This window comes from Ammospiza caudacuta, chromosome 8, assembly GCF_027887145.1.
Source record: "Ammospiza caudacuta isolate bAmmCau1 chromosome 8, bAmmCau1.pri, whole genome shotgun sequence".
Taxonomy (NCBI): Eukaryota; Metazoa; Chordata; class Aves; order Passeriformes; family Passerellidae; genus Ammospiza; species Ammospiza caudacuta.
The window spans coordinates 43,222,328-43,364,698 of NC_080600.1; the positions used below are offsets into that span (position 1 = coordinate 43,222,328).

At 50.0% G+C, this 142,371-nt stretch overlaps 2 protein-coding genes across 3 annotated transcripts; both read left to right on the top strand.

Moving 5' to 3' along the window:
• The first annotated feature begins 589 nt into the window (after positions 1 to 589).
• On the top strand, positions 590 to 31,955 carry GALNT13 (polypeptide N-acetylgalactosaminyltransferase 13). Of its 2 annotated transcripts, none has more exons than XM_058809432.1 (11): positions 590 to 762; positions 2,079 to 2,247; positions 5,573 to 5,739; positions 7,001 to 7,208; positions 8,418 to 8,588; positions 13,493 to 13,610; positions 17,927 to 18,107; positions 19,385 to 19,524; positions 22,102 to 22,200; positions 23,977 to 24,111; positions 31,624 to 31,955. In XM_058809432.1, the coding sequence occupies exons 1-11, from the start codon at positions 621 to 623 to the stop codon at positions 31,762 to 31,764; spliced, it is 1,671 nt and encodes a 556-aa protein (XP_058665415.1). In that variant the 5' UTR covers positions 590 to 620; the 3' UTR covers positions 31,765 to 31,955. The 2 variants fall into 2 exon arrangements, with proteins under 2 accessions (XP_058665415.1, XP_058665414.1); XM_058809431.1 differs by lacking the exon at positions 31,624 to 31,955 and adding an exon at positions 28,336 to 28,521.
• Positions 31,956 to 37,521: 5,566 nt separating this feature from the next.
• KCNJ3 (potassium inwardly rectifying channel subfamily J member 3) lies at positions 37,522 to 66,905 on the top strand. The gene is made up of 3 exons (XM_058809568.1): positions 37,522 to 38,273; positions 42,965 to 43,181; positions 66,305 to 66,905. The coding sequence occupies exons 1-3, from the start codon at positions 37,596 to 37,598 to the stop codon at positions 66,889 to 66,891; spliced, it is 1,482 nt and encodes a 493-aa protein (XP_058665551.1). The 5' UTR covers positions 37,522 to 37,595; the 3' UTR covers positions 66,892 to 66,905.
• The last annotated feature ends 75,466 nt before the right edge of the window (positions 66,906 to 142,371 follow it).

The window sequence follows — 142,371 nt, forward strand, 5'->3', positions numbered from 1 at the left end:
CCAGGGGCAGCCCCAGCTGCTCTGGCAATCCCAGCCCAGCCAGAAATTCCCAGTTCCCAGTGTCCCATCCATGCCTGCCCTCTGGCACTGGGAGCCATTCCCTGGCTCCTGTCCCTCCATCCCTTGTCCCCAGTCCCTCTCAGCTTTCCTGGAGCCCCTTCAGGCCCTGCCAGGGGCTCTGAGCTCTGCCTGGAGCCTTCCCTTCTCCAGGGAACATTCCCAGCTCTCCCAGCCTGGCTGCACCCTTTGGAGAGCTGGGTGTGGAGGCCTCGTCTTTAGCTTTGTTTTCCAAACTCCCTAATTCAGGCGGGAGCCCAAACCCACCCTGGATCAGTGACTCTGGTGCCTTTTCCAAGAACTCTTTGGTGCTCACCAGGTGGAGCCTGAAATATTTTGGCAGGATACAAATTCAATGCTGAGAAATCTAAAATCATTATTTGAGGAAAATGAACCTTTCAGTGTCAAGCAATGTTGAATAAAAGCGTGAATATCCACGAACCCAAGAGAACGTGCTGTTTCTGTGTGCCTGCAGCGGGCCGCTGCTCCCTGCCTGCGTGGCAGCTCCGTGCCGTGGCACTGTGACCCCGCTGTGCTCCCGCCGTCGCAGGGTGCCAGCAGCCATGAGGAGGTTTGGCTACTGCCGGGTGGTGCTGGCCACCTCGCTGCTCTGGGTGCTGCTGGACGTGTTCCTGCTGCTCTACTTCAGCGAGTGCAACAAGTGCGACGACAGCAAGGAGCGCTCCCTGCTGCCCGCCCTGCGCGGTGAGTGCTGCCCCCTGCCTCTTCCAGCTGATCCTGGCAGGGCTTGGGGGTGTTTGGCTGTCAGACATCTTTTATGGAAAACCCTTTCCTTAGGATTGTTCCTCCCGACAAGCTGGGAGGCCTCAGGAACAAAATGCAAGCAATGGTTATCTGCTGCTGTGGGATGCAACAGGTGCATCTGGGATTGGGCTCATGGGGTTGTTTCTAATTAATGGCCAATCACAGTCAGCTGTCCACACTGTCTTGGTCAGTCACAAGCTTTTGTGATCATTCTTTTTCTATTCTTAGCCAGCCTTCTGATGAAATCCTTTCTTCTATTCTTTTAGTATAGTTTTAATATAATATATATAATAAAATAATCAATCAGCCTTCTGAAACATGGAGTCAGATCCTCATCTCTTCCCTCATCCAAGAACCCCTGTGAACACTGTCACATTTGGCCTCATATTTGTGTCTCAAAATTGCTCTTCCCAGCAGAGCAAATGTGTTTATAGAGCACGACACAGCCCAAAGTACCACGACTCCATCAGAAGGGTGCAAGAGACATTTATTATAGTGACATGTTGCTTTTATACTTTTCCAAGATATCCACATTTACTTAACAGACACATTCACTGCCCATTGGTTACAAGAAAGAAACAAAGTTCTCGGTAGGTGACCAAGAAGCCATGCCATTCTGTGAGCCAGCTGGAGTCCCTGTCTCTTAACTTTCTCTCCTTCATCACATCTCCATGGTGACAACCTTGGTGTCTTCCTCAGGAGAGATACAGGGCTTTCCTTATCTTCAGGAGGCCTTTGCTGGCTCACAAGAACAGCACAGAATGCCTTTCCTACAAGGAAATCCCAGCATCTGCAGGATTTAGTGCTGCTTTGGTGTTGTCTGAGTTTGTCTTTGTGTTTTATGGGATGATGGGGTTAAAATGGACCTTAAATCCCATTCCATGGGCAGGGACACCTCCCACTAGCCCAGGCTGCTCCAAGCCCTGTCCAGTCTGGCTTGGGACATTCCAGGGATCCAGGAACAGCCACAGCTTCTCTGAGAAACTGAGGCTGCCCCTGGATCCATGGAAGTGTCCAAGGCCAGCTTGGATGGGGCTTGGAGCAGCCTGGGATAGTGGAAGGGAATGAATCTGGGAGTTCAATCATCTTGGAATATAACTGGATGTTCTTGGATGCAGAGAGGGATAAAAGCTCCCAATGGAGCAGGAAGGATGAGGGTTGGATTTCCAGCATTCCTTGTGGAAAACCAGCAGCTCTCCTAAGGATAAATCCAATTCCCAGGAGCTCACAGCACCTTTTGCCGTTTGGTTTCCCAGCTGTTATTTCCAGGAACCAGGAGGGCCCGGGGGAGATGGGCAGGGCCGTGCTCATCCCCAAGGAGGAGCAGGAGAAGATGAAGGAGCTGTTCAAGATCAACCAGTTCAACCTGCTGGCCAGCGACCGCATCGCGCTGAACCGCAGCCTGCCCGACGTGCGGCTCGACGGGTGAGGGGCTGGAATGGGAATGGGGCTGGGAATGGGGGCTGAAATCCCATCTGGGAATGGGCTGGGGGCTGGGACCCCATCCTGAGCTGGGAACGGGGGCTGGGACCCCATCCTGAGCTGGGAACGGGGCTGGAGGCTAGAATCCCCTCCTGGGAATGGGGGGGGCTGAAATCCCATCCTGGGAATGAGGGGACTAGGGTTGGCTGGGGGCTGAAATCCCATCCCAGGAATGCCAGGGATTGAGATGGGCTGAGGGCTTGAATCCCATCCTGGCAATCATGGGGACTGGGGTGGTCTGGGAACTTGAATCCCATCCCAGGAATCCTGGGGACTGGGGTGAGATGGGGGCTGAAATCCCATCCATCCTGGCCGTGGTGTGGCAGGGACACTCCCACTGTCCCAGCTGCTCCAGCCTGGCCTTGGGCACTGCCAGGGATCCAGGGGCAGCCCCAGCTGCTCTGGGAATCCCAGCCCAGCCAGGAATTCCCAGTTCCCAGTGTCCCACCCATCCCTGCTCTCTGGCACTGGGAGCCATTCCCTGGCTCCTGTCCCTCCATCCCTTGTCCCCAGTCCCTCTCAGCTCTCCTGGAGCCCTTCAGGCCCTGCCAGGGGCTCTGAGCTCTGCCTGGAGCCTTCCCTTCTCCAGGGAACATTCCCAGCTCTCCCAGCCTGGCTTCAGGAATTCTGTGGGAATGGGATTTCTCCTCAGGACCCCAGAAATTCCCCAACCCGTTACTGTATCTAAGCAGGACTGGCTCCCACTGCATCCCTGCCCTGGGACTGATGGTTTAATTCCAGCTGATCTGTGGAATCTCACACACAGAATTTCATTTCATTCCCTTTCCATCCTGGGTTTTCTGTCAGGGAATGCCCCTGGATTTCCAGGGTCCTGTTGGAAATGGCCAAGCTGGAGATTTCAATCAGAGCCAGCTCTAATTAGGAGCTATTGATAGACCTTAAACCCAGCTTAACTCACCAGGGAAATGCCTCATTTCATTCCCAAGGATTTTCTCCAGCGAGGGAAGAAATCCATCCTCAATCTTTTCTGGATGAGTGAGGCTGCAAGTGCTATTCCATGGATTGCTGGAGCATCCTAATTGGATTTTCTCCTGGAGATTGCAGCTGGAATTGGCTCCTGGGTGTGTTCAGTGCTTGGGAACATCCAGGGCTGAGCAGAAACATTGGGATTTCTGGAACAGCTGCCAGGGTTAAACATGGAGCTGGAGTTTTGTGGGGATTCTCCAAAGGAAAAAACATTGGGATGTGATCTTGGGTGGGGGAAAGGGCTTGGGATGGAGCAGTGGCAATGGATGTGTGGGAAAACTCCCTTAAATTGGGAAAATCCTTCCCTCAGATCCATGTTTCAGGGCAGGAATTCTTGATTGGATTTTGAGGTGAGACCAAAATTTGTAATTCCTGAAATTCAGCCCTTAGGGGAGGGAAAACTGGTTTATTTTGGGATAGCCACCCCTGATGCATTTGCTCTCCACCAGGACCTGTTGGATTTGGGGTTTTTCCAGCTCTCAGTCATGGTGGATAAAAAATTCCTTCCTCAGAAGGTGGAGAGATGCTGGCACAGCTGTGGCTGCCCCTGGATCCCTGGCAGTGTCCAAGGCCAGGCTGGAGCAGCTGGGACAGTGGGAGATGTCCCTGCCCACTGCAGGACTGGGATTTCAGGTCCTTCCATCCCAGCCCATCCCTGATCCCATGGATGAGTGATGGCAATTCTGTCACTCCATGGAATATCCCTGGAATGTTTTCCATGGGCATGGATGCCCTGGGATTGTTGCAGTTCTCCTTTATTCTGAGAACATGTGAACATTTCCCTTGCAGAAGCACAGTCCTTGTTCTCCCCACCATGTTTTCCACGTGGGCTGCAGCTGCCTTTGGAGCAGCCGTTTGCATGGGAGATATAATTGGAAAAGAGGAGCTGTCAGCTCCTTAATTAGTGTGAAAATCATGGAAAACAGATTTTCCTCCCTGGCAGCCTCGGAGGGGCCCCCAAGACATCCCTGGAGGGAGGAGAAAACAGATTTTATTTAAGGAAAATTGTTCCAAAGGGGATTTTTTATTTCCCTTTATTCCTGGTTTCAAGGGGCTTGGAATTGCAGGAAATGCTGGAGCAGTTTGGATAAAATCCCAGATAAACTCAGGGTTATTTTGCAGGGATTTTTTTTTCCAAGGGTGAATTGTCAGGCTGCCTTGGAAGGGCCCTCACCTCCTTCCCATGGTCTCTTCTCCCAAAGGGAATGCAGGGAATTTAGGATCCCACATTTCCCTCAGACCTCTGGAAATGGGGTTTGGGAGGGGGATTTGAAGGCTTTGGTGTGCATGGATTAACTTTGAAAATGCATGGCTATTTTCCATTTTAAAGGATGTGCAGGCGCTCCACATTGCTGATTTTCCCAGAAATACCCTAAACAATGGAATGGTGCTTGGTTCAGCTGGCAGGGTTTGGTCCTTGAGTGGGAACTTTGGGAAGGCAGGCAGGATTTCAACATTCCTGGTGGATCAGTCCTGGGTCAGCTCTGCCTTTCCTTGGCAGCTCATCCCAGGCCATTCCAGTGTGCTCCAGACCTCCCTGGAGCCAGATCCACCTGGGAATGGCTGTACCTGGAATTCCTGATTAAACAGCTCAGGGCTGGAATCGGATCCCTGGGGTGGAGCCTGGTCCTTGCTGGGAATGTCAGGAATGGGAGAGTGGGATGAGCCCCTTCTCCAGCTTGTGTCATGCTCAGAACAGCTGGAATGCCAGTCTCTGGGTCTTCAGTTTGTTCCTTAATTCATCCCATCAGCTTGAAATGTGGCAGGTTCCCCTTGGAGCAGAGCCATGGCTGCTTCCAGACCCCTTTTCCATCCCATCTCAGAGCCACTGGAATTCCAGTTTCTGGAGCTCCACTTTGCCTGCTTAATTTATTCCTATAATTTTGAACCATCTGGATGTGGAAGCTGGCCCTGGAAGAGGTGCAATGGCTGCTTCCAAGCCCCTTTTCCATCCTGCCTCAGAGCAGTTGGAATTCCAGTTTGTGGCTCTTCACTTTACCTTCTTAATTTATTCCTATCATTTTGAACCACCTGGATGTGGAACCTGCCCCTTGGAGCAGAGTCATGGCTGCTTCCAGGGCCCTTTTCTGCCTCAGAGCCACTGGGATTCCAGTCTCTGGGATTTTGCCCCTGTAATTCCTTCCCCATCACTCCCCGGGAGTGGCAGCAGTGCCGTGGTGCCCCCCAAGCCCCTTTTCCATGCCGGGAAGGCACAGATCCCCTCCGGGCTGTCCCTGCTGTGGCCTGACCCCTTTCCCTGTTCGCTGGGTGTTTTGGGCAGGTGCAAGAGCAAGGTGTACCCGGAGGAGCTGCCCAACACCAGCGTGGTGATCGTGTTCCACAACGAGGCGTGGAGCACGCTGCTCAGGACCATCCACAGCGTGCTGGAGCGCTCCCCGCCGCGCCTGCTGGCCGAGATCCTGCTGGTGGATGATGCCAGCGAGAGAGGTGGGGCTGCCACTGCCCTCCCCATCCCACAGCCCATCCCACAGCCCATCCCCTCCTCCTGCCCCTCAGGGAGGGCTCAGAGTGTGGGTCTCACCCAGCTCATCCTGGCAGTGGTGAATTCTAGAGGGGGGTGGAAATAGTTAGTGGAATCCAGGATGGTTTGGCTTGGAGGAGACCTTTAAAGGGCACCTAATCCAGCCCCTCACCATGGCAGGGACACCTCACACCACCCTAGTTGTCCAGCCTGGCCTTGGGCACTGCCCCAGCTGCTCTGGCAATCCCAGCCCAGCCAGGAATTCCCAGTTCCCAGTGTCCCATCCATCCCTGCCCTCTGGCACTGGGAGCCATTCCCTGGCTCCTGTCCCTCCAGCCCTTGTCCCCAGTCCCTCTGCAGCTCTCCTGGAGCCCCTTCAGGCCCTGGATCAGATCCAGCTCAGTAAATTTGATATTCCTGGAAAGGTCAATCCTTTCCTTTCTGTCTCTCCGCCCTCCTCATTCCATGTTATTCCATTTCCTGAATATCCCCACTAAATAATGTCCATAGAATCCCAGAATGGTTTGGCTTGGAAGGGACCATCTCATTCAAACTCTGCCTTTATTGCTCCTCTTTGCGCTTAATTTCCTTCATTCTTCACTTTTTTTTTTGCCTTTTCATTTCTGTTTTGACCCCAGACTTTAAAAAGCAAACTCTGCCTGTGGAACTGGGACTCCCTGGAAAAGGAATCCCATCAAGTTCCTTAAATGGAACCAGTGGAATGAGAAAGGATCCTGGAGCAGCCCAATGGGTATTGATGGCAAACCCAACCCTGCAGCCACTCCATCCTTCAGTTCTGCCCCATGGAGCATTAATTGAACCCTAATTACTCACTGGATTTCCCTGCTCATTAAGTGCCTTAATGATTCCCTGTGCCAGAAGGTGGAGGAGGATTTGAGCCAAGTAATTCCCATTTTTCCTAAAAGCATGCAAAGAGCTCCAATGGGGAAATCCATAAAAAAAAAATCCTTTTTTTTTTTTGATTGAACCATCAGCAAATTGTCCAAAGTGTCTTTGTTTTGTGGTTGCTGGTTCATTCCAAGGAACTGATTGTGCTTCGTTTAAAATTCCTGAGATATTATCCTGGAATCAGGGAATGCTTTGGCTTGGAAGGGACCTTAAAGCCCACCCCCACGAGATGCTCCAAGCAGGGAGGTTCTGTGACCATCTTGGAATAAAACCTCCCTAAAAATCCCATGTTCCTTCTGTTTTCCCCAATTTTGGCAGAGTTTTTGAAGGCCTCCCTGGAGAACTACGTGAAGAAGCTGGAGGTGCCCGTGAGGATCCTGCGGATGGAGCAGAGGTCGGGGCTGATCCGGGCCCGGCTCCGAGGGGCAGCAGCTGCCAAGGGCCAGGTGATCACGTTCCTGGATGCCCACTGCGAGTGCACCCTGGGCTGGCTGGAGCCCCTGCTGGCCAGGATCAAGGAGGACAGGTGAGGAGTTCCCGGCTCCAGAGGCAGGGATCTGCTCCAGGCCCTTCCCTGGTGCTGAAAAATGGGAATTAAAAGGATTCACTGAGCTGGAATGAAGATAACGTTGAATATTTTTTGAATTTGCTGCTGATTGAATCAAAATCCCATTCCTGAATAAATGTGGGAGCAGCTTTCCCAAGGTCTGGATCTCTCCCATTCAAAGGAAGCTTTCTCCCTGTTTTTACCAGGAACAAATTCTCTCTGACCCCTTGAACTCGTGGAAATTTGCACCCTTTTTATTCCTTCTCTTTTCTTCTTTTCCCTTTTTTTCACCCTTTTTCCCCTCTTTTTTTTTCCTTCTCCTCTCTTTTCCTCCCCTTTTCCCTCCTTTTTTCCTTCTTCCCCTGCTTTCCCCCCTTTTTTCCGCTTCCTTCTTTCCCTTCATTTCCCTCTTGCCCTTGATTTTCTGCATTATTCTCCTTTTCCTTTTCCCCCTTTCCTCCCTTTTCCTTCTTTCCCTTCTTCCTCCCCTTTCCTCCCTTTCCCCTTCTTCCTTTTTCTTCCTTGTTCTCTTTCCCCCATTTTTCCCCCCTTCCCCTACCTTTATTCTGTTTTCCTCTCCTTCCCCCCTTTTCTTACCCTTTCCCTTTTTTTCCCTCCTATTTTCCCTCCTTCTCTTCCTTCTAACCCTTCCCCTCTCTTTTCCCCTTCTTCCTCAGTTTATTCCCTCCTTTTTCTCTCCCTTCCCCCTCTTTTTCTCCCATTCCTCCCCCTTTCCCACCTTTTCCCTTCTCTTTTTCCCCTCCTATTTTCCCCCTTTTTTCCTCTCTTTCCCCTTCTCCCTCATTTTATTGCCCCCTTTTTCTCCTCCCTTTTTTTACTCATTCTTTTCTCCCCTTTTCCCCCCTTCTTTTACTCCCATTCCTCCCCCTTCTCACCTTTTTCCTTCTCTTTTTCCCTTCCTATTTTTCCTCCTTCTTCCCCTCTTTTCCCCTTCTCCCTCATTTTATTCCCCCTTTTTCCCCTCCTCTTTTTCTTTTCCTCCCATTCCTCCCCCTTCCCCACCTTTTTCCTTCTCTTTATCCTCTCCCATTTCCCCCCTTCCTTCCCGCTCTTTCCTCCCTCTTTTCCCTTTCTCCCTCATTTTATTCCCCTCTCTTTCCCCCTTTTCCCCCTCCCCTCCCTCCCTGCCCAAACACCCCCATAACCCCAAATTCCCATTTTCCCCAGGAAAACCGTGGTGTGCCCCATCATCGACGTGATCAGCGACGACACCTTCGAGTACATGGCGGGCTCGGACATGACCTACGGGGGCTTCAACTGGAAGCTGAATTTCCGCTGGTACCCCGTGCCCCAGAGGGAGATGGACCGCAGGAAAGGGGACAGGACCCTGCCCGTCAGGTCAGTGCTGCTCTTCCCCCAAAAACCCCCACAGATCCCAAAATTCCACTGCAGGATCGCAGGCAGAATGGCAGGGAGAGCCTGGCGTGTCCTCGCTGCTGCAACCTTGGGCCAACCCCATCCCATCCTCTTCCCAGTGAATTCCAAAGGATTCCAAAGATTTAGAGAGTCCAAAAATTCCTGCCTGTTCAGCTCCCTCTGTTAATTTGCTGCAAACAGATTTTCAGTCCCATTTTTTTGGAATTTAAGGCAGATGTTCCAATGGATTTTTAGCATTGTACTCCAGTGATTTGCACTTAACCCCATCCCATCCTCTTCCAATGTTCAGGAATTCCCAAGATTTCTGCCTGTAGATCTTCCTTTGTTACTTTGCTGTTAATGGATTTTTATTCCTTTTTTTTTTTTGGGCTTTAAGGCAAATATTCCAAAGGATTTCTGAGCATTTTTGAGTTTTGAACCTCATTGATTTGCACTTAACCTGATCCCATCCCCTTCCACTTCCAAAGGTGCAGGAATTCCAAAGATTTCTGCCTGTTCAGCTTCCTCTGTTAATTTGCTGCAAATAGATATTTATTCCCATTTTTTCAGAATTTAAGGCAGATATTCCAAAGGATTTCTGAGCATTTTTAAGCTTTGAACCCCAGTGATTTGCAGTTAACCTGATCCCATCCTCTTCCAAATGTTCAGGAATTGCTCAGCTCCCTCTGTTAATTTGCTGTTAATGGATTTTTATTCCTGTTTTTTCAGAATTTGAGGCAGATATTCCAAAGGATTTCTGAGCATTTTTGAGTTTTGAACCTCATTAATTTGCACTTCACTGCATCCCATCCTCTTCCCAATGTTCAGGAATTCCAAAGATTTCTGCCTGTTCAGCTCCCTCTGTTAATTTGCTGCAAATGCATTTTATTCCTGGTTTTTGGGATTTAAATGCCCATTTTTTTTTTTAGAATTTAGGGCAGATATTCTAAAGGATTTTTGAGCACTTTTGAGCTTTGAACCCCAGTGATTTGCTCTTAAATTCCTGGTTTATTGCTTGGAAAATGGGATTGATAACAGAGCACCCTGGGGGAAAAATGATCCAAGAGCGTGTCCTGACCTCTTCCATTTAATTGCTGGAATCACAGAGTGGAACAAAACCTCTGTCCAAAATTGCAAATGGAGCTGAAAAGGGAACAAATGGAATAAATTCCTGGCCATGGGATGTTTGCTGAGCTCCAACAGCTGCTGGGGCTTCCTGCAACATTCCAAAAGAGACCAAAAAAGGGTTCCTGAGTGGATGGAATGGATTTAAATCTGGGAAAGGGGAAGAATTCCAAGCCTGCAGGTGGAGGGAGGGACAGCTCAGGGATCAGTCCAGGCAGGGGAGGATGCAGTGGCAGGAAAAACTTTCCAAAATTGCTTTCAGAATTCCCATTTCTGTCCCTGATTGTCCTGGCCAGGCTGGAATATTGGGGAAGGGCAGATTTGGGGTTTATTTCCAGGATTTGGGGTTTATTCCCAGGAAAAGCCAGCAGGCCCTGGCTGTCAGAGCCAAGGGAATTGTTTTCCTCCTGATCCAAAATTTCCTTTCCAGGCCAGCAGCTCTTGATTAAAGCTCAGGTGTGCATGGAAATTGGGAAAATGAATTATCCTAACGAGCTGCAGGGCCTTGCTGAGCTCCATCCATCCATCCTTATTTCCTTGCCTTGAAATGGAGCTGGGCTCAAAATTAATCCCAGCTCACACACTGAATTGACTCTTAAAATTGATAAGGCAAAAAAAAAATGGAGTTTTAAAAATTCCTTTCCTTTTTCCCATCAGTTTTTGTCTGGAGTTTTGGGGGATTCTCTGGTTGAAATGGCAGTTGGGAAGCAAAGGGGGACAGAGGGACAAATGTCACCTGTGCCACAGTTGTCACAAAGAGCTGAGGGTGAAGGGTTGGTGCTTTAGGCTGGATTAAGTCCAAAATCTCAGGTTTTAGTCCAGGAATTTCAGTCTTTGGTGTCAGAGAATCCCAAAATCATGGGCATTTCCAGGCTCAGCACAGCTCATTTTTGTGGATATTTCCATGCTTTTTCCTCAGTTTTTGAAGCTGAAGGCACTCCAGGCTGGGATTAGAAATACTAAAAATATGGATTGTGGTCCAGGGAATGTTTTGTATAAATTAGGGATCAAATCCTAGAAAAAATGCAAGATCAACAAATAGAAAAAAAGCCAAGATTAAATATCAGGAATTTTTCAGGATCATGGAATTTCCTGAGCTGGAAGGGAAAGGACCATCAATCCAACCCCTGCCCCTGCAAGACATCCCAAAAATCCCGCCTGTGCCTGAGAACATTTTCCAAATGCTCCTGGAACTCTGGATATTATAAATATATTACTTATTATCTTGATATTATATTAATATCTTGATTATGAATAATTAAACCTGGAGTTGATTGCAGTTAATTAACCCTGCCTGGGTGATGAACAGCAGGGAGTGATGTTGATCCTGGTGGATCAGATAGACCCACAGAAGTCTGGTTTAGGGGATTTTGAGCTGCTGGAGCCCTGCCTGGGATGGGATTCCTTGGGAAAAGCAGGATGAGGTGATACCATGAGGAGCTCCAGGGCTGGAATCCCTTTGCCATCCCTCTTCCTCTCCCATCATGAAATCCTGGGATGGGCTGGGGTGCAGCAAACCTGGGATTGCTCCCGTGTTTTCTGAGCAGGAATCCTGAGTCAATCACAGCAATTCCCAGGAGCTGTCAGGTGATTCCACAGGGAAAAGAGGCAGAACTGAGGAAAAAATTAATTATTACAGTTTAAAAAACACTTTAAGGCCTTTGACCTTCCCAATATTTTGATGGAGGGGATTTTCCAAGGAAAGCTCTGCAGGTCTGCTTGTGTCCCATTAAATTCACATCCCAGGGAGCAGTCCTGCCTGCTGCATTCCCTTATCCCTGGAGCTGGGCTGGGGGTCAGGGCAGGAGTCACTGAATTTTCCAGGGTGAAACTCAGCACTGCCAGGTTTGTCAGGGAGGGATTTGGGAAGTGTTTGGTTTCAGAAAGCAAAGGACATTTGGGGTCCTTTGGAAGAATCCAGGTCTGTGTGTCCAGTTCAGTTTCATCCTTCTAAACTTGCTTAAGGCTCAGTCTGGGAAAAAATGGGGAATTTTGTGTCAAGCAAAGAGTGCCTCCATCCAGGGGAAGGAAGAAGGAGGAATGAGAATGTTGGGATTGGGATGGACCTTAAATCCCATCCCATTTCACCCAGGGACACCTCCCACTGTCCCAGGCTGCTCCAGCCTGGCCTTGGGCACTGCCAGGGATCCAGGGGCAGCCCCAGCTGCTCTGGCAATCCCAGCCCAGGCAGGAATTCCCAGTTCCCAGTGTCCCACCCATCCCTGCCCTCTGGCAGTGGGAGCCATTCCCTGGCTCCTGTCCCTCCATCCCTTGTCCCCAGCCCCTCTGCAGCTCTCCTGGAGCCCTTCAGGCCCTGGAATGTGCTGGAAGCTCTGCCTGGAGCCTTCCCTTCTCCAGGGGAACATTCCCAGCTCTCCCAGCCTGGCTCCAGCCCTGCAGCAGCTCCAGAGCCTCCTCCCAAGGGTCACTGCCCCAAATCCCACAGGTTTGAGGCTGCTGGGACCTCAGCAGAGGGGCTGGGATGGGCTGAGCCCCCAAACCCCTTTGGCTGTGCTGGAACATCTCAGAGCAGAGCTGGGATTTGGGATTGAGGTGTTGGGATCTCAGAGCAGAGCTGGGGTTTGGGATTGAGGTGTTGGGATCTCAGAGCAGAGCTGGGGTTTGGGATTGAGGTGTTGGGATCTCAGAGCAGAGCTGGGGTTTGGGATTGAGGTGTTGGGATCTCAGAGCAGAGCTGGGATTTGGGATTGAGGTGTTCCTCCCAGCAGCTGGGCTGGGCATTCCATGGCATTTCCATTTCCAGGGACATTCAGCCATCCCCTGGGGTTGCTTAGGTGTAAGGATCTTTAATCCTCTTAGCTGAGATTTTCCTGCTCCTTTGATGCCGTTTTGGGCTCCCTCTGAGGCAAAACCCAGCCATGAAACTCCTCCCAAATCTATTCCCAATTGGATTTGAGCTGCTGCTCGCTCAGGAGGCCCAAATCCCACCCAATTTACCCTCACAGTTCCCCTGAAATAATCCATGGAAATGGGAGTGTGGCTGGGTCTGAGGTCCGTGGATTCTAGGGAAGAACAGGAAAATCCAGTCAGAATTTTCTTTATTTCTCCCTGGCGTGTGTCTGGGCCCAAGCTCCATGGATTTTGGGGAAAAGCAGGAAAAATCCATTCCAAATTTTCTTTATTGCTCCTTGGAGTGTAGCTGAGCCCAAGGCTTCATGGATTTTGGGGAAGAGCAGGGAAATCCAGTCAAAATTCTCTTTTCATAGCTCCTATTTGTTTTCCATAGAATTTCTGTGTGGTGAAATGTGCTGTAAATTCCACAGTGTCCTTCAAAAAGTCTTTTTTTTTTTTTGTTCCCATTCAACTCCTCCCAAGCATTCCTGATTGGATTTGAGCTGCTGCTCACTCAGGAGGCCCAAATCCCACCCAATTTACCCTCACAATTCTCCTAAAATAATCCATGGAAATGGGAGCAACCCTGGAGTGTGCCTGGGCTGAGCCCTGTGGATTTTGGGGAAGAGCAGGGAAATCCAGTTTAAATTGTATTTATTTTTCTTTGGGGTGTGGCTGGGCCTGAGATCCATGGATTTTGGGGAAGAGCAGGAAAAATCCAGTTAAAACTCTCCTTTTCTAGTTGTTTTCTGTAGAATTCCTGTGTAGTGAAATGTGCTGTAAATTCCAGAGTGTCCTTTAAAAGGTCTTTTTGCTTTTTTTCTTTTCTCTTTCCTTTCTCCCTTTTTTTTTTTTTTTCCTTTTCTTTTCTGTTTTCCTTTGTTTTTTCCTGTTTGTTTCCCACCCAGGACCCCAACTATGGCTGGTGGCCTGTTTTCTATTGACAGGAGCTACTTTGAAGAGATAGGAACTTACGATGCAGGAATGGATATCTGGGGTGGCGAGAATCTTGAAATGTCCTTTAGGGTAATTCCTGTTTTCCTTCCTTTTCTTTTCCCCCCCAGAAAATATCCCCCCATTTGTGCTGTCATTCCTTCAGGGAGCTCCTGCTTTAGCTGGCCTGCAAGTCATGATTTGTTATTATTTAATAAATAATTAAAAGATGGAATTTTTAAAATTTGGGGGAACTGCATTGGGGTATTTTGGGATTTTTTTGCTGCATGGAATATTGTAGTATTGAGGGTTTTATCCCTCCAAAATTCCATATATTTTGGTCATTCCTTCGTGGAAGAAACGAGGTGCCCAGTGGAAATTTGATACGAATTTGTGTCAAAAAATAAAATTAAAAATGTGTTTTAAGACGTTTTGGGAATGGTGACATCATGGACTTGCAAGTTCCAGCTGGAATTCTGGGTCTGGGCCAGGGAAATTCCTATCCTGCAGAAAATGCTGATGTTCCTGCTGGGGTAGGGGTGAGCCACACCTCAGGAAATGCATCCACTCACTGCCCTTGGGATGGAAAATGGGAAATTGAGGAATGGTTGGAAGGGATGGTGGGAATGGCTTTGGACTCCTGGGATGTGTCCCAGTTTCTGGATTTAGTGCTGGGAATGACCCCCAGGACCCCTCAGGTGCCCACAGCACACCCTGGCAATGCCTTTCCCCCCTTTTCCTGTCTGTTCCATTCAGCCAGGAATGTTTTCCCTGCCAGGGACCCCTTTGAAGTTTTTGGGGAACAGATTTTTCCAGGGAACACCAGCTGGGAATTTGAAAGCTTTCCCAGGCCATTCCTCTGAACGTTAATTGTTCCCTTTGCAGGAAAATCAAAGGGTTCAGTTCCTCCCCTGAGCCTCGATGCTTCCAATGAGGAGATTCCCACATTTTTTGCTGTTTTAAATCCTAAAATTCCTCTTGAGGTGTGCCAAGCCCCTTGTGCAGGAATGCTTCTCCTTGGTTTTCCGCGTTTTACAGGAGATCCCTGGAGCAGGGAGTGCCAGGCACTGTTAAAGCATTCCAAATGTGCCTTTCCACCCTAAACCAGTGAATAATGGGGTCAGGGGTAGGAATAAATTGGGATCTTGCTATGGGAAAGCCAGGGAATCACCTGGTGCTGTTTATTGGGATTTATTAGAGCCTCTGGAAGGAAAACCAACTGAAAATCCAGGAATATTTTGTGTGACTTTATCAGGGACATCAAAGGGTTCAAATCCCAGCTGAGGGAACAAGGCCTTGTGAAATGAGGGCCAGGAGAGCTGAAGGATCAGGGAGGTTCCTCCAGCTCCAGAGCTGCCTTTTCCAGTGGGATTTGGGAATATCTCTTGTCAGGAAAACTCTAGGGGCAATTCCTGCTGTGGGCCAGGGCTGGGATTTGGGAATTTCTCCTGTCAGGAAAGCTCTGGGGGCAATTCCTGCTGTGGGACAGGGCTGGGATTGGAGTGAGGCACAGGAGCGTTCCTGTTCTTACACCCAGGATTTTATCACCAAAGGCTGGGAGGAGATATGGGACTGGTTCAGAATAATAAAAATAAATCCCAAAAATCTAAATCCCAAAAAATAAACCCTCCTCCCCCATATTTTGTGAATTCCTGAATCCCCATAAATGTTATCCAGTGCCTTTGCTTTCCCTGGATGGTGTCTGTCTCATCTACATCTCCAACATTATCCCTAAGAATCATTAAAAGGATTTGCAGCTTTTTTGCTCTCAGAGGCATTTCCAGGAGGAGCATCCATGGGGTATAATTTGATTATTTTGGGAAAATCCATGTTTTTTTCTTTTAGCTGCTTCTCGTTGCTGATGGATCTTTAATGACTCCTTTTAGGAATGTCTTTTAATTAGGGGGAAAATAATGACAATTCCTGGCAGGTATCTCTTACAGCTCCAGGGGTTTGCTTTAGTCAAGGAAAACCTGATTTATTCCTAAACTTTATTTTTATTTATGGAATTACTGAAATGTTTAGTTTTCTGTTAAATTCTCCAAGAGGTTTTATCCCGCTTGGAGAATGCCCTGAAAACTTGATGCTCTGAAAGGATTTCCTATGGGAATTAAAAATGATCTGTCCATCAGGAAAAAAAAAATTCCTATGAGATTATTCCTTAGGATAATCCAGGCAGGTCTGGGAAGGAGAATGTGAGCTCTGGGTGGGGTAGGATGGGGTTTATTTGGGATTTCTGGCACTGCTGGAAGTACAGGGGGAAGGGGATTTCTCTGGATTTTCCTGCTGGAGCAGCCTGGGACAGTGGAAGTGTCCCTGGGTGGATGGGATAAATGGGATTTAATGCCCTTCCATCCCAAACCATTCCAGAATTCCCTGACTCCCTGGGGTCACCACAGCAAGGGATGAATGCATCCCATGTGCTGTGAGGGGAGCAGATCCCTTAAACCCCACAATTCTTAGCCAGGATGGGAACCTTTGGGAAGCAGTCATGTTCCCAGGGAGTGTCCCAGAAGGTTGGTTTGTTGGGATTTAAAAAAAAAAAATACTGAAAAATATTCCTTTTCCTAAGAAGAGGGTTCCGGTTCCCCCACGTCCCATCCCAGCTGGCACAGGGAGCAGATTGCTCCAGGAGAGCCAAAAATGGGCTGGAAAAGTGTCCAGGAGCAGAGATTTTAAAAAATGGTGCTGTGGGAGGAATTCCCTGCCAGCTGGAATGGGAAACCAGCAGGGGAATGCTCGGATTTGGGATGGAGGGTGCCTCAAATTGTGTGTCTAGTTGTTCCCAGATTGCTCCAAGAGCACATCCATGGTGAATATTTGGGATTTACTCCCAAATATTATATTTGTGTATATTTGGGGTTATTCCCAGATTTCTCCATGAACACATGCTTGGTGTATATTTGGGATTTATTCCCCACTCTCAGGTTGCTCTGGGAATACATCCCTGGAGTTCATTGGGGGTTATTCCTTGGAATTATTTGGGGTAATTGTATGGAATTTTTTGGGGCTATTCCATGAGCACATGCTAGGTGAATATTTGGGATTTATTCTCTGGGGTGTACTTGGAGTTATTCCATGGAATTATTTGGGGTTATTCCATGGAATTATTTGGGGTTATTCTATGGAATTATTTGGGGCTATTCCATGAGCACATTCCTGGAGTTTATTTGAGGCTATTCCATGGAATTATTTGAGGTTATTCTGTGCTCCCAGGTTGCTCCATGAGCACATGCTAGATGAATATTTGGGATTTATTCTCTGGGGTATATTTGGGGTTATTCCATGGAGTTATTTGGGGTTATTCCTGCTCCCAGGTTGCTCCATGAGCATACACTAGGTGAATATTTGGGATTTATTCCCTGGTATTATTTAGGGTTATTCCATGGAGTTATTTGGGGTTATTCCCTGGGATTATTTAGGGTTATTCCATGGAGTTACTTGGGGTTATTCCATGCTCCCAGGTTGCTCCATGAGCACATACTAGGTGAATATTTGGGATGTATTTCCTGAGGTATATTTGGGGTTATTCCATGAAGTAATGTGAGTTATTTAATGCTCTCAGGTTGCTCCCTAGGCACATCCCTAGTGTGTATTTGGGATTTTTCCATGTTCCCTCTGGAATTCCTTGGCACCCCTGATCCCAAAGTTCCCCCTGAGTCCCTGAGCAGTTAACACAGGGATGTTTCACTGCTGATCCCACAGATCCCATCCCTCCTCATTCCAGTGGAATTCTGGAAATGGAGGGAGCCCTAATTAGCTAAATCTGCCTTGGTTGCCATGGGAACTCAGGTCTGTGTCAAGGAGCTTTAATTCCAAGACTCCACCAGAGCTCCTGTTTAAAACTCCCCAAAAACTCAGAGATTGAACACCAGGAGGAGCCTGGAGGTAAAAGAATTGTAATAAAATAATTGAAGTGAAAAGCTGAAATAATTAAAGCATTTGAAATAAATAATCAAAATTTTAAAATGGAAATAAATATTTGAAATAAATAATTGAAATTTAAAAATGGAAAGAAATATTTGAAATAAATAATTGGAAAAAAACCAGAACTAAAATAATTGAAGTAGATAATTGAAACAATTAAGATGGAGGACAAGAAGAAGAAGGAGGACAGGACATGCCCAGATTCCTCCATCTTGCCTCTTGAACCCCCATTCTAAAAACCCCAAAATTCTACTTTTTGACCCTGTGACAAATTCACTATCACTCTACTCAAACCCTTGTGGCTTGTAACTCCTCACACAAAGCTGGTGATTGTTTCCATGGGCTAAAATCAAGGCACAGGTGTCTGTGGCTCCATGCCCAGGTCTCTGAGCCCCTGCCAGGCCTGGAGCCCTCCAGGGCAGCCAGAGGGATGTCCTGGGTCCCACGCAGTGTCCTGCAGGCTGGCCCCGTTGCCGTTGCAGATCTGGCAGTGTGGGGGCTCCCTGGAGATCGTCACCTGCTCCCACGTGGGACACGTGTTCCGCAAGGCCACCCCCTACACCTTCCCGGGGGGCACCGGCCACGTCATCAACAAGAACAACCGCAGGCTGGCCGAGGTCTGGATGGACGAGTTCAAGGATTTCTTCTACATCATCTCCCCGGGTACGGCTGGGTTTGGGGTGTTCTGGAGGTCTGGAGTGCTTCCTGAAAAAGGGGGATGGGAATGGGAGGTGTCCTGGAGTTGTTTGGGTTGGAAAAGTTCTCTGAGGTCTTTGAATCCAACCATTGCCGGCACTGCCCCCTGTCCCCAGTGCCACATCCACAGGGCTGTGGAATCCCTGCAGGGATGGGGACTCCACCTGAGCACCTTTTCCTGCAGGAATTGCCCCAAAATCCCCCCTGAGGTGCCCTGGGCCAGCCTGAGGCCGTTCCCTCTGCTCCTGTCCCTGTTCCCTGCGAGCAGAGCCCGACCCCCCGGCTGTGCCCTCCTGGCAGGGAATTCCAGAGAGGGAAAAGATCCCTGGGGATCCTCCTGTGCTCCAGGTGAGCCCTGCCCGGCTCCCTCAGGGATTCTGCAGCCCCTCAGGGTCCCTCAGGGATTCTGCAGCCCCTGCCCGGCTCTGTTCCCTTCCCTGGACACGCTCCAGCCCCTGATCTCTTCCCAAGTTATTAATATCTGCATTAATTAATAGATAAAATATAATGAGGTTGTTCCCCAGCATTGGGAAGCAAATGGACGAGAGAGGGAAATAAAATGAACATTTTCATGGAAGTTGTCCATAAAAAGAAGTAGGAAATAACAGATTTTTTTTTAATAGGGCATTCCTAAATATAAAAAGATATTTTAAAATATTTGTAATCTGCTTTTTGATCCTTCTCCCTTCCTATTAATGAGGAAAATGGGGATCTCTGGATAATTCTCTGGGAGAACAAAGGAATTTGCCTGTTGGTAATGAGGATTCTGTTGTCTGGCACAGCCTCATCCCCAGCTCCTCTGGGAGCTGATTCATCCCGTTCCTGAGCTGAGATCCCAGGAGAGAGGAGCCAGGGGCTGCTCCCAGTGGGAAATAGACTTCTCAGCATAATGAGGGGCACACCTCACAATTACATCCCAAATTAAAAGTCTGGAGAGATCCGGTTCCCTGGGAAAACAGAATTCTGCTGGAGGAGAGCTCAGCTCTCATTTTTGGGATATTGAGCCTATTTTTAATTGGTGCCTTCTCCTGTTTTTGTGTGGATAACAGGAAAATCTTTATCTGTGCTGAGATGAGTCAGGAACCAGAGTTTTTAATAAAGCCAAGCTGGGTTTAAGAAAACCATTGGAGGGGTGATGAAGGTGGATTGTGAAGGTGTTTCTGTCAGGAAAGCCATGAAGGGGAGCTGGGGTGACTCTGGGATTTTCCCCAAATGTTTGATGGGCTTTTCTCTCCCCATTCCAGGGGTGGTGAAGGTGGATTATGGAGATGTTTCTGTGAGGAAGGCCCTGCGGGAGAGGCTGGGCTGCAAACCCTTCTCCTGGTACCTGGAGAACGTGTACCCCGACTCGCAGATCCCGCGGCGCTACTACTCCCTGGGAGAGGTACTGGAATTCACCATGGGCTGCTGGCAGGGGATGGGATGGGAGTGGAGGGACAAGGGGAGGGCAGGAAAGAAAGGAAAGCAGGAATTGCAGGAAACCAGGAAGTAAAGCAAAACCAGGAGTAGAGGAAACCAGGAATTAAAGGAAATCAATCTGTGCAGGAAACCAGGAATGAAAGGAAATCAATCCATGCAGCAAAACCAGGAGTAGAGGAAACCAGGAATTAGAGGAAATCAATCTGTGCAGGAAACCAGGAATGAAAGGAAATCAATCCGTGCAGGAAACCAGGAATGAAAGGAAATCAATCTGTGCAGGAAACCAGGAATGAAAAGAAATCAATCCATGCAGGAAACCCGGAATTAAAGGAAATCAATCCGTGCAGCAAAACCAGGAGTAGAGGAAACCAGGAATTAAAGGAAATCAATCTGTGCAGGAAACCAGGAATTAAAGGAAATCAATCCGTGCAGCAAAACCCGGAGTAGAGGAAACCAGGAATTAAAGGAAATCAATCTGTGCAGGAAACCAGGAATTAAAGGAAACCAGGAATTAAAGGAAATCAATCTGTGCAGGAAAACAGGAGTGGAGGAAACCAGGAAGGAAAGGAAATCAATCTGTGCAGGAAGCCCTCCATGGGTCACACAAACCCGTAAGGAACTAATTACAAGGAAGTAGGAAGTCTAGGAAAGCAGGAGAACCAAGAAATAAAGGAAACCAGTAAGAACTGGAAACCAGCAAGCAAAGGAAAGCAACCTTACAGGTAGCCAGTAACTACAACAAACCAGCAAGTAAAGAAAACCAGTAAATCCAGGACACCAAGAAGGACAGCAAACCAGTATGGAAAGGAAACCACTAAGGAAAGGAGACCAGTAACTACAGCAAACCAGTAGTACTGGAAACCAGTAAGTAAAAGAAATCAGCAATGCAGGAAACCAGTAAATAAAGGGAACCGGGAGTACAGGAAACCAATGAGTAAAGGAAAAACCAGTAGTAGAGGAAACCAGTAAGAACTGGAAACCTGTTAGTAAGGAATACCAGTAGGTACCAAAAACCAGCAAGTGCAGGAATCCAGTAAATACCACAAACCAGTAAGTAAAGAAATCAGTAAGTTCAGGGAACCAGGAGGTGTCCAGAGCCAGTGGATCCATTCCCAAGGGGATGAGATGGCTTTGGAGCCAAGACTCAGGTCCTGGAGTTCTTTTCTTATCTCTTTTTTTCTCTTGATTTCCATTTTTTAAGTCCTTATCAAGGAGAAGTTGCTGTTCCAAACATATTCCCTCTCCTTAAAAATCTCCCTTTAAATCAAGTGTCTATTCCAAATGTTCACCAGGCACATTTATCTCCCAAGTGGAGCAGGAGATTGGAAAAGTGAGGTTTGGCATTAATATTTTGACACAATGAATATGCAGCCCTTGAGGGGAACCTTCCATCATCATTAATTGCTTAGAAATGGCTTGTTTTGGATTTTTTAAAAGAAATGTTTGTTCACTGAGTGTTTTCCAGCCTGGAGCTGAGGGTCAAGGACATTCCTGGTAATCACAACATTCTGGGACCACCAGGAGCTGGAATTCCTTTCAATTTCAACAAATTCACAGTTAAAAATATTACATTGAGTTGTACCTACACCGCCTTTTAAAAGCTCTGGAATGGGTTGATTTGAGATGATGGAATAACAATCAAAGGATTTGGTGAGGGAATAACAATCCTGGAATAACACTCTGAGGAACAAATGGCTTTTTTTGACATCCAGGGAAGTGATTTCCCACTGAAATTTGCCATTGTAGGCAGGAATAAAAGGCACTGGAGGATTCAGGGTTTAATCCTGCCAAAATAAAGGGAAATGGGGGTTTCCAGCAAGGAAAGGACTTGTCTAAGGAATGTCAAATAAAGTGGGATTGTGGCACGTTGTCAGGCTGGAAAATGGGATGAGAAAGGCAGAAAGAAGTGATTAAAGCACCTGATGTGTGCAGTGTGCCTCAGTTCCCATGGAAACAGCAGCTCAGGCAGGAGCTGGGAATTAAAGCCCTGCCTGGCTGTTCCAGTGCAGCAGGAAAAGGGAATTGCAGCCTTAAAGCCCAGGGAGTAGCAGAGAAATGGGGGGGTTTTAAGGCATTGCAAGTGCATTTTTTGGACGTTTTCCTGCCTTGCAGAAGAGATTTGGGCAGGATTTGATGCATCCAGGCTGGAGCAGCATCATTAGCCCGTAAATGATCCGTGTCCTGCCCTGGATGGCTCCTCCTGGGCTCAAACCCAAGGAAAAATGGTGTAAATCAAAGGTGAGCAGCGCCAGGCCTCAAAGTGCATTTCCCAAGTGGATGCTTTGTTGTTTTCTGGGACCAACAGGGAGAAAAGGAATGGCAATTCCAACAGATTTGAGATAGTCATCCTGAATTCCCTCTTGGCCTGACATGGAATAATGAGAGGTGTCCCTGGCCATGGATGAGCTTGGGGCCACTTCCAGCCCAGACCATTCCCTGATTATTTGGGAATGTGATCTGTTCACAGATTGCAATTTTCTGCACAGATCTGGCAGGTCCAGGAAATATTTTAAGGAATGTTTCACCTCTTTGCTTTCTCCAGATCAGGAATGTTGAAACCAACCAGTGCTTGGACAACATGGGCCGCAAGGAGAACGAAAAAGTGGGATTTTTCAACTGCCATGGCATGGGAGGGAACCAGGTAAACAAAACCAGGGAAAAGTGGCTTTATTTGTCCAAGAATTCCTTTGGAATATTTTAAATATCTGTTTCAATTCTAGTTTAGATTTTGTCTGAAAGTAATAACAAAATAATCACTGAAAATTCCAAAATACATTTTATTTTGGGCTGAAGGATTTTAAGAGGACTCAGCGCCATTTTTTTTTAATTTCAGCTCCAGATTTTGGGGGAATATTGGTGCCCATCCATGGGAAGTGTCCCAGTGAATATATTGAATAGAATCCTGCTGTCATTTAATACTAAATTTAACACTCCAGACACAACCTTAAGGAAATGTGATCAGGAATTTGAATTTACTTTTGTAAAAATGAAATGGGCAGGAATCTCCATAAATGTTGCTGAATCCATCTATTCTGAATGTGTGTAGGGAAAATAAATATCCAGGATATTCATGGAAGTTCTTTAGTGGAATTCCAGTAGTGGGGGCCTGGGATGTTTCATTTGGAGGGGCTGGAAAGGGAGTAGAAAAGGGGATGGAATTCTTGGTCTTGTGACCAACAACACTGGGTTAATTAGGACAAAATTTGCATATTCCATTGTATATCCAAATTAGCATGGCTGCTTCATATGAGGTTTGGGATGTAAATTATGATTAAGGGACTTTCAAGCATATTTTAAATTAACTGCATTTTAATTAATTAGAATTTATTATTTATGAGCAGAATTTTCCAGGGGTGGTGCCAGCCTGGCACGGTCACAATTCCCTGGTAGCTCTGGTCTTGCAGACACCTGCTCCTGGCCACATTCCTGCTGGGAAAGGCTGGGATGCTCCATGTTCCCATCCCTGATTTATCCTGGATCTTCATCCCAGCTCCTGCCATCTCCTCCTGTCACTTCCTCCATCCTCACTGGAGCTTGGCCTCATTTCCCTGCTTTTTGGCTGGGAAAAGCTTTCCCATCCCCTGAATTCCCATGGATTTCTCCAGTGGAAAACCTTTCCATTTCCCTGAATTCCCATGGATTTCTCCAAGGGAGAACCTTCTCCTGAATTCCAATGGATTTCTCCAGTGGAGAACCTTTCCCTTCCCCTGAATTCCCATGGATTTCCCCAAGGGAGAACCTTTTCCTGAGTTCCCATGGATTTCTCCAGTGGAAAACCTTTTCCTTCCCCTGAATTCCCGTGGATTTCTCCAAGGGAGAACCTTGCCCTGAATTCCCATGGATTTCTCCAGTGGAAAACCTTTCCCTGAATTTCCATGGTTTCCTCCAGTAAAAAATCTTTCTCTTCCCCTGAATTCCCATGGATATCTCCAAGGGAGAACCTTTCCCTGAATTCCCATGGATTTCTCCAGGAGAAAACCTTTCCCTTCCCCTGAATTCCAATGGATATCTCCAAGGGAGAGCCTTCCCCTGAATTCTGGTGGATTTCTCCAAGGGAAAACCTTTCCCTTCCCCTGAATTCTGGTGGATTCCTCCAGTGGAAAACCTTTCCCTTCCCCTGAATGGGAAAACCTTTTTCTTCCTCTGAATTCCCATGGATTTCTCCAAGGAAAAACCTTTCCCTGAATTCCAATGGATTTCTCCAGTGGAAAACCTTTTCCTGAATTCCCATGGATTTCTCCAATGGAGAACCTTTCCCTTCCCCTGAATTCCAATGGATTTCTCCAGTGGAGAACCTTTTCCTTCCCCTGAATTCCCATGGGTTTCTCTGAGGAAGGGCTCCAGCTCTCCAGCCCGGGGTCCCTCCCAGGGCCAGGGTTGGGGTTCCCAGCCCTTTCCCAGCCCCTCTGTGTTCCAGGTGTTCTCCTACACGGCGGACAAGGAGATCCGCACGGACGACCTGTGCCTGGACGTGTCGCGGCTCAACGGCCCCGTCCTCATGCTCAAGTGCCACCACCTGAGGGGCAACCAGCTCTGGGAGTACGATGCTGAGGTACCCCGGGCCTGGGGGGTGGCACAATCCCAGCATCTCTGAGGCTGGAAAAGCATTCCAGGGTCATGGAGTCCCAGCTGTGCCCACCCTGTCCCCAGCCCAGAGCCCTGAGTGCCACCTCCAGAATTGCTGGGACACCCCCAGGGATGGGCACTGCAAACCTCCCTGGGCAGCTCCAATCCCATGGGGAAATTCCTGCTGCTGGCCACACACACCAAGGTTCCAGTTCCAAGCCAGCTCCTGGGGAGATCCTCCTGGGATTCGCCCAATTCCCTGTTTTCATCTCGCTTTAAACAATTCCCACAGGGATTTCCGTTCACACTGAGTGCCACCTCCAGGGATGGGCACTCCAAACCTCCCTGGGCAGCCCCTGCCAAGGCCTGGGCACCCTTTCTGTGGTATTGGTGAGGTTCCCCAGACAAAGGAGGAAAGAATGAATCTGACTCCCATGTTCTTAGAAGGCTAATTTATTATTTTATGTTACTATATTATATAAAAGAATGCTATACTAAAACTATACTGAAGAATACAGAAAGGATACAGACAGAAGGCTAAAAAGATCATAATGAAAATTCATGACTCTCTCCAGAGCCCTGACACAGCTGGGCTCTGTAGAGAGTAATGAATTTTTATTATAATAAATCATGAAATGGCCAATAAATAAAAACAATGGCAAATAAATAGAAACAACTCACATGAAACCAATCAAACAATGACCAGTTGGTAAACAATGTCCAAACCACATTCCAAAGCAGTAAAACACAGGAGAAGCAAATCAGATAATTATTGTTTGCATTTTTCTCTGAGGCTGCTCAGCTTCCCAGGAGCAAAATCCTGGGCAAAGAGATTTTTCCAGAAAATGTGATGGTGACACCCTTTCCATGGGGAAATTCCTGCTGGTGTCCACGCTGAGGCTGGAAAAGCCCTCCCAGGTCATCAGGACCGAGCTGTGCCCCATCCCCACCTTGTCCCCAGCCCAGCCACATCCAGGAATTCCTTGGGCACCTCCCCTCTTCCGGCCTGGAAGGCTGGAATTCTTCCAGTAAAATACACACACAGGGAATGTGCTGGTTTTTCCTTTAAATTGAGCAGAATTTCCCAGGAATGGTGTAAAACCCAGCTCAGCCATGAGATGGAGCTCCTAAAACAGGAATACTCCATGTTTTTATGGCATCTCCAAGGATTGGCTGCTTGTTCTCCTAGAAAACATCCCATTGTATTCCCTGTCCCTGGATTTATTGAGCAAAGCTTTTTGTTACCAATTTTTCTTGGAATATTCTGATTTCAACTACCCATTTTCCCTTTCATTTCATTAGTGCCATTATTATATATTTGTTAGTGTATTATTAACCTCCAAACATTCCTAATATCCAGGACTTTTTTTTGCCCAAGAAAACAACCAGCTGTGATATTCCAATTTTTTTTCCAAGAGAAATAATTGCAGGATATTTCCTGAATCCCTTGTATTCATTAATTTGATTTTCCAGTGGAATTACACTGATTTTTCCTTACCTTGCTTATTTAGGCATTGCATGGAGGGATTTTGGGTGGTTTCTAGGAATTTTTAGGAATTCTGGCTTGGCAATGGACAACAGGGCCACAGCTGGACATGAAATAATCCTAAAAAGGGGTTACTCTGAGGGATTTTTATGGAATTTTCTATGATTTCCTGCTACTATTATTTTTTTATAATCTCCTAATTTAATTTGTGGCATTTAAATACTGAATAGATTCCAGGCTCCCACACCTGGTGATTCCCGTTGTGACATCTGGGGAAACCTCTGGATGTGGAGAGGGATGAGATCCTGGGACGTGACACGCATGAAAGGATCCAGGGAAAAAATGAGGTTGGAAATGTGTCACAGCTGATAGGAGGGAGTTTAATTCCTTGTGGATGGATGGTGATGTCAGGGTTTGTTCCTGAAAAGCTCCTCAGGGTTTATTCCTGACAGATCCCTCAGGGTTTATTCCAAGGCTGCCAGAGCTCCAGGAGTGTTTGCACAATGCTCTCAGGGATAGGATGGGATTGTTGGGATATCCTGGCAGGGCCAGGGTTTGGATCATTGATCCCTGTGGATCCCTCCCTGCTCAGAATTCCATGATTTTTTTCCTGGATAATTGCCACTGTTTGTCCCCAATTGCGGTGTCCCTGCAAAGCTGTGGAATTTCCATCCAGGGAGAGCTGAGGGGCTGCACAAAAAATGTTCCTTGGATCACTGACTCCGCTTTCCTTCTGTCTTCCCTTCCCTCAGTATTTTGGTAAATGGGAGTATAGCTTTGAGGTAAGTCTGGTGCAATCCCTGTGCCAACTCCCAATCCCTGGAATAGCTCCTGTAGCAGTTCCCTCACTCCGTGCTTCTCCATAGCTGCTGCTCCAACATTCCAGAGCTTCCCGTCCCCTGAGCCAGCCTGGGAGAGCTGGGAATGTTCCCCTGGAGAGGGGAAGGATGCAGGAAAACCTCAGAGCCCCTGGCAGGGCCTGAAGGGGCTCCAGGAGAGCTGAGAGGGACTGGGGAAGAGGGATGGAGGGACAGGAGCCAGGGAATCCCAGAGGGCAGGGATGGGTGGGACATTGGGAATTGGGAATTCCTGGCTGGGCTGGGATTGCCAGAGCAGCTGGGGCTGCCCCTGGATCCCTGGCAGTGCCCAAGGCCTGGAAGGTGTCCCTGCCATAGCAGGGGTGGATGGGATGGGATTTAAGGGCTTTCCACCCCAAACCATTCCATGAATCCACATACCAGAAAAGCCTGTTCAGATTCCCACATTCCTGTTTATCCCCATGTGAGGAATCTGCCACCTTTGGATATTTCATATCCTGTGAACACCAGAGAGAGAGAATTCCAAGTCCTGTACTGATGGGCCTCTGCTTTCCCTGGAAGGGCTGATGGACAGGAGGGAACAGGGAGTGCTGATCCAGAGGGATCCAGCACTGCTGTCCCTGCCCGTGACTCCAAGTGACATTTTAGGGACACTGGGCTCTGGTATTTTTAGTGGCTGCTTTATCCTCACACCACTTTTTCCATTCCCAAGCCAAAACCATGGAAAAGGAGTGGGTGAGGGATGTGGGAAGAGCATTCCACCTCAGTGATGGGGTGACAATGGCGAGAATTTAGGGAAGTGGAAGCTCCCCTTCATCTCACCCCACCTGGAAATGGCACCGGAAAGGAACAGCTGGAAATGTGGGAAAGAAAAAAAACCTCATAAATGTTTAATGAATTCTGGTTTTAATTGTGTAATTCCCAAATGGGGTTTAGGGTGGTTTGTGCAGGAAAAACCCCATCTGTGCCCACATCTTTCCAGTGGGGAATCACAGCCATCCTAGGGGCTGGAGAGGCAGGATTGGAGGCCACTCTCCATGATGGACCTTGGGAATGGGCTCAAGAGCAGGGAGGAAATTTTGGGATATTTGTGCAGAACAAAACCCATCTCTGTCTGGATCTTCCCAATGGGGAATTGCAACAACCCAAGGGGTTGGAGGAGTACGACTGGGAGCCACAGTCTGGATCATGGGAATGCTCTCAAGAGCAGGGAGGACATTTTGGGATTTTTCTAGGAAAACCCCATCTCTGCCTGGATCTTCTCAGCAGGGAATTGCAGCAATCCAGGGGGTTGGAGGGGCAGGACTGGGAGCCACGCTCTATGCTGGATTATGGGAATGCTCTCAAAAGCAAGGTGGAAGTTTGGGGATATTTCTACCCAATAGAATATTAGATAGAAATATGTCAAATATGTGGATCTGTGGATCTTCCCAGGTGGGGATCTTCCCAGCAGGTGTTTGTAGCAATCCAAGGGTGGGGAGAACGAGCTACAGCCCACTCTGGATCATGGGAATGCTCTAAAGAGCAAGGTGGAAGTTTTGGGGTATTTTTAGGAAAACCCCATCTCTGCCTGGATCTTCCCAATGGGGAATTGCAGCAATCTGAGGGTAGGGAGAACAGGACTGGGAGCCACAATGTGGATCACGAGAATGCTCTCAAGAGCAAGGTGGAAGTTTTGGGATATTTGTGCTAGGAAAACCCCATCTGTGGATCTTCCCAGCAGGGAATTGCAGCAATCCAAGGATAGGGACTGGGAGCCACAATCTAGATCATGGGAATGCTCTCCAGAGCAGGGAGGAGATTTTGTGTGCAATTCCCTCCGCCCATCCGCGTCTGTCCCCGGCGCATTCCCATCCCGCTCTCCACGAACGATTCCCGGTTTTCCGCGCCATTCCCGCTCTTGCAGAGGCGCACGTTCCTGCACATCATCACGCAGTCGTGCCTGACGCTGGGCAGGGTGGAGGACGACTCCCAGGGCCCCACGGTGGAGGCCTGCGACGGGAGCCCCCTGCAGACCTGGAGCCTCAGGAATTACTCCCGCCTGGAAGTCTTTAGGAAGGTTTACTCCAGCCCCACGGATTACTTCCTGTAGGGCCATCGGGACTGGGAGCAGAGCTGGGATGTGGTAAGGAATTGCCAGGGAATCTTCCTGCTCCGGGCTCTGCTGGAGGAGCTCGCCGGAGTTCCTGTCTTGTTTTAGTTTTGGGTGCGAGTTTTGTATTTTTGAACATTTTTTTGACGGTTCCGCGAGTGTTCGTTTTTCACGGAGTTCGTAGATCTTCGTGGAATGTTTCAGGGAATCGAACGAGAATTTTTGAAACACTTTTTCACACAGTTTTCATTATTCCCTGAAATTTTCCCTGACATTTTCCGTGAAATTTTCTATGAAATTTTCATGGATCTTTTGTAGAATTTTCATAGAATTTTCTAACAATTTTTCATATAATTTTTCAGATAATTTTCTAGCAATTTTTCATAGATTTTTCATACAATTATTTAATAAAATTTTCATACAATTATTTAATAAAATTTTCATATAATTATTTCATAAATTTTTCATAAAATTTTCATACAATTATTTAATAGAATTTTTCATGGAATTTCCACAGAATGTTGATTTAATTTTTTGTAGAATTTTAATAAAATTTTGATAGAAATTTCATAAAATCTTTTTTTTTCTATAGAATTTTCATATAATTTAATATAATTTTTCATATCAATTTTTTTCTATAAAACAAGACAAGTTTATTTTATAGCTGTAGGATAGAAGAGATGTTTAGTGTTAGCTTTTAGTTTTTAATAATTATTAGTTACTAGTAATTATTAGTCTTAGTTATTGTTAGTTTTAATGAATTTTGGATGAATTAAACTCCCTTGATCTCTTGTCACCGTGATTGTTCCAGTCTGCAGGAGCTGAAGATTTAGTTCCTATTCCCAGACATAAAAATAATTCCAGTTGCAAAATATTTTCTCAAAAAGGTTCCACTTTTCCTAGGATTTTCCATGGATTTTTCCTAGAATTTTCCTAGAATTTGTTAATTTTTATAGATTTTTTTTTCCCCCTGTACTTTTCATGGAATTCTTCCCATTCAGTGGAGTAGCACAGGGAGATGGGTGGTAGGAAAACCAAATTCCTTGTTGGAATTTCCCACCAGTTTAGTTGGAACACTAGAAAAAAGTCTTTCTTTATATCTATATATATTTAATATTATATATATATGGGTATTTATTTTGTAATTTTTATTTCTATATAAAATTAAAATATATAAAACTATAATAGTTATAAATTTACACTCATAAACACCCATATGTTTATTATGTAATATATAAGCATAATGCTATATTTTTCAGTAAATATAATATTATATAGAAATATTATAAATAATGAACATAAATAGAGTTTATGAGCCCTGAGAGCATCAGACTGTTGTGAAAATAATTCCTGATTTTCCTTCAGTTAGGACTATTATTATTTTATTTTAGTTTATATTTTATATTATTCTCTTCTGTATTATTTTATATTATTTTATATATATCATATTTTATATTATTCTGGATTATATTATTTTTTCTAATTTTAGTCCCTTAAATTTTGTATTCTTTTACTTTTTATATTTGTTTATATTGCACATAATATATATTATAGTCATCTATATTCTTTAATGTATTATTTTTATATTATCTATAATCTTATCTTTCATATTAATTTTTTTCTATAATTTATTCTTTTTATAATTTTTTGATATTATATCAATGTTTATCCTCCTGGGTGAGCCCAAGACCTCAAACAGCTCCCACAATTCCAGCCCCTCTATCCCTGAGGAGATCCCAAGGTTTGACATCAGCCTGGGCTGTTTGGGATAAATTTTGGAGTTAATTCCTCCTTTCCTGAGGATTTTCCTGCCCATCCTGGTTTTCCCTGTTTGTTCCCTTGCCATAGAATCGGGCTCTGCTCCAGTGGATTATCTGCAGACAGGATTTCCACCCTGAAGTTCCCCATTCCCAGGGATCTTGGGAGAGCTGGGAATGTTCCCCTGGAGAAGGGAAGGCTCCAGGGAGAGCTTCCAGAACATTCCAGGGCCTGAAGGGGCTCCAGGAGAGCTGCAGAGGGGCTGGGGACAAGGGATGGAGGGACAGGAGCCAGGGAATGGCTCCCAGTGCCAGAGGGCAGGGATGGGTGGGACACTGGGAACTGGGAATTCCTGCCTGGCAGGGTGGGCAGGCCCTGGCACAATCCCAGGGGATGGTGGTGGGAATGCTCCCGGCTCAGCTGGGACTGAACCTCTCTGGTGTTGTTTAAGGACAGAATTTCCTGTTTAACTTCCTGGGATTTCTCTGGGAATTTGTTCTCCCTGTGGAGCAGGTGGTGTTTTGTTCCCTCCAATTCTTTTTGTGTCTTCTAATTCTCCCATCCCTCAGAAATGTGGGATCAGAGGAGGTGTCCCAAGAAGGAAAAATGCCCTGGGAACAGCAGAATTTCCATGGAATACTGAGCAAATACATTCCCATCAGCACCAAAAATTTCCTGCTCTGGTCCCAAACATTCCATGTGTCCATGGCCATGGCGACCAAACTCCTCCATCCAGCAGCTGTGCCTTGGAAAGACAAGATTTCCTTGGAGTTCTCTTCCCTTTGCTGAGGGGTTTGTTGGTTCCGCAGAGGGAGGAGCAGGGTGGTGGGGATGTCCTGGAGCTCCAGCAGATTTGCTCCAGTGACCAAACCTGGCCTGAAATGCCAGAAAATTGCAATTTCCCGGGTGGAATTCTGTGGTGGTGTTCACAGGGGTCCCAGGATGAGGGGAGAGATGAGAATGTTGGCTCCATGTTTCAGAAGGCTGATTGATTATTTTATGATATATATTATATTAAAACTATACTAAAAGAATAGAAGAAAGGATTTCATCAGAAGGCTTGCAAGGAATGGAATGATAATAAAATCTTGTGACTGACCAGAGAGTCCGAGACAGCTGGCTGTGATTGGCCATTAATTAGAAACAGGCACATGATACCAATCCCAGATGCACCTGTTGCATCCCACAGCAGCAGATAATTATTTTCTTTCTTTTCCTCTGAGGCTTCTCAGCTTCTCAGGAGAAAAAATCCCGGCAAAGGGATTTTTCAGAGAATATCACAGCTACAGAATTCCAGTGGCATGCTGTGTTCTCAGCAGGAATTCTCTGTCCCCCCCCTTGCAGAAGCTCACCCTGAGGCACCTGAACAGCAACCAGTGCCTGGCGGAGCCGTCGGACGAGGACCGGCTGGTGCCCACCGTGCGCGACTGCGGCGGCGGCCGCGCCCAGCAGTGGCTGCTGCGCAACATGACCCTGCCGGCGTGATCGCCTCGTCCCGCTGCTCCCGCTGCTCCCAGCGGTGCCAGCCCGCTCCCGGCCCCGGCACAGGCACCCCCAGCAGGGGCTCCCGGTGCCGCCGGGCCCTCGGACTCCTCAGGCGATCCAGCATCGGCTGGTACCGACAGCAGCGGGCTCCAGGCTCCAGAGGCAGCGGCTGACCCTGGAGAGGTTGGGATAGGGAGGAGTTGCTGTCGCCCCAGAGATTCCAGAGGCACCTTGGAGAAGTTGGGATAGGGAGGTGTCGCTGTCACTCCAGAGATTCCAGAGGCACCTTGGAGAAGTTGGGATAGGGAGGTGTCACTGTCACTCCAGAGATTCCAGAGGCACCAGTTCACCTTGGAGAAGTTGGGATATGGAGGTGTCGCTGTCACTCCAGAGATTCCAGAGGCGCCAGTTCACCTTGGAGAAGTTGGGATAGGGAGGTGTCGCTGTCGCTCCAGAGATTCCAGAGGCACCAGTTCACCTTGGAGAAGTTGGGATATGGAGGTGTCACTGTCACCCCAGAGATTCCAGAGGCATCATTTCACCTTGGAGAAGTTGGGATAGGGAGGAGTTGCTGTCACCCCAGAGATTCCAGAGGCATCATCTCACCTTGGAGAAGTTGGGATAGGTGGGGTGTTACTGTCACTCCAGAGGCATCATCTGACCTTGGAGATAGGGAGGTGTTGCTGTCACTCCAGAGGTGTCATCTGACCTTGGAGAAGTTGGGATATGGAGGTGTCACTGTCACCCCAGAGATTCCAGAGGCATCATTTCACCTTGGAGAAGTTGGGATAGGGAGGTGTCGCTGTCACTCCAGAGATTCCAGAGGCACCAGTTCACCTTGGAGAAATTGGGACATGGAGGCATTGCTGTCACTCCAGAGGCACCAGTTCACCTTGGAGAAGTTGGGATAGGGAGGCATTGCTGTCCCTCCAGAGATTCCAGAGGCACCTTGGAGAAGGTGGGATATGGAGGTGTCACTGTCATGTGTCACCACGGAGAGGTGGCCCATCCTAAAGGCCCTGTGGCACCAGCTGGCACTGGGAGCCATCCTGGGAGGTGTGGCCCGAGCTGATGGGATGTGCTGGGCTCTCCTGGAGGAGATCCTGGAGAATATCCTGGGGAATGTTGGGTGTTCTCTCGTGCCCCGTGGGATCTGACAGCACCAAAGCTTCTTGGGTCGTGCTGGGAAACAACGGGATCCAGCGCTGGGAAAAGCAGGCCAAGGAACTCCAACAGATGAGGCCACAGGAGACACAGGAATGCCGAGGGGAAGGAGTGACACTCGTGGGACCTCGGGGTGGCACGGAGGGAGCTGTCCCCTCCTCCCATGGGATCAGAACTGGGTCCAGACCTGGGGCTCAGGGAACACCTGGTAGAACCAAACCTGACACCTCTGGAGCTTGGAGGGTCTCCATCCCTCCATCCCAATGCATCCACGAGTCCCTGCATCCCAGCCCTGCCCCTGGATCCGCTCCCAGCTCTGCCTCCAGGTGTTCCTGGAATCACAGGGGCTCCTTCCTGGTTTCAGGAATTTGGGGGCTGCATCCTTGTGTGGGTGTTCCCAAAGCACTGCTGGCCCTCAGGAGCTGCTCCTGCTGGGATGTGGGGACAGGGAGCTCCTGTGGGAGCCACCCCGAGTGCAGCTGTGGCCCTCTGGGCTGGGATTCTGGCAATTCTCACTGCCCAGAGGGTTCAGGAGACTGAAATCCCAGGGCAGTGGGATCCCAGCATGGGTAAGTGGGGAAATATTTCCCAGGATTTCCCTCACAATCCCCAAAAATCTCTGTAAATGCACTGGGTCATTAAAAATGCTGGTATTTTCTGTATCTGCTGTGGTGGTCCTGGATTCATCCTGGGGTTCGTGGATGGTGTAAATGACAGGGTATTTGCTGGATACTGAGCATTAAATGGGAAGCAGGAGGGGGTTCAGCTGGGAAAGGGATTGCTGGGCATCCATGGAGCTGGAATATCCTGGATTAACTCAGATTGGTGCTCATCTCCACCCTCCTGCCCCAATATTCCTGCTCCTCATCCTCCAGAAATACAAAATGTGATTTAAAAATCCCCCAGAAAAGGGGGAGTTTTTATTCTTTGTAAAAAGAGCAGGAAAACATCAGGATCAAATTTAACCAGGAATTTCCATGCAGGAAGAGAGGAATAATTAATAAATAAAAGGGGGAGGTGGGGAATGTCCTGGGGACAGTGGGACAGGGCAGTGTCACCTGCCTGTGGAGCACCCCTGGCTCCAGGGGGGGACAGCTCCACATTCCCAACGCTGCCCTGTCCCATCCCAAGGCTCCTTGACGTTGGAACCAGAGCTATTTACAAAATTAGGATTTTATAAATAGAGCTTCTATATTAATACATAATTCTGTAATTCATCCTACACTGCTGCAGTGCCCTTCAATCAAGCAAATCACAAAAGGGCTAATTAACAACTCATTTAATGAGATTCCCCACATCCAGAGTTGCTTCCTTGTCCAAAAACCATGGAAAAACCCCAACTAAAACCCCTTTTCTCAGTAATTCCTGTTCCAGGTTGTCCTTGCAGGTGTCTGGGGGGTTGGAGCTGCAGGTGACACCAAACCCTGGTGAGGCCCAGCCTCCCCTGCTGGTAATTAAAGCCCTTAGAGGTAATTAACTGCTCCTGTTAATGATGGGCTGCGGAGCCTGGGAATGAATCACCCAATAATCCCTTTGGGAGGGATGAATGCAGGCACCGAGGTATTTCCCCTTTTTTTTGGGATTTCTCAGAAATGGCAATAATTAGGATTGACAGAAAATTACAGAGAGGGAACCAACCTCCATCTCATTTCCCTGGAAATATGATTTGTCCCTTTTTTTGGGATTTATTTAAGGGATTTAGGGATTCATCCAGAGGGATATTAGGATATTTTTGAGGAATATCCTGGTATTGGTGCCATGACTGCCTGCTCCGACTCCCATTTCAAACTGGAAATGATTTTTCCATGGGAAAACAGCAGGATCTGCCCTCAAATCCACATCCCCAGGCAGTGGGATTGGCAGAGACAGGTTTGGGAATGTCTCTATTAATTCAGGGAACACATAATTAATTTCATCATTTCATTTGTCATCATCCCCACATCAGCTAAAGCCTGGAAAAGCCTCCCGGTGCAGAAATCAGGGAATTGCTGCGTGGCTGCTGTGGGGATCTAAACATCTCAAAAACTTAAAATCAAATTCAATGAAGGTAAAAATGGGATAAAAGGGAATGGGATGGAATGGAATGGAAAGAAGAAATGGAATTGCAGGGAAAGGAGGCCCAGGGGGAACTCCTGCCCAGGTGAGTTTAAATGGATCTAAATACAAACCTCGGGCCTGGGATGGCAGCAGGCAGGGGAAGGGTGGGTTTGTGGGATAATCAGCACAGGGAGGATGAGGAGCTGCTGGAGAGTCCAGGGGAGCCCCTGGAGCCAGGCTGGGAGAGCTGGGAATGTTCTCCTGGAGAAGGGAAGGCTCCAGGCAGAGCTCAGAGCCCCTGGCAGGGCCTGAAGGGGCTCCAGCAGAGCTGAGAGGGACCGGGGACAAGGGATGGAGGGACAGGAGCCAGGGAATGGCTCCCAGAGCCAGAGGGCAGGGATGGGTGGGACACTGGGAACTGGGAATTCCTGGCTGGGCTGGGATTGCCAGAGCAGCTGGGGCTGCCCCTGGATCCCTGGCAGTGCCCAGGGCCAGGCTGGAGCAGCTGGGACAGGGGGAGTGTCCCTGCACACCAGGATCAGCTGGGAATTCCATCATTCCAGGAGAACAGCTCTGCCAGGGCTGCCTGGAGCAGCCTCCTGTCCCCAGGACCCTTTGGGTGACGCTGTTCCATGTTCACCACTCCTTTCCCACTCCCACTGTTCCCTCATCCCACCCCGGCTGGCAGAACATGCTGGGAATGTGCTCATCCTCCTAAAAGCAATGAGGATTTTAATTGCAGTAATTACAGGGAATGGCTCCCCTTGGATTGTCACTGTCACATTGGGATGGATCACAGGGAATCTTTGCCCAATTCCAGCCCAGGGAGAGGCCTCTGGGAAAACAGGAGGGATGGAGAAAGGAGAATAGGAGAGGGGAAGCTGGCAAGGCTGCTGGATCTGTGAGCCAGGAGGGTTCTGGCAGCGTGGCCAGAGTTTGGGATGAATTCCATACAAAATTTCCTTGAATTGGGTGGGAAAATTAACAGGCATTGTGTCACTGTCAGGAAAAAAAGAGCGGGGAACTGGAGAAATTGGGAATAGAAAAGAGTAAAGTGTGAAACTAAATCAATTTTCTGGCAAAAAAAAAAAAAAAAAAAAGCTGGAATAGAAATGCAGTGGCCAGAAAAATCCTTGAGAATCAGTTCTGAGGAAGGTGATGGTTAAAAAGTGAAGTGTGGCTGGGCTTTATCCCATGGTTAAAGCTGCCAATCCAAGCTTTGTCTGGAGCTGGTGGCAGCAGTTCTACAGCAGGAGTGGGTGAGGAGGACCCTTGGATACAGCCTGGCCCTTTGGAGCACCACCAGCCCCCTTCCCACCCAACTGCTCCACAATTCCCTGGGCATTTATCCACATTTTGGGGCTCCTTTCCTGCTTCCCACCAGTCCTGGATCAGGGCTGAGCTCTGTGGCTTCTCTCAGGGAAATTGTTCCCGGCTGGAAGGGGCTGTGTCCCCTCTGTGTGCTGGCAGGGCTGCCTGGCTGCCGTGGGCATCTAAACGTCTCAAAAACTTAAAATGGAATGCAATAAAGGTAAAAACGGGATAAAGGGGGATGGGATGGGATGGGATGGGATGGGATGGGATGGGATGGGATGGGATGGGATAGAATAGAATAGAATAGAATAGAATAGAATAGAATAGAATAGAATAGAATAGAATAGAATAGAATAGAATAGAATAGAATAGAATAGAATAGGAGAGGGAGGAGGAGGGATGGAGGCCCGGGGGAGGATGCTGGGGAGAGGAAGATGAGGAGGAAGATGATGATACCGGGGGGAGGAGGATGAGTGAAGGATGCTGAGGATGAAGATGCAGAGCGCACCGAGGCTGCGGAGGGCGGGCTGTGCGCGGGGTCGCTGAGACGCGCAGGGTCGCGGGGCGGTGCGGGCTCCAGGGGCGGTGCGGGGGGAGTGTCGCTGCGCGGGGCGGTGCGGGGCGGTGCGGGGCGGTGCGGGGGGAGTGTCGCTGCGCGGGGCGGTGCGGGCTCCAGGGGCGGTGCGGGGGGAGTGTCGCTGCGCGGGGCGGTGCGGGATCCAGGGGCGGTGCGGGGGGAGTGTCGCTGCGCGGGGCGGTGCGGGGGGAGTGTCGCTGCGCGGGGCGGTGCCGCCCTGCCCGGGGCCGCTGCCGGCGGCTCCGCGTGGGAGGCGGCGGCGCCGGGCGGAGGCTCCGCGGCCGCGGCGCGGCGGGGCCGGGCGGGCTGCGCGGGGGATGCGGAGCTGAGCGGGGCTGTGCGGACTGCGGGGTGTGAGGGGCTGCGCGGGGTGTTGGTGACTGCGCGGCTTTTGCCGGCCGCGCGGGTGCTGGGGACCGCGCGGGTTTTGCCGGCTGTGAGGTTGTCGGTGGCTGCGCGGGTTTTGCCGGCTGTGAGGTTGTCGGTGTCGGTGGCTGCGCGGGTTTTGCCGGCTGTGAGGTTGTCGGTGGCTGCGCGGGTTTTGCCGGCTGTGAGGTTGTCGGTGTCGGTGGCTGCGCGGGTTTTGCCGGCTGTCGGGGTGTCGGTGGCTCCGCGGGTTTTGCCGGCTGTGAGGTTGTCGGTGGCTGCGCGGGTTTTGCCGGCTGTGAGGTTGTCGGTGGCTGCGCGGGTTTTGCCGGCTGTCGGGGGCTGCGCGGCGCTGCGCGGGGCTGCGCGGAGCATGTCGGCGCTGCGGCGCAAGCTGGGCGATGAGTACCAGGTGGTGAGCACCTCGGCCAGCGGCGGAGGCCTCCCGCCCCCGCGCAGCGCCCCGCGCGGGAAGCGCCAGCGCTTCGTGGACAAGAACGGGCGCTGCAACGTGCAGCACGGCAACCTGGGCGGCGAGACCAGCCGCTACCTGTCCGACCTCTTCACCACGCTGGTGGACCTCAAGTGGCGCTGGAACCTGTTCATCTTCATCCTCACCTACACCGTGGCCTGGCTCTTCATGGCCTCCATGTGGTGGGTGATCGCCTACATGCGCGGGGACCTCAACAAGGCGCACGACGACAGCTACACCCCGTGCGTGGCCAACGTGTACAACTTCCCCTCCGCCTTCCTCTTCTTCATCGAAACCGAGGCCACCATCGGCTACGGCTACCGCTACATCACCGACAAGTGCCCCGAGGGCATCATCCTCTTCCTCTTCCAGTCCATCCTGGGCTCCATCGTGGACGCCTTCCTCATCGGCTGCATGTTCATCAAGATGTCCCAGCCCAAGAAGCGGGCGGAGACGCTGATGTTCAGCGAGCACGCCGCCATCTCCATGCGCGACGGGAAGCTCACGCTCATGTTCCGCGTGGGCAACCTCCGCAACAGCCACATGGTGTCCGCCCAGATCCGCTGCAAGCTGCTCAAGGTGCGTGCTCCGGGGGGAACACGGGGAAGTTCCCTCAAGGAAAGGCGCCCAGGGCAGTGGGGGAGTCCCCATCCCGCGTGGAGGTGGCACTTGGGGATGTGGGAGTCTTGGCAGTGCTGGGAATGGTTGGACTTGATGGCCTTGGGGGCTTTTCCAACCTCAGTAATTCCATGGGGGCCCTGGCAGTTCAGGGATAGTTGGACTGGATGGCCTTGGGGGGCTTTTCCAACCTCAGTAATTCTGTGAGGGTCTTGGCAGTGCTGGGGATGATTGGACTCCGTGGTCTTCAGGGGCTTTTCCAACCTCAGTAATTCCATGGGGATCCCAGCAGTGCTGGGAGTGGTTGGACTCGATGGCCTTGGGGGGCTTTTCTAACCTCAATAATTCCATGGGGGTCCCAGTAGTGTTGGGCATGGTTGGATTCCATGGTCCTGGTGGGCTTTTCCAACCTCAGTAATTCTGTGAGGGCCTTGGCAGTGCTGGGAATGGTTGGATTCCATGATCCTAGGTGGCTTTTCCAACCTCAGTAATTCCATGGAGAACTTGGCAGTTTGGGTATGGTTGTATTTCATGGTCTTGAGGGGCTTTTCCAACCTCAGTAATTCCATGAGGGCCCTGGCAGTGCCCAGCCAACCCAGGGAATGGTTGGGATGGTTGGACTCCATGGCCTTAGGGGGCTTTTCCAACCTAAATTCTGGGGTTCTGTGGCAGAACCGTGTCCCAACTGCCGCTCCCCTGGGGACATCCCACCCCCTCTCCGTGTCCCTTGGATGTCCCTTGCTCCTGCCCGTGGCTGTCCCCTCGTCCCTGGAGCTCGGAGCAGTCCATGGAAGGTGGCCCTGCCCGTGGCCGGGGTCGGACTGGATGATCCCAGATCGTGTTTTGGGTCCTGCTGCCGTCCCAGCATCCCTGCCCTGCTTTCCTGGTGCAGGGAACGTCTCCAGGAGCCTCGGGCTGCGGGCTCAGCCATCAGCAGCGCATTCCCAGCCTCCTTGGAGATAATTCCTGCATTCAGCGCAGGATTGGGATGGATATTTATAGATTCCTATAAAATGCTCCATTTCCCTGACAAGGAAATCAAATCCTTTGTAGCTCCGAGCCTTCCTTCCGTGAGCCGGAAAGGAGAAAGCTCCGGGCATAATCCAGAGCTTTTTGGGCAGGCTGAACTTTGTAGATGTGAGCTCCGAGGAAAGTGGAGTGCTGGGGTTAGAGCTGGAGCATCCCCGGCCCTGGAGCATCCCCATCCCTGGAGCATCCCCATCCCTGGAGCATCCCTGCCCTGGAGCATCCCCATCCCTGGAGCATCCCCATCCCTGGAGCATCCCCATCCCTGGAGCATCCCTGCCCTGGAGCATCCCTGCCCCTGGAGCATCCCTGCCCCTGGAGCATCCCTGCCCCTGGAGCATCCCCATCCCTGGAGCATCCCCATCCCTGGAGCATCCCCATCCCTGGAGCATCCCTGCCCTGGAGCATCCCTGCCCTGGAGCATCCCCATCCCTGGAGCATCCCTGCCCTGGAGCATCCCCATCCCTGGAGCATCCCTGCCCTGGAGCATCCCTGCCCAGGAGCATCCCTGGCCCTGGAGCATCCCTGGCCCTGGAGCATCCCTGCCCCTGGAGCATCCCTGCCCCTGGAGCATCCCCATCCCTGGAGCATCCCCATCCCTGGAGCATCCCTGCCCTGGAGCATCCCTGCCCTGGAGCATCCCTGCCCCTGGAGCATCCCCGCCCCTGGAGCATCCCCGTCCCTGGAGCATCCCCGCCCCTGGAGCATCCCCGGCCCTGGAGCATCCCCATCCCTGGAGCATCCCCATCCCTGGAGCATCCCCATCCCTGGAGCATCCCTGCCCCTGGAGCATCCCCATCCCTGGAGCATCCCTGCCCCTGGAGCATCCCTGTCCCTGGAGCATCCCTGCCCCTGGAGCATCCCTGTCCCTGGAGCATCCCTGCCCTGGAGCATCCCTGCCCCTGGAGCATCCCCATCCCTGGAGCATCCCCATCCCTGGAGCATCCCCGCCCCTGGAGCATCCCTGGCCCTGGAGCATCCCTGCCCCTGGAGCATCCCCATCCCTGGAGCATCCCTGCCCCTGGAGCATCCCCATCCCTGGAGCATCCCTGCCCCTGGAGCATCCCCGTCCCTGGAGCATCCCTGCCCCTGGAGCATCCCTGCCCCTGGAGCATCCCTGCCCTGGAGCATCCCCATCCCTGGAGCATCCCCATCCCTGGAGCATCCCCGGCCCTGGAGCATCCCCATCCCTGGAGCATCCCCATCCCTGGAGCATCCCCATCCCTGGAGCATCCCTGCCCCTGGAGCATCCCTGCCCCTGGAGGGCTGGGGAGAGCCGGCCCTGGTCCGAGGCTCGCCCACGGATCCTGAAGGGCTCGGGAATGGGGATGGGGAATGTGGAATCGGGGATGGGGCTGGAGCAGGTGGGAGGAAGGAGCCGGCTCGGGGGGCTTTTGATGCACACAGAGCGTCCCACAGGGACCCCCCGGGAATGGGGATACCCGCAGGGGGGTGTGGGCAGGGAATGGGGTGTCCTGTCCTTGGGATGGGTGTCCTGAAGGGAATGGGGTGTCCTGTCCTTGGGGGGAATGCCCTGCAGGGAATGGGGTGTCCTGTCCTTGGGATGGGTGTCCTGAAGGGAATGGGGTGTCCTGTCCTTGGGGGGAATGCCCTGCAGGGAATGGGGTGTCCTGTCCTTGGGATGGGTGTCCTGAAGGGAATGGGGTGTCCTGTCCTTGGGGGGAATGCCCTGCAGGGAATGGGGTGTCCTGTCCTTAGGATGGGTGTCCTGAAGGGAATGGGGTGTCCTGTCCTTGGGATTGGAGTGCCCTTGGGATGAGTGTCCTGTCCTTGGGATGGGGTGTTGTGCAGGAAATGGGGGTGCTGATTCCATTGGAAGGGTGTCCTGCAGGGATTTAGGATATCCTGCAGGGATTGGGGGTGTCCTGCAGGGATTTAGGATAACCTGGCAGGAATGGGGGTGTCCTGCAGGGATTTAGGATATCCTGTAGGGATTGGGGGTGTCCTGCAGGGATTTAGGATAACCTGGCAGGAATGGGGGTGTCCTGCAGGGATTTAGGGTATCCTGCAGGGATTGGGGGTGTCCTGCAGGGATTTAGGATAACCTGGCAGGATTGGGGGTGTCCTGCAGGGATTTAGGATATCCTGCAGGGATTGGGGGTGTCCTGCAGGGATTTAGGATAACCTGGCAGGAATGGGGCTGACCTGTCCTTGGGATGGGTGTATTGGAGGGTTGGGGGTGTCCTGTAGGGCCTGGGGGTGCCTGTCCCTCGGGATGTGGGTGCTGGGCAGGGCAGGGTCCCCATTCCCAGGACAGTTCCCTTGGGAATCTCCCCAGTTTTCCTCCCTGTTCCCCCACAGCCCCAGGGACGGAGCTCAGCCCATGGGAGGCTCCTGAGGTTGTCCTGTTCTCCCAAATTCCCCGTTTCCCGTGGGATTTCAGGATCAGGACTGGCCCGGTATTGGGGTCCCCTAAACCTTGAGGGAGTCTGTGCCTTAAAGAGGGAAAGAATTCCTAAAAATTTCCCAAAATAAACCTTTAATACCTTTAAAATGATGGAATATAATTTATAAATATTATAAATATTATTTATGAGGATAAATATACAAAATAGCATTAAAATGTAATACCATAGATTTATGTAATATGCAATTATAAATATTTATATTTACCAATATATAATTTATGCAGTTTGTTTTAAAGTATTTAATAATGTGAAAATATATATTTGCATTCTGTATCAATATATTTAAATAATTTCATATATTTCAAGCTATAAAAGATCAAAAATGAGTAATTTCCAGTGCAGCATTTGAAAATTGCTCTTTTTTTTTGGCTCTGGAAGTCCCAGAGGAGGAATTGTAAAAGATGGAGCTTCAAACTTAGTGTGGCTCCAAAAGAATTGCCTGGATCTGAATTATGGGAAAAGAAAGGTTTGTGCTTGGAAGGAAAGCAGTGCCAGGCCAGGCCTTCTGGGGAAAAAAAAGGGAAGGGGGAAAAAAAAAAGTGGAAAAAAGGGTAATTAGAAGGAAAAAATGAGGGAAGAGCAAAATAAAAGGGAAAAGTAAAATGAAAAAAGCAGGGCAAAGGAAAATAAGAGGAAAAACAAAATTTAAAAGGGGAAAAAGGAAAATAAAAGGAAAAATCAAAGAAAAAAGAAAACCAAAGGAAAGGGAAAATAAAAAGGGAAAAGGGTAAAAAAAAGACAAAACAAAGGAATAAAAGAAAAAGAGAAGAAGAGGAGAAAGGGAAAATGAAAGAAGGAACAAAGATAAAAGGAAGGAGGGAAAATAAAAGGGAGCCCCATTCCTGGGGGGATTGCAGAGCCTGGGATGGAGCCCCATTCCTGGGGGGATTGCAGAACCTGGGATGTGGCACTTGAGGACCCGAGTGCTGGGAATGGTTGGGAACCGATCTCAGAGGGCTTTTCCAACCCAAACTTTCTGGGATTCCGCGATTTCCTTCCCCCCCGCCGAAGCTGCCCCCGTTTCCCTGGGCTGGCCGTGTCCCCAGACTCCCGATCGCCCCTGCTGAAATCCCCCAGTCCCGGGATGGTCAGGGAGGGCTCTCGGTGCCGTCCCTCGGGCAGGGATCTGCCGGCCCGGGCTGCTCCAGGCCCTCCCAGGCACCAGGAGCTGCAGTGTCCCCTCCTTGTGCCCCGCAGTCCCGGCAGACCCCGGAGGGAGAGTTCCTGCCCCTGGACCAGCTGGAGCTGGACGTGGGCTTCAGCACGGGGGCTGACCAGCTCTTCCTGGTGTCCCCGCTGACCATCTGCCACGTCATCGACTCCAAGAGCCCCTTCTACGACCTGTCCCAGCGCAGCATGCACACGGAGCAGTTCGAGATCGTCGTCATCCTCGAGGGCATCGTGGAGACCACGGGTGAGTGGGAACGGCCTGGTGGAGCTCCCTGCTGGACCCGCACAGCTCGGGGTTCCGCTGGCTCTGGGCAAGGCTGGGGAGCTGGGGGGCAGCTGGGGCTGGGGTTTGCTGCACAGGGGTTCTGGGACTCTCCAAGTCCCGAGACTTAGGGGTTTGGGCCTCTCCAAGGAGATGGATTTTGGTGCTCTCCAGGGGATGGATTTTGGTGCTCTCCAGGGGATGGATTTTGGTGCTCTCCAGGGGATGGATTTTGGTGCTCTATCCAAGGAGATGGATTTTGGTGCTCTCCAGGAGATGGATTTTGGTGCTCTATCCAAGGAGATGGATTTTGGTGCTCTCCAGGGGATGGATTTTGGTGCTCTATCCAAGGAGATGGATTTTGGTGCTCTATCCAAGGAGATGGATTTTGGTGCTCCCCAGGGGATGGATTTTTGTACTCTCTCCAGGGGATAGGTTTTGGTGCTGGGCTCTCTCCGGGGGATGGATTTTGGCACTGCTGCTCTCTTCAGGGGGATGAATTTTGGTGCTTTCTCCAAGGGGATGGATTTTTGTGCTCTCCAGGGGATGGATTTGGAGTCTCTCTCAAGAGGGATGGATTTTGGCATTGGGGTTCTCTCTAAGGAGATGAATTTTGGGGCTCTCTCCAGGGCATGGGTTAGGGTTAGGTTGGCACTGGGGCTCTCTCCAGGGCATGAATTTTGGTGCTGCTGCTCTCTCCAGGGGATGGATTTTGGTGCTCTCTCTAAGGGGATGGATTTTGGGTCTCCCTGGGTGATGAATTTTGGCACTTGTGCTCTGTCCAGGGGGATAGATTTTGGTTCTCTCTCCAGAGGGATGGATTTTTGTGCTGTCCAAGGAGATGGATTTTGGCACTGGGGCTCTCTTCAGGAGGATGGATTTTTGTGCTCTCTAGGGGGATGGATTTTGGCACTGGGGCTCTCTCCAGAGGATGGATTTCAGGGCTCTCTCCAGGGGATGGATTTTGGTGCTCTATCCAAGGGTGTGGATTTTGGCACTGCTGCTCTCTCCAGGGGATGGATTTTGGGGCTCTTTCCAGGGGATGGATTTCGGGGCTCTCTCCAGGAGATGGATTTCGGGGCTCTCTCCAGGGGATGGATTTTGGGACTCTCTCAAAGGAGATGGATTTTGGTGTTCCCGGGATATGGTGTTGGGAATGTGGAGCTCCTGGCTGGGATGTGGAGCTCCTGCATTTTCCAGTTGCTGCCAGGCACAGGGAGTGTTCAGGGTACCTTTGATGCATTTTGGGGCCATGTTGTGGGGTCCCAATATTCCTCCTGATTCCCCAGGCAGGAGAGCACAGCCCAGAGAAAGGAAGGTGAACCCTCTGTGTGCTTCCCTAAAAACTCCTTGATATTCCTCTAAAAACTCCCTGATATTTCCATAAAACCCCACAGATACTTCCCTAAAAACCCCTGATCTTTACCTGCAAGCCCCTTGATAGTTCCTTAAAATCTCCTTGGTATTCCGCTAAAAGTTAAAATCTCCTTGATATTCCTCTAAAAACTCCTTGGTATTGTCATAAAGATTCCCTGATACTTCCCTAAAAAACTCCTGATATTTCTCTAAAAAATTCCTGATATTTCTGTAAAACCCCCCTGATACTTCCCTAAAACCTCCCTGATATTTCCCCTGAACCTCCCTGATATTTCCCTAAAAATTTCCTGATACTTCCTTAAAAACCTTCTGGTGTTCCCCTAAAAACTCCTTGATATTCCCTAAAAAACCCCTTTTCATAAAGGCTTCCTGATATTTCCCCAGAACTCCTGGGGAAGTTCCCCCAGAACTTCCCTAAAAGCTCCCTGATATTTCCCTATAAACTCCCTGACATTTCCCTATAAACTCCCTGACATTTCCCTAAATCCCCCTGGCACTTCCTTGATATTTCCCTGTAAACTCCCTGATATTTCCCTAAATATTTTGTGGTATTTCCATTAAAAATTCCCTGGAAAACTTGCAGGCCTGACCTTGCAGCTTTCTTGTTTTTATTCCTCAAAAAATTAATTCCAAACAAAATGAGGGAAGAAAAGCTCTTTTGTAAATAACTCTTGGAATTTAAAACCCTGGCTTTGTTTTGGGAAATATTATTAACCTGGAAATTATACAGGGAATGGGCAAAAAAAAAAAAAAAGGAAAAAAGGGAATTTCTGGGTCTTTAAAGCCTAACTGGGATAAGGTTCCAAATGTTGTGACCTACTTTTGGGAGCTGAGCTGAAAATTGGGCAAAACAGAGCAAAATGTGCTGGATCTGGATAACACAGGAAGGAATGAAAGGGCTGGGAAAATCTCCCAGTGGGAGCAAAGGGAGGAGGAGGAGAGGGCAGGGCTGGGTTTGAGGGAAGGGAGAGCTCATCCAGGGATGCTGAGGATTTTAGGGAAGAGGGGACACCTCTGTGGGTTTAAGCCCTGCAGGAATTCCAGATTCTCCTCTCAGTTCAGGCTTTTCCCAGCAAATGCTGCATTTCCCCTCCCATCCAAAGCTCTGGAAAAGCAGAGGTTTTCCCGTGGGAACGTGCAGTGATCCACCAGCAAACACTGGCAACATCCCTGGATATAAATGGCATTAAATATTGGGAATAATGGGATCCTATGGAAAAATGGGATTCATTCAGGGGGTTTGGAGGGGTTGAGTGTGGTACTGGGAATGTGACCCTGGAGTTGGGATGAAGGCCTGGAAGGCCTTCCTGACCCTTCCTGGCATTCCTGATCCTTCCTGAATTCCCTGGGAGCTCCTGATCCGTCCTGAATTCCTCCCTGCTTTAGGGAAGGGTCTCCTCTGGGAGTTTTTAGGAGGGGTCCCGGCCCAGGATTGTGGAGGCGATGCCTTGGGATGGTTTTTGACTAAAAGAGGGAATATTTAGATGGATGTTGGGAAAGAATTCCTGGCTGGGAGGGTGGGGAGGGCTGGGTTGGAATTCCCAGAGCAGCTGTGCGATCCAGGGAAAAGGAAAAGGAAAGGGAAAGAAAAAGGGGAAAGGGAAAGGAAAAAAGAGAAGGGGAAGGAGAAGGGAAGGGAAAGGAAAGGAAAGGAAAGGAAAGGAAAGGAAAGGAAAGGAAAGGAAAGGAAAGGAAAGGAAAGGAAAGGAAAGGAAAGGAAAGGAAAGGAAAGGAAAGGAAAGGAAAGGAAAGGAAAGGAAAGGAAAGGAAAGGAAAGGAAAGGAAAGGAAAGGGAAAGGGAAAGGAAAGGGAAAGGAAAAGGAAAAGGAAAAGGAAAAGGAAAAGGAAAAGGAAAAGGAAAAGGAAAAGGAAGGGACTCACTGGGATCACCCATGGGAAAGGCAGAAGGGACCCTTGGATCCCTGGCAGTGCCCAGGGCCAGGCTGGAGCAGTCTGGGACAGTGGAAAGCGTTGGGGATGGGATGGGATTTAAGGTCTTTCCAACCCAAACCATTCCATGGTTCCATGAGCTAAAATTCCTGCCTGGGGAGTGCTCTGAGTCCCTCCCAGTCCCCAGGAGTGGAGCAGCCCCACTCTGGCACTGGATTGTTCCCAGTTTTTGGGGCCTTTCCCAGTGGAGATGCTCCAATGGAGCTGGTGACGATTCCTGAGGGTCAATGCTGATCATTCTGGCTTATTCTGGATTTCTCTTCCCCCCCTTATATTTTGGATATTTGGATACCTCTTCCCCTCCCCCATTATTAGGATAACCTGGAATTGGAAGAACATTCCAAGGGTTTATTTCCCAAACCTTTTGTCCTCCTTTCCCGTTGTTGGGATGGAGAAGTGGAAGCTCCTTTGCCAGCAGAGCTTCCTGGTGCTGTTCCTGTGCAGAATTTGACTTTCATCCTGGATTGTCCTGCTGGGATTTGCCTCTGGGTTTGTTTGGGATTATGTAACCCTTTATAATTTTGTGTTATCCTGCAATTTATTGATAAGCTGCTAGAATTCCTGAAAAAAAATCAGTCATTAATAGGAATCTGAAGCAAACAAAACCCTGCAGGAATGGCTTGTGCATCCGTTTTCCAAACTCATTAGATTTATTTTGGAAGCCTCTTCCCGTGATTTGCTGATTAAAGAACTCCAGAGCCTGCCAGGCTTTTTAATTAAAGAAATAGGGATGGCATCAAAGGCCTTTTCCTCTGGTTTTGCTTTTAAAAACATGAAAAAACTGGAATTCAGGAAGGGATCTCTGAGATCCATGGAGTGAGCTCAGAATCCAGAAGCTTGAGGGAACAAAGAGCTGGGACAGATCTGAAAATTACCAGGATTCTGATAATTCCAGTTAAAATGGGATTTTTTTGGACATTGTTCTGAGGGCCAGTGAGAAACCTCAATACAAATTCAGCAGCTTTAAAGGTGGAACATAAAATATGGGAATTGTGGAATGGTTTGGGTTGGAAGGGACCTTTAAAGGTCAAATTATTTGTGGGGGTTTTTTAATCTTTCCATTCAGATTTTGGATTTTTTTATGTGTTGAATGGGAGGGCAACAGGAAAAGAGGACTCAGCAGTTCACATATTGGCAGTAGCTTTGAAATTGCATTTATTTTATTTTAAACATTTTTAAGCAGAGCCTGAGCATGGTAAAATATTCCTTTAAAACTCTCAGGGCCGAACATCCCGCAGATCCTTTCCCAGTGCTGCCGTTATAGGAAATCTGTCAGTGGAAAATCCAATATTCTTTGGTCGTGTGGACAAACACGTTTGGCCCTGGCAGAGCTGGGATTTCCTGGCATTGGCACCTTCAGCTCCAGCTTCCTTTCCCGGGCTGGGAAAGGGGGAAAAAGGGATTTTTGAAGCTGAGGAAAAGCTGAAATGTGCTGGGAAATGCAGGGAAGTGTCTGGTGGGAGAGGAGAGTTTGGAACAACAAATCCCTGATGTCAGTATAGGACATGAAATAACACACCATGGACATGCTGCTCTTTTTAAGGTAAAAGGGACTTTTAAATTACTGACTCTGACCTTTATAGATTTCCAAAAGTGGCAGTGGATTGGAGGGTGGCAGTGCCACCTCTCCAGTGACGCTGGACAAACCAACAGTCCATCACATTTCTCCTCCTCCATAAAAGAATGCAAAACAATAAGTTATCTACATAAAGTGTGTGAGAAAGTTCCTTATAAAAATATAAACACCAGAAGGCTTAGAAAATCCTAAAAAATAAAAACACACCCTGGAGGTGTCCTGGGACAGAGGGAGGTGTCCCTGCCATGGCAGGGCTGGGATTTAGGGTCTGTCCCAAGCCAGAGCAGCCTGGGATTCTGGGATCCATCCCTTACATAACTTTTATCTTGGATAACGCTCCCTCCTCCTGCCCGAGGCACCATTCCCCAGATCCCCATTCCCTGCATCAGGCCTTCCTGCCCCCTCCTCTTCTCCCTGAGATCTCTTTGGAGGCCCAGGAGAGAAAACTGGGAGTGATTTTGACCATGAGAGAGAACTGGGAGTGATTTTCACCTGGAGCTGGGCAGGAACTTCCCTTTTTTTTCCCCTTTTTTTTCCCCTTTTTTTCCCCTTTTTTCCCTTTTTCCCCCCTTTTTTCCCCCTTTCCCCCCCTTTTCCCTTTTTTCCCTTTTTTTCCCTTTTTTCCCTTTTTCCCCTTTTCCCCTTACCTTTCCCCTTCCCCTTTTTCCTTTCCCTTTCCTTTTGCCTTTTTCCCTTTTGCCATTTTCCCTTTTGCCTTTTTTCCTTTTCCCCCTTTCCCCTTCCCTTCTCTTTCTCCCTTCCCTTTTTTCCCTTGCCTTTTTTTATCCCTTTCTTCCCCTCTCCCTTTTCCCCTCTCCCTTTTTCCCTCTCCCATAGCTGATCCCAGCGAGCAGGCACTGAGCTGAAATCGCTGAGATCTCTGCCAAAATTCCCTGCTCACGCCTGATCAGGCTGGATTCCTTCTGCTTGAGCAGCTCCCTGTGCTGAGCTGCTGCTCCCACAGCCTCTGGAGCAGCAGGCTCCCCGTGGAGCCCCATTTTCCAGGCATTGCTGGGGCAGGCTGAGCTGCAATGATGATTTTGAGCCCCATTTTCCAGGCATTGCTGGGGCAGGCTGAGCTGCAGTGATGATTTTGAGCCCCATTTTCCAGGCATTGCTGGGGCAGGCTGAGCTGCAGTGATGATTTGGGAGCACCAAAACCCCATCTCTGCTGTGGCTCTGCACCTGCTGCCAGGGGGTAGAGCAGGGAAAGGGGAATATTCCAGCTCCTGCTGCACCTGGAGGGGAAAGTGGGAGTGGTGGGGTGGGAAAGGGGAAGGCAGAGGGCTGGAATTTGTCCTGGAGTGCTGGGATGTGGGGATGCTGCTGGCTAAATACAGCCCCAGACTGCTCCTCCTGGAGAAACTGATGGGCAGATAAAACCCTCACTGCTGGAGTGGTGCTGATTCACAGGATCCTGGAATGGTTTGGGATGGAAGGGCTCAAATCCCATCCTATTCCATGGGCAGGGACATCTCCCAGTGTCCCAGGCTGCTCCAGCCTGGCCTTGGGCACTGCCAGGGATCCAGGGGCAGCCACAGCTGCTCTGGGAATGCCAGCCCAGGCAGGAATTCCTTCCCCATATCCCACCTAAACCAACCTCAATCCTTCCATTTGAAGCCATTCCCTCGTGTCCCTGTCCTTGAATCCCTCACTGCATTGCAATCCGAGCCATTTTTTCTCTGTAGCAGCTCCTGCCCACTCCTTATTTCCCTCCTGGATGCTCTGGCAGCCCAGCTTTCCCTGGATATTTGCCCTCAGTGAGTTATGGGTGCTGCTGCCAGAGGTTTTTGTCAGCAGCCCCCGGATCCCTCCTCAGTGTTTGTTTATTTATTTATTGTCTCAATAACCTGCAGCAGGTCCGTGCCTCAGGCAGGTGTGCTGCTCCAGGAATGCCCAGCTGCCTTTTCCATGGATACCTGTTCCTTGGCCTGGATACTCTGCTGTTTGTTATTCTTTATTTCCAGCTCTGCACAACGGGGAGATGTTAAATATTGAATATCCCAGCAGCTTCCTCACAGGCTCGCTCTCCTGAGGGATCCTGGCTTGGGAATGGCCTTAGGCTGCCCCAGGGGAGGTTTGGCTTGGATATTTGGGAACATTTATCATGGATAGGGCTGTCTAGGCCTGGCAGAGTCCCCATCTCTGAGGGGGTTTCACAGCCCTGTGGATGTGGCACTGGGGACACTGGGCAGTGCTGGGGATGGTTGCACTCGATGCTCTGAGAGGCTTTTCCAGCCTAAACCCCTCTGGAATTCCACAATTCCAGCTGAACTGGCCTTCCCAGAGCAGAGGTTGCAATCCCTGAGCAGCCAGGCTCAATGTCTCCTTTTGGAAAGGCACAAACCCCTGAGTTCTCCTGGAATTCCAGGTTTGGAACCCCTGGAATTCTCTGGGACATGGGATGTGCTGTGGGGTGAGGGACACAGGAAAATCCCTGCAGGGATGGGGGCTCCACCTGAGCACCTTTTCCTGCAGGAATTGCCCCAAAATCCCCCCTGAGCTGCCCTGGGCCAGCCTGAGGCCGTTCCCTCTGCTCCTGTCCCTGTTCCCTGCGAGCAGAGCCCGTTGTTTTCCCAGTCTGACCCTTTGCAGCCAGGTTTGTCCCAGCTGGGCACTCCCAGTTTACGTGTGACACAAAGCAGTTGTAGTTCAGGCCTTGCTTTGTGGCTGCTGTTGGTTCTTGGGGTGATTTGGAGGTGAGGTTGAAGAGGAAGGCGCTGGTTTAGCTCCTGGTGTGTTACACAATCCAGGCTGCACCGAGGCTGCTGTGAGCTCAGTGATGATAAAAGTGCTTGGCAGGAGAAGGGGGAGAGGCCTGGCGTGGGTAAAATGCTGGGACATTCCAGGAGAGTCATCAAAAACGTCAGGAGGGATTGGGAATTCATGGAGGGGAAAGCTGTGCTTGGGCTGGGGAGAGCCTGGAGGCCTGGGGGCTGCTCCTGCCTCCCTTCCCTGTGCTCGGGCTGGGTTTGGGGGGTTTTGGGGGTTTTTTTGGGGGGGTTTTGTGGGGTTTGGGGAGCAGGGGCAGGAGGAGGGAGTGAGGGGCTGCAGCTCTGCCCACTCCTGGCTGATCCTTCCTGGGGATGGAGACAGAGCCTGCCTGTCACAGACATGTTTTATGGAAAATCCTTTCCTTAAGATTTTTCTCCTGAGAAGCTGAGAGGCCTCAGGAACAAAATGCAAACAATGGTTGTCTGCTGCTGTGGAATGCAACAGGTAGATCTTTGATTAGCTTATGTTGGTTGTTTCTAATTAATGGCCAATCACAGTCAGCTGGCTTGGACTGTCTGTCCGAGACACAAACCTTTGTTATCATTCTTTCTTTTTCTATTCTTAGCCAGCCTTCTGATGAAATCTTTCCTTCTATTCTTTTAGCATAGTTTTAATATAATATATATCATAAAATAATCAATCAGCCTTGTGAAACATGGAGTCAGATCCTCATCCCTTCCCTCATCCTGGGACCCCTGTGAGCACCATCACAGCTGCCCCTTTTCATTGAGCACTGAGCTGCCCTTGGGGACAGCCAGGGGAGATCATCATGTGCTGTGCCCTGAGTGAATCTGGGAGCCCAAACCAAGCCCATTAGTGACCTCGGTGACAGGGCTCCCAAGGTTTGGAGCTGTCTGTGCCATTCCAGCACCAGGAGAGGCTCTGGGGATGCTGGGAACAAACAGCTCCCTCCTCTAATTGCAATTATTTATTGCAGGCTCCTTGTTTTCCAGCCTTAGTGACTCTCTGCAGCTCCTGAGCAAATCCCAGAGCTCTCAGCAGAGCAGGCTCAGTGCTGGCAGTGCTGGGGATGAACCCCAAATCTGGATTTCACACCCAGTCTGGGGTGGGGCTCCAGGAGCAGGGCACTGGGTCAGGGTGTCCAGGTGCCTCTGGAGTCTGGGACCTGCAGGAAAGGGGGAGTTCTGCCCCTCTGCCCCTGGGCTCAGGTGAGACCTCACCTGCAGAGCTGCCCCAGCCCTGGGCTCCCACATCACAGGGACCTGGAGCTGCTGGAGAGAGCCCAGAGGAGCCAGGAGCTGCTGCAGGGCTGGAGCCAGGCTGGGAGAGCTGGGAATGTTCCCTGGAGCAGGGAAGGCTCCAGGCAGAGCTCAGAGCCCCTGGCAGGGCCTGAAGGGGCTCCAGGAGAGCTGAGAGGGACTGGGGACAAGGGATGGAGGGACAGGAGCCAGGGAATGGCTCCCAGAGCCAGAGGGCAGGCATGGGTGGGACACTGGGAACTGGGAATTCCTGCCTGGGAAGGTGAGCAGGCCCTGGCACAGGGTGCCCAGGGAAGATGTGGCTGCCCCTGCATTCAGCACTGGCAGGATAAAAAAAAAAAAAAAAACAACAAAGAAACAAACAATGGGTCAGCCCTCACCTGTGTGGGTGCAGCCTGGGCTGGAATCCCCCTGTGCTTTCCCAGCTCCTGGATCTGCCCTGAGCCTCTGCCCTGCCCCTCCTGCTGGAATTCCTGCTGCTGTTATGCATTTATTCCATTTATTGCCTACAAGGATTCGTTCTGCTCAGGCTTTGTCAGGAGGGACAATGATTCAAGGAGCCGCTGCTGACAAGGACAAGAGGGAATGGCTTTTAACGGAAGGACTGGGGGGGATTTAGCTGGGATATTGGGAAGGGATTCCTGCCTGGGAGGGAGGGGAGGCCCTGGCACACATTCCCAGAGCTGCTGGGGCTGCCCCTGGATGTGTCCTAGGCTGGGTTGGAGCAGCCTGGGACAGTGGGAGGTGTCCAGGGGTGGATGGGATGGGATTTAGGGTACATTCCAAGACCATGCCACGTTCTGGGATTGGTGGCAGTGATGACTCAGGGATGCTGAGAGGTCCCACAGCTGCTCTGGGGTGAGTCAGGCACCGCAGCCCCCTCAGGAATCACCTCCTGCTCCAGTGGGACAGGTCTGGCTAGATAAAATGATAATCCCGAGGTGCAGAGATGAATGGAGCCTGAGCCAGGAGCAGCAGTTTTCCTGCTGAGCTTTGCTCTGCTCGTTCAGATATTGATCTGTGGCTGCAGGCCCTCCCCCAGGACACAGCTCCGGGATAAATAACCCGGGACAGGCAGCACTGATTGTGATTTAGGAGCTGGGGTCTCTCCATCCTCCTGCTCTCTGTGCCCCGGGTTTGGCTCCACAGGGGCTGGAACTGGGCACGTGTGGGGCTGGCTGTGGCTTCTGGGATGTTTTTGGGATCAGTGTAACCGGGAATAAAAATGTTTAGATTGGTAGAAATATAACGTTTAAATTGAAAATATGTTGTGAGGGCAAGGGCAGTAAAGATCAGGGAATAATGGAACGGGTTGGGCTGGAAGGGACATTAAACCCCACCCAGTGCCACCCCTGCCATGGCAGGGACACCTCCCACTGTCCCAGGCTGCTCCAGCCTGGCCTTGGGCACTGCCAGGGATCCAGGGGCAGCCCCAGCTGCTCTGGCAATCCCAGCCCAGCATCCCTGTGAGTGATCCATCCCTATTCCCTTTTTATCCCACAGCATTACTCTTCCCATATTTTTCCCGTGGTGCTGAGCCCATTCCCAGTGTCCCTCTGGAGCCTCTCCTGCTCCTCCTCGTGCTGCAGACACTTCAAATTCCCGGGGCAGGGAGCTGGGGGTGGGATTTCCCCAGTGGAACATTGCTGACTCTGTGTTCAGAGCTCTGTGTGATGGAGGAGCAGGGGTTTAGATTAATATTGCCCACGATTTCCCTGCCTCTGGCTGCTGCTCAGCAGCCAGACCCAGGCAGGGCTGGGAAAATAGGAAAAATTCATGGGAAACTTGGAAAAATTCATGGAGTGCTTTGTGCCAAGGACCTCTTCCAGGAAAAAAAAAAAAAAAAAAAAAAAAAAAAGGAGATTTCCCCTTTTATTTTCTTTTTTTTTTAGCTGGAAGAGGTTATGAGTTTAAAAGCTGCATGCCTGGAGTTGTGGCCTGGTCCATGATGCCTGTGGAAGCATCCCAGGTTTGCACTGTAGGTGGGATATTGGGAAGGGGTTCCTGGCTCTGAGGATGCTGAAGCCCTGGCATAGAATTCCCAGGGAAGCTGTGGTTGCCCCTGGATCCCTGGCAGTGCCCAGGGCCGGGCTGGAGCAGCCTGGCATGGTGGGAGGTGTCCCTGCCGTGGCAGGGGTGCAATGGGATGGGATTGGGGATCCCTTCGCACCCAGCCCACGCTGGGGTTGGTGTCCGTGTGTCTGTCCCCCCACAGGAAGGTGTCTGCAGGGCAGTGTTTGGGGAATGCCATTCCCTGGCTGCCGGGGCTCGGAGGCAGCAGCCGAGCTCACCTGGTAATTAATTCATCAGCAGAACCTCCTGGAATTAGAGCCGTGCTCCGAGAGAGGCTCCTAATTGGGAGTTAATGGCTCATTAGAGCTGAGCAGATCAGCCTGAGCACCCCGGCAACACAAACAAAGCAATTAATGATGTTCAGGGAGTGGCTCCCCCTTTCCAGCGCTGCTGCTGCCCTGCGAGCAGAGAGGTGCGGCTGGGCCGGGTGTGCTGTGGGCCTGGGGGGCTCTGGGGGTGCTGCTGCCGAGGGAATTCCCTCTGGAATGCCCTTTGGGCTGTGGGAGGGCTGGGATGCTGCGGTGGGGTGGCTGTGGCTTCCTGCTTTGGGGCTTGTTCATCCCAAGCTGGGCACCTGGGAAGGATGGGGTTGGAAAATGATGGGGAAACGAGCAGCAGGGGCTGCTACCCAGAGAGCTTTAAGAATGTAAACCACAGAATTTCAGGCTGGGTTGGGTGGGAAGGGACCTTAGAGCCCATCCCAGCGCATCCCCGACCCTTCCCACTATCCCAGGGTGCTCCAAGTGCTGTCCAGCCTGGTCTTGGACACTTCCAGAGAGGAAAAGGGGCTCCGGGAGAGCTGGAAATGACAGGACACAGGGAATGGCTCAGAGGGCAGGGATGGATGGGACACTGTGAATTGGGAATTCCTGGCTGGGAGGTGGGGATGCCCTGGCACAGGTGATTCCATGGATGCCCCTGGATCCCTGGCAGTGCCCAGTGCCAGCTGGAGCAGCCTGGGACAGTGGGAGGTGTCCCTGCCACGGCAGGGCTGCAATGGGATGGGATTTAAGGTCCCTTCCCACCCAAACCAGGCTGGGACCCTGTGAAGGAGTGGCAGCACCTCTGCAGCCCACCAGCATTTTTCCTGGAAGCAAAGCAGTGCCCTGAGATCTGGGATGGGAAAAGGGAAAGAGCCCAAGCCAGAACTGCCAGTGTCATAAACACCAAACGCTTCTGAAACCTGCAGGAAATAAAAGGCGTTGTTTTCCCTAAAATGGCAAAAACGCTCCAGACTTGGAGGCCTTAAAGCCAGCCTGGGGAGAGCTAAATCAGCATGATGGGCATGGCAGGCAAGGCTGGGATGTAAAATTAGAAACCCCCGGCAGGCATGTGGGTATTTGTGCAGCTCGGGCTGGGATGTGGCAGATTGATCCTCCTGGGAATAACGAGCCTGCTGCATGGTATCACATCCCTAATTAACCCCCCTGATTGTGGGCTGGGGTCGGGATCACATTGATCCTCCTGGGAATAACGAGATTGATCCTCCTGGGAATAACGAGCCTGCTGGATGGCATCACATCCCTGGGATGGGGCCCTAATTAATGCAGGATGGGTTTGGGATCAGATTGATCCTCCTGGGAATAATGAGCTGCTGCATGACATCACATCCCCAGGGATGGGGGCCCTAATTAACCCCCCTGACTGGGGATCAGATTGATCCTCCTGGGAATAACGAGATTGATCCTCCTGGGAATAATGAGCTGCTGGATGGCATCACATCCCCGGGATGGGGGCCCTAATTAACCCCCTGACTGCAGGGTGGGGTCGGGATTGTCTCCCTCCCTCCCTCCCTCCTGCAGGAAATGATCTCCCTGTGCCACCCTCGGATCTGAACCGCAAGGAAGAAGCAGCATCCACCCGCTCTGAGCCTCCTCTGCCTCTGCTGCAGCAGGTGTGGGGCCTGTGGGGTTTTGGGGATCCTTGTCCCAGGTGTTCTGGGATGTGGGCTCTCCTCGGGAGAGGTGTGAGGGTGCTGAGGAGGGAGGAGCAGCTGGGAGATGCTGAGCACCTGGGTCACCTGGAGGGGCAGGAGAATGTGTCGCCAAGGGGGAGAATCCAGCATGGAATTGCTGAGGGTGTGGAGGTGCTGTTGGGGAATTCTTTCCTAGGGGAAAAGGATTTCCAGGTTTTCCAATTTGGATAGGTCCCAGTGAGATCTCTGCTCACTGCAGGGGAAGGGGGAACTGCCCCATCCCTGGGAATGCTCCAGGCCAGGCTGGAGCAACCTGGGATAGAGGGAGGGATGGGATGGGATGGGATTTACTGTCCTCCCACCCTGGGAGTCTGTCATCCCATGGTATTTGCATATATTTGTATATCTATGGCCCAGCAAGGAGCATGTGGATTCCTGAAGAGCCTCTTGCAGCCCCAAATCCCAGCTGGCAGGGCTGACAGCGCTGATCCTCCCTTTCCAGGGAGTCTGTGTGCTCCTGGTGCCAGGCAGGGAGTGTTTGCCAGCCCCTCGTGCCAGCTGTGTGCCACAATCCGTGTTTAGCTCACAGATGTGGTGTTCCAGCTGTGCATGGCTCTGAGGTGCAGGACAGGAGCTGTTCCAGCTGTGCAGAGCTCTGAGGCGCAGGACAGGAGCTGTTCCAGCTGTGCACGGCTCTGAGGTGCAGGACAGGAGCTGTTCCAGCTGTGCTGAGGTGCAGGACAGGAGCTGTTCCAGCTGTGCAGAGCTCTGAGGTGCAGGACAGGAGCTGCTCCAGCCTGGGAGGTGCTGGGGATGGTAACTGGGATGTTCCCAGTGCCAGACAGATGGATGCAGGTGAGGAACTGGGAGAGCTGCTCAGACACAGCCCCAGCAGCTGTCTGGGCACAGAAGGATCCTCAGAACAGGAATTTGGGGTTGGCAGGGCTGCTGATCCCCTTTGGGGATCATCCCCTGCATCCAGCCCTGGGAGCGTGGGAGTGCAGCCTGTGTTCTCCAGGAGTTTTAAATATTGGGGGATATTGATTTATAAATATTGGGTTTAAATATGAGGGGATGCTGAGCGACGTTTGCATGGAATTGAGGAGTGTCAGAGCTGGAAGGGACCCACAGCATCATGGAGCAGCTCCTGGCCCTGCACAGACACCCCAAAATCACACCTGGGCATCCCTGGAGTGCTGTCCAAACCCTCTGGGGGAAGAGCCTTGCCCTAAATCCATCCCAGCCCCTCTGGCACAGCTCCAGCTGTTTTCCCTCTCCCATGACGCATTTGGGAGGGTCTCCCCTTGCATTCCTTGGCCAAGCTGAGGCTGCAGGAGAGGAGCAGGAATCACGGAGCAGCTGTGTTGGAAGCAGTTCTGGGCATGAATTGATGGCCTCAAAATGCTCAGTGTTTTAAGAGACTCAACAAATCAATCCCTGTGTTAAACCAGCAGCACTAAATCCTAAGAGGTTATTCCCAAACACAGCTCCATGCTGCCTCCTGTAAACCATGGAATCCCAGACTGGTTTGGGTGGGAAGGGGCCCTAAACTCGCCCTGCGGGGGCACCTTCCCCTGTTCCAGGGTGCTCCAAGCCCCATCAACCCTGGACACTTCCAGGGATGGGGATTCCACACCTTTTCTGGACAATCAGAGGCTCATGATCCCTCTCTGTACCAGCCCTGATGTGGATACAGATTATTTTCAGCTCAGAAAGCGGCTGCTGACTTTGTGTTCTATTTCAATCAGTCTCCTTTTTCCATGGGGTGGCTGCAGGCAGGGATGCTGGCATGGAGCAGGTGTCCCTCTGGGGATCATCCCCAGATCCTGGAGCCCAGGAATGCTCTGCCTGTGTGGCCCCGTGTCCACCCCAGTAAATTGTGCCTTTCCACAGGAGAGCTGGATTTTCCATGCAGGAAGGCGTCTCTGGATCCCTCGGGGTGTTTTTGGGGCTGTAGAGGGAAGCTCTATTTTGGTGCTGAGCCCATATGGCTGGGTGGGTGTTTGGAGGAGTGGCTGTGAGAGGGGAGGGAGGGCTGGGCTCAGCCTCACAATGCAAATGTTCTCGTCTGGAGAGCAGAAATTATTGTAAATATCTTTTTTTTTTTCCCTTTTCTCACTGATCCCCAGACTTGCCTCAGGTGTTGCTCTGACCTCCCAGTCTCTGGGATTTAACAAAACATTCCTTTCTCCCAGTGGCTCTTCCCCACCATTCCCAACATGGAGCTACAAATGAATCCCCTCATTTCCAGCTGCACCCAAATTCCATGAAAAGCAGAACCAGTTTTTTTGGTTTTTTTAGGAAAATCCCTGTGAGACCATGGAGTCCAACCATTCCCAGTCTGCCCAGACCACCACTGCCCCATGTCCCCACATCCACAGGGCTTTGGAATTCCTCCAGGGATGGACAGCCCTTTCCATGAAGGAGTTTTTTCCTGGCCCAGCTTCCCAGAGCAGCTGTGACTGTCCCTGGATCCCTGGAATTGTCCCAGGCCAGGTTGGATGGGGCTTGGAGCTGCCTGGGACAGTGGAAGGTGTTCCTTGCCCATGGCAGGGGTGGAATGGGATGATCCTTAATTTCTGTTCCAACCCAAACCGGTCTGGAATTCTCTGTTCAGCATAAGGAATGTTTCCATGCTGTCAGGAAAAATCTGGGAATACTTGGGGCTGGTGGGAGCTCTGGAGAGCATGCATTGCATTTTTCCAGGGCATGGATGGGCAATTCCAGCTTTTATCCATGTCCCCAGCTGGGAATATCCACGGGAATGTTCCCCATGCCTGGGACTATCCCCACCCAAGAACAGGGGATCCATTCCCATCCCTCTCCCATCCCTCTCCCTGCCCTTGCTCCCAGCAGGAGCTGCGTGGGGCAGGCAGGGAAGTGCTGCCCTGCTGGCGCTGCTGAGTCAATCCCAGGCGGGTGGGAGGCAGTGATGCAGGCCTGGGAGGGTGGCAGATGGCTCTGGGCACGGAGCCTGCTCCGAGGCAGGAGCTGCAGGGGCTGGGCTGGGCCCTGACGCATCCCGGCCGCGGGGAGCGGGAGCGCAGCCTGGGGTTGGGATTAAAAACAAAATATAATCAGGAGAGGCTAAAAATAGCAGGGCAGATTTCTCAGCCAGGATTAATTATTGCGTGGAATGTGTGTTATTGCGGGGAATGTCTGATCCAGATAACCGCTCCTGCCTCTGCTTTTCCAAAGGGATGGACAGCCCTGTTCCAGGCCTAGAAGGGCAGCCCTGGAGGCTGCCAAATCTTCATTTCCCCCTCTTTTATTAGTACCAAAAAAGGAGGTTCCCGACCTGCCAGCAGCATGTTGCATCCCTGGATGTGGGAGCAGCAGCAGGACGTGCTTTGCTTCCATGGGATTTTGGAAACCTGCTGTCATTTGGGCTAGGGATGGTGCTGGCAAACACCAGGATGAGCTGCTGAGGGTGCCAGGGAAATCTGGGGGTGTGAGAACTAAAAAGTGCCCCTGGAAGAGGCCTGGCTGATAAGGAGCGTACCTTTGGCGTCATGGCTCTGTTTAAATGTCAGGAATGCTCCGTGAGGACAGTGGGAATAACGCAGGAGGTATTTATGGAATGGAGATAAACAGCGTGGCTGAACTCAGGAGCAGGGCAGGAGCCTGGATTGCTCCCCAGGGTGAGGAGAAATAAAGTGTTTGGGTTAAATCATGTCTGACTGACAGGAGTGTGGTCTGGAGCCACGGGAGCATGGGGTGGTGGAATGGTTTGGGTTGGAAGGGATGTTCAGGATCATCTTGGCTCCCTTTTGCATACAGACTTCCTGTGTTAAATCTGTGTGTGCTGGAATTCCCAGGGATTCAAATTCCCAGAGCAGCCAGGGCTGCCCCTGGATCCCTGGAAGTGCCCAAGGCCAGGCTGGACAGGGCTTGGGATAATGGAAGGTGTCCCTGCCCATGGGTTGCAATTAATTGTCTTTAATCATCTTCCCACCCAGATAATCCTGGGATTCCGTGGTATTTTCATGGATTCATAAAGGATTTTTGTGGTTGGTACCTTTAGGACACATTTTGTGCCTTCCATTTCAGGAAATGCTGTATTTTTTTCTTTTTAACCAAAGTGGGTTTTTATGAAAAAATTGGCTCAGCATCCTTTCAGGGAGGATGCTGAGCAATTCCCAGTGTCCCATCCAAACCTGCCCTCTGGCACTGGGAGCCATTCCCTGGCTCCTGTCCCTCCATCCCTTGTCCCCAGTCCCTCTCAGCTCTCCTGGAGCCCTTCAGGCCCTGCCAGGGGCTCTGAGCTCTGCCTGGAGCCTTCCCCTCTCCATGGGAACATTCCCAGCTCCCTGGCCACGACTGCCAGAACATTCTGGAGCACTCCAAGCCATCATCACTGTAATCAGGGACCAGCCTTGTGCCAGTGCTGGGGAAAAGTGAGTGCCAGAAATAGCTGCTGCTGCTGCTGCTGTTCCCAGGGAGCTGGAGGTGCTGGGGCTGCAGCCCCACGCTGTCTGTGCTGCTCAGGAGCCCTCCCAACGGGCTGTGCACTTCCCAGTCTGCCAGCTGAACTGCCATGGAGAATTCAGGGGGACAGGGAGAGCCTGGGAGCTGAAACCCCCCTGGTTTTGGGGGCTGAGCCCCGTTGGTGTCCCCATTTTCTGGCTGATTGCAGATCTCAGCCATCTGTTGTGTTGTGAGAGGGTCCCCAGGATGAGGTGAGAGATGAGAATTTGACTCCATGTTCTCAGAAGGCTGATTTACTATTCTATTCTATTCTATTCTATTCTATTCTATTCTATTCTATTCTATTCTATTCTATTCTATTCTATTCTATTCTATTCTATTCTATTCTATTCTATTGAAATGCTATACTAAAACTATAGTAAAGAAAGAGAAAGGGCACATCAGAAAGCTAGAAAGGAATGAAAAATAAAAACTCGTGACTAACCAGGGTCCTGACACAGCTGGACTGGGACTGGTCATTAATTAAGAACAATTCACATGGAACCAATCAAAGATCCACCTGTTGGTAAGCAACCTCCAGACCACGTTCCAAAGCAATCAGGTAATTCTTGTTTATGTTTCTTCATTTCTTTTCTGAGGCTTCTCAGGAGAAAAATCCTGGGCAAGGAAGATTTTTCAGAAAATATTATGGTAACAATCTGTCACCGTTGCAGATGTGAACATCAGGATATCCTGTTTATCAGTTATCCCATTTATCAGTTTTCCTTAGCTAAATGGGATGAACCAGCTGCTGTCCCTGTGTTTGGGGTGAAGCTGTGGCTGCCCCTGCATCCCTGGGATCATCCCAGGCCAGGCTGGATGAGGCTTGGAGCAGCCTGGGATGGTGTCCCTGCCATGGGAGGGGTGGGATGAATCCTGATTTCTGATCCTTGATTTCCCCTCTGACCCAGACCATCCCAAGATTCCATCATTCCCCTGCCCTCCTGGGAGAGGAGAGGTTGCTGTGGGAATCCTTTTCCCTGCAGCAGCAAATCCTCCCTCAGTCCTGCAAGAGCAAAGGGCAAGTGTTGTATGTCTCTATATCAACTCCCAATCAGGCTTTACTCTTCCCTTCATGGGCCTTAAATTGCAGTTCTGAATTAGCTCAGTTATCAGAAATTCATCAGACTTTGCTGTGTGAATAATTTTTCACTGGTATTTTGGAGGTTTTACAGGTGAGCTGCAGGTTTAAGGCAGATCATCCCCCCAGAGTGCACATGGAGGAGCCCCTGGCTCAGCTCTGGGGGTTTTAACCTGCAGGGCAGCAGCTCTTCCCAAGGAAAAAGGTAAAAATCTGACAAAAAGAAGAATATTTGTGCCTTTTGGCCAGGAATTCCTGCTGGGGGTGCCTTTTCCTCCCAGTGCTAGGACATAGAGATGCCCTTTTTGTGGCCGTTGGTACCCGTGCTGTGAATCGCTGTAATTCCCAATTTAATTCCCCCTTTCCACTGATAAGGATGAACTTTTCCCCATTGGGAAGGACACCCGTGTGTCCCTGTGTCCAGCTAACTGCATTCCAATGGCTGAAGGTGACATTTCTGGCGTTCCTTTGGAGAGAGAAAGAGCCAGGGAACCTCTGGGTGCCAGAACTGCTTCTGAGGCCTCTCCCAGGCCAGGGGGAAGCTGTTAAAAGCTGATTAAGATCTGTGATTTCCCAGGCAGCGGCCAAGCTCGGGGATCAAATGGGATAAATAACAGGGCTGGGATTCTTTTCAAGGCAATTTATGATGAGCTCTAGAAAACAGCCAGCTCCATCTGGGCCCTTTGGAAATTTGGAAGTAATTGGAGGATTATTAGAGGGTGGAATTAGTCAAAGCATTTATTTACGGCTTTTTTTTTTTGGCCTCCATCTGCCCCCTCATTAATCTGGGAAAGCAGCAATGAGCTGGGCTGACAGCGAGTCACAGAGTCGTGGAATGGCTTGGATTGGAAGGGAAATTAAGGAGGATCCTTAATTGGATGGTTGGGACACCTTCCACCATCCCAGGCTGCTCCAAGTGGCCTTGGACACTTTTAGGGATGGGGCAGCCACAGCTCCTCTGGGTTCCCCACATGCACAAAAAGCACTCCCTAGTTTTGAAGACATGGAGAAGGGATTTATTGGATATTTTGGGGTGTTTCTGCTGGAACTGTTGTACCTGCTCAGGTGGGATTTGTGTGCAGGCAGAGCTTTGCTGGTTCCCAGAGCCCTCAGTGAGGGGGGCTGAGCTGGGAGCAGGGAACAAAATGCTCCAAAGGCTTTTCCTTTGACAAACACTGCTTAATTCCATAATAAATAATTCCACTGCAGGCAACTCCCAAGCTGGAGCTGGGAATTTATCCTGCAAATGGATATTAATCCTGGGGAGATGGGAGCAGGCCTGTTGTTGGGGTGCAGGCCTCAGAGCAGTGCAGGCCGTGGGTTCTGCTGAGGGGAAACTCCTGAGGGGAAAAAGCTCAAAAAATGAAAACCTTTCCATGCCAACAGCAGGAATGGAACACTGGGAACCAGGAGGGAGGGACATCCATGAGGAAAATTCATGGAAAATAATCTTGGAGTGGTTATCGGAAGGGCTGGCAGAGGTGGGGAGCGCACAACTGATCCTGCTCTGTCTGTGGGAAAACGTGGAAATGTTCATGGATTTGGGGTTGGATGGAGCCCCTCTGCTCTGGGAGAGCTGTGAGTGTTCCCTGGAGAAGGGAAAGCTCCAGGCAGAGCTCAGAGCCCCTGGCAGGGCCTGGAGGGGCTCCAGGAGAGCTGAGAGGGGCTGGGGACAAGGGATGGAGGGACAGGAGCCAGGGAATGGCTCCCAGTGCCAGAGGGCAGGGATGGATGGGACACTGGGAACTGGGAATTCCTGGCTGGGCTGGGATTGCCAGAGCAGCTGGGGCTGCCCCTGGATCCCTGGCAGTGCCCAAGGCCAGGCTGGATGGGGCTTGGAGCACCCTGGGACGGTGGAGGTGTCTCTGCCATGGCAGGGATGGGATGGTTTTGTTTTTAAAATCCCTTCCCAGCCAAAGCATTGTGGGGTTCTGTTGTTGCTGGAATACAAGTGTGGAACAGCAGAACAACAGTGAGAGCTCAGAGCTGGGGCTGAGGCGTTGCTGAGAAAACAGAACACAAAGGAAAAGCTGGAAAATGCAGCAGGGCTGGAAGAAAAGCTGGGAATTGATTTCTCGTCCTGGCCGTGGTAGCGCCTCTCAGCACTGTCTGCTGGCTGACACGTATTCCCAAGGACATTGGGAATATTGGCTGCTGCTCTTCACCCTGAGAGGCTCTTAAATAATTTGTGCCCTTGGGTTTGTTGGGAAGGAGATAAATGGATCTGAAAGACAAATTATATTCCTGTAGATATTTTCCCCTCCAGTGAGCTGATGTGGGAATGAGACAGAATCTGTGGCTGATTTTCCTGAGATTCTGCTGATCATTTTTCCATGGTAATAGTGGGTGCAGAATTCCTCCTTGGAAAGCCTGCTGGGAGAGGCAGGACCATGGGGCAGGAGGTGGAAATAGCCCTGGGACATTGCCATGGGATTGCCTGGGATGGGAATGGGGATGCACATGGGACAGGACATGGGAATGCTGGTGCAGATGAGGATGGGGATTTGGATTGGAATTTGAATGGGAATTTGGGTGGGAATGGCAATGGCAATGGAATGCAGGTGGATCTGGGTCTGGAGATGTGGGTGCAGAAGGGGTGGGAATGTGGATGTGGATGCTGATGCTGACACAGAAGGGGATGGGGATGCAGATGTTGATAGGGGTGTGGATGCAGATTGAGATGGGAATTTGAACGGGAATTTGGATGGGGATGTGAGTGTGGATGGATCTGTGTCTGGAGATGTGGATACAGAAGGGGATGAGGATGGGGATGGGATGGGAATGCTGGCAGGGATGGGAATGTAGATGTGGATATGGAAATAGGTGTGAATGGGAACTGGGATGGGAATGCAGATGGGTCTGGAGATGCAGAAAGGGATGTGGATTCAGATGTGGATTTGGATACAGATGTGGATAGTGATTCAGATGTGGATGGGGATACAGATGTGGATTTGGATGCAGATGTGGATAGTGATACAGATGTGGATGGGGATGCAGATGTGGATTTGGATACAGATGTAGATAGTGATACAGATGTGGAATCCCACATTCAGTCCCCGAGGAGGTCCCAGTCAGGGCTGAGGCTCAGGAGGGGAAGTTCTGGGATGTGCTGATGAAGCTGCTGCTGAGCAGCTGCAGAGCAAGGGGCACAGCTGGAAGAGGAACTCACTCAAATTGCCATTTCTCTCAGAATTGCAGATTTTTCCTAAGCCCTTTAGGAACAGGATTGCTTCCACTCCACTTCATAGACCGGAGCACCTGGGCTCTGGGTTAAAATTCACTGGGAAGTACAAAATGTGTCCTGGGTGAGGCTGTGGAGTGGCTCTGGCTGTGCTCCTGCAGATGTGAGGCCTCCATGGCAGTGGGAGCAGCATCCAGTGCTAAAACCCCTGGATTCACATTTTCCTCCCAAGAGATAAAGTGGGGAACAGTTTTGTCTTGTGATCAGCAGCAAGACCAGCACTGATTCCATCAGCAGCAGCATGAGGTGGGATAAACTGGAATTTTCCTGGCTGTGTGTCACATTCCATCCCACTCCCCCCCGCTGCAGCCCCACTGTTGTTTTTCCTGTGCCTTCCCAAGTTCCCTTCCTTTTCTCCTGGCTCCTGGTGAGCCAGGCAGGGGATGTGTTTGCAGAGGTGGATGGAGCTTCCTGAAATCCAAATGTCACATTTCCACTTGGCTGTGTGAGGAGCAAATGGCAACGTAAATCTATTTGCAGATTTCTACGGAGAGTGGTTAAAAATAATAATAATGATGATGATGAAAAAAAGCTGGATTTCTTCTGGAAGCCTCCAGCAATCCATGAGCATCATCTCCCTCTGATTCCCTGGGGTCACCAGGGTGGCCAGGTCTGATGCTTGAGGGGACTTTTCTCCGTGGTGGGAGGAAGAGGAAGGGCAGTATGTTTTGTGCCTCTTAGTCATGGATTTTATTCCCTGTTAATCTTTTGGAGCTGGATCCCAGCCTGGCAGCGATGGGTGTGGGAGCAGATTGCTGGTGAGGCCTTTGGGGAGGAATAAATGTATTTTGTAGGACTTGCTGATGTGTTGGAGTGTGCTGATGAGGGGCTGGTTTTGTGTGCATTCATGGATATCAGGAAAATGTGGAATGACTTAGGAATACTTTAGAATCTGACAAGTCTCATTTGCCCTTACAGCTCCTGATGCTTCAGTCCCAGGGTTCTCAGGTAGCCCTGATGTCCCTTTAGCAGCAGCACCTTCAGAAAGGGTCTGTAAACGTAGGTGGGAATTCTTCAGTTCTGCCCCTTCTGCTGGTGTTGGCTCTTTCCCCCTTGGGAATGGCAATTTAACAGCTGTAGAATGCTAAAATCATGGAATCCTTAGGGTTGGAAAAGACCTTTAAGGCCATCAAGTCCAACCATCAGGCCACTGACCCACCTCCTGAGGTGCCACATCCACAGGGCTTTGAAATCCCTCCAGGGATAGGGACTCCACCATTGCCTTGGACAACCCTTTCCATGAAGGAATTTTCCCTAATATCCAACTAAATCTCTCCTGGTGCATCATTTCCTCCAAACAAGGGCAGGCTAATCCTTTTTTTTTAATACATTTAAACACACAAAATCCATTTAATGGAATTGCTGAAGGATTTCTGTGCATCCCCAATTTCCTGGGACTGCTGGAAGCTTTTCCTCCTTTCTCCTTGCAGGGATGACGTGCCAAGCCAGGACATCCTACACGGAGGACGAGGTGCTCTGGGGCCACCGCTTCTTCCCGGTGATCTCCTTGGAGGAGGGGTTCTTCAAGGTGGATTATTCCCAGTTCCACGCCACCTTCGAGGTGCCCACCCCGCCCTACAGTGTGAAGGAGCAGGAGGAGATGCTCCTCATGTCCTCGCCCCTGATCCCGCCCGCCGTCAGCAACAGCAAGGAGAGGAACAACTCCGTGGAGTGCCTGGATGGGCTCGACGAGGTGGGCACAAAGCTGCCCTCAAAACTGCAGAAAATCACCGGGAGGGACGACTTCCCAAAAAAACTGCTCAGGATGAGCTCCACCACCTCGGAGAAGGCCTACAGCATGGGCGACCTGCCCATGAAACTCCAGCGCATCAGCTCGGTGCCCGGCAACTCCGAGGAGAAACTGGGCTCTAAGACCACGAAGATGATGTCGGATCCCATGAGCCAGTCGGTGGCAGAGCTGCCCCCCAAGCTGCAGAAGCTCTCGGGGGGCGGCGGCAGGATGGAGGGGAACCTCCCGCCCAAACTGCGCAAAATGAATTCCGACCGCTTCACATAACACGGCTGGGACTGCCAGGAGGGCAGCGGGGGCTGCCGGGGGCTCGGGGCCACCCAGGGGCCGGGGTGGGCTCGGGGGAGCCGGGGGGAGCCGGGGTGGGCTCGGTGCTCCAGGAGCTGGGGGCGTCCCGCGGGGTTCCGAGCGAGGGCCGCGGCCTCGGCGCGTCCGGTCCCAGCGCATGCAATAACCGTGTGCAATCTCTGCATCTCGTCCGTGGCATGACCTCTCCTGTATTTATACTCTGTACCCCCAAAAACACCCAGAGGGGCCTCCCTGCCCCTGCATTCCCCAGGGAATAGGGACAACACGGAGTGGGGAACGTGCAGGGGAAGCTGAACTGCAGTTGAAAGCGTTTGGGGTTTGTTTTTTCCCTGCCGTGGGTCGTGGTTTGCTCACCCAAGTTGTTTGCTGCATGTGGGTTTTTTCCTCCAAGGAGGTGTTTTAGTTCACCTTTCACATCAAATCTGCTCGCCTTAAATCCACTGCTGGTTTCTAGTTTGCTTTCAAGTTTGGTTTTTTTCTTTCGTGTGTGTGTGGGGCATTGTTCCTTGTGTCAAAGCCACCAGGAAAAATACCAGGAGGGAAAAATAAAAATCTGTATTTCATCAGGCTTTGTTTAGAAAAGAAACTTGTGTTCTTAAGCCTGGGGCAAAGTGATAAATAAATGACTCGAGTTCACACTTTAGGTACAGTTAGTAACATTTTTATAAAAATCTTTGTGATTTATATGTGGATGAAAATCAGCAGGATGTGTTTGATTTCTCTGGTTGCTGAAACAACCAACCATGAAAAAAGCTGAATGTACCCGTGGTGCCAAGCAGGCTCTTCTGTTGGAAGAACTGCACCCCAAAAGCAGAGCCCCAATTCCCCCAGTCCCTCTGGGCCTGGATTTCCCTGCCAGGCAGGGCAGGGTGCTCCCAAGCCTCGTTCCTCGCTGCTTTTTGAAAGCACTGTTTGACCTTGTTCTGAGCTGCAGATCACTCTGGGGGCTCCAGAGTGACCCAAACCTTGGATGAATGTTGACATGCTGGGGTTGATTCCTCTGTGCCCGTGTTTGGGTTTCCTTTGCCCACCTGGATCAAGGCAGGGTGAGCTCTGTGATGAGCTCTGGAGCACCTCCAGGAACACCTGGAGGACCTCCAGGAGCACCTCCACCTCCAGGTGGAACACCTCCCCAAAATCCAGAGGGTTGAGGTGCCCGTGGACCCCTGGGCTGTGTTTGGGGCCTTCCTTCCAAGAGGCTGCTTGTGGGAGGTTTGGGATAGAAGGAGGGATGGGTGGCAAAGGCACCCCACCAGGAACAGGGCTCCAAGTGCCATCCCGTGGGTGAAACCCTTGGGATCACATCCAGGTGCTCCCAGGTGTGGGCAGAGGAACATCCCTGGATGGGCACCTCTGGCTCTCCCTGCGGCCATGCCAGCATTGCTGGGTAATTAATGACAGAGCTGATGGGTTTTGAGGAAAAAACTGGGATTTTGTAGATGCTGGCATGGAACGAGGAATTGGTAGTGGAGCACTGCTGGAGCTGGCTCAGCCACCAGTGTCCCTGGAAGTGTCAATGTGTGACTGCCACTGTATTCCTGAGCATGCTGCACAATTCCCAGAGTTCCTTCCCATGGTTTATCCTGATCTTACTGTCATTCTTTTCTTATTCTATTCTAATTCTATTGGTTTTCCTTATTCTAGTTTGTTTCTTAACTTATTTGTATTTGTGTTCGTATTCGTATTCATATTCTTCCTCTTATTCTTCCTCTATTCTATTCTATTCTATTCTATTCTATTCTATTCTATTCTATTCTATTCTATTCTATTCTATTCTATTCTATTCGTTTATTTTTGTTTTCAATTCTGATTCTTAGTCTTCCTTTTATTCATCATTCTATTCTATTCTATTCTATTCTATTCTATTCTATTCTATTCTATTCTATTTATTTTTGTTTTCAATTCTGGTTCTTAGTCTTCCTTTTATTCATCATTCTATTCTATTCTATTCTATTCTATTCTATTCTATTCTATTCTATTCTATTCTATTCTATTCTATTCTATTTATTTTTGTTTTCAATTCTGGTTCTTAGTCTTCCTTTTATTCATCATTCTATTCTATTCTATTCTATTCTATTCTATTCTATTCTATTCTATTCTATTCTATTCTATTCTTCTTTATTCTAATATTATTTTTAACCCATTACTATTCCATCCTTTATCCTGTTCTTACTCTATTCTTTATTCCTATTCCATTCTAATTCTGTCCTATTTTATTCTATTTTCTATCTTACTTTATTTTATTCTAATCTCTTACTCTATTCTATTTCCTATTCCTATTCTTGATGTATTTTTATTCGTATTCTCTTCTTAATATATTCTATTTCCTATTATTATTCTTGAGGTAGTCTTGTTCTAGTCTATATTAACTCTAATTCTATTTTGATTTTAATGTCTAATTCTATTCTATTCTATTCTATTCTATTCTATTCTATTCTATTCTATTCTATTCTATTCTATTCTGTTCTATTCTATTCTATTCTATTCTGTTCTATTCTATTCTATTCTGATTTTATCTTTTCCATATCCTATCCCATCCTATCCCATTTTATTCCATTGTATTTCCTGACTCTGGCACAGCAGCCCAGGTGAAATTTGGGGTTCCCCGGGGGTTTCTCCACAAATAGAAAACATTGCAGGGAGAAGAGCTGGAGGTGGGAAAAACCCTCCAAAAACCCCCTGGAAGCAGGGCAAAAACTGGAAAAGGAGCCTTGCTTAATGCAATAAAAACGTCAAGTTGGGATCAACTGGGAAAATTCTGATTTTTAAATGAAAATGTGCCAAAAAAAGCGAATGTTAAGGGAATTATTGCAGTGGCATAACCCACTCTGGGTGCTGAGGTTGTTGGATTTTCAATCCATCCTTGCTGCATGCAGAATTCCCGAGGTTTGTGGCCAGGATTGAGGTACAAGCACAGTCACCTGTCCGTATTTATTTATTTTAGAGATTCCCTTGTGTTCATATTTCATTTTTACGGTGTGCTCACTTTATTTTAATTTATTTATGAACATCTGAATCCAGCCCTTGCTTCTGCTCCGCAAAAAGAACTGTAATTAACAATGATTGATTGATTGATTGATTGATTGCACAGCCGGTCTGTGTTCTCTCCTGCTGAATTCCCGCTTGGATTCTCCTGGAAATTGTAAATATTTCAATTAAATTAAAGAAATAAAAGAAATAAAAGTGTTTTTGGGCATGCAGTGTCTCCCTGGATAAATGTTCAAGTCTGGTTTGAGTTGTACAGTAAAACCAAGTCTTGGATGAAGGCTGCAAGGCTCGGCTTTCTCTCCAGCTTTGTTAACCTGGCCCAAACTGGGGCGGTTTTAAGGCATTTGTCACTTGTCCCCCCTCACTTTTGTCACTTTAATAAAATTATCAATAATAAACTCCTCAATTTCGTCCTCTCACCTTTGGGGCGGGGTAAAAATCAAAGTCTCTTTGCTCTAAAAAGCAGCAAAAAATAAAAATTGGGTTGAGTTGCATTTCGAGGTCTTTAAATTCCTTTGGGAAAGGCCTTTCCCTGTCCATGGAAAAGTGGGAATTTTCCTTGGGAGCTTCCACATCCAGCCCCAGGAGTCACCCAGAGCTGGCAGATCCCTGCCAGAAATTCCTCTGGGCTTTTCAGGGAAATTCAGGGTCAAAGTTGGGGTTTGAGGGGAAATTTTAGTGTGGGCGGGCACCAGCACTTGGGGAGCAAAATAACAATAACAATAACAATTATTATTATTATATAGATATACATCTGTATAAACACTAATATAAATATAAAATTTTAGTAATAAATAAATAAGATAGCATATAATATCATTATATATAGTAGTAATAATAATAATACAATAATATAAAAATTAAGAACAACAAAACAACAATAATGATGATAATATATAATTAGGTATATTAGTAAATATAATAAATATATAATAAAACATATACAAATATTAAAGAAATAAATATACAAATATAAAGAAGAGATATAAAATAATATAAAATAATATAAAATAATATATAATAAACATATATTATTTAACAAATATATAATAAAACATATTAGGAAAGAATTATTAATATATCATATATAATATAACATATATTCAACATTAAATATTAAATTATATATTTATTATATTAGTAAATTATTATTATTAAAATATATTAGTAAATATATAATGAAATAAAATAATACATATGTAATAAAATAGCAATAAGAAAATATATTCAAGAATATATAAAGTAAAATATATTACAATATATTAGAAACCGATATCCAACTGTGACGGACAAAACTCTCTAACAGTTTAGAGTTAGAAAGTGGATGTTTATTGTGGGATAGCTCCCAAATACACACTGTGATTTACAGGTGATCATAGAGTCCTTTTATCTACACAAGTATTGAATACCCAAAATAGAAATACATATTCATAACTTTGGTACATCCCGTTCCCAATGTGGATATTGATCTAGTACCAATATCCAAAAACTCTGTAACAGTTTAGAGTTAGAAAGTGAATGTTTATTGTGAGATCATTCCCAAATACACACCCCCATTTACAGGTGATTACAGAGTCCATTTATCTATACAAGTACTGAATTCTCAAAATACAAATACACGTTCATAACTTTGGTACATCCCATTCCCCGCTTCCCATGGTAATTAGTTCAAAAGCCATTAAGCATGCATAGTTTGTTCCTTGAAATGGGTCGGTGGTCCCTTTCATGGGGAGGGGTCCTAAAATGAGGAAGTCAATGAAGTCTTCCTCGTTCTGACCTTTCTGCCTTTTCAGTGCAAATATGACAAATGAACCCTTGGTAGAACTCCCATTCCCTGTCTTCAGTTGGTTTCAGAACAGAGGCCCACAGTTGTCTTATGTTCCTAAAAGCTATTTACCAGTTCCTATATTCTTCATTAGAAACCCAGCTAACCAAACATTGTGCTGACAAGCAATCATTTATTAGTTAACTACAAACTCTTAACTTCATCAAGGCCTACCCATTAATTTTAATTAACTCCAATAAAGCTTATCTCTAACTGAAATCTTAGCTCCTCCAAAATCTCGAGCTTCCTTGAAGTTTATGTCTCATCCTTCCCTCCCCAATGGACAATAAAATCCTCCTGCTCCATCCCAGAGCTCAGCTGCATCACCCACCAGGAATGCTGGGGTGAGCTGCAGATGGAAACGCCTTTCCCCACCTTTCCCCACCTTTCCCCTCGGTGCTCTCACAGGAGCCGTTCCAAAGCCACTGCTGAAATCTGCTCGGCATCCATGGCCCCTGCGTGGATCTCTGTTTCCATGGCGATGGAGCACAGGAGCTGCTCAGGTCCCCCCCATCCACACTGAAAATCCAACACCCAATTCCCCACGTGTGAACAACACGACGTGGACTCGCTGCTCTTCCTAAGGTAAAGAGGGAAATTTATATTTTGACTCTAACATTTATAGATTTCCAAAAGTGGCGGTGGATTGGAGGGTGGCAGTGCCACCTCTCCAGTGACACTGGACAAACCAACAGTCCATTAAATTTCTCTTCCTCCATAAAAGAATGCAGAACAATAAGTTATTTACATAAAGCGTGTGAAAAAGTTTGTTACAAGAATGGAAACATCAGAAGGCTCAGAAAATCTTAAAAAATCAAGATGACACAGATCACCTGTGGTGATCCATGGAGGAAACCATGTGATGTACCCATGAAAAATCCCTCTGGCAGCACCTCATGAGGAATTCCAGCCTTTGCCAGCACAGAGAACAATTCCCAGTCCTGGTGGCAGGAATTCCTGTGAGGAAAAATGAAAAAAGGAAATCCAAGGTGTTTTCCAATGTTAGTCCTGTGGAACCAGAATTATTCCATTGACAGGGACAGATGAGGAGCTGGAAAATCCAGAGGTGCCCTACACAGCCAGGAAAGGAGGCTGGGAGGCAGGAGGCTCCAGAGCTGGAATATTATTTGGGAGGGAATTTAATTTTAAAAAGGATGTATTTCCAAAATATCCCGCTTTCATCCTTAGCTCCAGAATCCCCCAGTTCTGGTTTGGCTCCCACATCTATGGGAGAGCCCAGTGGGAGCTCTGCACCCACCAGGAGGGCTCTGGAGTCAGGAGATGGTGAAATGGGAATATTGTCAAACCCTTCCACTGGAAACACTGCTGGGAGCTGAAGTCATTCCCAGCACCCAAAATCCTGCAATAGAAATTTTTCCACAATAAAATCTGAATTATCATCCTCTTACCCTGCCACGATTCCCATCCCAGCTGACAGGGCCTCATCACCCCTCTCCTAGAACTTTACCATCCCAAACTCCTGTTTGGATGCCTCTTTTCCCATGGGGATTTTGGGATCAGTCATTCCAGGGGCTGGGAATCGTGAGGGATGAGGGGATCCCACCCCAGGGCTGCCCACGGTCCCTCCCAGCTCCGTTTGCTTTTAAAGTCCTCAAACAGCAGCACCTGATCCCCCTGGGTCTGGGAGGGCCACAGCTGAGGACAAACTGCTCCATCCCAGGAATTCTGAGATGTTCCTGCTCCCACGGGATATTCTGGATGGGACCTGCCCCGTCCTGAAGATTCCAGAGCATCATTCCAAATAAAACAGACCGCAAGGAATGACTTCAGGTTGTCATTCCTCCCCAGAGTGATCTTTAGCTGAACATCTGAAATATTTAGGCCGCTTTACCTGAGACATTCTTACCAAATCCTGAAAATCTGATGGAAAATCCTGTTTCCAGCAGGAGACAATGCTTCAGAAACGTGTTTTGGCTCTCTTTTTTTTTTTAATTAGTCATTTCCAGCAGCACAAACCTCCTGGGTTTTATTCCCCTTCCCCACTCCATTCAGGAGTGGCTGTGTTTCTGCACAACACTTCCCACACAGCCCTGCTCCTGGCAGAGCTGGGATGCTGCATTGCATTCCAGGCTTTTTCCAGGATATTTTGGAAGTGGAGGCTGCACGAGCACGGAGGAGAATTTCCAGCACTTGCTAAATCACGCACTAAAAAAAGATGAATCCGGCCCAAAGTCACCCTTTGGAATGAGATCCTTGGAATTTCAACCAGAGGAATGGACATTCACATGGAATCTGCTCCCAGAGGAGGAAGAAATGAGGGGACAGTCCTGGGTTACCCTGGGAGCTCCAATTCCCCATGGAATTGTGATCCAATTCCCATTGGAATGCAGCCCTTGCTGGGAATGGGGCAGGAATTCTGGCACGGATGGTTCTCCAGACAACCCATGGGATCATAAACCTTAAATAATGACAAATATATTAAAAATTCAAGATTTCACCAAAGAAGCCTTTGGGTTTTGCCTTCAGAGAGGGGAAAACTCCAACAGCAGGGAGGTCAATATGCGTGGGGCTGATGCTCCTAAATAAATAAATTTGTGCTTATTTTCCACCCAGCTCTGGTTACTTGACCCATTTTTGGGTCAAAAGCAATTTGAACATTCCCATTCTTCCACGTGTATTAAACATCAACTCAGTCTATAGAACCCATAATATTTTTCCTCCTTTCCCCTCCCTCTTAGAGCAAAACAACCCCCAATTTGCACATTTGAGCCCTTCCCAAGTGCTCCTTCCCCATCCCTCATTTTCTCCCCCTCCCGCCGTTAATTTTCCGAGCGTTTGTGCAACGGAGCCCCGGAGAAGCGGCTGCAGCAGAGCCCGGGTCCCGTTTCTATAGAGACGGAGCTGCTGCATCCCGGAGAGCCTCGGGAAAGCGGGGACAGGAGCAGGACAGGGCAGCGCCACCGAAAGGTCCTGCGGGCCCCACGGCTCCATTGTTCCGTGATTAAACCCGCTGGGTAACTGCAAGCCACGGCGATCTGGGGCTTGGAGCCGCTCTAATGAGGGAATGAGGGTTTGGAAAGGGGATTTGCTGCTGGACTCCCACTTCTCCCAGCACCGTGTCCCAGCTTCCCCCTCCTCCTGCTTCCCTGGCCCCTGGCCCAGGTTTTCTGTCCTGCTGTTCCCTCTGTCCCACAGGGCAGGTGTAGCCATTTTTTGAAAAATAATTTCTTTAGGATTGTTCCTCCTGAGAAGCTGAAAGGCCTCAGGAACAAAATGTAAACAATGATTATCTGCTGCTGTGGGATGCAACAGGTGCATCTGGGATTGGTCTCATGTGGTTGTTTCTAATTAATGGCCAATCACAGTCAGCTGGCTCGGACAGAGAGCCGAGCCACAAACCTTTGTTATCATTCTTTCTTTTTCTATTCTTAGCCAGCCTTCTGATGAAATCCTTCCTTCTATTCTTTCAGTATAGTTTTAATATAATATATATAACAAAATAATCAATCAGCCTTCTGAAACATGGAGTCAGATCCTCGTCTCTCCCCTCATCCTCAGACCCCTGGGAACGCTGTCACAAGCGGGGATTGCTGGGTTTGGGCTCAGCAGGATCCCAAATCCAGGCTGGCTCGTGCATCCCAAACCATTTTTTCCATCCACAGTTTCATGGACACACCAGGACAAAGGAATTCCCAGGGATGGTTCAGCAGCACAGCCTAAGGAAAGGGAATATGGGATGCAGCTGGAACAGGAGACTCCCCTGGGACTCACTGGAATTAGAACCTGGGGATGGAGAGCAGAACTGGCTGTGACCGCCACCGAAATGCATTTACCCCAAAAATCCTAAAATACCACCAAAACACCTGTGTGTGGAATCCCAGACTGGTTTGGGTTGAAAAGGGCTTTAAACTTCAATCCTTTCCAACCCAGCACCTCCCACTGTCCCAGGCTGCTCCAGCCTGGCCTTGGGCACTGCCAGGGATCCAGGGGCAGCCCCAGCTGCTCTGGCAATCCCAGCCCAGCCAGGAATTCCCAGTTCCCAGTGTCCCATCCATCCCTGCCCTCTGGCACTGGGAGCCATTCCCTGGCTCCTGTCCCTCCATCCCTTGTCCCCAGTCCCTCTCAGCTTTCCTGGAGCCCTTCAGGCCCTGCCAGGGGCTCTGAGCTCTGCCTGGAACCTTCCCTGCTCCAGGGGAACATTCCCAGCTCTCCCAGGCCATTCCACAGCAATCCCAAGGCAAGCTGCAGCAGACACTCCAAGCCCGGGATGGGGCCGCAGCTTTTCCACCCAAAATTCCTGCAATTCTCTCCCGGGGCATGCGGGAGGAAAGTTCTGGAGCTGCAGGGTTATTCCCAGCCCTGCCGTTCTAGGGAAAAGGAGCGGAGCCGTTCCCGGGCCCGGAGCTCCCGTCCGGTTGCCATGGAAACAACCTTGCCTGGAAAGGGCATCCCTGCATCCCGGAGCGGCTGCGGCTCCCGGAGCACTGCAGAGGCTTGGAGAGCCCTGCTCCCACCCCCAGCCCGGCCCAGCAGCATTCCCAACCCCTGCCCCGAAAACCTCCCTCTACATCCCCTGCTGGCACCCATCGCTGGCACCCCTCGTGCCTCTGTCCCTTCCCAGGATGCCAGATCCCTCCCAGGGCAGGGCTGGCAGTGCCTCTGTCCCTTCCCATGTTCCCAAACCCCCCAAATCCCTCCAGAGCAGGGCTGGCAGTGCCTCTGTCCCTTCCCATGTTCCCAAACCCCTCCAGAGCAGGGCTGGCAGTGCCTCTATCCCTTCCCAGGATCCCAAACCCCCCAAATCCCTCCAGAGCAGGGCCGGCAGCGCCTCTGTCCCTTCCCAGGATCCCAGATCCCTCCCAGGGCAGAGCTGGCAGTGCCTCTGTCCCTTCCCATGTTCCCAAATCCCTCCAGAGCAGGGCCGGCAGCGCCTCTGTCCCTTCCCATGTTCCCAAACCCCCCAGATCCCTCCCAGGGCAGGGCTGGCAGTGCCTCTGTCCCTTCCCATGTTCCCAAACCCCCCAGATCCCTCCAGAGCAGGGCTGGCAGCGCCTCTGTCCCTTCCCATGTTCCCAAATCCCTCCAGAGCAGGGCTGGCAGTGCCTCTGTCCCTTCCCAGGATCCCAGATCCCTCCAGAGCAGGGCTGGCAGTGCCTCTGTCCCTTCCCATGTTCCCAAACCCCCCAAATCCCTCCAGAGCAGGGCTGGCAGTGCCTCTGTCCCTTCCCATGTTCCCAAATCCCTCCAGAGCAGGGCTGGCAGTGCCTCTGTCCCTTCCCATGTTCCCAAATCCCTCCAGAGCAGGGCTGGCAGTGCCTCTGTCCCTTCCCATGTTCCCAAATCCCTCCAGAGCAGGGCTGGCAGTGCCTCTGTCCCTTCCCATGTTCCCAAATCCCTCCAGAGCAGGGCCGGCAGTGCCTCTGTCCCTTCCCATGTTCCCAAACCCCCCAAATCCCTCCAGAGCAGGGCTGGCAGTGCCTCTGTCCCTTCCCAGGATCCCAGATCCCTCCCAGGGCAGGGCTGGCAGCGCCTCTGTCCCTTCCCAGGATCCCAAATCCCTCCCAGCCCTGGGAAGCCAGGCTCCATCTGGCACAGGTGGGAATGTTTAATTAAGGAGCTGTTTTTAGCCCATCCTCACACCTTGGAGCAGGTGGGCAGGGATGGGCACCTGCCCCAGGACCCTGCAGGACAGGCTGGATTCCATGGATACCTGCTGGAAAAGGGCAGGAAATGGCTGCACTCAGCATTCCCAGGCTCCTCGTGGTTCACACGTAAATCCCACCAGCAGCAAAGTGGGAATTTGCTGGGATGGGCAGGAAATGTTCCCAAAATCCAATCTCCAATGCCCCAAAATCCACCCTGAGCTGCCCTGGGCCAGCCCGAGGCCGTTCCCTCTCCTCCTGTCCCTGTTCCCTGGAGCAGATCCCAAATCCCCCTGGCTGTGCCCTCCCGGCAGGGAATTCCAGATTTTTGGAGGACACAACCTCCTTTTTATCCCAATTTCCCTCTCTTTCCCCATTTCTGAGGTACTTGAGAGGTTCAGACTTCCCAGAACACGTGATACCAGAGATTCCCCTGTAATGTACAACCCTCCCTTTTAATTTTTAGTTCTTATGGAATTTAGGGGTTTTCCCCCATTGTTCTTTTCATCTTTCAATGTCTAATTTCATTTATCAGCCAACCTACAGTTTATTTGTAAAAGCAAATATCTTATTCCATTCATCAATCAGTGGAATCCTTCGCATTGTTTCTTTTCTCTCCCAGTGCTGGTTTTACCCACCAGCAGCCCCACGGCTTGTTTGGAAAGACAAATCCCCCATTCCTCTCAATATTACCTCACGCCATTTCTCACTGGGTGTTTATGCAGAGACGTATAAAAATGTCACCCTAAAGCGCTCTCTGTTTCTGAGGCCGGTGTATTTTTAAACCAAAGTTTTAAAGGGAATGACATTAAATAAGGTGGGAAGGGCTGTCAGAGACAGCAGGCAAAGCTCCAGCCCTGCTCTGCTCCCATTGCTCAGCCCTGGATGGATCCATTTGTTCTGCTCTGCCCTTTCCAGGCTTTGGGGAGGAACAGGGAGCTGCCCTTGGAACTGGGATTCACTGGAATCCCCTGCCTGGATCACAGGACATTCCCTGAGAACCTCACTGGTAACAGGAATGGTGGATTTGTATTTCCAAACCAGCTGTGGGGCTGCTGGTAGGTAAAAGCAGCACTGGGAGAGAAAAGAAACAATGGGAAGGATTCCACTGATTGACAAAGGGAAAAAGAGATTTGCTTTTACAAATAAACTTTAGGTTTGCTGAGAAATTAAATTGGACATTGAAAGATTAAAGAAACAATGGGGAAAAACCTCTAAATTAAAGAATTAAAAATTAAAAGGGAGGGTTGTACATTAGAGAGAAATATTTGCCAACAGGTGTATTGGGGAGTCTGAACTTCTCAAATACTTCACCGAATGGGAAAAGAGAGAAGGGAAATGCAGCTGGGAAATTGGGATAAAAAGGAGGCTGTGTCCTCCAAAAATTGGAGAGAACCCAGGGGATGCCCCATGGGCTCTCCCTTCATTGGAATAAAGCTCCAGGGCTCCTCTGTCTCCTTTTTGGACACAAACCTCTGGTGTTTGTGGATTCATTTTGCCAGCACTGGGGACATCTGGAAGTCATTACTGGAAGAGCCCTGGGTGCCACCACTGCTGCTCTCCAGAGAGCCCCTGATTTGTCCAGGAAAGTTCCTCCTGCCCAGGGCCATCCCTCAAACTCCAGGATCATTAGGGCAAGGTGTTAAAAAACAAACCAGAAAGCAGAAAAACACTCAGCAGTCCTGAAATGAAAGTGCCTTCATTAAGCAAAGAAAGTGATTATTATTAGAAGCTTGTTTCTTATTTATAAGCAGCAGCAAATGTTAATAAGGGGAAAGTCAGCAGTTGCCTAATGAAACCCAGAGCAGCTGGGTCAAAGCACAGAGTGCAAGGGAAAACAAAACTCCAGCAGCTCCTGAACAGCAGGGATTTCAGATTGGGCTTGGAACGAGGAGGAGACAAAGCTGCAGAGCTCAGAAGGGTGAGATGGCCACCCCAGGAAGGGCTGGGAGAGCCAGGCTGGAGCCACTGCTGAGCTCACACCCAGCAGCCCCGACACCACCAAATCCCAGAATCCCTGAGGCTGGAAAAGCCCTCCAGGATCACCAAACCCATCCTGTGCCCCCTCCAAGACCATCAAACCCATCCTGTGTCCCCTCCAGAATCACCAAATCCATCTTGTGCCCCCTCCAGGACGATCAAATCCAACCTGTGAACCCTCCAGGATTACCAGACCCATCCTGTGCCTCATCCAGGACCATCAAACCCATCCTGTGTCCCCTCCAGGGTGATCCAACCCATCCTGTGCCCTCTCCAGACTCATCAAACCCATCCTGTGCCCCCTCCAGGGTCTCCAAATCCGTCCAGCACCCACTCCAGGATATCAAACCCATCCTGTGCCCCCTCCCCAGCCCAGAGCACTGAGTGACCCCATTCCCAGACTCCACTCTCAGTTTTTTCCTGGTTTTCTGTTTCCAGTTGTCAAAACTACTAGGGAAATGTGTTTTTAGGAATTACCAAATCTAAAGATTATTTTTCCCCCCCAAACCAGAAATACCTGGATCAACTGAGGGAGCCGGGCCGGGGCTGCAGAATCCCTGAGGGAGCCGGGCCGGGGCTGCAGAATCCCTGAGGGAGCCGGGCCGGGGCTGCAGAATCCCTGAGGGAGCCGGGCAGGGCCTGCAGAATCCCTGAGGGAGCCGGGCAGGGGCTGCAGAATCCCTGAGGGAGCCGGGCCGGGGCTGCAGAATCCCTGAGGGACCCTGAGGGGCTGCAGAATCCCTGAGGGAGCCGGGCCGGGGCTGCAGAATCCCTGAGGGACCCTGAGGGGCTGCAGAATCCCTGAGGGAGCCGGGCCGGGGCTGCAGAATCCCTGAGGGACCCTGAGGGGCTGCAGAATCCCTGAGGGAGCCGGGCAGGGGCTGCAGAATCCCTGAGGGAGCCGGGCCGGGGCTGCAGAATCCCTGAGGGAGCCGGGCAGGGGCTGCCGAATCCCTGAGGGAGCCGGGCAGGGGCTGCAGAATCCCTGAGGGAGCCGGGCTGGGGCTGCAGAATCCCTGAGGGACCCTGAGGGGCTGCAGAATCCCTGAGGGAGCCGGGCCGGGGCTGCAGAATCCCTGAGGGAGCCGGGCAGGGGCTGCAGAATCCCTGAGGGAGCCGGGCAGGGGCTGCAGAATCCCTGAGGGAGCCGGGCTGGGGCTGCAGAATCCCTGAGGGACCCTGAGGGGCTGCAGAATCCCTGAGGGAGCCGGGCTGGGGCTGCAGAATCCCTGAGGGACCCTGAGGGGCTGCAGAATCCCTGAGGGACCCTGAGGGGCTGCAGAATCCCTGAGGGAGCTGGGCCGGGGCTCAGGCTGGGGCAGAGGCTCAGCCCAGCACTGAGGTCACCCCCAGAGTGTCCCCAGAGCCTCCAGGGCAGGAGCAGGGATGGGCAGAGGCCTCTGCCCTCAGAGCTGATTTCTACCAAGGCAGATTTTCCCTGTTTTTGCAGGGCTGGCAATTATCTGCTTGACCACGAAATTACAGGCTGTTAGGAATCATTTTATTCATCTCATAATTACAAGATTAAGCAAAGCTCTCTATCTAGCAAGAGTTCACCTCGCACATGGGGTGGGCTGGAGCTCATTAGCTGGAACTGGCTGGTGTTAATTTAAAGGATAATAGCCCTGTGCACCCTGAAAAAAACCCCAATTTCCTCTCCAGCACCCATTACCTGAATTTTTCCATGGCAAAGTGGCTCTGCCTGGGGTAAATACCAGCTCAGGGTTTGAACTGAGCTCTGTGCAGCCCCTGCAGGCTGTTGGGAGCCTCAAAACACAAACCCTACAGGGGGAAAGGACAGAAACCCTACATAGGGAAGGGCAGAGAAACCCTAAATGGGGAAGGAAACAGAAACCCTACATGGGGAAGGGCACACACAAACTCTAAAGGGGGAAGGCACAGTGTGGAACGCTGTGGATTCCCATGGCGATGGAGGAGGAGGGCTGTGCTCTGTGTTTTCCAAGCCTGCAGAGTGTCCAGAGCACTCCTGTCCCCGCTGGCACAGCCCTGCAGCCCCATCAGCCCCTCTCCCTCCCATTCCTTCCAGATGAGCCCAAGGTGAGCAGGATGGGGCTCAGCAGGGCAGGGAACACCTGGGGACATCAGCAGAGCCTCAGGAGCTCTGGGAGGCTGCCCTGGAGCATCCCTGCAGGCCAGGATGGGATTGTGATGGGCAGGAGGACCCAAACCCAGTCCCAGAGCCAGCACCCAGCTGGGGATGCAGCTGCAGCAGCTCTGAGCATCCCACGGGATCAGAATTGTTTGAGTTCTCAGCCCAGCCTGCTCACTGTAGCTCCCACTTGCACCTGGGACTGGCAGCAGATATTCCAGAGAATCTGTTTTGGCTTGGAATGGTTCCATGTACTACAAAATAATGAGGTTGGGCACTTTTTAGGGGCTGTGCATGTGCAGAGTTGTGACGGTGGTCACAGGGGTCTGAGGATGAGGGAAGAGATGGAGATCTGACCCCATGTTTCAGAAGGCTGATTGATTATTTTATGATATATATTACATTAAAACTATACTAAAAGAATAGAAAAAATTATTTCTTCAGAAGGCTGGCTAAGAATAGAAAAGGAATGATAACAAAGGCTTGTAACTGACCGAGACAGTCTGGACAGCTGGGCTGTGACTGACCATTAATTAGAAACAACCACACGACACCAATCACAGATGCACCTGTTGCATCCCACAGCAGCAGATAACCATTGTTTACATTTTGTTCCTGAGGCCTCCCAGCTTCTCAGAAGAAAGAAAATCCTAAAGAAAGGATTTTCCATAAAAGATGTCTGTGACACAGAGTGAGCCATTTGCCACCACAGGTTGGGGGATTAACAGGGACAGGCACATTTATCTGTCCCAGAGGCTGGGAATGCTCAAGGGTTTGGTTGATCCCCCCTTTGCCTGGCTGTCCCTGTCTCTCCAGAGGTGCCGAAGCCCTGTCCCCAGGCAGGGCGGCTGCTCCAGCAGCCTGCCAGGAGCACATTGCATCCCGAGGGGTGGGAAGGGACAGAGCTGAGCTCAGGTCGCCCAAACCCTCCCAGGCAGCCCTGCCCGGCTCGCCCCAGGCTGCGGGGCCGGCAGGGACAGCCCGGGGCAGGGGGACGGCCCCCAGGAGCTGCGGCTGCACTGGGATCACCCTGAGCCACCACAGCCCAGCTCCAGCCGCACCCCGGGCACACAAAGCCCTGCCCAAAACACCAGTGACACATACCTGCACCCCGCAGGGACCCCACAGATATCCACACATCCCACAGGGACCCCACAGATACCCCACACATCACACAGGCACCCCACACATCCCTGGACCCTACAGGGACCCACACATCCCTGCATCCCATGGGCACCCCACACATCCCTGCATCCCACAAATACCCCACACACCCACCTGCATCCCACAAGGACCCCACAGATACCCCACACATCCCACAGGAACCCCACAGATCCCTGCACCCACACCCACCTGCATCCCAGGCCAGCAGCAGGGACAATTCCCAGAGGGAGTTGGGACCATCTCAAACTTCCCTTCCATGGCAGCTCCAGCTGGGCCTCCTGATGAGGAGCAGGGTGCCCCTAATTAGCACTCCAGCTAATTAGCACATAAGCTGTAACCCTTTCCTGGCCTCACAGGAGGAGCTTGGGTATTGGGGTACACAGAACAGAGAGTGCTTTGGGACCATAAGAGATTTGATAAACAAAGTGCCTTGGCAGGAGCAAACAGGACTTGGAGGATTAAATCAAGATTCAGAGAAGATTCAATCAGATGGAATTACCTGAAAAAGAAAATTGCATCAAACTTTGCAAGCAAGAGATGCTGTAAAATGCATAAGTTTGTTTATGGCATTTTTAACCCAATCATTACTGGCCTTCCTAGAATGCTGCATAAGCATTTGTATCCCACAATAAATTGGGATTCTTTGACGATTTCAGTGAGTTCTGGTCTCTCTCTCTCTCCATCACCAACACTTGGGGTGGTGCCCTCACTGCAGCCCTGCACTCTCTTCCCCCAAGCACATTTTGCAATATCCCAAATGATTTCCCTGTCCCTGCTCTCCTTGTGTCCCCAGAGCAGCTGGATGTGCCACCCCAGGGAAGGGTGCCAGAAGCCTGGCACACACACTGCCCACATCACACAGCCCACCCAGGGGATGGGAACAGGTCAGAATGGGGCTGGGAGGAGGGAGATGGAAGGAGATGGGAGGAGATGAAAGGAGACGGAAGGAGGAACAAGGTGGAAGGAGATGGGAGGAGGAAGGAGATGGAAAGTGGAAGGAGATGGAAGAAGGTGGAAGGAGGAAGGAGGTGGAAGGAGATGCTCAGTGTTTGCTGGCTGATGGTGGGCAGGGCCTGGCCCCTCCCTGGTGATGTCCCTGGTGCCAGGCACTGTCCCCACCCTGCAGGGCCTCCTGAGCCACACATGTGGCATTTGGGGCCATGGAGAGCAGGGATTCATGGAGAGCTGGGCACATCTCTGCATCAGAGTGTTCTGGAACATTCCAGCCCCGCTGGATCCATCACTGCTGGGAGCCAGGGCATGGCTGGGGCTGGGGACAGCCTGAAGGATGCCATCCCTGCCTTGTTCTCTGCACTCCTGCTGTGGGGAGCTGAGTTATGAATGGCACCTGGGAGCTCAGCCAGGGGAGAGGTGTCACAGACATCCTTTATGGAAAATCCTTTCTTTAGGATTTTTTCTCCTGAGAACCTGAGAGGCCTCAGGAACAAAATGCAAGCAATGGTTATCTGCTGCTGTGGGATGCAACAGGTGCATCTGGGATTGGTCTCATGGGGTTGTTTGTAATTAATGGCCAATCACAGTCAGCTGGCTCGGACAGAGAGCTGAGCCACAAACCTTTGTTATCATTCTTTCTGATACTATTCTTAGCCAGCCTTCTGAAGAAATCCTTTCCTCTATTATTTTAGTATAGTTTTAATGTAATATATATCATAAAATAATCAATCGGCCTTCTGAAACATGGAGTCAGATCCTCATCTCTCCCCTCACCCTGGCACCCCTGTGACCACCTCCACAGAGGGCTGTGCAGCGTTCCTGACATCCTTTTCCTGTGGGCCACAGCTCCATTCTGCTCCATGAACCATCCCTGGGTGACTCAGCTGTTCAGGCTCTGCTGCAGCCCCTGTGTGTGCACACACCAATTAAACAGCCCTCTGAGCACTCCTCTGGAGCTGACAAGTTATTAATGAAACACTTTCCTGTCTCCAAGTGTTCCCTCCAGGGAGAACAGGCTGGGGTAGGGCTGGCAGGGGAAAATTGGAGCCCTGAGAAGAGCTAAACCACCAACTTGTGAAAGATCTAAACACCATCAGGTATTTATAACCCTGTCCCTCATTACCTATGGATGAGCATAAAAGGTTTTTACCTCCAGAGAGGAGCTTTGCATATGGATGAAGCACGGAGAGAGGAGCCAAGCCCTGTTCCCTCAGGAGAGCAGCACTGCGAGTGCCTTTCCATGTTAGGGCTGCTGTGACGTGTGCCCTCATCCATAATGCACAGTATTCCCACCCTAAATATAGCCCTGCTCCTCAGGAGCTGCCACGGGACTGGGATCCAGGGGTGCCAGGGTGGGGATCCTGGAGCTGCAGCCCCCTGGGCTGGGATGGGGGTCCTGGGGCCATTGGGATGTGGAGCTGCAGCCCCTCTGGAGCAGCCCTGTGTGGGGTGGAGATCCCAGAGCTGCAGGGGCTGGGACACCAAGGGTCTCACTGGACACTGAGGGTCCCACTGGACCCCCTTCAATGGAGGCACAGGGTGGGAAGGAGCTCAGGGACAACCTGGAGGTCCCATCCCATCCCATCCCATCCCATCCCATCCCATCCCATCCCATCCCATCCGCTGCATTCCCACCCCTGCCACACCAGGGAGGCAGAAATGTGGGGTTTAAGGACCCTTTTTGCCCTCTATCTATGGATTGGGTTGGAAGGGGCATTAAACCCATCTCCTTCCATTCCCTCCATGGGCAGGCAAGGGAACCTTCCAGCCATGCTTGAAGGCACCTTTAATTAATTGGGCTTTTTGTGCCCCTTGAATTGGGCTTTCTGTGCCCCTTAAATTGGGCTTTTTATGCCTCTTAAATTGGGCTTTCTGTGCCCCAAAATGGGAGCCAGGACCCAGAGCAAAGCGTGCCTGCTGAACGCTGCCATCCCAGGGAATTGTTCCCTCCTGGAGCACCCTGGGCTCTGCCCTGGCTGAAGCCCAAGGCCCTGGCACAGCTTCCAGGTGCTCTTTGCCAGGAGCAGCAGCCGTGCTGGGCCCCATTTCCCTCTCCAGCAGCTTCCCCAAGGAGTGCCAGCCCAGGGGCTGGAGATTCACCAGCCTGGGGGAGCCTCCAGCTCTGAGCCCTGCACAGGAGGGACACAGAGCCTAAGGAAATGCTGCATTTTCATCTCTGCCATGGAAGGGTTTGCTCTCCCTCTCTGCACTGGGAAGAGATTATTTAATTATTTCAATATTTAAGTATTTAAATGAAATTAAATTAATTATCCAATTAATTAAATTTGATTATTAATTCTTTAATATGTTAAAATCTTCCTGCTTTGAAACACCTCTTGGGGTTGTTTTGGGAGAAGATCCCAATCTCATTTCACCCTGCCAGCTCCTTGTTGCTGTTTATCACCAGCCCTGGCATTAAGCAGGTGATGGATGAGCACACTCTGCTTTTCCCTGGGAATATGTGCAGGGAATGCTTGGATAATTACCTGGGAGAAGAGAAGAGCCTCCTGAGCTGGGCTTTAAATGAGCTGAGGGGCTGGAATAGTTCTCTCTTTAATAAACTCCTGACAGGTCCCATATTTCACCTCTCTGTTAGCCGTGGCCCTCTCCAAGGCTTGTCAGGAACCCCTGATTCCAAGGGCTGAGGAAGAGGAGCATCCTGGGTGGAGCTGTGGCCTTATGACACTCTGTGATTCCATTTCCCCCCCAAAATCTGGGAATTGCAGAGCCCAGCTTCCCCAGGAGCTGTGGGAGGTGATCCCTCCCAACCTGACCAAGGATCCATCCCAGCAGGAAAATGATTCCCCAGTTTCCAAGCCCAGGGAACACTGGTTTTCCCAGGGAATGGATCCCCAGTGCACTGGGATTTCCTTCACTCTGTTTTCTCCAGCCTCACCTTTTTCTCTCCTCCTCATCCTCTCCCAGGGGAAGGAAATGCTGATGGTTCGCTCCTCCTCCTCTTAAAAGGTTTCCTGAGGTTCCCAGATATTTGGGAGACAACATGACTGAAAATGGAGGCGAGATTGTTCCAGGTGTTGTTCTCAGTCCCACCAAAATCTTAAATAAGCAGAGGAAAATTTATCCATACGCATTCCATAGAATCCTAAAACCTCAGGATGGTTTGGGTTGAAAAGGACCTTAAATCCCATCCAGTTCCACTCTGCCATGGCAGGGACACCTTCCAGTGTCCCAGGCTGCTCCAAGCCCTGTCCAGCCTGGCATGGGACACTGCCAGGGACCGGGAATCCTCCCCAAGCTCTTCCAAGTCCTATCAAAAGTGATTTTCCATAATTTAAATATTAAAGGGATTTTCCATAATTAAAATTATTAAAGGGATTTTCCCATAATTTAATATTAATGTGATTTTCCATAATTTAAATATTAAAGGAATTTCCCATAATTTAAATATTAAAGGGGTTTCTCATAATGTAAATATTAATGTGATTTTCCATAATTTAAATATTAAAGGGATTTCCCATAATTTAAATATTAAAGGGGTTTCTCATAATGTAAATATTAATGTATCCTCTTCAGCCTCATGGTGGCTCCACCAGTAGAACACCAGCAGGTCTGGCCCTGGCTCCCTTTGCAGAGCAGCAGGGTGATGGACAGCACAGCAAACACATTTTCTTTGGCTGGGAGAATCCCTGCATTCCATCAGTGTGATCTGTTTAAGGAGCAGGACCATCCCTGATGATCTCCTTACCTTGCTTGGGGTGTCACGAATGTCAGAGCCACAGAGCCAAGGCCAGACCTGAACCATCCCTGGCCTGTGCTAAACCCAGCTCAGCCATTACAGCAATCAGAGCCTCATTTTTCTAGGGAAAAACCAGCTCCAGGTTTTCCTGCTTCCCCTTAACCAAAACAGCCTGGAATGGGGCCAGGCAGAGGGACCCGCTGCCAGCAGTGACAGAGTGGGGCTGTGCCTCCCAATCTGGAGAGCACCAATTAGCGCTCCAAACACGTTAATGAGGCAATCCACGGGGGAAAAGCAATAATCAATCAAATCCCAATCACAGAGAGATTGCTCTGCTGCATAACAGCAACGTTTCATATCCAGGTGGAAAAACTGAGGGGGAAAACTGAGGGGAAAACATATCCAGGTGGAAAAACTGAGCTAGTTGGAGCCAGGCTGGGAGAGCTGGGAATGTTCCCCTGGAGAAGGGAAGGATCCAGGGAAATCTCAGAGCCCTTCCAGGCCCAAAGGGGCTCCAGGAGAGCCTGAGAAGGACTGGGGACAAGGGATGGAGGGACAGGACCCAGGGGATGACAAAGGCAGGAGGAGCAGGATCCAAGCCCGGGATGTTCCTGGGATTTGCTCCCACCCTCTGCTCTACCCCATCCCCAGGTTTGGAATTTCTCCTCCCTGAGAAGAAGCAGTTTTCCTGTAGTGAGGAATATCGATGGATCTCATCTGACTGTGCCCAAAATAACCTTTCCAATGTGCTGAGTGTGGATTTTCTGTCAGTAGCTATCACACAGAGCAGGGACAAGCAAATTAAACCTTTAATGGTTTCATTGTGTTCATTGGAAATGGTGAATAGTCTCAGAAAAATAGTTACATCTATTCTCTAATTGAAGATGGTGCCAAGTTTCATATGTTAAGTGGACTATTAGATTGTACAAACAAGTTTGTTTGTTGGATTTTTTTAATGTCTAAGTATTCGAACTTGCAGCCTTTTAAAAGGCACGTGTATGTACATGACTAAATGCATAATATGCAATTATAATTTAGTGAGGGAGCAGGGATTTCACTGAGCCCCACTTTGGGTACAGGGAACTCAAAGCTCACCCCAATCCCATGGGCAGGGCCAAATCCCAGGATCCCAACTGGCTCCAAACCCCCAACCCAGGGTGGAACCCACAGGGCAGGCACAGGCACAGCCTGGGGCCAGGAGTGCTCCAGAAACCCCTTTGAGCCCCGGGTGAAATCCACATTTCCCCATGGCTGGGAGCGTGGGGGAGCTCTCAGTTAGGATTCCCCTCAAAGCCAGGCTCCAGGCGGCAGCTTTCACTGGCAAAGCCGAGCTTTGGGTGCTGCATCCATTGGAATGAGGCCTCACAGGCCCAGGGAAGAAGGGGGAGATCCGTTTTTTATGGGGTGGAGGCAGTTGGATGGCTGAGTTTACATCCAGCTGCTCTCCTTTACCACAGGGATTGTGTTCAGGGAAGGCCCAGGGATGCACAGGCCCTGAGGCCTCACAGTCCCAGGGAAGAAGGGGGAGATCCCATTTTTATGGAGTGGAGGCAGTGCAGGTGTTTGATGGCTGGGTTTATTACATCCAGCTGCTCTCCTTTTCCACAGGGATTGTTTTCAGGCAAGGCCAGGGATGCACAGGCCCAGCCATTGTCTCCTCAAACCAGAATCCTGCAGTGGTTGGGGTGGAAGGGACCTAAAATCCCATCCCGTGGGCAAGACAGCTCCTAAAGTGTCCCAGGCTGCTCCAAGCCATGGCCTTGGACACTGCCAGGCAGGGATGGGACAGAAAATCTGGAATTTTTCTGTGTAATAAACACTCCCAAGAGGTAACAGCCCTTCCAGAACCACTGAATCCCTCAGGTGGCTGGAGAAAACCAGGGTAAAACACAAACCTGACAGAACTCACCCCTTGAAAGGCTCTGCCACCATTCCTGGGGATTTCCTGCAGGGAAGGGGAGACAACTCAGGATAAAACACAAACCTGACAGATCCCCTCTCTAAAAGGCTCTGCCACCATTCCTGGGGTTTTTTCCAGGAGAAAACCAGGGTAAATCACAAACCTGACAGATCCCAATCTCTGAAAGGCTCTGCCACCATTCCTGGGGATTTTCCTCCAGGGAAGGGGAGAAAACCAGGGTAAAACACAAACCTGACAGAACCCAATCTCTGAAAGGCTCTGCCACCATTCATGCGGATTTTCCTCCAGGGGAGGGGGGAAAACCAGGGTAACACAAACCTGACAGAACCCCCTCTCTGAAAGGTTCTGCCACCATTCCTGGGGATTTTCCTCCAGGGAAGGGGAGAAAACCAGGGTAAAACACAAACCTGACAGAACCCCCTCTCTGAAAGGCTCTGCCACCATTCCTGGGTTTTTTCCCAGAGAAAACCAGGGTAAAACACAAACCTGACAGAACCCAACTCTCTGAAAGGCTCTGCCATCATTCATGGGGTTTTTCCTGCCGGGAAGGGGGACAAAAATGTGTTTTTGTTCTCCCTGGCTGTCCCACGTGCTGGAGGAGCAGCTGACCGTAAGCCATGGAGGCAGCTATTTCTGGGCTGTAATTAAACATTGGCAGAGGGGGAGGCACAAAAGCAGCACCATCTGCCACCCTCGTGGCACGGAAATAGAGCTGGAGCTGCCGCCCCTTTTGTCCTTCCCACAGCATTTTGTCCTTCCCACGGGATTTTGTCCTTCCCCAGCATCCAAAGGGTTTCTGGAGCACTCCTGTGTTACTGCTATATTTTTTGGAAAAATCTCTTTGTTAAGATTTCTTCTTTTGGGAAGCTGAGAAACTTCAGAAAATGAAAATTATCTCATGTATTTCTCTTGTGTTTTACTGCTTTAAAATGTGGTTTAGAGGTTGTTTATTCAATAAGTAATTTTTAAAATTTGTTTTATGTGAATTGTTTTCACTTATTGGCCAATAATGGCCCAGCTGTGTCAGTGTTTAAAAAAAAAGTCAGGAGTTTTTCATTAGTATCTTTCTAACCTTCTGTCTGTATCCTTTCTGTATTCTTTAGTATGGTTTAGTTTAATATTCTTAAATATAATAGAAATAATATTTTTAAAATATTTAAAATAATTATTAAAATAATATTTTATAAATATTTATGATTTAATTAATTAAATTTATAATTATTTAAATATATAAATAATTTAGTTATAAATGTATAAATAATTAAATTTATAATAATTTAAATAATTAACTAATTACATAATATATTATTAATTATTAATAAATGAATAATATGTAATGAATAAAATATATGTAGATATAATAATAAATATTAAATAATATTTAAATTTTTAAAATAATTTAAAATATTAAAATAAAATTTTAAATTTAATATAATAATATATTATTGTTTATATATAATATAAATAATATTTATTATTGTATAATTAGACATATTATAAATATATAAATAATTGATATAATTATATAATTATATATATATATATTACTTATATATAAGAATTCAAATAATATATAATTATATATATATAATTTAAATAATTATGTATTAATATTTATTTAAATAATTAAATTAGCCTTCTAGGAACGTAAGGTCAAATTCACCATTTCCTTCCTAGCATGAGGCACGTCACAAATACCACACTCCTGGCCCCAGCCCGTGCCTGTGCCTGCCCTGGGGGGTTGCACCCTGGGTTGGGGGATCTGGAGTCATGTGGGGTCCTGGGATTTGGCCCTGCCCACGGGATTGGGGTGAGCTGTGAGTTCCCTGTAGCCAAAGTGGGGCTCAGTGAAATCCCTACTCCAGTTGCTGACAGAAAATCCACGCTCAGCACATTGGAGAGGTTATTTTGGGCACAGTCAGATGAGATCCATCGATACTCCTCACTACAGGAAAGCTATATTTGGCCAACTCCAACCCTGCAGAACAGACTCAAATCCCAGCATTTTGGGGTATTTTGGGGGGTTTGAGGTTCTGGCTCTGCTCCCCTCCCATCCCAGGCAGAGGGAGGGCTGTGAGTCCTTGTTCCAGGTGGAACAGGACTGAGCAGCCCCGTCCCCGGGCTGTCCCAGCTCCCACAGCCCTGCTGGGTGCCTCTGGCATTATCCTTTCCATTTCCCCATCATGGATTGCTCTGAATTCCAGCAGGATGGAGCAGTGCCCTGAGACAAGGCAGCTGGGATGGGAGTGTGCCAGGAACTGGGCACTGCTCTCCAAGATTCCTGTTCTTCTGGTGAAAATAAAATAAAACCCCATTAAAGTGGTTTCCAGCAAAGGATCCACATTAAAATGTCCTCTGGGGCCAGAGCAGCTTCTAAGGGGAAACTCCTGATTTTGGGACAAAGGGGCTGGAGAGGGGAGGGCCCTGTGCCACCTCCAGCACCTGCAGAGTGCCCAGGGAAGGGTTTGCATTGCCCAGGGAAGGGTCTGGATTCAGGGAAGGGGCTGGATTGGTCAGGGAAGGGGTCTGGATTGCCCAGAGAACAGTTTGGATTCAGGAAAAGGTCTGGATTGCCCAGGGATGGGTCTGGGAGCTGGAGCGGCTTTCCATGGATGCTAGGCTTGAGGGCAGAGGAGGCAGAGCCTCCACTCCCCATAAATTCCTTTGGAGAGTCACTGGAAGCTCCTGCAGGAGCTGGGAAAGCAGAGCTGGGGTTGAGGCTCATCAGCCAATGGATGCGGTCCCTCCCATGGATATCCCCACAGCAGGACACAGATGCCCATGGAAGAAATGTCCCCAATCTATGAAATGCCCTGCTGGAGCCCCTGCCAGGCCCTGAGGGTGTTCCTGGCTGCCCTGGCACCTCTGCTGTGCCCGTCCCTGGCACCCATCCGCTGCCACCCCGGAGCTGGGACTGCTGGCCATGGATAAGGATCCAGAAATAGCCCAGCCCCAAGCATGTGATGGGCACAAATCATTGCAGAGCTGCTCTTGAGCATCTCAGATAAGGGAGCTGCCAGGAAACATGGGGCACACAGAGTCTGCTGCAATTCCTTCCAGTAATGGAGGGAAAATCAACATTTAATGTGGGGTAAGGCCGATGCCCGACCGCCAAGGCATGCCTTAGGTGCTTCCAGGGGCAGATTTGTCCTGGGGGATGTTTTTGCCACCCTGGGCTGTCAGCAGGACCTCTGGAAATGGGGTGACATTCCCTGGGTTTGTTTTCCTGCTCTGGAGGAGCACAGCTACTTTCAAATTTCAAGGAAAACCTGAAAAGATTTTGTAGAACTGAATGGCAGCCATAGAAGAAAGGAGTTACCTGGGGTTAGATGTGGTTTCCACCCTTCAGACAGGTCCTGGTGAGGCCAGAGGGCCTTGGTGGGGCCAAATCCACGTGGAGTCAACAGGAACTGGGTGGTTTGCAGAGAACAAGAGCTGTTCTTGCTTTTTAGAAAGTCTGGAATCACAGATTGATTTTGTTTGAGTGACCTTCAAAATCACCCCAATCCCCCCCTGCCATGGGACATCTTCCCCATCCCAGGGTGCTACAGGCTGGCCCTGGGCACTGCCAGGGACCCAGGGGCAGCCACAGCTGCTCTGGCAATCCCAACCCAGCCAGGAATTCCCAGTTCCCAGCGTCCCATCCATCCCTGCCCTCTGGCACTGGGAGCCATTCCCTGGCTCCTGTCCCCCCATCCCTTGTCCCCAGTCCCTCTCAGCTCTCCTGGAGCCCTTCAGGCCCTGCCAGGGGCTCTGAGCTCGGCCTGGAGAGGCCCTGCAGAGCAAAAATCCCATTTTTAGGACACCTAAGGGGAGGAATGTGCCATTTTAAAGATTTTTCAGCAGAACAAACGTGACTTTCAGCTACAACCACTAAAACTATTTATTGTGCCAAGAGTTCCCCACCAGGACCAGGCTCCCGAGGGGCTGGCACAGAATTCCCAGCTCTGGTTCCCCCTGGAGCTCAGGGTACCAGGAGCGTCCCAGCCCCACAGCCAGGCTGCACAGACCCTCTGGAAGGGCTGGAGAAATCCCAGCCCCTGCACACCAAGGGCTGCTGGGGTTTGTTCTGTGGCTGCTGGAACTGAGGACATCCAGCACTGTGTGCCAGGTTCCTCCAGGCAGGAATTCCATAATCACTGTCACCATGCACTCATGGCACTGAGGGGACACCAAGGGGACAGTGTCCCTGTGAAGGCAGAGTGGATTGTTCCGGGAATTACTTCTAGAAATATAAACAGAAATATAATAATACAACATAAATACAGATATTAATATATAATATATAATATATAATATATAATACATAATATATAATATAGTATGTAATATATAAAATATTTTTATATATTACATTATGTTATATATTATATAATATAAAATAATATATAATAATATATAAATTAATATAAATATGCATCATATATATTCATATTTATACTTCTGTAAATATGCAGTTGTATTTATAATAATATCTGTTATTATATTAATTTTTAATTATCAATATAATCATTAATGCTATTAATGATGGATAATATTAACGTTATAACAACATATTTATATTTATATTTATATTTATATTTATATTTATATTTATATTTATATTTATATTTATATTTATATTTATATTTATATTTATATTTATCCTGGATGGAAAAACCCCACAAACAATTCAATTTATGCTATCAGGCAACCCAAGAGGCTTCCAAGGGCTGACAGAACAAACCCAAGCACCAGATATAAAAAATGATAAATAATGATAAGAGTGATAAATAACGATAAAAGTGGTGAATAGTGAGCCTGGGCATGCCGAGGGCTCATTGCTGGGATTAGAGCTCCCCTCAGTGGGATGCAGGGAGGGGACAGCCCCGAGTCACCGTCCAGCCTGGCCTACACCTCCGGGGATGGCACAGCTTCCTCCAGGGCGTATTCCATGAAAATTCCTGTTGGGAACCTCCTCGGAATTCATCCCGAGCCGCCCGCACGGATTCCTGCTGGGAGACACAAGATTCAGGGGGGAAAAGGTCTAACAGCCAATATTGCAAAGGAGATCTCTCAGGCCGGCAGCAGCAGCGCCAGGAGCTGGGCTGGAACCCTGGGAACGGAGCCTGGAATCCTGGAGCAGTTCAGAGCCACACAAAACAGCACTCGAGAAAATCTGGGAAAAGCCTGATCAGGGGATCTGAGTGCTCTGAGTGCAGTTCTCCAGCTCTGGGGGGATGTCACCCTGATTTTTCAAGTTTTTCTGAGCCTTCTGATGTTTGCATTCTTGTAATAAACTTTGTCACACGCTTTCTGTAAATAACTTATTGTTTTGCATTCTTTTATGAAATAAAAAAAAATTATAAACGGTTGGTTTGTCCAGTGTCATTGGAGAGGTGGCACTGTCACCCTCCAACCCACTGCTGCTTTTAGAAATATGTAAATGTTGAAGTCAAAAATTAAACTTCCCTTTTTACCTTAGAAACAGCAGCATGTTCACATCATGTTATTTCATGTCCTATAGTGAGAGGTGGATGTTGGCCTCCAGCTATGTCCAGGGGCTTCAGGTGGATATGAGGAAAAGAGTTTTCATGGGAAAGGCTGGAAAGCCCTGGAAGGCAGTGGGGGAGCCCCCATCCCTGGGAATATTCAAGGAATGTGTGGATGTGGCACCTGGGGGATGGTGCCACGGTGGTGAATGCTGTGGGTGGTGGCTGCACTTGAAGACCTCAAAGGTCTTCTCCAACCTGAGCAATTTCCTGATTTTATAATGCAGCATTTTCCAAGGAAGCCTCAAACGAGGAACCTATCCCAGCTGTACTTGTGTTTCCTCCTCTCTTCTGAGCAGATCCAGCCCTTCCTGGGCAGGAATATCCCCAGGCAGGAGCTTTTCCATAAACCAGGTGCAAGCAAGGAGCAGAACCAAGGCCAGGGCTGCCAGCAGGGCCCAGTCTGTGTGTCCTGGTGCCCTGTCCCAGCCACATTCCCATCAGGGACATTCCTGGGCAAAGCCAGCAGGACAGAGCCAAAGCCAGAGCTGGACAAAGCCAAAGCCAATCCTGAGCAGGACAAACCAATGCTAGAGCTGGACATAGCCAATCCTGGGCTGGACAAAGCCAATGCCAGAGCTGGACAAAGCCAAAGCCAGTGCCAGAGCTGGACAAAGGTAATCCAGAGCTGGACAAAGCCAATCCTGAGCTGGACAAAGCCAAAGCCAGGGCCAGAGCTGGACAAAGCCAATCCTGGGCTGGACAAAGCCAAAGCCAGGGCCAGAGCTGGACAAAGGTAATCCAGAGCTGGACAAAGCCAAAGCCAGGGCCAGAGCTGGACAAAGGTAATCCAGAGCTGGACAAAGCCAGTGCCAGAGCTTTGCCACATTTTTGGCCAAGGCAGGCAATTCCCAGGCTGGGGTGCTGGGTGGGCTCAGCCCCCAGGGCCTCTCTGTGCTGTTCCCCTGCCCTGCATACATCACTGCTGGTTCTTGGTTATTAATTACACAAAAACACCCGAACCCATGGAGAGGAAGGTGAAGAAGAAGGAGAAGAAGAAGGAGAAGAAGAAGGAGAAGAAGAAGGAGAAGAAGAAGGAGAAGAAGAAGGAGAAGAGCAAGGAGCAGCCTCCACCCCAAACCCTCCATCTTCCTCTATATCTATTACTGTATTCTAAACCCTTAAACTCTGAGTTTCCCCCCTGTGATATCACACACTTCTATCCAAACCCCACACCCACAATCCCAGTTCCATCATTCCATTCTGGAAGCTTCTCCACAGCCTCAGGTCAGTGCAGTGTTCTCCTGGGGGTCAGTGCCTGCCAGCACAGAAAGCCTGAAATTCTCAGCAACCAGAACTCCAACACATCACCTTCCATGGATCAGGAACTCTTTGTGGCAGGTGGCTCCTGCAGGTCTCACCCCAGGTTTGTGTTACCCTGGGCAGGGCTCGTCCCAGGTGTTTGTTATCCTGGCAATCCCTGGGCACACATTCCTCATGATTTCCACCTGGGTCACCCCAGCCCCCATTCCAGAGGCGATGCTGAGTTTCCTCACCTGCTTGTCCCAGCACTCACCTGAGCTCTGGACCTCTGTTAACGCAGCTGCAGCTCAGGGCTTGCCTTCAAATTCCAGCAGGGAGCTCAGCATCCCCAGCCGTGCAGTCCCAGGCAGTCTTGGTGACAACTTCTTGGACACCCATTTAATTCTGTTTCTTCTAAACAAGCAGAAGATGTCTAAGAGTGAGCAGGGCAGGAAGAGGAGGAGAGAGGAGTTAATTCAGGGCAGTAATGAGGAATATCTGAGGAATAATCACAAATGTGGGGATGTCCCTGCCCCATGTGCTGGAGTGGGATCACTTTAGTGTCCCTCACAGGTCACTCCATGGCTGCTTTCCCAGGGGCCTCTCCCTCCTGTGCCCCTGCCTGGGGTCTCCAAGGGTTCTTACTGGGATTAAACAAATCCAAGGGTTTGTTTCCTTTCCCTGGGGACAGGAAATTGCTGCCCAGGGGAGAGGAGAGGGCAGGGCTGGATGGGAGATTGGGAATTGGGAATTCCTGGCTGGGCTGGAATTGCCAGAGCAGCTGTGGCTGCCCCTGGATCCCTGGAAATGTCCCAGACCAGGTGGGATATTGGGGCTGGGAGCAGCCTGGGACAGTGGGAGGTGTCCCTGCCGTGGCAGGGCTGGATTGGGATGGGATTTAAAATCCTTCCAACCCAAAACAATCTCAGAACCCATGACTTTCTCCTATAATTGATTTTTTTCTCTGAGGAAAACCCAACAAGCAGCTTAGGAAGAATCCCTGAGTGGCTGGACACAGCCATTCCCCCCTTTAAAACCATTCCCTGTTATCACATCCCCATCAAAACTCCCCAGCAAGCTGCTGAATGAGGCCAAAAACTTTTCCAGACAATGCCTGGGAGATGATCAAATTAGAGCAGGAGAAAATATTTTCTCTGGCGAACAAATATTGAAATTTGTTTGAAATACACCATTTCCACAACGATGCCATTTGAGTTAATTACTTTACTGTAAATGTACCTCTTAAATAATTGCTAAACCTCAAGAAATGCTTTCAATAATTGACGGAGTTTTCCGAGGGAAAAATGGTGTTATTAAATCCAAATTAAATGCACATTTGAGACACTTCAGTAGAGTGCTGCCAGAGCAGAGCTTTTCATGCTGTATGAGGAATAACTTTGGGAATTAATGGCAGGAAACCTTCACTCTGCAGCCACCCATGAGCATCTCCTTCCCCATTTTTCCCAATTCCCACACAAATTTCAGCGTTTTGGGGAGGTTTGGGAGCAGTCCCAGGGGTGGGGATGACCTCAGGGGGGTCAAGCCAAGCCCCGGGCTGGTTTTTAGGGGTGTTTCCGCCCAGAACTGGGTGGAAATTTGGGAGAGCTCAGTTTCCCTCCAGGAGCAGCCTGGGTGGGCTCCACTCCCAGAGGCTGTAGGAGCCCCCAGCCCCAGGGCCAGCCCTGTGTCCCCAGGGAGAAGTTTATCAATGGCTGGGGGCACTGTACAAATCACAAACGGGACGGGGCTGCTGGCAGCGTGCTTTGAGCTGTTTGATTTTCTGCATCAGCCTCATTTCATGGTGATGACAATGGGAAGATGCCACCAGCTCACATCCCAGGCAGCAGACACAGAACTCAATGTCACAACTCACTTTATGAGTTTTTTGACCAATCACACAAAGCAAAAGCACACTGACAGTAGTTCCATCCAACCACTACAAGCACAAGTACCTTTGGTTGAACCTTGCTTATTTTGAATGTAATACCTGCCTGTAAGCCTTAAAACACAATGCACAGAGCTCCATCACTAAGCTTTAACCTTCCTAATATCTTGCTAGATAAACTTTTCTGTAGCTTAGAGAGCCGTTCAGACAAGTGTTAATAACAGACCATTGTTATATTTGTGCTTTTCTACTTTTTAAATAATTTTTCTGCTGACCAATCTCATGGCTACTGCTCAGCTCCAATCCCAGCTCTGCTGTCTCTGAGGCCCGCACTTCGCAGCTTTCCCAAGCCCCTCTGAGTTTGTGGATTCCCACAAAGCTCAGCCGTAACAGAGCTCACCTGGAGCAGACCAGCCATTCCCACAGCCCAGGTTTCCCCTGCCCTGCTGGGCAGGTAATTTCGGGGAGTCTCCCCCTGCAGGGCGAGGGGTTCGCTCCAAGGAGCCCCAGCCCCACCAGGGAATCCCCAGCCCCACCCAGCACCCTCCAGATCACCCCAGCTCGATCCCTGCGCCTTGGCAAAGACGGAATGTTCAATTCCAGGCGCAGCCCGGCCAGCAGCACTAGAGGGAAGCATTTCCCCACATTGCCGGCGCTCGCTGGAACCGGCGAACCCCGGCAGCAGCAGAAAGGTGCCCGTGCTATCAAACTCCGCTAATCAACGGCAATTAACGAGCGAGCTGCAATCAGCTGCCCCCGACAAAGGCACCGAGCGGATAACGAGCGGATATTTGGCTGGAATTCCGTGTACGGAGGGTGGCAGCCCCTGCCGCGCTCATTCCAAGGGGGACAAGGAGTGCCGAGCTGGGCCGGGTCAGGCTGTCCTTCAGCCCCCCAGAAATTCGGGGCTTTGTTATCCCCATTGATCCGCTGGGGATCCGCTCCAGCCGCTAATTACGGGCGTTAATTACATCGCTAGAGAGAGCCAACGCTTGACACTTCTGATGGGCAGGAAAAGGGCTTTGAGCGCCTCTTCCTGCAGGCGGGAGGAAAATCCTTCCGAAATTCCTTAGCAAAGGGCCAGCGGCTCGGTCCTGCCCAGCACAGCCTGGTGCGCCAGAGAACGGGGATGGAGCTGGAAAAGGGCTAAAGGAAGGAGATCCCGATTAATTCGAGGTGTTTGTGGACACAGGGGAGCGGGTGATGAGCTCTGCTGGGAGGGGGATGGAGGTGGAGGCGCGTTGGGGTGGCGTGGCTGTATCCCATATTCCATATCCTGCATTCCACATCCCATATCCTGCATCCCATATCCCGTATCCTATATCCTGCATCCCATATCTCACGTGCCATGTCCCATATCCCACACCCTGTATCCCGCGTTCCACATCCTATGTCCCATATCCTGCATCCCATATCCCACATGCCATGTCCCATATCCCACATCTCCCATATCCTATATCCTGCATCCCATACCCCACATCTCATACCCCACATCCCTCAATCCATATCCTATATCACTCATCCCACATCCCGTATCCCACATCTCCTATCCCACATCCCATATACCATATCCCATATCTCACATCCCACATCTCCTATCCCGCATCCCATATCCCACATGCCATGTTCCATATCCCGTGTTCCATATCCCACATCCCATATCCCGCATCCCAGGCCGTTCCCGGAGCCGCTGGTAGATGGAGCTGCAGCCCCAGGAATGCGGGCTCGGGCTCAGCCCCGCTCCCTCCAGCCCGAGCGTCCCTCAGGATCGCTTTTATGGGAATTCATGGAGCCAGGAAGAGATATCCCTGTAAGGATATCTTAAGGGCCGATATCCCGGGATGGGGGCCGCATCCCCTGGGAAGTGCCCGCCCCAGTCCCACAGCAGCCTCCCCAGCACACCCTGACCCTGAGATCCCAGTGCTGGGCATCACTCCCATCCCAAAGGAAGGAATTGCAGATCCAGCTCTCCCAGCACTGGCCACACGGAATTCATGGATCCCAGCGATCAGTGAATTCACAAATCCCCAGGAATCAATAAATTCACGGATCCCCAGGGATCAGTGAATTCACAAATCCCCAGGAATCAATAAATTCATGGATCCCAGCAATCAGTGAATTCACAAATCCCCAGGAATCAATAAATTCATGGATCCCCAGGGATCAGTGAATTCACAAATCCCCAGGAATCAATAAATTCATGGATCCCCAGGAATCAATAAATTCATGGATCCCCAGGGATCAGTGAATCCATGGATCCCGGCAACCAGTGAATTCACAAATCCCCAGGAATCAATAAATTAATGAATCCCCAGGAATCAGGGAATTCACTGATCTGCAGGAATCAGCGAGTTCATGGATCCCAGCAATCAGGGAATTAATGGATCCCCAGCAATCAGGGAATTCACAAATCCCAGGAATCAGTGAGTTCACAGACCTGCAGGGATCAGTAAATTCACAGATCCACAGGGATGGATATCAGGGTATTGGGAAGGAATCCTTTCTGTGAGGGAGATGAGGCCCTGGCACAGATTGCCAGAGCAGCTGTGGCTGCCCTGGATCCCTGGCAGTGCCCAAGTCAGGCTGGCACACCCTGGCACAGTGGGAGGTGTCCCTGCCATGGCAGGGTGGGGTGGGATGATCCTTCCTGTCCCTTCCACCCTAAACCATTCCAGGATTTGATCATCCTTCCCTCTCCGAGGAAGCAGCACCTCCGGACTTCTCCACGAATTAATAAAAAATAACAACACAACCCCTGATTCCTGGCCGTTCCCAGCTCCTCCAAGCTAAAATTCTCTGGAGCCCCCTAAACAGCCTGGGATGTATCCAGAGCACCAGGATTCATTCCTGCCTGGAACATCCCTTTGAACACAGTGCCCCAGTTGTGAACAGTTCCCAGTTTCCCCTGTCTGATCTCGGCAGCAGCACACGGGCAGCAGGAGCTCCGGGGAGCTCAGAACGGCTGCTCCTCACAGGGCTCCTCAGATTTTTAATTATTATTTTTTAAATGGGTCCTTTTTGCCAGCTGGGTGGGATAGAATCGCCCTGCAAGGACCTGCTGGTTTTTTGTTGCTCTTTCTGACAAAAGCCAGGCAGGTTTCCCAGGAAAACCCTCCGAGCTGCCCAGCTCTGCCCCCAAACCCTGGAGCATCCCTGGATTTGTGTCCCAGGCCCAAAATGTGCAGGGAGAGGGAAACAGCACCAAAAAACCCCAAATAAATTTCCCTGATTCCTCCATATGGAATAGTGATGGGGTGTTTAAACCCTTCCTGAGACCCATGATGTATTTCTGATGGAATATTTGCTTCAGATGCTACAGATTTAGGCAAAAAAAAACCCCAAAAGCCAACCAACCAAAAAAAAAAAAAAAAAAAAAAAAAAAACAAACAAAAAACCAAAAACACACCAACCAAAAAATCTCCCACTGAGAAAACAAAAGAAACCCAAAGTTGTTTCCCAGATTTTCAAGGCATTTGAGAACCACGACTTCTTTAAAAACTGAAAATTAAAAAATGACTGAAAGCTCGGAGTTTCCACTCTGCTCCCAAAATCCACCCCAGAGGAAGGACATGGTTGGCCCTGGAGGCCGGGATGTCAGATCCTGGCTCCCACCTGCACCCAGGTTCACTTTGGGAATATTCCCCTGGAATTTACTGCCCCAGGGATCGTGTGGATGCTCCTCCTTGGAGGCGCAGGAGCTTCTCCATCTCCCACGGGAGCTCATTGCTGGTTTCCAGCTCTGTGCAGCCTGGATGTTTTATCAGAAAGTTTCCAGCACTGAGTGGGAGGAAATAAATTTAAAAAAAGAAAAAATCAGATAATCTAAGCTAATTTTTAAAAATAATGAGAAATATAAACCTTGGATGCCCAGACCCGTGCATCTCTCGGGCTGCAGCCTGCCTTTCCTTACTCCTGCGGTAATTCCTTCCTTCCTGCCAGCCCCAAATGAAGGGGAGCAGCCACCCCAATGGCACCTGAGCCATCATTCCATCGTTATCCCTCCTCTGGAGCCTCCCAGCCCCGGGCAGCCCCGATCCCACCCATGCCCGGCCCTGGGGGCACGACCTTCCCATGGGAACCCCCCAAAAGCAGATTTTCAACAACTCCATGTGGGGGAGTTTTGTGCTCCAGCCCAGGAAGTGCAGACGGAACCAGATCCCAGTTTGGGGTTGGGGCTGGGATTTGGGGACAGGTCCCAATTTTGGGGCTGGGGCTAGGATTTGGGGACGTGGGGTCAAATCCCATTTCGGGGTCGGGGTTGGGATTTGGGGACAGGTCCCGATCTTGGGGTAGGGGTTGGGATTTGGGGACCCAGGGTTAGGTCCCGATTTTGGGGTCGGGTTTGGGATTTGTGGACCCGGGCCAGGTCCCGATTTTGGGGTCGGGGTTGAGCTCTGGGAACAGGTCCCGTTTTTGGGGTCAGGCTTTGGGGACCCGTGGCCAGGTCCCGGTTTTGGGGTCGGGGCCGGGCTTTGGGGACCCGGGGTTAAATCCCATTTTGAGGTCGGGTTCGGGATTTGGGGACCCGTGGACAGGTCCTGATTTCGGGGTCGGGTCGGGTTTTGGGGAGCCGGGGCCAGGTCCCGATTTTGGGGTCAGGTCTGGGGCTTGTGAACCCGTGGCCAGGTCCCGATTTTGGGGTCAGGTCTGGGACTTGTGAACCCGTGGCCAGGTGCCGGGTTCGGGGTCGGGCTCTGGAGAGCCGGCCAGCAGCACTAGGTGGCATTGTGAGACCGGCGGCCGCCCAGCCCCAAATTAGTGACAATTATCCCTCCTGCGCCGCTCTCCGCGGTGGAACCGGTCCCTCATGGCCTGCAGGATAAATTCCATAGGGTGCCCGCCTCAGTCAGGGCTGCTCCTTCCCAGGCTCTCCCTTCCCAGCTTTCACCTCAATCTGTCATCCAGATTTGACACTGCCTCGTTCCAACAGTGCTCAGGAATGACATGTATATAATGTGGAATATTGTGCACATTTACAGCCAGCGCTTTTGCCCCTTCAAACATTGCTCATTGCTGGCTTCTGGCAGCCGCCGTGCTGGAGAGAAAATAAAATTACCGGGGACAAAAACCCCCAAACCAAACAAACAAACCGAACCCGCCACAACAGAGGGTTCTGTTCTGATCGTCGGGAAGGAAAAGTTGGATTTGGGTGCTGGACAGAGCGAGGTTGGATTTTCGGGGCTTTGGGGCTCGGAATTGTTCGGCAGCTCGGGGCTAATTAAAGAGGAGCTGCACGGCGAGCTCCCCGAGCTGGCTGCTTTACGATTCTCTTCCATTAACACTCCGGATTATAAATCAAATTAACTGGCATTTCTATTAATAATAAAAAAAAAAGAAAAAAAGAAAAAAAGAAAAAAGGAATTCTTTCAGGAGAGCACCCAGCCCGGCGGGCTGAGCCCCTTTTCCCGGGAGGATGAATTCCATTCCAGCTTTGTTCCACCGCTGCCACCATCACCCTTTTCCTGCCCTCCCGGAACAATCAGGGCGATCATTCCCTTGGAGAAAACAAAACAAAAAGTCCCAATTACACAGGGATGCCTTCCCGGCTGGGCTCGGGGAGCCCCGCGCCGATCCCGCTGCTTCCAGCGGGAATTCGGCAGCAGCAGCACCAATCCCTCCTTTCCCAAAGCGAAAACACAAAAATATTCCTGAGCACACAGCGCTCCCAAAGCCTCTCGGCACCCCAGCCCTGCGGTTTCACAGGGAATTTAAATCAGGGCTCTGTCCCCTTCCCTCCGTCCCGGAGCCGCTCAGCCGCGTTCCCGGCTTTCCCCAGGCTGGGCATTCCTTTGGGATGGGTTTTATTTCCTGCCCGCATACCCCTTGGTGTGTTTCGGGCCGGAATTTGGGATTTGATCCCGCAGCACCGCCGCTTGCAGCCGGTAAATGGGACGGGGGACAACGCGGAGTTAAATCTTTGGAATAAACTTAGGAACGATGGAGCTGGAGCGGGGAGAGAGAAATTCCTGCCCGAGGCTGTTCCGTGAAGGAAAACCCGGGCTAGAGCCGAGCTCCTGGCACGGGGAGCAGACCCAGCCCGGATTCGGGAGGAATTATCGGAGGAAAAGCCCCCGGAGCTCGGATTTATTGTCACTGTCTGAGAGCAGAACGGCAAAATGAGATTGTCACTGGGCTAACAACTGCGCTGCCAGGAGAAATAAAGGTCCCTCTTCCAGGGATGCTTTTTTGTGATGGGAATGTCCCTGCAGAGCTGAGCACGGCGAGGGAGACTTCAAACGGAAATCTCTGCCTAAATTCCTTCTTTTAGTCATTAATTTGAACGCTCAGAGCAGGGTGGCAGGCCGGGAAGGGGCGGCAGAAGCTGCTCCAGCCCCGCACGACGCTGCCTCCGCGGGATCCCTGTGGGAATAACCAACCCGGGGATAACTAATCCCGGGAATGAATGACCAACCCCGGGAATGACCAACCCCGGAATAACCAACCCCGGAATAACCAACCCCGGAATGACCAACCCCGGGAATGACCAACCCCGGAATAACCAACCCCGGGGATAACCAACCCCGGGAATGACCAACCCCGGGAATGACCAACCCCGGAATAACCAACCCCGGAATAACCAACCCCGGAATGACCAACCCCGGGAATGACCAACCCCGGAATAACCAACCCCGGGGATAACCAACCCCGGAATAACCAACCCCGGAATGACCAACCCCGGGGATGACCAACCCCGGGGATGACCAACCCCGGGGATGACCAACCCCGGGGATAACCAACCCCGGGGATAACCAACCCCGGAATAACCAACCCCGGAATAACCAACCCCGGGGATGACCAACCCCGGAATAACCAACCCCGGAATAACCAACCCCGGAATAACCAACCCCGGGGATAACCAACCGCGGAATGACCAACCCCGGAATAACCAACCCCGGGGATAGCCAACCCCGGAATAACCAACCCCGGGGATGACCAACCCTGGAATAACCAACCCGGAATAACCAACCCCGGAATAACCAACCCCGGGGATAGCCAACCCCGGGGATAGCCAACCCCGGGGATAACCAACCCCGGAATGACCAACCCCGGAATGACCAGCCCTGGAATAACCAACCCACCATCTCTCACTGCTCCCGGACCTGCATCCCCATCACAACCAGGATCCCCCACGAGCTCGGTGGTTTCGCTTTCTGTGTGAGAGGATCCACGAGGATTTAACCCTGGCTGGGCAAGAGAGCCGGGACAGAATTTTCCCCCTTTTCTCCTTTTTCCCCAGCATGGCTGGCGCTGTTCCTGCAGGGAAAGCTATCCAGTGCCTTTCAAACCACCCCATCCCAGCTCTTTAAACTCGGAAAATAAGAATTGGGTTGTTTATGGAAAATAAACAACCTCTCAGGGAGGGCTGTGCCAGGCCAGGGCAGCTCCTGCGGGATCCCCATCCCAATCCCGGCCACAAAAGCCCCGAAAGGGCTCAGCAGCTGCTCCTGCTCCAGGGACCCTTCCCTGATTTTCCAAAGAATTGCCGTGGCTGGGACCCTGATTAGCCGGCCCGTGGCTCTCCCGGCTGGCCAGAGCTTCCCTGGGAGCCAGGCTGGATCCAGCACATCACCCTGGAAATCCTGGAAAAGGAGGGGGGAAAGGATCCTTCCTGCACGGGATTTATTGATGGGTTTTCCTGGTCACAAATGGATCAGCTGTGATCCCTGAGCTCCAGGAATGCTGCACATCCAAATTCTCCTTCTGCGCCAGGCAGGGGCACCTCAGCCATGCCCAGCTTTGCTCAGACCTTCCCAAATAATTTATTTTTAACTCCCACACTTGCTCTGGGCTGCAGGGAAGGAATGGCTGCGGCTGGATTGATCCCGGCTGAGCTGGGCAGGGAATTATTGTCACTGGAAACGTGGAAGGGCCTCTGGCAGCTGTTTGCTCTCTGCTAGAAACTTTGTTCTGCTTCAAAATAACAGGGGGGGCTCAGGGAGGGATGGAGGGAGGAAATGGGGGATTGGACACAGGAATCCTCACTTAGGAAAAGTGACAGATCCTCGAGAACTTCCCAAAATTGTCCTTTTAGTGTAAAAGCTTGAAATTCCTGAAGGCTCCTCCACAACAGGAGTACTTGAGCTGGAATCCTCCAAAAATAAACCCTGAGGAAGGCAGGGATGGATTCTCTGTGCAGCTTCCAATTCCTTATTCCAGGAACGTGGTAACTCCTAAAAATCCCAAATCCCATCTGGTTCAGCCGGGAAATGATTCCTACAGATGCCAATTACACCCCACCACCCTTCACCAGTGCCATTTTTGGGAGCCCTTGGAGAGAGGACGTACAGGGGCACAGCAGGGAATCACCTACGGCAATAAGTACACCCGGAATATCCATGGGATATGCATGGGATATTTCTGGAATATCCATGGGATATCTCTGGGATATCCGTGGAATATCCATGGAATATCTCTGGGATATCCATGGAATATCCATGGAATATCTCTGGGATATCCATGGAATATCCATGGAATATCTCTGGGATATCCCTGGGATATCTCTGGGATATCCATGGAATATCCATGGAATATCTCTGGGATATCCATGGAATATCCCTGGAATATCTCTGGGATATCCATGGAATATCCATGGAATATCTCTGGGATATCCATGGAATATCCGCGTCTTGCCACAGGCAGCGCACCCCCAGATCCAGGCACGAGTGGCGGGGACATGGGGATTTTTATTTTTTTCCAGGAATGAGGATCCAGGGAGGATGCAGGGAACAAACCCCCCTCGCCCGTGGCAGCCCCGGCGGAGCGCCCTGCCATCGCCATGGCAACGGCGAGCCAATTACGGCAATTAACATTCCCGCGGAGCTGGCCCTCATCAGCGGCAGCCGCTCCTCCAGCTCCTCATTTATCCCTCCGAGCGGGATCGGGAGCTGCGGCAGCACCGAGCCCGGGATGGCCCCAAAATGGCCTGGGATGGCCCCAAAATGGGAGCAGGAACGGTCCCAAAAGGGAACCGAGGATGAGCCCAAAAGGGCACAGACATTGTCACAAAAGGGCGCCCGGGGGATGGCCCCACCCTGACACAGACGTGGTCCCAAAAGGGCACAGGATTCCATCCCAAATTCCAGCCCTTCCAGACAGTGCAGGCAGTGCAGCTGCATCATTCACAAAATCACAGAATTAGAAATTATAACAATTGTTTGCAGCTGGGTTTTTTCCTGGAATATTTTGGTTGGTATCAAGACATTGAGGCTCAGCATTTGAGCCCATTTTAAGTCCCTGGAAATGAATTAGAAATGGGGATAAACCAGAAAAATGCAGTGACTGCCTAGGTGTTTTAAAAACTTTCATTCCATTTTCAGTCTCATGAGAAGGGTGGGACAATACAGATGCTGTAATTCACATCATCACAATCAGAAACCAAATATTTCCTAATTACAGTACACTAAAAGCATTTTTGGCCTATCAGCTTTTGCCACACCATATTGTAAATGCCTTAAAGCAAATAATCTAAAACTTCAAAAGCAATCCTGCAGTTCAACCCCATCTCCCTTTCCGTGTTTCCCAGCAAACTCCAGCTCCAATCTCACTGTCCGCAGCCAGAGGATGGTTTGCTTATTTATTTAATTTAAATAAACCTTTCCTGCCAGCTCATCTCAAATCACTGAGGCTGTTCTCAGTTTTATCTGAGCCTGTGACTGCAGAGGTGCCAAAGACAAGAGCAGCAGCCGTGGTTTGACTTCAGCTGAAGGGCTGCAAGTGAAGGCAGCTGCAGGTTTGGAGTTGTCATTTCAGGTCCAACCACGATTCAAGGAAAGATTTTAGAGACGGGAAAAACCCTCAAAACCCAAAACACTCAATCAAACAAACAAAAAACAAAGCAAAACAAAAATCACTAACAAAAAAAGGAAGAAAACCTAGCATACCCTCCTCCCCCAAATGAAACTCCCATTTCTTTATCTTAATAAAAATGTGGGATTTTTTGATTACTTGGTTACTCTGCAATTTATCTGAAGCAGCAATAAATATTAAAAATCATCCAACTCCTTCCATTCTGTGGCCCAAGCAGGAATTCACAGCACTGCCCCTGCTCAGGTCCAGACCTCCTGTGTGCACTCAGATCACACTTCTGGGACAAATTATCCCAAACTTCACTAAAAATAAAACCCAAACAAGCAGTTTCCCTTCAGAGAGTAAATAACAGCAAGACACAAGTGCCACTGAAGGCAGGAGTACTTCCAGAGCCAGAGCAGAGTTCCAAACCACCAGCTCCAGAACCATTCCCATTCCCTTTCCCAGCTTCAGACCCAGTTTAGGAAAGGCTTACCGAGCACCAGGGGCACAACTCCCAGCGAATTCCCTGCCCAGGAATGTTAAAAAAAATAAAAATAGGGATAAGAACCACCTGGGCTGGGTCAGCCCCACCTGGGCAGCTGCAGATCCTCAGGGGTGGGAATTTGGGATTTCCTTTCCCATTCCCAGAATCCCTGACAGATCCCAGGGCTGGGATTTGAGATTTCCTTTCCCATTTCTCCAATCCCTGACAGATCCCAGGGCTGGGACTTGGGATTCCCTCTGCCATTCCCAGAATCCCTGACAGGCACAGGAATTTTTTGTGTTATAGGAGGAGCTGCAGACCCCCAGTGCTGTGCTTTGATCTCTCATTCCTGGAGATCCCTGACAGGTACAGGAAGTTTTGAGGTCCAGCCACAAAGTCCATCTGGTAATGGCGAATGGTTTGGACTCTCCTAAACCCACCTTAAAATGTTTTAAAAAATAATTCAAGGATAAGAATAACAGAATGCTAAAATATTTGGGTGGGAAGGCTGAAAGTCCATCCCATCCCACCGCTGCCATGGGCTGGGGCATCTCCCACTGTCCCACGCTGCTGCAAGCCCCATCCACGCTGGCCTGGGACACTTCCAACCATTTTTGGCTGGGTTTTTCCCAGCTACAGGTGTGATGGGCATTCCTGATCTCCTGGAATGTGGAAGTTGTTCCCAGAATTTGCCAGTTCCTTGCACAGAGTCTGGCCAGGACGTCCCAGGGAGACTCCATGGACACTTTGGTCACTTTGGGAGCATCGTTTGTCCCCAGCAGTTGTGAGGCAGCTGCTGAGTGCAATCTGTGCCCGCACTGGGCCCCGTCAGAGCAGATTAAAGCAGCTCAGGGCTGGCTCAGGCCCTCTCTGAGCAGCAGCCTCGCTCTTCACAGCCATTTTGCCCAGCCCCAAAATAATCTGTGTGGAAAAGGTTGTGGAGGCCAGGCAGCCTGGAGTGAGTGCAATAAATGCCAGGGCTGCTCACACAGCCCAGCGTGTCTGCCCGTCCCACAGGCTCACATCTCAGCAGCTTGATTTGATTGTCTTGATGATCAGCATCTGCTTCGGAGCCTGCTGCCATCAGAGAGGAGACTTCAGCTTGAATCAGGGCTGCTGTCTGTCCCCTGTGACAGAGCTGTCAGGGCCAGGCTCAGAGAGCAAACCCCAGAGCCTGGGGATGGCTGGGGAGCTCCTTCCTGCAGGGACAGGGGAGAGATCCTGGAGAAAATGGGGATCAGGGGGGACCCTGTGGCTCTGCACAAGGGGCACAGCCGGGGGGGTTTGGGATCGTCCCAGGGAACAGGGACAGGAGCAGAGGGAACGGCCTCAGGCTGGCCCAGGGCAGCTCAGGGGGGCACAGCAGGAATTTCCCCATGGAAAGGGGGCTCAGGGACTGGAGCTGCCCAGGGAGGTTTGCAGTGCCCATCCCTGGGGGTGTCCCAGCAATTCTGGAGGTGGCACTCAGAGCTGGGCACAGGGTGGGCATGGGCACAGCTGGGACTCTGTGACCTTTGAGCACTCTTCCAACCTCAGTGATCCTGGGATTCATTTTTCAGCCCCTGTGTGGGGCCAATTTTTTATTCCTTTTCCTCTTCTTTTTCCTTTTTTTTCCCCCTTTGTGGGTTGGAATTGGAAGCAGGAGGTGCTTGCAAAACTTTCCTGCAAATTTGGTCTGACCCTGAACAAATGCACTTTCCTTGGTAAACCAATTTATCCTTAAAAATGCATTTACCTGAAAAAAAAATAGACGTGGCCCAAGGAAATGAACTTAGCCTAAAAACAAAATTAAAGAAATGCACTCACACCAAAAAAACCCCAAATTTATCCTAGGGGGTAAATCCCTAGGTGAGGTGTATTAAAAAATACACCTCACCTAAAACATTACACTCACCTTAAAAATGCAACTTATCAAAAAGTCCAACACTGGATTTTATCCCTTCCCGATCTCACTCCTGTTTAGATCCTGCTCCTGCAGGATCCTTCAAGTGATATTGATATTTTGGCATTGAAAGCAGAGTCAACTTTCCATATCTCATAATTCTTATTATTAACACAAAAATGTATCCAATAATAATTTATACATTGTATGTTTTATATAATATGGAGATGATATACATTATATATAATGGTATAGAAAAACTATTATTATTGCTGTTAATATTATTAACATGAAAGTTTATCCAAGAATACTTTATACATTATATATTTATATATAATAAATATTGTATACATTATATTTAATTGTATGTAAAAATAGTATTATTGCTGTTATTAACATAAAAGTTTATCCAAGAATAATTAATACATTATATATTTGTATATAATGTAGATATTGTATGCATTTATGCATTATATATTTATATATAATATAGATATTACATGTATCTATAATATATATATATCATACAATGGTATATCTCAATATTGTTAATATAAGTTACACAACATTTAGAACAATATTCATTAATAATAATTAATTAGGGAAGGCTGTAGGGAAGGGAAATCCCGGCTTTCCCTATCCCGGTGTTCGGGCTGGCAGCTCCCACCCATTCCCCAGGGAATTCCATCCCCGGGTCCTTTCCCAGAGGGATTTTGGGACTGGAATTGGAATTCCCACCCATTCCCGAGGGAATTCCATCCCCCGGGTCCTTTCCCAGCGGGATTTGGGACTGGAATTGGAATTCCCACCCGTTCCCCAGGGAATTCCATCCCCCGGAGCCTTTCCCAGCGGGATTTTGGGACTGGAATTGGAATTCCCAGCCATTCCCGAGGGAATTCCATCCCCCGGGTCCTTTCCCAGCGGGATTTGGGACCGGGATCTGCCCCGCCGCGCGGCCCGGCAGCACTAGGTGGTGTTGCAGGGTAGTTTTGTGGGGAATTGGGGAAAAGGCAGGAATTCTGCGCTGTTCACCCCTTCCTGAGGCTCCAGAAGTTCCTCCCGAAGGTGCCTCTGGCCAGAGAGATGTTCGGGATACGTTTTCCAGCCGCCCTCCCCACTGCAGGAGGTGGCACCCGGGCATCCTTCATCCCCACACCTGGAAATCCAGGTTCAAACATCCCTGGAGATCACTCATCCCTCCAGGAAATCAGATTTCCTACAGCCTCAGAGGGGTTCAGATCAGGTGTTTCACATCCAGGGCTGAAAAAATCCAGGGACCATTCCTATCACTCCAGGACATCCTTAAATCTCCATATTTCGCTTTATTTTCTCAGCGGATGGATAAAATATTGGATGCAATTTCCAGCCTGAATTGTCACTGTCGGAACTCAACCCCCTGAAAGACAGAAAGGAAATTTTCAATCAGATTTTTTGGTTCAACATCAAAATATTTCAAACGCCAAAATATTTCCAATAAGAAAATATTTCAAGCATCAAAAATATTTCAACTCAAAATATTCTGAGCATTAAAAATACTTCAAATATCAAAACATTTCAGAATAATTCAGCTATTCTGGAAGCTAGAAACACTGCCAGCTCCCAGGGGAATTTGTGTTTGGATGGATGCAGAAGGAATAGAACCAGACAGGGGAAGTTTGAGGTTATCCCATGTTGCACACAGGTAGAGATGTGATAAAAGAAAGGCTTTCTAAAATGTGGTTCAGGCCCTGCTGCTCTGGCTAAGCCAGCAGCCAGCTTGGAACCTCCCATGTGAAAACCATGAGAGTGGAAGCAGTTAGCACAACAAACTGCTCTGGTAAGAAATATAAATGCACCTGTAATAAACAGGAAATCTGTCCCTTGGGAATCAGGGAACACGATGTGTGAACTAACCAAAATCAGAGAGAATCGACAGACACACACCCTGGCCATTTACAGAGCAATAAACTGAGCGTCAGGGTGTTGTTAGCCACGGTGCCTTCTGCTATTTCCTAGAAATAAGAGATTTGTGAATAAAGAATTGGCATTTCTGCATGAAGAACCTGAGTCCTGTCGGCTTCCCTGCAGCATCCCCAGCCCGTGCTCTGCTCACAGAGACCAAACAGGGCCAAGAATTCCATGGCCAGGGGTTGGGGAACATTGGCAGGGGAGGTTTGGGGTGCCCATCCCTGGGAGTGTCCCTGGAGGTGGCACTCAGGGCTCTGGGCAAGGTGGGATTTGATGATCCCAGAGGGCTTTTCCAGCCTCAGGAATGCTGGGATTCTGTGCCTGAGCCAGATTCAATCCTCTTGGTGTAAAATCCCCAATGAACCCCAACGTTTCCAGCCCTGTCCCCCTGCCAGCCCCTTGAATTCACTCCTGTGCCGAAGTGCTGCTCCTGCCACCCCCACCCCGTGTGCCAGAGGTTCTCCTGCATTTTTCATTATTCCAGCCCTGAAGGAGCCGGGAAATCCTTAATGAGACATTTCCCCAGCCTCTGTTTTACATTCTGCCCGTGGCATAATGAGGCTGGGCCGGGAGGAAACGTCCCCAGCACTTCCAGCACCCTCTACTCCCCACTTCCAGCCTTGCTGCTGGGGTTTTTCCCTGCTGGATGTTGGGAATTTATCACAGCCATCAGTAACCCCCACGGCAAAGGCAACTCTGCCATGCTGCCTTTATTTTGGCTGGAAAGGATTCCTGCCCGTTTATCCTCAGGAATACTGGGGGATGATTGCAGCCTGATAAATCCAGCAGCAATTTCTCCTTCCCTCCCAGCCCCTCCTACACATCTTTCCCACTTTGGAGTTGCTCAAACCTTTATCCAAACCTTCCCAGGGAGGTTTTCCAGCCTGCCTCTGCTTCCCACAGAACCCAGCCCTGGAAGTTTCATGCCTTCAGCTGTTCAGTGATGTCCTAATTAAAGAGAAGCGAGATTTATGGGGAGATGCAGCTTATTAGGCTAATTTGGGCAGCTGAGAGGCAGCCACCGTGTTGGGCTCGTTTAAATCCCAGGAGCTGATGGCTCTGCCTGGGAATTTGTCTTTCACCTGACTACTTTTAATGGCATTGCTGTGGCCTGTGCCAGGTGCACTGAGGAAGGTCAGAGGATGTCCATGGATCCATAGATTTCCCTTCCAGGACACCCCCACCTGCACAAAGAGCCCTGGCATTTTCCTCCCGGTGAAAAATGGCTCTGGGCACTCACAGCTGGCTCTCAATCCTTCTCACAATGGCAGAAGTTCTCAAAATGTGCCCCAAAATCCTCTTTTTTCAGCCTGTTTTTCAGTTGCATTTTTGTTTGGGACAGATGAATTTGCTGGGGTCATGGAGAACTCTCTGTGTGCCCTGCAAACCTCAGGGATTTATTCTGAATTTCACAATCTCTGCTCAGTTATCTGCAGCCCTACTGGACTTTCAGCACATTTTAGCGTATCTCAGCCATTATTTAGGAATTTTTTCCTGACAGATCATTCATTTCTGAGGCCAAAACCCAAAATCTGGATCCCAGGTGTGGCAAAGGTAACCAGAGGCACCAGGAGGACGAAAATTCTTTTTCTCCTTGCACTGACAGGAACAAAACTTCCCCTCTGCCCTAATTCCAACACAAATGGGAGCTGCTCCCCCGTTACAAATAAATATTCCCCACCCTTCAAACCCACTGGGAGAGCATAAGGAAGGATTCACACCCACTGGAGTCTGTGCATTAAAAAATGTCCAATTCTCTATGGAAAATAAGGGAGATTTTAACATTTACCGAGTTTTGTTCCTGCGTTCCTCCTGCACAGCAATATTCACACTAAACTCCTCCTTTCTTTGGAAATTCTTGGGAGAAAAGAACTTTTATTAAAGGGGAGAAGTGTCTGATTAGCAGAACCGAGCTCCTCTAACATCCCACTTGTTTTCCATCCTCCTGCCCTTTGGGAATGTTCCCAGCCTCCTCTCCCCCTCTCCTGAGTCTCCCTTTCTTTCCCCAAACATCTGCTACAAATATCAGACTTGTTTAGTGCTCGCTTTCCCCTTGGGAATCCTTCCTGAGCCTGCTGCAGCCTGGGGGTGTCCCTGTCCCGGTGTAATCCCATCCATCCATGAAGTTCATCCCGTTAATCCCATCCAGAGCACGAGGGGAGGGCTTTGGGAGGAGCTGCTGAGCCCTGGCAGCATCCCGGGAATGGGATATCCCGGGAAACTCTGACAGGAATGAGGGAAAACCTCATTGCCATCCCCAGGGACCGCTGGGTGATGGAGGAACCGACTGCTTAAAACTGCTGGGAGGCAATGAGCACCTGCCAGGGCAGGAAGAAATAAAATAAAACAAAATAAAATAAAATAAAATAAAATAAAATAAAAATATCTTAAAATTAAAACAAAATATAAAATAAAATAAATCAAAAATATGAAATATAAAATAAGATATAACAATAATTAAACAAAAATTAAAATAAAATAAAAATATCTTAAAATTAAAACAAAATAAAAATAAGAATAAAATAAATAAAAGTATAAATAACTACAAATAAAATATAAATATACATAGAATAAAATAAGATATAACAATAATTAAACAAAAATTAAAATAAAATAAAAATATCTTAAAATTCAAACAAAATAAAAATAAGAATAAAATAAATAAAAATATAAACAACTACAAATAAAATATAAATATACATAGAATAAAATAAAATATAAAAATAATTAAACAAAAATTATAACATAAAATAAAAATAGAAAAAACAATAAAATTAAATATAAAATAAAATAAAAAATATTAAAACAAAACAAACAAGCAACAAAAAAACCACACAAAAAAACCTCCTAAAGCAAAAAATGAAAAAACCCCACCAAGCAATAAAAATGCCCAAACCAAAATTAAACAAACAAACAAACACCCCCCCCCCCCGAACAAACCAACAAATCCTCCCCACAAAAGCCCCCAAAGCAATGAAGAAATCTAAAACCCTCACAGATGACAGGCAGTGCAGAATCCCAGGAAAACAGAGTGGCTGGGATCGAGGGCCCCTCTGGAGAGCGCTCACCCCAGGCTGGATCACTGGGAGCTCAGGATCCCATCAGGGGTTGGACATCTCTGGACAAGGAGACCCCACAGCAGCTGCAAACCCTCTCCAGCCCCATCACCAGCGTCCCAGGGCGCTCCCATCCTCACCTTTGTGGGACAGTTCCGTGGGTGGCTCTGGCAGGAAACTGATCCTGGAGAGCCATGGGGTGGTTTGGGCTGGTAGGGACATTTAGGGACCACAGGACCTGGCCTGGGCCAAGCTCTGCTGCTCTGGGAGTGCTGGGAAGGTTCAAATCCTCTGGATGGACGAGGCTGCCTTGGGAATGTCCCAGGTCATCTCTGAGGAAGGCTGGGCTTTGTCACCTCAGCTGTCACCTGCACAGTGACACAACCTTCTGAATCGTGGCACTTCTTCAACACTTCTCCCAAATGGATTTTCCTGGTTTTCTCATTATTCGTGGAGTAATGGATCTGTGGCTGTAATCCCATCCCATCCCATCCCATCCCATCCCATCCCATCCCATCCCATCCCATCCCATCCCATCCCATCCCATCCCATCCCATCATCCCACTGGCAGATGGGGAAGACCTTTGTGACCGTGTTTGGGATAAGCTCTCCTCCAATGAATTCCCAATCCCAGCACCCCCAGAGATCCCAGCACCCCTGGGCTGTGCAGAAAAAACCAGGAATTCCTCTGCTGGATGCGGGGATTTAGGAGCAGCACTCCCATTCCCTTGGGTGCCACACCCCAATATCTGCAGTCCCCGAGCCTGGTGGCACAGTGACAGCGGTGGCACAGGGACAGTGGTGGCACAGTGACAGCGGTGGCACAGGGACAGTGATGGGGCTGCAGGACGTCCCCTCCTGCTCATCTCCATCCCGCTCCCCTCCCGCGCGGCCGTGCCTCGCGGTGTTTGTGCTGATCCAATATTTGCCTCATCCCGCTCTCCCGGCAGTGTTTGCCTCATCCCCGAGCGGTTCCATCCTCTGTTTGCTCCTCTCCTGCTCCTTCCCTTGGAAACGCCTGGCACCACCCGGGATGTGCGGCACTGAAAATCCCGGAATTCTGAAAAACAGGGAATTCTGTGCTCCCCTCCGCCCGCAGACCCTGCAACGGCAACGATTCCCAGCCCAGATCCAGGGGAAAGGGCTGAAGGGATTTGGGAAGGGTTTTGGCACCATTCCCAATGCCAGGGCTGGCCTCTCATCCTGATCCTGAGTGATTCCACTGAGGAAGGGACAAACAGCAGCCCAAACACAGGATGGGGGCGGGAGGGACCTCTGGGGGCACCGGGCAAGGAATGAAGGGGGAAGGAGGAAAAAGAGGGGGAAAAGAGCAGGGGAAAAGGGAAAGGGAGAGGAGGATGCAGGAAAGGAAAGAAGGGGGGAAAAATGAGAGAGAAGGGGGAAAGGAAGGGAAAAGAGGGGTAAAGGAGGAGAAAAAGGAGGGGGAAAGGAGGGGGAAAAGAGGGGAAAAAGAGGGGGAAAGGAGGGGGAAAAGAGGGGGAAATGAGGGGGAAAGGAGTGGAAAAAGAGGGGGAAAAGAGGAGAGAAAAGAGGGAGAAAGAGGGGAAAAATGGGGGGAAAAGAGGGGGAGAGAAGGAGAAAAAGAGGAGGAAAAGAGGAGGAAAAGAGGAGGAAAGAAGGGAGGAAGAAGAAGGAAAATAAGGAGGAAAAGAAGGGCAGGAAAACAAGGATTTCCCCCTTGGGGTGTCATTTAACACCTTTTACTCTCTCTTTCCCTTCCTCTCATGTCTCTTACTACAAACCACGGCTTGCCTTTTGTGCTGAGGGCCAGGCTGGAAGGTGGCAGGGAGAATTCATGGGCAGAGATGACAAACAGCTTCTCTCTGGATATCTAAAATACTCCACAATGTTCCCGAGCTGCAAGTTCTTTCCGGAGTTTTGCTTTAAGTAAAAAAAAATTAAAAACTGTTCAAAATCAGCGGTGACCTTAAAGCAAGGAAATGGTGCCCATCCCTCCCTCTCCTGCTAGGGAGGAGCAGCCCTGGCAGCACGGAGCCCAGGACGTCAGGAATTCACAGGCACCAGCACTTCCAGAAGCCTTCTTGGACAAGGTTTCTGTTTAATTGGCTTAAAAAGCCACTCTTCTCCCACACAGGCTCCTGCAGAGCCATCTGTGCAGGGAATTGGCAATCTGGAGAAGGAGTCTGTGAAGGAATTCGCCCTGCTGGATGCTGGGGGGAGGAGAATTCCAGAGGTGCTGCCCAGCCGGGACAGCCAGGGCAGGGCCAGGGCTCCAAGGGGCACTGGGAAACCAGGTGTACTGGGAATTCCAGGTGTACTGAGAATTCCAGGGGCACTGGGAAATCCGGGGGCACTGGGAAATCTGGGGGCACTGGGAAATCTGGGGGCACTGGGAATTCCAGGTGTACTGAGAATTCCAGGAGAACTGGGAATTCCATGGGCACTGGGAAATCCAGGGGCACTGGGAAATCCAGGAGCATTGGGAATTCCAGGGACACTGAGAATTCCAGGGGCATTGGGAAATCCAGGGACACTGGGAATTCCAGGGGCACCGGGAAACGCACAGGCCCATGGGCCAGGACAGAGAGGAAACCCACAGGGATGGAGGAGTTGGGCCTTTCAGGGTAATTGTGGTGAGGAGGTGAAAATTTGTGTTCCTCGTTTCCTCTGGAGAGAAGGAGCTTGAGAAGAACAATTAGGAACTTGGGAATTAAGGATGAAATAGGGAGAGGAGCATGGAGGGTTGAAGGAAATGCTGCTGGAAGGCTCTGCCTCACGACTGCTTCATTCCCAACATTCTCAGGTGCAAACTTCTGCCAAGCAACCACAACCTGCTTGGGTTGTTGTGGGAATAGTTACAGGAAAACATGAGGACCAGGAAGGGTTAATTCCTTTAGAACCCAGTCAGAATCCTGGGTTCTAAAGGAATTAACCTCAGCCCAGAGCTCTGAGTGCCACCTCCAGAATTGCTGGGACACCCCCAGGGATGGGCACTGCAAACCTCCCTGGGCAGCTCCAGTCCCTGAGCCCCCTTTCCATGGGGAAATTCCTGCTGTGCCCCCCTGAGCTGCCCTGGGCCAGCCTGAGGCCGTTCCCTCTGCTCCTGTCCCTGTTCCCTGCGAGCAGAGCCCGACCCCCCGGCTGTGCCCTCCTGGCAGGGAATTCCAGAGAGGGAAAAGATCCCTGGGGATCCTCCTGTGCTCCAGGTGAGCCCTGCCTGGCTCCCTCAGGGATTCTGCAGCCCCGGCCCGGCTCCCTCAGGGATTCTGCAGCCCCGGCCCGGCTCCCTCAGGGATTCTGCAGCCCCGGCCCGGCTCCCTCAGGGATTCTGCAGCCCCGGCCCGGCTCCCTCAGGGATTCTGCAGCCCCGGCCCGGCTCCCTCAGGGATTCTGCAGCCCCGGCCCGGCTCCCTCAGGGATTCTGCAGCCCCTGCCCGGCTCCCTCAGGGATTCTGCAGGCCCTGCCCGGCTCCCTCAGGGATTCTGCAGCCCCTGCCCGGCTCCCTCAGCCACTCCAATCCCCACTGACCCTCTCAGGGATTGCTGGCAGTGTCCTGGATCAGCACTCCAGACTGGCCAAACCCTCTGAACACAAACCTTGAGCCACAGGGAACAATTCCCAAAGCCCTCATGCCCCTGGAGCTGGTGGCTCCTGCTCCTAAATCAGGGCAGGTCCAGCCCCAGCTCTGACTGTGGCACTCAGGACAGCTGAGCTGTATTTTCCTCAGGTGCCACATTTTTGCAAAGCCCAACCAGGAGATAAATAAAGCCCCATTAGTGGCAGTCTCAGCCCCTGGATGAGCACAGGTTGAGGTGCCCAAGTTCCAAGGAGATAACAATTACCAGCAAGTCATTACTTACAAACAGGATAATTTTTCAAGCAAGCCTGAATGAATCTGCACATTCCCAGCCAGCAAATAGCTTTGAGAACCCTCTGAGCTGGAAAAAACCATTGTGAATCCCCAGCATCTGCTCTGCTCTGAGTGTATTTTAAAAAATATTTGTTTAGGCCGATAATGTGGAGAGGGAACCACGGCTCTGAGTGCGGCTGAGATGTTTAGCCCGTGGCTAAACAGGATTTTCCTGTTCACAGTTATGATTTCGTGTTTGGCCATAATAAAAAGCCTTGATGAAAAATATAGATGTTCCCAGCGTGAGCACTGTCACATCACTGGTTTATAAATAAACATGGATTATGTTCAAAAGCCTCCCTAAGCACAGTGACCTGGCAGTGCAACGCCTTCCCCTGCATCCCTCAGCTCCCAGGGGATGCTGCAGCTGCTCCAGGGAACTCCAAGCTCCCCTGCCCACAGCAGGGGCTTGGAACTGTGGGGTCTTTATGGTCCCTTCCACCCCAAACCCTTCTGGGATTCTGCTGGGGAATGGAACAGCTTTTCTCCCCAAAGAAATAAAACCTGGAAATAAAACCTGGGGGTTTGGGAAGGACAGAACACCAGGGATGGTGGAGCTGTCCCAGACTCTGCAGAAGTGAGTGTGCTCCCACAGAAATAAAAAATGGGGCTGATGGAAATCAGGGGAGTGACTTTTTATATGGGCAGAGGGTGATGAGGCAAGGGGGAATGGTTGTAAACTGGAAGAGGGCAGGGATGGATGGAATATTGGGAATAATTCCTGGCTGGGATGGGATTCCCAGAGAGGCTGGGGATGCCCCTGGATCCCTGGAATGCCCAAGGCCAGGTTGGAGCAGCCTGGGACAGTGAAAAGTGTCCCTGCCATGGCAAGGGTGGCACTGGGTGGGATTTCTGTTCCCTCCCACCCCAAACCCATCTGCAGCCCCTGTGCCTGTGGGGTTTTGCTGCCCTGCCTGCACAGCCCAGGGAGCACAGCACAGCCTCCCTATCGCTCCTGGAGGAGAAAACCCAGCTCTGGAGGAAGGAATCCCATCTTTTCCTTCCCTCCCTCCTTCCACCCCCCACCGCTGCCCCGGCCCAGCTCTCTCCCCCTGGCAGAACATCCCCAACAGGGCTTATTCCCACATCTCCCATCCCAAATCCCACCTCCCAGCCCATCTCCCCTCCTCCTTCAGGGCGGCTGCTCTCTGCTTGTCACTCCTTTGGCTGGGAAATGTCATTTGTTTACCTTCTTTTCTCCCCCCAGTGCTGCTAGATGATGGCTGCAGCACCAAGGTGCTGGTAAATGACAACCTAATGGCAAAGCTGAGTGTGCTCTAACAGTAAAAGAAAGAAATCACTAATCAAAGTCTCTCAAATTATATGGAATACTGACAGCTTTTTATGCTGTTTTAATTAAGTACACTGTAATTTAAACCACTGAACCATAACAACCCAACGTTTAGTGTTATATCCCTGAGAGAACTTTAAAAATATGCATAATTCTGCCTGCGAGGTAATTGAGGGATATTTTTGGGGTGGTGGGGGTAATTAAAGGTTATACAGGAGAGTAATAGGAATTTTACTCGGGTGCTGATGGTGTCAGCAGCTGTGCTGGAAGCTCCTCTGGAAGGTGATTCCTGTGCCCAGCTGAGTTCCTCACAGGGGTTTTGGGGGCTCCCAAGGGCTCTGGCAGCTCCTGGGTGCCAGGAAGGTGCCCTCTCCTGGCATTGTCACCTGCCCTGTCATTGTCACCGGTGCTGGCATTGTCACCTCTCCTGGCCCCAGGAGCAGGGAGAGGAGGGGAAGGGATGGATTTACTCCCAGGGGAAGGTCAGGGATGGCTCTGTGCTAGCTCAGGGCCCTGTGATGGGCAAGGACAGCATGGTTGGGGTGATGAGGATGGAGGAGCAGGAGGGGAGGAAGGCAGCCCTCAGTTATCCCAGAGCAGCATGGGTCTCTCAAGCCCTGTAGAAGTGTCCTGAGGGATTCCAGAGGCACCTGCAGAGCTCTTGGTGCAGAGGAGCCTCCTGGGAAGGGAGGGACAGCAGGGCTGTGCTGATGAGGATTGTGAGGAAGGAAACCAGCCCTGGCTATCCCACAGCAGAAAAGGCTGATCCAAGCACTTTTTTCAATGGCACACCAATACCACAAGCAAGGCTTTGCCTTAAGTAATGAAAACAACTAAATTACAAAAGGCTATCACACCACACCACGTCCAAGAAAAGGACCAGCTAGCATGGCACAGCTCGGAAAATGCAAATGGCTTAAGTCCTTTAACTCAGAGGTTCAAATCCTCTCTTTAGCTTAACCCAAACCATCTCCCATGACTAACCACCCTTTGCTAATCAACCCTATCATAGCCCTCTCCTATGCCCTCCCAATCTTAGTCGCAGTAGCCTTCCTCATGCTAGTAGAGGGCAAAATCCTGAGCTACATACAAGGCCAAAAGGGCCCAAACATTTTTGGCCCTTTCGGGCTTCTACAACCTCTAGCAGATGGAATAAAACTATTTATCAAAGAGCCTATTCGACCATCAACATCCTCTCCAATCTTATTCATCACAACCCCGATACCAGCCTTACTCCTAGCGATCTCAATCTGAACCCCATCGCCCCTTCCATTCTCCTCAGGGGCAATGGGGTCCCAGCACTGGTGGGGAGTCCTGGGACATTCCAGAGCCACACGGGGATCCTGGCTGGGTGCAGAGGAGCCAGCCCAGCCCTGCTCCCCGTGGGGAGGAAGGCACAGCAGGGCTGGGATGATGATGGTGAGGAAGGAAATCAGCCCCGGCTATCCCCCAGCAGCAAAGGGTGATCCAAGCACTGCTGAGGAGTCCTGGACATTGCAGAGCCACACGGGGATCCTGGCTGGGCGCAGAGGAGCCAGGCCAGCCCTGCTGCTGCCCCTGGGCAGGAAGGAGGGATGCTCCAAGCTGGGCACCCCTGCAGGGGCAGCGTTTGCCCCCAGAGCTGCCAGGCTGCAGAGCTGCAGCTGCCACGGGATGTACAGGGAGATTCAATGTGAAAAGTGGAAGATAATGTGCTCACACACTAATGGGCACTGAACTAGACACAGGCTCATTTTTCACATCATGTCATCTCTAAGGTTTGAATAAAAAGCAATGGCGAGAATGAGCCTGGATCTATCTCAGACATTATCATTTGCCTCCTCAGTTTTATTTGTGTTGACTTGTACAGTCTCAGGAGCTGACAGAGCGCGGGCCCCCGGATCAGAGTGAGTGATAATACACAGCACATTACACTGCTGGTGACAGCTCCTGTTCCCCGCGCTGGCATCTGAGCGCGCGCATCTCCCTCTGCCAGCTGACAGCAGACAGCCCTCACCGAGGGGACAGCACAAACCCTGCCTCTTATCATCTCACCACATAAACTGCACTTTCCAGGGGATCTTGTTCGGGAAATTAGTGTCAGTCAAACTTTGGGGGATTTTTTTTATTTTTTTTTCTCCTCCCTCTCTCTTTTCTTTCCCGCTCCTTTTTTATTTTTGTTTTTTATTTTATTTTTTTCCTTTCAGAAGATAAATAGCTCGGGCAGAGGGGCTCCGTTTGTGCTGCTGCACGATCAAAGCCTAATTTGAAATTGTGGAGGGGGGGAAAGGAAGAAAAAAAAAATCACCGTTTTAAAAATAATAATCCTCTTTTTGTGGCGAGGATAAAGGCGATGCTTCAGCCTTCATCTGAGCATGACTAAACAGCCCCGTGGCTTGCAGCACTTCCAACACAGCAATACAATAATTTTTTACATCAGATCAGTAATTTTTTCCCTCTCAAAACATCTTAGATTTCCTCACCAGCCAACAGCCTGAATCCAAAAAGTTGCTGAAGCCGTCGCATTCAAGGATAAATTCCCATAACCTGAGACTTCTCAGCTGAACCCTGCATGCTCAGCCCCACAGGCACAATGCTTAATTAAGTGTAATATCCTTATTTAAGGCAGGCAGTCTCTGTAAGCCTGGTAAGTGTTCCAGAAATTATTTTCAGAGATTTCTCAGCTACAGGAACGTACAGGGGAGGAAAAAAATATTACCAAGATAATCTACAGTCTCCAGAGGATCCCCACCTTCCTGAGATATGCAAAAAGGCCCAATTCTTTTGTTTAACCTGGGAGATAATTCGAAACCTGCAGCTAATGAATCCCAGGGGGTCACTGGGGGTTTGGATTAAACTCCAATTTGCTAATCCTGCTGCTGGAGGTGGGGGAGGACCCTGGCAGCCCATCCATCCGTCCATCCCCCTGGAGCAGAGCACGCTGGAGCTGCTGCTGGGGGGTCCTGCCTGAGCCCCTTGGGATGGGACAGCAGCAGGGCAGCTCCAGTGCCAGCCTGTGACAGCCCAGTGACATCCCAGTGACAGCCAGTGCCTGCCCAGTGCCAGCCAGTGACAGTCCAGTGACATCCCAGTGCCAGCCCAGTGACATTCCAGTGACACCCCAGTGCCATCCCAATGCCAGCCCAGTCCCAGGGATGATGTGGGGATGGTCCCACCTGGGACAAGCAGCAGGGCAGCTCCCAGTGCCATCCCAGTGCCAGGGATGGAGTGGGGTTGTTGCCAGCTGGTTGCCAGCACCCAGCACTGCAGTTCCCAAAGCTGCTGCAGTTCCCCAAACCCACTGAGCTCCTTGCCTTACATGTCCCACAAAGGCCCCTTCCAGAACCACCACCAATCCCAGGCCCTTGGACCACAATCTGCCAGTCCTGGCAGCTGCTTCCCCTGGAATTTCAGCTGCTGTTTCCCCAGAATTTCAGCCGCTGCTTCCCCTGGAATTTTGGCTGCTCCTGCTGTAATGAAGGTGCCTCAGCTGGGCAAAGTTGCTGGGAGGGTTTAACCCCCAGTGTCCTGTTCAGACCCTCTGCCTGCTCTGAATTCCCTCTGCTCCCTGAGTGAGAAGATGCCACAAGCCATGAAAAATGGGAAAGACACCCAAGATCCACTCCTGGCTCTGCTTTGGTGAGATTTCTCCCTCAAAGCTGCTCCCAGGATGCCTTCAGCCTAAGCTCTGGCTTCCCAGTGCCAGAGGGCAGGGATGGGTGGGATATTGGGAATGAGGAATTGTTCACTGGGCGGGCAGCTGTGGCTGCCCTGCATCCCTGGCAGTGCCCAAGGCCAGGTTGGACACTGGGACTGGGAGCACCTGGGACAGTGGGAGGTGTCCCTGCCATGGTAGGGTGGATGGGATGGGATTTAAGCCCCATCCAGCCCAATCCATTCAGGATTCCATGCCTGTGAGCGTTTGGATGAGCTGCTACAATCCGTGCCCACGCCATGACAGACAGGACAAGGATATCAATTCCAAATCACTCAGAAGCACTTGCTGTGCCTGTTGGCCTCCCTCATTCAGCTCCTTCACCCATCCTGCCTCCGGCTCTCCAGACAAAGAGGGAGAAGCCCCAAACAGCCCGGAGTGGGATTCCACGAGTCCCCGTCCCTGGGGGAAGCTCTGCTGCTATTTAGCTGATTGCAATTTCTCATCACAGCAATTCTCCCCATCATCATTATCAGTACAGCAATCAAACACAAACAGGAGCTGGGGCTAAATGAGACGGGGCTGGGTAATGAAATAATTGCTGTGCTCGGCAGCCCAGGGACACTCCCAGCCCCCAGATCCCGCCCTGCTCTGTGCCAGGGACACGGAGCTTCCCTGTTTGACACCAGCCTGGGCACTCTGCAGCCACCAGCCCTGCCCTGCCCACGGCACTGGGGGATCCCAGCTCCTCTCACACGGAATTTCCTTGGGAGCCTTCAGTTTGGAAATATCTACCAGCCAAACCCTATTATTATTATTATTATTATTATTATTATTATTATTATTATTATTATTATTATTATTATTATTATTATTATTATTATTCCTCCTCCCTTCCCCCTGAGGGAGCAGCCCTCCTGGACAATGCTCACACCCAAATGTCTTGGACGTGGGATAAATGTGGAAAAGAATTGTTCATGTTTCTGGAGGGTTTCGGGCAATACAGGATTTAGCACTGCAGCTGATTTTTAATTTGATATATTTGCATGTATATATAAGTATATATATATATATAATATTTATATTTCCAGTGGTCCCCGTGTTCATTCCCTGCTCTTCTCAAGGAGCTTGTTCTTCCCAATCTCCTGGGGTGTTCAGTGTCCACATAAACACGTTTTATAAATTAAACGTCTTTGACCAAAGTGGGATCCACTGGGATCTCCGGAATCTCCCCAGTGCTGTTTATCCTGGTGCATCCCAACATTTCCATCCCCATCCCTACCTCAAACACCCCAGAGCCCCCTGAGGCTCCCGGGATGAGGGATTAAGGTGGATTTCATGCTCTGATCAACAAAGGACTTGAGGAAACGCTTCCCTTCCCAGAGGGGGAATCCGTCTGCTGGAAAATGGGGAATTATTGTGGGTTTGGCTTTTTGGGGTGCTGGCAAGCACCAAGTGGTTCTCTCTGTGTGTATCCACAGAGCTGTGTAGGGATAGATAATTCCTGGAGATGAGAGACAATTGAGAGGCTGATGAGAGATAATTGACAGACCAATGAGAGCTAATTGATGGATCGATGATAGAGTACTGATAGGTCATCAGCTGTCTATCAATTGTGCATCAATTGATAGATAGACAACTGATCCATGATTGATAGATAGATAATCTTCCCTCACAGTGTGTGATTTCTCTCCCACCTTTGAGAAGAAATTCAGAGTGAACTCTCAACCCCAAATCCCAATTTAATAAGAGAGAAAATTTTGGCCCTTATTTCCAGAATTCCTGTTTTGCTGCCAGGTGGGATCCTGCCCCCCCAGCACAGCACCTCAACGAGGTGGTTTGGCAGCAAAGCCACCCTGGTGTTCTTCTGACCCGGCCAGGCAAAGGTCAGCACGAATTCCCTGGAGCTGAGCCACAGGACTGTGCTGGGACATGGATGGATCAGGAATGGAGCACCCGGAGAGCCCCTGGCCTGTGGTGGCACCTCTGGGCACGGGCAAAGACACGAGGGGTGCTCACAGCATGGCCAGGTGGTGCCCTGGGTGATTCAGCAATGAAAACATCCTAAACAACAATACAGACACGTGTCCACAGCAATACAGACACGTGTCCACACCCTGCAGGACAAAGCCTTGAACAAAACCGGCATCACAAACCCTCCAGCCCTCTGTCCATCCTGCTGGGAATTTTCCAGCCCAGATTCACTGGGAACACCCAGCTCTCGGAACGGGGCTGGAAATTGAGGCTCAAGGCAGAACATCCCACCCGGAGGGGCCTTTCCTCCCTGGGCAGCCTGGGTAAACACGGGCGGCGTTGGCGCCCCGGCGCTGACAGCGTCATTTCCAGAGGCAGCACGGCTCAATCAAACCTGAAACCCCAGCACCGCCGTGCCGAGCCCGGCCCTAAACCCCCAAAATTATATAACACACATGTTTTTATGCTTTGCCAATTACAGCTGGAATAGGGACTGTTTGTTTCAGCCCCTCTCAAAATGAGGCGAGGATGGGAAAACAACCTATTTTCCTTATTAGGTTCAGGAGTCAAAGGACTCAGCCAGGAGCCGCAGGCTTCAAGAGCATAGAAGATTAAGACATATATTGGATTCATGATGGAGGGCACAAAGTTCATTTTCAAAATAAAACAGAATTTTATTCATATTCCTTTTAAAATTCAGATTGCCATTTGCCAGCTGACCTGTGACATGGCAGCAGTGTATTACATTTTCAATGAGCAGCCTGTCTGGAGCTGGCAGGAGAGGAAACTGCTTCCTGGTGGAGTTTTTTCACCACCCTTAAATAGTAAGAATTTGTCGGGATTGTTGTCAGTAATGGGAGATGGTGCAAACAGGGACAGGGCAGCATATTTATTTTTAATAAGGCAACATGCAGAATAGCAAAGTCCCTGGCATTATGCACCGAAGAGGGCTGAAAAAACAGAAAGAAAGGAGAAACCAGAGCTCGGTTGCAATTTGTATGTGGAAATCAGGGGTGGAAATACTTGGCAGATACATCGAAAATCAAAACAAAAGCAGAGCAGGGGGGAAAAAAATCCGCATCTATATTAAAAACTGAAATGCAAACGCAGTCAGCAGCGAGTTTGCGGAGAGCGCGAGTCAAGCCAAGGGTTTCTCTAGCGAGGAGCGAGATTTATGGAGCTCGCCATCTGTCAAAATTAGATTACAAAAGGCACATATGCAAAGATACACCACGCCTGATTTTCATATATATTAAACCCTGCAACTCCTGCGGAAAAATGAGGCTCCGCACGCCGTGGCGCCCGAAAGCTCCCGCGGCCAACTTCGGGGCTGGGCTGGGATTGTGCCTCTACAGGGACACAGGGGGATGTCCTGCGGGGCCTGGAGATCCAGCCCCACGTGGGCCTGGCCGTGCAGCTCCAGGAACACCCCAAATGCAGCACCTGGGCTGGAGGGTGCTCACGTGGAAGGAGGGATGGAGAGGGGACGTGGCGTACGCTCAGCCCAGCCAGGTGGTGACGCCGCTTTGGGGTGTGAGCCGATGGAGAGGAGGACGACACAGAACCCTCTTCCAACCCATTTTCCTTCATGGCAGGCCCCAAGCCCCCATTTCTGGGTGGCACAGCATGATTCCCAGTCCCACACCAATTATTTGTGTATGAGGTGCCTTTTGTCCCTGCAATCAAAGCCCGAGTACAAACCACGCGGCTCTCCTGATAACTTAATCAAGGACTCTCTGCTCCAATCTACCTGTAGATAAAACCCAGGGTGTATTTTGACACGGAGAAACAAATCCACTTAGGGCAGGTGAATTAGCTAATCATCATCTCAGCCCCGGCACGGCTCACGCTCAGCGCTGCTGCTGAATATCAATTCTGCCGCGCCGGATCGCAGCCCGGCCCTGCCCCGGCTCTCTCATGTGAGCCATGTTAACCCGCACTGGGGAAATCCTCTCCTGTTGACAATGGAGGAGCAGGAGAAGCAATTTTGTTGGCAATCTATTTCACTTTGGAACAGCTGAGCTCCGAGGCGGAGCGCTCTGGAGAGAGCCAGTGTGCCGGGCAGAGATGCTCAGCCCTGCTCCCGGGTGTGGGCAGAGCTGGCATCGGTGCCTGAGCCGTGCCAGGGTGCTCAGCAGGGGTTTTCCATAGGGGACGACACATGGCTGTGACATTTGTCATCGATTTTACCCCAATATCTATTTGCACTCCATTCAAGGGGAGTGAAAATAGGTATTGGGGTAAAATCGATTGACCACAGCATCACCTCACAGCTGCCCATGAGCTCCACGAGCAGGTAGAAACACCAAGTTCTAAAGGTGCCAAAAATATAAAAGGAAAAGACGCCCCTTCTCTTTTTTCTGCATTTCAGATCCTAATATTTTTTAATTCTAGTTGGTTCTCATTTCACATTTAGTCTCAATTTAGATCATAAAACATTTTGAAACACCAACCCACAAAGCAGTACGTTTACTTTGTACCTTAATTTATGAAACTGCCTGCTGCAAGGTGCTGAGGCTGGTTGGGTATTAAAATAATAATTAATATTAACATTGTTACACCAGTGCTCAATGCCACGGCCACTCTTTGCATTAATCATAAGAAGAAATCCAGGCTGCTCGGGCTATTCCCAGCATTTCAATGGATAACACTGCGCAGGAAGGGCCCCGGGCTCTGCAAACAGCCCCGGCCGTGGGTGGGCACTGTGGGTGATGCCAGCACCGTGCCTGCTGCTCCTGGGTGGAGCCACACCTTGGGGACGTGGAGGAGAGGAACCCAAACCCCAGAGAAGAGCCTGAGCAGCCACCAGGGCTGAGCAAGGAGCGGAGTGCTGCTCGCTCAGCTCTCGCTCCCAAACCCGCTCCTCGTTGGGCATAAAATACAGGCTCCTTAATTGGTGTGTGCTTCTCCAACATGTTTTTAATGAAAAGGCGGCACATAACTCTCGGTTTGTTGGCTGGCAGAGCCCAATTTACAAAAGTGGGAGTGCGAGATAAGAACAGAGTACATCTGCAGCGCAGGCTGTGCAATGAATCACGCCGTGCCAGAGTTGAGCAGAATATAATTGAGTCCAACATCTCTGAGCACTTTCACCATAATTAATGATAATCTGTAACAGAGGAATCTGAGATTCCAGTTCAGAGAACTGTTTAATTAGGCCAAGTAATGAAAGCAGCAGTACAAGAATATGGCCTGCCTCATGATTAATGATTCATGCTAGGGAACACAAAAGTGCCACGCCGTTAACTCCAGCGGGGCTGCGGCGCCCTGGCATTTACTGAGCGGGGCTGGGATGGAGCTGCCACGGCCCTGCCCCGCCTGGCACAGCACAAACAAGGCTGCAAAGGCAACAAACACCTCCCCTGGCTGCCTTGGTTCGGGGGCTCAGCCTGGACATTGGTGTTAGGGCAGATCTCCCTGCTCAATAATGAATACCCTCACTTCTGAAGTTCCTGTTTTCCCTTCCTTCATGGCTCACAAAAACAAGCCGTGCTCTGGGTGCAGCTCCAGACACACTCACAGATCCATAAAGAGACACAATCAGCTCACAGGGAGGAAAGAGAGTTCAGTTCCAAAGTATGAAAAGGAAAAAGGGGCAAAAGGAAAAAAGGGGCAAAAGGAAAAAAGGGGGAAAAGGAAAAAAGGGGGAAAAGGAAAAAAGGGGGAAAAGGAAAAAAGGGGGAAAAGGAAAAAAGGGGGAAAAGGAAAAAAGGGGGAAAAGGAAAAAAGGGGGAAAAGGAAAAAAGGGGGAAAAGGAAAAAAGGGGGAAAAGGAAAAAAGGGGGAAAAGGAAAAAAGGGGGAAAAGGAAAAAAGGGGGAAAAGGAAAAAAGGGGGAAAAGGAAAAATGAAGAGTGGGAAGTTTTCTGCAGGCTTCCACTTTTGCTGGGTCAGGGTGCAAAATGTAGAGCAATTTGACACTGGAATTGGCCTGGAAGTGTAAGGGACATGACAAAAGAAGTGATAAGACTGCCTGGGGCTTTAACTTACAAGCCAGCAAATTATATGGGTTTTATGTGACTATTTACTGCTCCTTTCCATGAAACAAGGAGTCCTACTTATCGTGGGCCCTGCAGAAGGGCCAGTACATATGCAAGGTGTGAGATAAGGCCATTTTCCAGAGGGCCATGTTCCCTAATGTCTCCATTCCCCCCCAGATTAGGGCTCCTTGGGTGCCTCTTCAGCGCTGCCGCGGCTCAGCACCCACGGTGACAAATGCCCCTGCAGGGACATTATCTGCTCTCTGCCATAATGGGCCAGCATTTCCACCGTCCTCCCTGCCCCTCAGCTTCCCCTCTCCCCCTGCCTGGCACACACAGGCTCCTTCAGCTCCATCCTGGCCACAGCTCAGGACATCGGGGATCCAGGGGGGCTTCAAAGGAGGAGTGAGATCAGGGTTGGAATCACAACATGCAGAGCTGCAAGGGAGCCACAGCATCACGGATCCCTGCACAGACACCCCAAAATCCCACCCTGGGCATCCTGGGTGTCCAAACCCTCCTGGAGCTCTGGCAGCTGGGGAGCCTGGGCAGTGCCAGCACCCTTTGGGGAAGAACATTTCCCAAAATCCAACCTGAAATTCCATGGCACAACTTGAAACCAGTGACCACTATGTCACAGACATCTTCTATGGAAAATCCTTTCCTTAGGATTTTTCCTCCTGAGAAGCTGGGAGGCCTCAGGAACAAAATGCAAGCAGTGGTTATCTGCTGCTGTGGAATGCAACAGGTGCATCTGTGATTGGGTTTATGTGGTTGTTTCTAATTAATGGCCAATCACAGCCGAGCTGGCTCAGACAGAGAGCCAAGCCACAAACCTTTGTTATCATTCCTTTCTATTCTATTCTTAGCCAGCCTTCTGATGAAATCCTTTCTTCTATTATTTTAGCATAGTTTTAATATAATACATATCATAAAATAATCAATCAGCCTTGTGAAACATGGAGTCAGATCCTCGTCTGTTCCCTCATCCAAGAACCCCTGTGAACACTGTCACACCACTACAAGATTTTATCAGCACATTTCTCTAAAGAAAAAAAAGCTTAAAGAAAACCCCACCTAAAAATGGAGGAGAACAGAGGTGCTTAAATTATAACGTCAAACGATGAGCATGGCAACTTGTGAATCTTTAATGGACATTTTAAAGAGCTCATAAACTTCGGGGTGAGATTCCAGAGGCTCTGGAGCTGTCAAACACCCCTCAGCTGCTTTACACAGACACACTGGGAACCTCAGAGCAGGGAGTTCCTTATCTGTGGAAGGAAAATCCCAAGGGAGGCAGAGGGAGGAAGAGGAGGCTGTGATGGGGGCAGCAGCTCCACTGATCCCTGGTGCTCTTTGAGGTGTTACTGCCACAACAGAGAAGGGAAATTCAGCAGATTTTCCAAAATTTTCCAAAAGACATTTGACAAGGTTTCCCTGAGCACAGATCTGCAGATGCATCCAGGGCCAGCCCAGCCTGGAAAGTTGAGGTGATGCCAAGCAGGGCAGCTCTGGACAGCCGAGGGGCAGGGAAGGGGTTTGGGGCAGCTCCCAAATCCCAGAGGTGCTGCCTGCAGAGCCAGAGAGGGCACAGGGACAGCAGGAAGTGCTCCAGTGAGGGCACAGGGCCATGAACACCGGCAAGGTCCCACCAAAGTGCTCAGCCTTGCCCTGGATGGCATCTCCCCCATTCCTGCAGCAGCACAAGGGGATTTTTGAGGAGTTTCTCTCTTTTCCCATTCAGTACTCCAGGGCACAGGGAGTGCAGCCCATTTGTGGCTCCTGCTTCCCTAGTGCTAATTAAAGCAGGGATCAGCACCACAAGAGATCAGAAATGAAGCAGCAGCACCATCCTGGAATGTCCAAAGCTGCCACAATCTACCCTGTTTTATAACCTCTCCTGCATTTCATTAGCCAGTGATTTTATTATTTAAATTAGAGGGGCTTTGCCCCCTCATGGAAATATCCCTGTGCTCCTCATCATGGTCAGCACCAATCCCTGCACCCCCTGCAAGTTTGCCATGGACGTTTCTGCAGATGGAGCTCAGCTGCTCCAGGGTTCAGGAGGGAAATGTGGAGATGATATTGCTGCAGGAAGATTTGCCAGCTAAAGTTAGCATCCCTAATTTTTTCCTATCATCAGCCTAAGAAAAATTAGCCTGGTGACGTCTGGCCCCGCTGAGGAAATAAACAGGGAAGGAAGTGTTGAAATCAGACAGTGCTTTCCATGCCCTGAGCCAAACACTGATTTATTTTAGGGCTCTCCACAAGTCTCAAGCAGAGTTTGAGGTTAAGGCCAGTGGGAGATGGGGACAGGGAACCCGGCTGGGCCCTGGGTGGAATTCCAGACATGGCCAGAGCTTTTTCTTTGAGTTTCCTTTAAAAGTTATGCAGAGATGGAAAAACTCCGCAAAACCCAATGGCTGGAAATGTTATCCCAAAGCTCTGGCACATGAGGACGGAGGGAATGAGATCCTGCTCTCCCTAAATACCAGCAAGGCCTGCTCCAGATATGGAAATTACAGCAGAGAGAGTGGCTGAAATGCTGAGCAAACCTTGAGGCTGCACCTGAAACCTGGGACAAAGGAGAGCCTGGGGAGCTGGAGAGGGGCCAGGGAAGGGAATGGAGCTGGAAATGGTCTGGAGAATCCCTGAGGGAGCTGGGCAGGGGCTCAGCCTGGAGCAAAGGATGATCCAGAAGGGAAAAGCTCTGCAGCAGAACCTTCCTCAAACTCCCCTCACTTCTTTTTCCCCTCACATTTTCTCCCACTTTTTGATTTTCTCCTCATAGCAGGAGAGACCCTGAAGGGAACCCAGCTGGGGAAGAGGCTGGACAATTCCTGAGGGAGCTGGGAAGGGCTTGGCCTAGAGAAAAAGAGGATCCAAGAGGGAAAAGCTCTGCATCAAAGCCTTCCTCAGACTCCCCTCATTTCTTCCCCCCCCTCATGTTTTCTCCCACTTTTTGATTTTTCTCTCACAGCAAAGGGCTGAGGGGCTGGGGCGTGTCCAGGGAAGGGAATGGAGCTGGGCAGGGGCCTGGAGAATCCCTGAGGGAGCCGGGCAGGGGCTGCAGAATCCCTGAGGGAGCCGGGCCGGGGCTGCAGAATCCCTGAGGGAGCCGGGCCGGGGCTGCAGAATCCCTGAAGGAGCCGGGCAGGGGCTGCAGAATCTCTGAGGGAGCCGGGCCGGGGCTGCAGAATCCCTGAGGGAGCCGGGCAGGGGCTGCAGAATCCCTGAGGGAGCCGGGCAGGGGCTGCAGAATCCCTGAGGGAGCCGGGCCGGGGCTGCAGAATCCCTGAGGGAGCCGGGCAGGGCTCACCTGGAGCACAGGAGGATCCCCAGGGATCTTTTCCCTCTCTGGAATTCCCTGCCAGGAGGGCACAGCCGGGGGGTCGGGCTCTGCTCGCAGGGAACAGGGACAGGAGCAGAGGGAACGGCCTCAGGCTGGCCCAGGGCAGCTCAGGGGGGATTTTGGGGCAATTCCTGCAGGAAAAGGTGCTCTGGTAGAGCCCCCATCCCTGCAGGGATTTCAGGATGTGGCACTGGGGACATGGCAGTGGTGGCTGGAGGAACTCTTTGAACTCAGTGGTCTGAGAGGACTTTTCCAACCCAAGCCGTGCCACAGTCTCACCTCCCTGGCCATGCCCTGAGCTCCCCTCTCTGGTTGTTTCTCCAGCCTGTCCCACCTGAGCCTCACAGCAGCTCCAAGAGAGCCCAACCAGGGAATTCTGGACCTAGCCCAGAGCAGGGGAGACCCTGGAGCCAGGATTCCATCAGGCTTGGTGGGATCCTGATGCAGGGTAGGCAGCTCCTCCTCTCCTGCCTAGCTGGGCAAGCAGCAGGGGCTGCAGATCCATCTGCAGGAGCCAAACAAACTCCAGCAGTGCCTGGGACTGACTAATGCCACCCTCGGAACAGCTGGATTTATTGACTTTGCAGAATCAATAGCTATTTTTATTAATCATCTTTAGATAGCAGGATGCTCCTACTATATCTCTTTCAGTGACTAATACAATAAATTTCCCCTTTTGATGTTCCCTGACATTTGAGCAAATTAAATGGAGCATTAAATATGATCCTCTTTGGGACAAAAGTGGGCAGAATCATTTGTGACTACTTTATTAACTGTTCTGAGAGCACTGGCAGCACCTTCCAAAGTGCTGTTCAGCATGCCATGTTTATTATTATTTAAATTTTCCCCAGCACTGCTATATTACTATGGATCAAATGGTTTTAAGTTGGGTGAAATGGAAATATTTCCATATTTCCTTTTATTTTGAACATGGTGCCAGCTGAAGGACAGGAGTCCATCTTTGCTTGGTGCATTACAGGCAATAATGTAAATCTTGGTGCATTACAGGCAATATTTAGGGTATTTTTGCTCCTAAAGTGGATGATAACCCTTAAAAAGTTCACACTTAAGTAATTTTGTTGTGAAAGAGTGAAAATAATTTTTTTAAGAGGTGATTGCATAAGGATTATTGTTTTATGGTGAAAAAGCGAGCCCAGCTTTCATGTTTAGTGAAATGATCAATTAAATAGTGCAGTTTGGAAAGCTGAACAGGGAATTCCCCAGAGTGGGGGTCCTTGAGCCCCACACTGACCCCAGAAAGGTCCCTGTGGTTCCTGGGGTGTTTTCCATGTGCAGTCACTGCCAAAATATTTTAGATCAGCTATTCCTGCGTTCAAATTTCCAAATAACAGTAAAACTAACCCAGCCAAATGGCCCCACTGGACATTCCCTGGATCCATCCTCCAGGGGAGGCATTCCAGGAAGAGGAGGGGAGGGAAGAGGCCAATTGCTGAGGCCGGGGGTCCCTCTGTCCCTCAGCTGGTGATGGATTCCTGCACAGACCATCCCCTCCCAAACTGGGAGCCCCTTGGAGCCAAGCAAACACTGGAGTTTCAGATGAAGGAGATCAGAACCAATTGAAACAAAATAAGAACCACCCAGATATTTACAGCCAGGCCCTGGATGGAGCCAGGCAGGAGCTTGGACTGGAGCTGGAACATGAGCAGGGATTGCAGCTCCCCCCTCCCCAGCGATGCAGGTGAGTTAGCACAGAGCTCAGCTCCTAATTAGCCCTGCAGAGGAGCTAATTAACCCAGGCTGAGCCTTGTCTCAACACAGCTCTGCCTTTCCCAGCATCCAGGAGTGCACAAGGGGAGCGGGCAGCACTGGAGTGGGTGGGTGCCCCCAAGGGGGTGGCACAGGGCACTCCTGGTGCTGTCTCTGCCTCAGCCTCTGCCTTTGGGCACACCCAGAGGCATCCCTGGGAAGAGATGTCCCACAGCACAATCCCAGCATTACTGGAAAGCCCTCCCAGCCCATGGAGTCCAGCCTGTTTCCAATACCCCGCCTTGTCCCCAGCCCAGAGCCCTGAGTGCCACCTCCAGAATTCCTGGGACAGCTCCAGGGATGGGCACTGCAAACCTCCCTGGGCACTCCCTTCCAATTTTAACAACCCTTTCTGTGGGGAAATGCTCACCCTGAGCTCCCCATGCCCAGATGAGGCCATTCCTTCTCACCCTGTCCCTGGCTACAGCAGGCCACAAACCAATTTTTCTACACATTCCCCACTGATGAAATATTATTGCAGGAAACAGGAAATAATAACAATAAATAAAACTACTACTACTAATAATAATAATAATTTGCCAAAATTTATTCCTTATTGGGAAAAAATACTGAGGGGGAAAAAAAAGTCCCAAGTTAATGGAAATTAGCTATGCAGGTCTAATTTTTTTTTTTTTTAATAAAGCAATGTTACTTTTCCCAAGTATTTCTTTTTCTTACTCCCTTCATAAGGTAATTAAAAAAAATCAGATATTTGGATAATAAAATAAGAGATTGAAACCTCCACTCTTGCCTGCTGCAGTTTCCTTCCCTAGGACAGACCCTGAGCCAAGTGGTCCCAAGGATGCTCTGAACTGCTGAGGAGAGCAGCAGCCACAGCCAGCACCCTGAGAAGGTAAAAGTGCTTAGACACTCCAAGAGTTCTCATTTCCATGTGATTTTTCATATTTTAGCATTGGGAAAGGCAAAAAAAGAGAGGAAGAACTCATTTCTGCCCGTTGGAAGAAGACAGGGAGAAGGACCTGAGGCTCTTCCCAATATGAGAGTGCCTGAAATGAGCTTTGTGCAATAAGCCCAGCCATGTCACCAGGCTCCTCTCAGACCATCTAAAGATTAAAGGCTCTATTCCTGGAGGGCTCCCGTGGCATTTACTCAGGGATTTTGATCAAGGTTTATGTGATGGGCTACCTAACACACCTCTCCCAGCCCTAAGAGCTAACAGGAATTTGGTATCTCTCAACATGGATTTCTTGCTGTACTGGGGGATATTTGGCAAACATCTCGAGACTGTAGCCAGGCAGAGGCAGGAAGGAAAATGAAGGAAAGGGAGAAAAGTGGCCAAAGAGTCAGAGCAAACACTGAGATTTGAGGCAAAGTCTGTGTGAATACAGAGCAAGGGTGGCTGTTAAATCCCAGTTTAACTGAGGGGGTGGAATTTTCCAAGCAGGGGAAGATTTTCCATGGCTCATGTCCATGGTGTGCCCGACCTGGGCAACAAAGCAGCCCCAGAGGCACTGCAGGGCCATGGCAAGGGTGGGATGTGGTGGAAATCCAGCAATGTGCTCAGACATCCCTGTGCCACAAGACTCCACAGAAATCCACCAGGAAATAGAGGAGTGTGATGGTGCTCACAGGGGTCTCAGGATGAGGGGAGAGATGAGGATCTGACTCCGTGTTTCACAAGGCTGATTGATTATTTTATGATATATATTACATTAAAACTATACTAAAAGAATAGAAGAAAAGATTTCATCAGAAGGCTGGCTAAGAATAGAATAGGAAGGAATGATAACAAAGGTTTGTGGCTCGGCTCTCTGTCCGAGCCAGCTGACTGTGATTGGCCATTAATTAGAAACAACCACATGAGACCAATCCCAGATGCACCTGTTGCATCCCACAGCAGCAGATAACCACTGCTGCATTTTGTTCCTGAGGCCTCCCAGCTTCTCAGGAGGAAAACCCTAAGGAAAGGATTTTCCATTAAAGATGTCTGCGACAGAGGTGGGACAAAGAGTTGAGGTTACCAGAACATCAAGTGCTTGTCACAGCCTCACCCAGCCCTGCACAGGGCCCACAGCAGCCCCAGAAACTCCCCTTTGTGTCAGGGTGATCAAAAGCCACCCCAAACTCCAAACCCACTCCAGGGCTTTGGAACGAGATACTCCTAAAGGTCCTTACCAACCCAAACCATTCTGTTTCCATGAACCTCCCCAAAACAGCAAAAACATACCAACACAGACCCCAAACCAAAACAACCAACCCCACAACAACAACAACAATCCGTCACGTGGCACTTGGCACTGGTGCACAAGGAAAACAATCCAAAGGATGCTGAATAACACAATCCAAAGGATGCTGAATAAAGAACCAAGAACATCAGGAGTAGGAAAAGAGATTTCCTGGCAGTGACATTTTTCCTGCCTCTGTGTCACCAGAACTGCTGTTTGCAAGTAAATACTCCAATTTTTTGGGCTTCTCAGCATGGCTGTGAACCAGCTGGGTGTGGGCAGGCTTGGAGCACAATCCCCTCCTGAACAGAGCAAAAACCCTTCCCAGCACAGGGATAACCACCCTAAAGGCCTAAAACCCCTGCAGTTACAAAGCCATCCAGGAAAATGCAGCACAAGAACTTTGAACTTTTACCTTGTCCCTTGGAGCAGGCTCAGGAAGCAGCAGAGGCAGCTCCAGGAGGCAGAGATGGAGCAGCTCCTGCTGCTGGAAAAGCCCTGGCAAGGGCAGCACCAAACACCTAAAAGGGTGGGGAGGGAGGAGAGAGAAAAACATCAGAGCTTATCAGAGGGAGGGTGGAGATGCAGGAATCTCCCCCACCTGTGGCTGAGAGATGCTCTGGGATCCCCCCAGCTGGAGAGGGGAGAAGGGGGAAACTGCAAAGGGTTGGGGGAGAGATCCTGGCAGAGGAAAAAGAGAGGAGAAAGGGATGGAAATGGATGGGAGAGAGCAGGGCCACATCAAAGAGAAGCACCAGCCCCTGGGGACTTGTGTGAGGTTTTATTCAAGTCCCTGCTAAAAGAAAAAAAATCAATTAAATTAACAAAATGGTTTGCATTAGAATTCATCAAAAATGCCCTGCAAAGAACAAAACAAGCTTTAAGCAGGGTGCTGTGTCTGTAAGTCTGGCTGCCATGCCCAATGCCCTCCCAGCATCTGGGGGGCAAGGACTGACCCCATGCCCAGGAAACACTCCCTGCAGTGTCTGAGAGCCTCTGGAACCCACAGGGAATCACACCCAAGGTTTGGGGACGCCTCCCTTTTTTAACCACCCCAGAGAAAACTGCAGCCTCATTTTGTAAAATTCTAATTTATTGCCAATAGAGGTTTTCACGGTAAAAAACCTTGGGGTTTTTTTTGACTTGGAAATTCTGAGCTTCAGGACAGGCTTAAATTGAGGGGCAGCTTCCCAAAATATGTGTCCTCATGGAATCCCAGGATTTGGGTTGGGAAGAACCTTAAGGATCCTCTTGTTCCAGCTGTGTGCTTGCCCACTGTGGCTGGGGATGGGAGAGAGAGGAGGAGCCCCACTGCTCCCACCAGAGAGAGCTTCTCACTGCCTCTTTTATTAATGCAGGTGTTAAACGAGACCACACATTCCTGACAATTTACATTCCCCTGCCTGAGCTGCATGGACAGGTGGACAGGGAACAGGGAATTAAACCAGAGGACACCGTGCTTGAACATGCGCCGGCGTTTGTGTCCATGTACACCTAAAACACAGGGCTGGCAGCTAAAAATACCCAGGCAAGAGCGCTTCCTCACATCCCAGCCTGGTATTTCGTGGCAGAAATGGGAAAATTTTTTTTTTTTTTATTGACTCGGAAGAAAGTTGTTTATTTAAAAATCTGTCTGTGTGGGGGATGGTACAATCTGCCCAAAGCCGTGATTCTCTCTGGGATCACCTTCCTCCAGTGGGAGCCTCTGGGTTTGAGGAGCACCTGGAGGCATTTCTGGGAAGAGATGTTCCACAGCACAATCCCAGCATCCCTGAGGCTGGAAAAGCCCTCCAAGGTCACAGAGTCCCAGCTGTGCCCATGCCCACCCTGTCTCCAGCCCAGAGCCCTGAGTGCCACCTCCAGAATTGCTGGGACACCCCCAGGGATGGGCACTGCAAACCTCCCTGGGCAGCTCCAATCCCTGAGCCCCCTTTCCATGGGGAAATTCCTGCTGTGCCCCCCTGAGCTGCCCTGGGCCAGCCTGAGGCCGTTCCCTCTGCTCCTGTCCCTGTTCCCTGGAGCAGAGCCCGACCCCCCGGCTGTGCCCTCCTGGCAGGGAATTCCAGAGAGGGAAAAGATCCCTGGGGATCCTCCTGTGCTCCAGGTGAGCCCTGCCCGGCTCCCTCAGGGATTCTGCAGCCCCGGCCCGGCTCCCTCAGGGATTCTGCAGCCCCGGCCCGGCTCCCTCAGGGATTCTGCAGCCCCTGCCCGGCTCCCTCAGGGATTCTGCAGCCCCTGCCCGGCTCCCTCAGGGATTCTGCAGCCCCGGCCCGGCTCCCTCAGGGATTCTGCAGCCCCTGCCCGGCTCTGTTCCCTTCCCTGGACACTCTCCAGCCCCTCAAGGTCCCTCCTGTCCTCAGGGTCCCAGAGCTGTTCCCAGCCCTGGAGGTGTGAGCCCAGCAGCGCCAGCACACGGGGAAGTCAGCGCCTTTCATCCAGCAGGGGAAAGAGAAGGACCTGGGATGGAGAGAGGGACCTGGGATGGAGAGCAACGTCTCCGCTGAAGAGGCTGAGGAACAGCAGGAATATTTTCCCACATCCAAATGCACAGACTGATGGATCCCAGCCCCAAAGAACCTTTCCTGAGGATTCCCACGGGTGCTGGGAAGTGGCAGCTGCCCAGAGGCCCTGGCACAGCCCCACGGTGGTGCTCCCGTCTCTCGTGCCCGGGATGGAAGGGAATCAATCGGTGGCTGCGGCGGGCTCGGCAGCGCGGCGGCATTTGTCATTGCCACGGCAGCGGGGTTTAATTAAGTGCTGTGAGCAGCCTAGTGAGACACGCGCTTTAAATGGAACCCGCACGGCGGCTCCGTCCCTGCGGAACGCTCGGGGCTGCGCAGGGCGCCGGGAGCGCTGAGCCTGCCCCGGCCCGGGGACAGCGACACCTGCCCTGCCTGCGCACGGAACGCTCGTCACCGTGCCCCAGCATTCAGAGTGGCACCTGCTCTTGGTACAGAGACACACTAGAATATGGGATTTGTGCAACTATTAAAGTATTAAAAAATAATATCATATCATATCTAAATATGGTTATTATATTAATATTATATTTATTACTTGTATTGATATATTGTATATCTTATATAAAATATATATGCAATATATAATTATATAATATAAATATTATATATATTGTATTTATATAATATATAATTATTATGTATAGATGTAATACATATTATTATATAATAATATAATATATAATAATATAGAATGATATAATATATAATGATATTATATACATAATATATATTACATATTATATTATATATCATATATCATATAATAATGTGTAGTGTTAAAGAAACTTTGTTATAAATATATAGTTATTATTTCTGTTGTTAATTAAGCTTAGACATAGTAGTAAAATAACTCATATAAGTATATTTGTGTTACAATACCTACTTAGATAACATCCAATAAATATATCAAAAAACCACCCACTACAAATATACCAACTATCAACACTCACTGCCTAAAGACAGTGTAGACCAAACCCCAACAACTAGAAGTAATGAAAATAAACAAAAACCACAACCAAAGAATACTCTAAAAAAGTAAAAACCAAAGAAGAACCTTACTAAACAGTTCTTGGAATACATAAACTAGTTTAGGAAAAAAGTTTACTATACATAAACATTTCTAAATATATAATAAGCTAATATAATAAAAATAGTATATAAGTAGTATTTCCAAAACAACAAGTGTAGTCTTAGCTGAGTGCCAAGATATACCCAGCCATAGTAACCTTTTCTCCACGATCCTTGTCTCCTATTGTCCTTTATTAAACTTTTTACATTTTCACAAGAGCCTGAACGTGTTTTTCCCACTCTCCATGTATTGATGTATCACTGGGAAAATGCCCCAAGGTTCTGGGTTTAACCAAATCACCTGGCAAATTCTCTCTGGGTGCATCAGGAACTCGTTAGGATAATGGGATCAATTATTTTAACCTCTCACTAGTAACCAGTGGGCACAGGTGCATCAAGATTTGGGCTTTCAAAATGTGTGTACAATTTCTTCTTTACAATCTTAGATTATGGGAGATATTTAAATTAATGATGCAAGAGTGAGAAATAAGATGGAAAAATATCCCAAGCTGAAAAGGATTTAACTGTGAGTTTTCCATGGGAAAGAACTATTTCAACCTACCTAATCTTTCCAGGAAAAAGAATCCTGCTGCAAAATGATCCCCTAAAACTCAGAATTGTGGGTGGCAGGTAAAAAATATCCCAGTGATATCTGGGCATTTTTACTGCCAAGTGCAAACACTGATTTTTTTTTTCCTGGAAATTCAAACTGGGATTGAGGCTTCTGAGGATAAATCCACGTTTCCCTCACAAGCATTGTGTCTCTGAATGTGGTGGTGGAGGGGGAAAGCATTTGGGCCTGTGGGTGCCAGGGGATGATGCTCCAAAAACATCCAGGGGTGACCCTGACCCTGACCCTGTCCCTGAATGGAGCCACCCCTGGCAGGGCTGACCCTCAGCCCCTCTGTGCTCCAACGTGGCCTTTCAGGAAAGGAAAACTGATGCCTTTTTTCACTGCACACAACATCGCCAGAGGTATTTTTATCACCCCCTATGATGCTTTTTTCTGTGCAACGAAAGCACGATTTCCCACCAGAATGAAGTTTTTGTGGCAAAAAATATTTTCGGAATTATCCCAGTAAATAAGTCAGGGGCATTTTGTTATATTAATTAATGGGAATCTTGAGATTTGAAAATTAAAATTTTCTGGATATTCCAAGTAATCTCCAGATAAATGTCCAAGCTGTGGATCCCTGGGGGTGTTCCTGCCCAGGATGGGAGGGGATTTAAGGTCCCTCCCACCCAAATTTGGGGTTGATGTGCACAAAGGGGTCCTGGCTGTGGCCAGGCACGTCCCAGGGATCCCTGTCCCTCATTTCAGTCCCTGTGCTCCCTGGAGCCTCAGGAACAGCAGAGAGGAAAAGCAATGAAACCATAAAAATGAACCAATTTTAGTATTCTTCAAGGGCTGTATGCAAACAGAGCTGGAAGAAAAACAGAGGGAACCAAAGTACTTCCAACAATGGGAAGGCTCAGAGGAAGGGATGCAGGGGCAGGAATCCATCCCTAGATCATTAAAATAAAATAAAATAAAATAAAATAAAATAAAATAAAATAAAATAAAATAAAATAAAATAAAATAAAATCTTTAGATCCTAAAATAAATAAATAAATAAATAAACAAATAATTAATTCAATAAATAAAATCTCCGCTCTGCAGAGCCAGCCAAGCCAGCACTCGAGCAAAATGCTATTTTAAAAAGCACTGAAGCATT

Coding starts and splice junctions, on each gene's coding strand:
- GALNT13 (XM_058809431.1), top strand. CDS start 621: ATGAGGAGGTTTGGCTACTGCCGGGTGGTGCTGGCCACCTCGCTGCTC. Junction 7,209..8,417: donor GCCAGGATCAAGGAGGACAG/GTGAGGAGTTCC, acceptor CATTTTCCCCAG/GAAAACCGTGGTGTGCCCCA. Junction 13,611..17,926: donor ATCTTGAAATGTCCTTTAGG/GTAATTCCTGTT, acceptor TTGCCGTTGCAG/ATCTGGCAGTGTGGGGGCTC.
- KCNJ3 (XM_058809568.1), top strand. CDS start 37,596: ATGTCGGCGCTGCGGCGCAAGCTGGGCGATGAGTACCAGGTGGTGAGC. Junction 38,274..42,964: donor TCCGCTGCAAGCTGCTCAAG/GTGCGTGCTCCG, acceptor TGTGCCCCGCAG/TCCCGGCAGACCCCGGAGGG. Junction 43,182..66,304: donor GGGCATCGTGGAGACCACGG/GTGAGTGGGAAC, acceptor TTCTCCTTGCAG/GGATGACGTGCCAAGCCAGG.